At 34.8% G+C, this 142,632-nt stretch overlaps 3 protein-coding genes, 1 long non-coding RNA gene and 1 pseudogene across 7 annotated transcripts; 2 read left to right on the top strand and 3 right to left on the bottom strand.

The window, feature by feature from the left end:
* Nucleotides 1-18,406: 18,406 nt before the first annotated feature.
* Nucleotides 18,407-23,102, bottom strand: LOC122137144. Of its 3 annotated transcripts, none has more exons than XR_006154643.1 (3): nucleotides 22,982-23,102; nucleotides 19,037-19,124; nucleotides 18,407-18,869 (listed from the first exon to the last, which is right to left on the bottom strand). It is a non-coding gene; the product is annotated as an uncharacterized LOC122137144 (long non-coding RNA). The 3 variants fall into 3 exon arrangements; XR_006154644.1 differs by lacking the exon at nucleotides 22,982-23,102 and adding an exon at nucleotides 19,888-20,399; XR_006154642.1 differs by lacking the exon at nucleotides 22,982-23,102 and adding an exon at nucleotides 19,736-19,840.
* Nucleotides 23,103-30,290: 7,188 nt separating this feature from the next.
* Nucleotides 30,291-38,561, bottom strand: LOC109077126 (annotated as a pseudogene).
* A 25,195-nt stretch (nucleotides 38,562-63,756) lies between these two features.
* LOC109107539 (protein kinase C-binding protein NELL2-like) lies at nucleotides 63,757-107,439 on the bottom strand. 2 transcript variants are annotated; one of them, XM_042722788.1, is made up of 20 exons: nucleotides 107,123-107,439; nucleotides 106,145-106,273; nucleotides 97,771-97,921; nucleotides 96,866-97,039; nucleotides 96,669-96,765; nucleotides 96,478-96,550; nucleotides 96,304-96,386; nucleotides 95,821-95,949; nucleotides 94,353-94,455; nucleotides 93,690-93,781; nucleotides 92,507-92,609; nucleotides 91,290-91,424; nucleotides 86,630-86,755; nucleotides 81,748-81,870; nucleotides 80,059-80,154; nucleotides 70,459-70,599; nucleotides 70,095-70,288; nucleotides 69,824-70,000; nucleotides 65,766-65,993; nucleotides 63,757-64,467 (listed from the first exon to the last, which is right to left on the bottom strand). In XM_042722788.1, the coding sequence occupies exons 1-20, from the start codon at nucleotides 107,172-107,174 to the stop codon at nucleotides 64,426-64,428; spliced, it is 2,448 nt and encodes an 815-aa protein (XP_042578722.1). In that variant the 5' UTR covers nucleotides 107,175-107,439; the 3' UTR covers nucleotides 63,757-64,425. The 2 variants fall into 2 exon arrangements, with proteins under 2 accessions (XP_042578722.1, XP_042578720.1); XM_042722786.1 differs by lacking the exon at nucleotides 81,748-81,870.
* A 5,409-nt stretch (nucleotides 107,440-112,848) lies between these two features.
* Nucleotides 112,849-119,531, top strand: LOC109109275 (prolactin-like). The gene is made up of 6 exons (XM_042722631.1): nucleotides 112,849-112,959; nucleotides 115,954-116,050; nucleotides 116,146-116,361; nucleotides 117,319-117,425; nucleotides 117,801-117,980; nucleotides 118,993-119,531. Exons 1-6 carry the CDS (start codon nucleotides 112,849-112,851, stop codon nucleotides 119,182-119,184), a joined length of 903 nt encoding a protein of 300 aa, XP_042578565.1. The 3' UTR covers nucleotides 119,185-119,531.
* Nucleotides 119,532-123,391: 3,860 nt separating this feature from the next.
* On the top strand, nucleotides 123,392-138,007 carry nuak1a (NUAK family, SNF1-like kinase, 1a). Its single transcript, XM_019122416.2, has 7 exons — nucleotides 123,392-123,888; nucleotides 128,028-128,148; nucleotides 130,070-130,221; nucleotides 132,246-132,311; nucleotides 132,383-132,502; nucleotides 134,549-134,681; nucleotides 134,770-138,007. Exons 1-7 carry the CDS (start codon nucleotides 123,655-123,657, stop codon nucleotides 135,804-135,806), a joined length of 1,863 nt encoding a protein of 620 aa, XP_018977961.1. The 5' UTR covers nucleotides 123,392-123,654; the 3' UTR covers nucleotides 135,807-138,007.
* The last annotated feature ends 4,625 nt before the right edge of the window (nucleotides 138,008-142,632 follow it).

The following is a 142,632-nucleotide window of genomic DNA, read 5'->3' on the forward strand; positions in this document are numbered from 1 at the left end:
GGGTTTGCCTCAGAAACTCTAATTGGCAAACAAATCGAACATAATTGCGCTTTTTCTTGTATAAACTTTGATTGTTAATCCAAAACATGTGGGGGTTTTTTTTCAATGGCCCATAGTGCTTGGACTTAAAACGTATATGTAGAAGTATTTTATGCTATTGTAGATTGTCATGGTTTACCACTAATTGACTTGCATTTTACTAATATGATGTTCTGTCCTTGTCAGTGCTGCCTTCAGCTCCTTGTACTTTAATGATTCATAAAGCATTTTTTCTCACAGTAAGTTTCAAACTATTTAGTTTTATGATCGGAGACTGTGTGCATTTGTGGCTTCATTTCACAGTATTTTGGTAAGTTTGGTCATTCTCTTTAAGCACTCAGATTGCCTGTTATCCACAAACAGTACAGAGTAGACGTATTTCTTTCTGAAAATATGCTGATTTGAGAGAAATCTACAATGTTCAAGCACACCGCCTGCAATCATTATGGCAAATTTAACCTCATGAATATGGATTATAAAATGCTGATGTAGTTTTGCAACCTTCCAAGAGCATCTGGTCGCACGATCATAATAACTGAAAAGGAATATTTCAGTATTAGATTTTAAGTAGGTTGTTACAAAAGGTCAGTCTCCAAAATCTGGAACATTTAGAAAATCTTTTGGAAATAGGTTTGAATTAGAATGTTTACTTTCATTTTTGAAATCCAAAGATATGTTGCATCATGTTTTTTAAAATGCATATTTATTATTTAAAAATACATTTAATTAAAAAAAGAGAGAGTTATTTATGGGGAAATTAATTATTGAAACCATATTTATATTTATTAGATTTTTAAAAAATATTTTTAAAATCCAAACATTTATTTTAGTATAATAATAGAGCATCTCCTATATAAATATTTTGTGAAGATTACTTTTCCCCCGACATCAAATTATCTGTCTTGTTTGTTGTTTTTACCTATTTTCTGTATATTACATTTTTTCCTCCATGTGTAATAAGGCATATGTTGCAACCTTAGTATGGATCCTCCTCTTGAGCTCATTATGGGCAGCTGCCTCATCTTAAGTATGCTTTATATGCTGTATCTGTAGTTACATGTTAGCATCAATCTTTCTAGTCAGCTAAATTCAATTCAAATTAATTCAGATTCATGAATGCCTTTCTTGGGTGTAAGCATGTTCAAAGAGCTGACAGGCTTTTACAAGGTTAGAGCAGATAAGACAGACACCCACACGGGGGAATTCACAGTACATTATGCAAATGGATACATTAAAGTGAGTGGCTTACACTGTACAGACATGATATGGAGCCAGTGAATGTCATTAGGTTCCTTTAGGACAGACACATCACCTTATCTGCTTTAACTGGCATTAATCACATCTAGAGTTTGCATGCAAAACCAAATTAAATTGAATGTGTTACAAGTTGAGGAACCACAGCATTTTGTTCATGCTTGAAGACTCAGAAACTGCCTGACTATCAGAATAGAAAAAATGTTAACCATAGCTGTTAATAATCTATTTTAATTATTAATTTAAGTAATATTGGTCATACCATCCTGAGTCTGAGCACAACTCTTCAGCACAATGGTGACGCCCCAAAACCTTAACAACAACTCTTCTAAATCCTCACATATCAGAGCATTTAACACTATCAAGTCTGCTCCTTTTCTTATCATTCTCAAAAACACTTCTCTTTCAATCTAGTCCCATGCAAAGCATTCTGGGTATTTGGGTAATGCTGATGTAGCTTCACACCTCTACAAGAGCATCCAGTAATGTAAGCAATTTAGTATTCATCAAAACTTAAAAGGGATGTGATGATTAGTCATCAAAATGCTCAATCACAGTTAATGACATAGTGTGAAAATCAGAAACATTTATAAAATCTTTTGGAAATATGTTTCAGTCTGATAGATAGATAGATAGATAGATAGATAGATAGATAGATAGATAGATAGATAGATAGATATTCTTTCATAAAGATTGCATATGAGAGTAGAATATTCAGGTCTACAGTCAACTAATGTAATCTCACAAAAGACTGAGTTAAAAGAAAGATGAGTATCAGTTGCCATTCTGAGTTTTTCACAGAGCAGGCAAGATGTCATTTTGTGTCTCTGTCATGTGAACACAGACAGAACAGCACCACTGAAAATAAGATATTGCCACAGTGATTCAAAGCAGCTTTTGCCTCCCGGTGCAGTCAAGTGACCAACCACTCTGTGTTTTAGTCTATACATGCTTAAAAAAAAAGGTGCTTAAAAGATTCTTCACACCGATGCCATAGAGGAACCATTTGTGGTTCCACAAAGAAGAACCTTCTTTCACCACAAGGACAGAAAGGTTCTTAAGATGTTAAAGGTTCTTTAAGGAACCATTTAGACAAAAAAGTATACTTGGATCTCTTTGAGACTTTAAGGAACTCTGTGGCTGGAGGTCAGTGCAGTGTCTCCGAAGCTAACTGAAATAATAAATACACATAACATGCCAGAGTGCATTCTGGGAACAAAACCCAGGTACTCGACCTCAAAGCTTTGATGGGTATATTTAATTAAAGACAGATCCTCTTTATTGCATCTCTAAATAACTGACCCTCGATTCACGTCTGGATGCTTGGAGCCAAAATGATTCGTGTGAGTGGAGCTCTGATCACAGATGTAGCTGCATGTTCTGAGAAGCCTGAAATAAGAAACATGCTGCCATTATCATTTGGCTCCACAGTGGACAGATTGCTGTGCTGTTGTGGCATGTGCTTCCTCCGTTTGCTGATGTATGGCAGTGATGTTGCAAGAATGGAAATGTGAAGTCATCTGGAGTTTTTGGGTAGACAGTCTGAGAATATCTATGAATACTTGCAGTGGTGACAGAGGGTTTATTGGCTCATGCAGTGGAGGATGTGCAGTGGCTCCAAAATGTCTGAGATTGGTGGTGAAAATACTTCTATTTTAAATTAATTTTAAAATTAAATGCAAAAATGTTTAGTGTAATTTGAATTTAGTTTTAATGACAACAGCACACACATTATAAATCAAACCCACTCACACAAGGTGTGTGTGCGCAGTCTCATGAAGCTTGGAACAAACAGCTTTGAAACCCAGTTTGGACTTATGGCGCTATAGACCCAAGGTGTGTGTGCGCAGTCCAAATTCAGTCTTTTTTGGAGACAACTTCCGTTTCACACAAGGTGTGTGTGCGCAGTCCAAATTCAGTCTTTTTTGGAGCCTGCTGCGAGGCATGCTGGGTAACAATGTTTACTTAAAATAAGTATTCATATAAAAAATACTCATATACACTCTCAACAAAATAATTTACAGCTTACAACAAAAACGCTATACTCAGTATAATTACATGATGTTCATATGGTTACTTATTTAAAACAAACCATGATACTTAACATATTGTGATGTCATGTTCTTTTATTAGATAGTTAAAACATTAAATTGACATCATCAGATTGTTAAATAAACGAACATGCAAGCAATACACCTGTGGGTGTCAACCCAGGACTACACTTTTGGCGCTACAGACCTCCGTGATGGTAACCACACAAAGGTTAACCTCAAGATACGATGCAAAAAAATACAGCAATCTTCCATCACTGCTCACACTTATTACCTAACCAAACCAAAAAGTAAACGTTTATTTAACAAAGTTAAAAACACACGTGTACACTTCAAAATCAATCAATGATTTTGTTTTATAACCAACATTTATAAACCTGCAACAAAAGCAAAACCAATATAATCACATGACTTAATATTAAAATCAAATGATTTTCATAATATCATTTAAAACAGGCTTTATAATTGCAAATCTGATGCTATTGTAATGTAAATTGTGTAAAACAGTTTGGGAGAGTGTTCATTAAAACCTGAAGTTTTAGAATTAGCTTTTTTTTATTGCGTGTTGCAAATCTGAAGTTATCCTCATGAAGATTTGCTTAATTAGATCACAGTTTATCCAGCAATCAAGTCATGAGTTTAATTCAGCCCAAAAAAGACTAGACTGGATGACTTTAACTACATAATTTGAGTCTTTGATCATCATCAAACACAATGTTAATCAATAACAAACACAATATAGCCAAATTTGTCATCCCAGCATTACACATTTGGCACTACAGACTTACATGAGGGTAACCTCACAATTGCAACATGCAATCTCAAACTACAGGTTTTAATGAACACTCTCCCAAACTGTTTTGCACAATTTAAGATAATGAGACAAGTATTTAGTCTGAACTAGTCTTTTCTGAGCCTGCTGCAGGGCATGCTGGGTAACCGGCTGCACTACAAAGCATTACTCATCTTTACTTTAGGTGTAAAACGTTTTTTTAAAAGCTCCTAAGTGCTATTCATTCTTTTCCTCCTCTAAAAAAGCAATACTTTTTTCCATCATTACTCACATTTTTTTAAGGTAAGTGGTTGCAAACAATTTATTTTAGCTACATTTAATTAAAAAAAAAAAAGAAATATGTTAAAGGTTAGTTAACTAAATTCAGATTAAGCTTTTAACTTGCAGCTCTTTCTGCACACACGGATAAATGCCTGCTTAGGTTCGGGAAAAAGGGTTTTCCTCCTTCTTAGATTGAGTCCTCCTTTCACTTCAGCTTGTAATGGGGACTGGCTGCCAGACCCCATAAAAGCAACCGTAATGGTGTGCTAATGACTGATCCATGAAGCTGCTTTTGTGCAAGTCCACCAGGCTATTCACACACACTACAAGGGAAAGAGCTGAGCATTAAATCACTATCACGTTAATTTAGGTGCATTACACGAAATCTGCTAGCGGCAAGCACAATCCGGCTCATTGTTTAGCAGTTTGAAGACATTGAGCTGAGATTGAGTCACTCTGATGGTAAAACACAAGCCCACCACGGCAGGCCCGGGGGTTTCACATTGTTTCACTTTTAGTTGAAAAAAGTTAAACTTACATAACTCATGTAAGTGTTTTTTAATCACCCCGTCTATGTACTCCTTAATGGCAGTCATCAAAAACCATTTACCCACATGTGTTTCATCTACTGCAGTCAACATAATGATCTAGTCTTCCTGGGCTGAATTAAACTCACAACTCGATTGCTGGATAAACTGTGATCTAATTAAGCAAATCTTCCAATGCAGAATTTAAAATCATAGCCAAACTAACTTAAATGAAAAGGTACTGATATAGAAAAGTCAGTTAAGTCGGCCTTATTTTGGATCTAGTCTTTTCTTTGATGCATTTGCTGTGGATTACCTGGTTTCTTGTGGTTCGTAAACAGATTTGAAAGGCATGGCTTTAATTGTGGGTTTTGCGTCTTTGGTGTAATGCATTCAAACTCGAGTCGAGCCACAGATCATAAACAAGAGAGGCAAACTCATTAGCTTGTGGAGAGTTTTTATGAGAATGTTGCATTGAAGCACTTAGTTTTCAAGCCTCTGTCTATTTGCATCTGTTTTGTGACGCATTGTAGCATTATGTGGTTTTATTTTCTCACATTACATTCAATGCATATATGCAATTAACACTGACTTATGAGCTTTTCGACTTGAAGGAATATTTCACTCAAAAATGAAAATTACTGTCTTTTACTCTCCCTCATGTCGTTCCAAACCTGCATGACGTTATTTATTCTGTGGAATGCAAAAGATTTGTATGGAAGTATAGTTGGCATCGCCAAAAAAAGGTAAGTTTGAGTGTGAACATCTCATTCACTTTCAAAAGTGTTAATATAAATATATTGTCAATAGTAAGGTCAATAGTATGTTTTAGAAATATCATTAATTATTCATTTTTCTAGCAGCTGCACCACGTGACATTTTACAACCTGAACTAACCTTGTCTTGTCAAAAAGTCAAATTATTAAAATAAAAATAAGCAGTTAAGCAGTTTTGTTAAAATACTATTGTTATGATTCGATACACTGAAAAAAAGGGATTTACTTTGAAACACTTAAAAGCTAGTAAATTTTGCAAATAAATACAAAGGAACAATTAAACATTTTAAGTAGAAAAACTGAAACAGTACTTTCTTGTAAAACCTGTAATCAGTGTTTTATTTAGAACTGATAAAATATTTTTATAGTGTAGACTAAATTGGTGTAGAAACTACTTTCATTCAGAAACTGCTAGTAATTTTACAAGCAGTTACAAAGAAACAAGTAATACATTGAATTAAAAGTGAAATTTTGAAGTATAAAAACTGAAAGAATATAAACATACAAAAAAAACCCCAATATACAACATTTAAAAAAACAAAAAAAACAAATAAATTATTAAGAAAATAAGAGAGAAAGAAAGAGAGAAATTGAGACTTTATTTTCTTCAACATTATATTGTCAAAAAACAATATACATAAAATGTACTTTTCAAGGATTTAATGAGACTTTATTTTCTTCATTATGATATCTGGACAGTTGTATCACCCTGACATGTTAGACTTTATGCTGTCAAAAAATAAAATAAAAATAATTTAATTCATAATTTAATGTGTACCATAATGAGGCATATTCAGTGCTTTACAATGCTTTTTGTCCTTTTTGGAGCTTGACAGCCTGTAGAAACATCAGTAACACTTATAACAGTCAATAAAATGCTCTCTGTATATTTGAAATCAAATAAACATATCCCTCATGTGGAAATACTCTGTCACATGTTTTTTCGAGTGTATCACTGTATCCCTGTATCTTGTACAAAGCATTCCCCTTCCTCAGCTGTTCTCCTCGGGGACTCATTCCAACCTTTTCTCACAGAGATCTCGTCGTTGTGTGAGCTCCGGCGGCACCGCTTCAAACACGTCTTGTGGTCATGAGATCGTAGGCTGATTTTGTTGGCTGGGCTTGTGAGCAGATGCACGTGCGTCAGGACCCCGTGCTGTCCTGCAGGACGCCCGAGTGATGGCGTGGGAATGTGGGTCGTTTGATCCACTCTCAGCTTCTCTGCTTTTGTGAGTGCATAAAGAGTCAATGCATTGATCCAGGCCAGATATAGGACGTGAGGCTTTGTATTGAACTATTGCCTAGTGCACGGGCTTAATGTGGAGGGGAGATAATGGTCACACTGTTGTTTGAGTGACAGACTGTGCTGCATGTCAAAGATTGACACATTAGATAACATGACCAAAAGAAAAAGTGTGTCAGAAAAGATGGATAGAGCATATTTAGTCACTAAAAAATCACTCTCTGTCACATTTAGCCTCCCTATAATATTTAGTACATTCCACACTAAATGTAAGAGATAATGGTCAGCTGGTCATTATTGCAATATAAATCTTGTATGGCCCTAAAGGGTTTTATTTTGCAATAATGAAGAGAGAGAGAGAGAGAGAGAGAGAGAGAGAATGAAAGAAAGAAAGAAAAAAAGAAAGAAAGAAAGCGCTGAAGAAAAAAGAAGAAACAAGAAAGAATGAGAAAATTGTCTAATTAAAAATATTAAAATTCTTGTAGATACCAACAAGTCAATAATGATATTTTGTCTAATAAAAAATAAATACAGTATATATATATATATATATATAGTGTATTACAGTATATATATATGTGTGTGTATATATATATATATATATACTTATAGATACTGATATGTAATTATAGAAACAAATTATTATTAATATAATTATTTACTAATAATACATCATGCATGTTTTTAAAATCTAAAAAAAGTTTTTTTTTTTATTTTAAGTAATTAATAAATGATTATAAAAATGTGGGAAATGAGCATGCACAAAATAATATACAAAAAATATTTTTAAAAATACTATTTTGGTTTACCTACTTTAAAATTTCACATTTAATTTAATGTTATTTGCCATTTCCTTGTATTACACACACATGTGGTTCAGGTTATGGGAATAAAATGTCCCCACAAAAATGGCAATATCCAAAATCCTTGTTCTTGTCGGGACATTTTTTGATCACCATGAAGAAACAAGCTTATTTTTGCTTTAAAATGAGATCACAACAATGATAATGAATAGTAGAATCCTGGTACATTTTGGAATATTTTAAGAGTATAAAGTATGGAGAATCCATACCAGAACTCAAATGTGGGCTAAAGTAGACATTCATCTTCCCATCTTGTCAGATGTTGTCATTTTATAAGTACTGTGTTTTCACACAGCGGTTTTATATTTATAGTCAGTAATGTGGAAGGACCACAGTGTTCTGTTCATGTCTGTCAGCGTCTAGATCAGTTTGAAGGATATCCCCTTTTAAAACAGCTCACTAAGCATTTGAGGTCCATCCATATCCCAATAGATAACAATCTCTGCTAAGAGCCATGCCGTTCAAAGGCCAAAGACAAGATTCAATTATTTCTTTAGTTAAATGTACTTATGGAGGTAATTCATTTTTTCTTCAGTTCGGACGGTCGCCATGGCGGCCAACCAAGAGATACAGAGATAGAGATAATCATTCAAGTGTAAGGGAACGCTTCATTTCACTGTTCGACCGCTTTAGGCACTAAAATTAGACAGCTTTTTATTCCTGGATTGAGAAAAGATGATTTATAATTGTACTTTTGTCTAGATTCCTCTCTGTGCAGTTGTTCCAGTTGTGAAAAGCACAGGGAAAAGGCTGTTTTCAAAATTTATATATTTCAGTACGTTTAACTGTTAATGGCAGGTTCCTTTGTGACAACTTTCCCCATGTAGTGTGACATGACATGTGATGCTCCCAAAGAGAACTAAAAGATCGCAAGCTTTTTCCGACATTTATCCTTGTCAGTTCCCAGAAAAGAGGCATTAAAGTGAGTTCTGGCATATGAGTTCTTATCATGGGACGTCGGTTTTGGCGTTGACCTCACTAGACCTCACAGATCAGGATTTGATGTCAGTGGTTTAGAGTAGTATTTTTATTCTCATCCTTCCAAACCTCCTTTAATTTAAGGCAAAGAGCCAAGCCTAACAATCCCACAGTGCAGCAGACGAGAGAAAGTTATCATCGGGCCATAAAATGTAGCCTATAAATCTGGTCTATATGGCTGCTCTTCAATTACCCCAGACGTGTTAGAAATTACCCACGTCAACCTGTTAGCACCTGATCCAATCCAGAGGTGGAGACATTTCAGCGCCAGTGATAATGAGTATCATTGTCTCTGTCTCCCCACATCAAACGGAGACTTCACCTTTAGCTCTTTAATCGTCATGTGCGGCGTTCATGGCGCTAGTTAACGCAAAGCCTCATCTCTTTTGAAAGAGTTATTTTCATAGGGCCAACGTTGACCTGGAGAGGCAAAAAATTTTAGGATGATCCCAATGGTATTTTTTGCTGCTCGAAAAGGCCACAACAAAGGACGATGGAGGTACATTGACCACAGCCACTTTAGAACAAAATTGTAGTGTAAAGCTGATAGCGGCTCAACAATAGCAATAGATGAGTGTATCTTTTGCGGTAAGAGGGCCCAGTCACAGTAAGGACAGATCTTATCAGCTGATGCATCTGATGTGAAACCGCATTCTTCATGTGTGGCCTTTCTTTCTTTCTTGAATCTTTGTGACGGAGAATGAGATGCGGATGCACTTGAGTGATAACCAGTGCATCTTTGTGCTCTTATCTTGAACTTGTCAGCGAGTCAACTCAACCAGTGTATTTTAATAACTGGTAAGATATGTGACGGATAACTGCCAGCTTTGCAGTTTTTCTATGATGAAATAGGTTTATGAATCAGTTGCTTTGTTCTAAACCCTTTTTAAATATTATTAGTCATGGCTGCAAAGACAAACATCACTATCACTGTTTCCCATACAGGGCTAAGGTGTGGTCACATTAGTGGATTTTCTTTGAAATTAGGGTTAGGGATGAAGGTCCATTGTCAATATATTGTTAAAAAAAATGTGGAGATACATCCACACATTACCCATATGGCCATGCATTGGAGAGAAGTCAGAGAAAAGTAGAGAACTGTGATACTTCAGTCAAAAAGAAAGGTTTTTGAGGAAAACATTCCAGGATTTTTCTCCATATGAGAGCCAATGCATTGAAGGTCCAAATCGCAGTTTCAATGCAGCTTCAAAGGGCTCTACAGCTGAGGAATAAGGGTCTTATCTAGCTAAACAATCTGTAATTTCCTAAAAAAAAAAAGACAATTTCCATATTTTTAAACACAAATGCTTGTCTTGCACTAGCTCAACCTCACGCAATCACGCTGGAAAGGTCTCCGGTGATGTACCTGAAGTTCCGACCCAAGCGAACATCCAAAGAAAGTCAAATGCTCTTTCCAAAAAAATATTTTAAAAAGTGATGTTTTTCACCCTACCCTACATTTTTTAACCAAAGTACACAGACCTAACCTCACGCGACTTTTCCATCATGGATAAATAATGCGTGAAGTTGAGCTAGTGCAAGCATTTGTGGTTAAAAAAAATCAATTTTTTTTATAAAATAAAAAATCCCAATCCTTTATCTTATTCCTCGGCTGGAATCGAGTAGAGCTCTTTTAAGCTGTATTGTTGGCTCCCACTGAAATCCACTATAGGAAGAAAAATCCTAGAATGCTTTGCTCAAAAAACTTAATTTCTTGCTAGTGAAGAAAGAAAGACATGAACATCTTGGATGACATGGGCTGAGTAAAATATCAGGAATTTTTTCATCTGGAAGTGAACTAATCCTTTAAAAGTACATGAAGACAATCTTCTCTTTGCTTGGTACATCAGCTCATGTTTTCTGGTTAATTGGAGCATGAGCAACAACAGGCGGCAAGTGTGACCTGTACTGATCCTCCTGCTGAAGGGACTTCAGGTCAGATCCTTCCCAGCGCCCAGCAGACTGATCCAGAGCTAATGCATCCAGCCTGTTTCACAGAAGCAGCATATGTGCACAGAATTAGATCTGTGTTATGAGCATGAATTTATGCTTGAGTATAAGTTTGAGTGTTAATCAGGTTTATTTTCCTATAATAGCATTGCTAGGCCTGACTTACATTTTGAACTGTTCAAAGCTATCATATGGCTTCAAAACGAATCGTTCACTCAAAATGAAAAATCTGTCATAGTTTACTTACCTTCAAGTTGTTCTAAACCTGTATAAATTTATGTCTTCTGTTGAACAAAAAAGAATATATTCTGAAGAATACTGGCAACCAAACAGTAGCCACTGACTTAAAATACTATGGAAGTCAATGCCTACTGGCAACTGTTTGGTTACCAACATTCTTCAAAATATCTTACAAGTGGAGGGCAAGAAGAAGAAAAGGATGAAATAATTGATATAAGTGGAGGGCAAGAAAATGATGACAGAATTTTCATTTTTGGGTGAATGATCCCTTTAGCAGTAAGGATGGACTTTATGATAGATTTTGGTGCTTTGGAGCTATTCGTCATATCTGATTGGTTCAATTTAAGAAATATTCCAGTATCAACATTGTTAATCCAGGTCAGGAACATGTCCTACTTGGCAAAAGTGCAATAAGATAAGGAAGAGAGGTAAGACAGTAAAAAATGTTGAAGTGAAGACTGCAGGGCTTTCTGGCCATCTTTCATTGGCAGTGATGGATGGACGTGTCTCCTGCTGAGGACTGATGGTCATAGAGTGGAGCTGAGAGATATTTATTATTCCCTGATTCTGTTACAAGTCTCCATCCCAGCTGTTCCTTCTGTCCTCCAGCCTAAATGACAAGATCTTCTACAATCAATTATAGTTAGAAACTAAATCTGATCTGTGGGCTGAAAGTGGTTAATGAATATGTTTGTTTGAAGGCCACTTCCACAAGAGGGCAGACTGATTTCTCTTGAAGGTGTCTACGTGTGCCAGCGTTTGCTGGTAGGCCTATGTGTGTGTGTATATGGTGCTCTCACACTTATAACATGCCCCACACAGAGCGTTTGCTGAGGTTGGCAGTTTGTCAGTGCCATTGCTTAAGGCTCTGCAGCGCCGAGCATAGTACCATTAAAAATTACGAGCTTTCCCTTACTATGGCAACCAAATAACTCCTCATCATAGCAGAGCACACAATAGTTTTTACAAGAGCTTTTAATTTCAAACCCATCCAGTGAAAATTCCCATTGGAAAGCACTTTGGCATTTTCATACGCCAGACATTATGTTACGATCGTAGATGATACATGAAAATAGCATCAAGAGACTGTGGTAATGAAATGAAGGGGAAAAAACAGCATGGCTAAAAACTTGAGCTGAACTGATTGTGTGTTTATTTCAGTTGGCCGACTCCCTCTGTGAAATGTTAAAACACTGGAAACATTGCCTCCAACAATTGCTCTCGATCTCCGCTGCATGTCAGTTGTTGATAATTTAGCTAGTGGTTTCCACAGATCAATATGTTTGCCCTGCAGAGTGACACAGAACAGATTTGTGTACCATGTTTCTGTCATCACACAGAAAATTTAGTACACTGGTATTTAGGAGTGAATCTTTCTCTCTCTCTCTCTTTTTTTTTTTTTTTTTTTACAATTATTTTTTTTTATGCTCACCAAGGCTGCATTTATTTGACCAAAAATATAATAAAAACAGAAATATTTGAAATAATATTTACATTTAAAATATCTGTTTTCTGTTTTAATATATATTTACTATGCAATTTATTTCTATGATGCAAAGCTGAATTTTCAGCAACCATAACTCCAGTCAGAGTGCTGCTTACATAGATTTTTTTTTTTTTTGGATTCTCTAATGAATAAAACCTTCAAAAGAACAACATTTATTAAAATAAATTAAATTAATAATTAAATAAATATTTCAAAAAAAAAAATAAATTAACATACATTTCATACATAAACAATCACACTCACCATTTTAACAATAAAAAAAAAATAAAAACCACAATTTATTTAAAAAAAATGCATTTCAGTTATATTTCTGAAGAAAATGTGCTTATTTGATTCAAGGATTATATTAAGTGAAAGGGCTCATTTTATGTATGCAAAATATAATCTATTGCTTTTTTATTATTATTATTTTGGGGTGAAATATGACCCAGACATTTCTGTGTGAGATTCATCCGTGAAGTTCAACACACTACTCCTGTATTGCTTTGATGATTTGTTAACTTTAATGCTCACTTCAGCCAAGCTTCGCAAATCTCATAAATGTAGAGAAGAGGAGAGGACGCTGGGGTCTCAATGTCAACAACCGAATTCTTGTGAAAACAAGACAGAGAGCATTGTTTTTTAGTTCCAAACAATTTAACATCCAGACTAAAATGAAGACTACGCTTGGTCATCGGTTGCTTACCACAGTTGACATTGAGGTATAAACAACATACCCCATCCTGACAGATTTAAACAGCGACCACCATAGCTGAGGCACACAAAACAAACTGCTCTCAGAGGTCAGAACTGTGTGAAACATTTTCTGGATGTGGTAGAAGCCAGAATGCAATCATTTAAGATGACTGGAAAAGGAACATTATGACCCAGTCCCTTAATCAGTCCTTTTTATTCTGTCCTTTGGGGTTTGATGGTGTTATTTAAAGCTTAACATTAATACTGTATCCTACTTTGATTAGAGTATTGAGGCGATCACTAACAAAGATAAAGGATGAGAGACAAAGGATCTATGACAGTCAGATACAGAAAAAGAGACAGAGTGAGCACTTGTTTAAGGGGGTTTAGAGGCCACGAGGCTGTTTATGTTGCTTATGAATGAGAGCTTGTGTTTTTATAAACTTGCCTCTATAAGTCCAAGCCCGACTGACCACAGATATTGAGCACTGGCAGGTCACTGCAAAGCTGGTCTTTCAAGCACTGACTGAACAAAATCTCTAACCTGAACAATATTTTCTTGGAATAAATGTATTTTTCCTTCTTTTTAATGTTTTGATACAATATTGTTTTTAACCCTATTGCAAGTGCTGTTTACCATCTCACAACCCCTTTCAATACCAACTTACTGAATTTGGGTTCAAAACTTTTCTGCAGTTACTGCCATCTGGCGGTCAAAACGATGACGCGCATCTACAATGAACGAAATGCATTCTAGTCGTGCACTTAAACACAGGAGTGACCCCAAAATATTCCTTAAGGTAGTAAAAAACAAAGTGAGAAAATGATTACAGTGGATTTAGCATAAAATCTATCCAGATATATTTTAGTATAAATAAACTTAACTTGAACCAAACATTTAAATAAATAAATTTGCCCACAAGAGGGAGCTGATCACCTTCTTTAAGGTAAAAACTGAAGTGTAGTTTTCCACCCGCTACACCGGGCGGCGGAATCAGGCTTTAGGTTCAGTTTTTGACGCATTCAAATGCTGCTTTACAACATGACGCTTGATAACAGTCACAACAACACGTGAGTGATTTAAATATAAATAATGCAGATGACAGCTCAGTTACAGACTCATAATGTCACTTAACAGCACACACTTCAGCCCATAAATAAACAAAACAGACAAACGCTGTGATAAAGTGCAGAACTGGAAGATGTCACGCGACTCACCTGTCATCTTCCAGTGTATTTTTCATGTAAAATCACTAGCACACGTCTAGCATTACTTGATGTATTTAAGTCATTGTTCGAGTGTTTGTTGATGTGTAATTCAGATCCTGAGCTCCTCTGTCAGGTAATTTAGTCTTTGTTTACATGCTGCTCTCTTGCTGAGCTCCCTGTCAGACCTTCAGAAGAACAAATGAATCAGTTATTGTTGTATTTATAATCTTTGAATTAATCATGATCTAATATTCATATTATGAAGCGTAATTATTACTAATCTTAGTTTTGTCTCTGTTGTTGTAGTCTTACTGTATGTAATAATCTACTGGCCTGATGTTAATAGAGTCAGTTGGTGTGTGAAGCTGCTTCATGCTTTAGTAGAGCAGCAATGCTTTGCTTCAAATCAAAAAAACCATCCATACACACCACGTGCAGAAAAAACGTTATTTACTGTGCAGCACAGCCTCATTTTAATTTCAGTTTAATCAAAATATTATTATTGATACATCATTACTTATGTTAGGTATAAATGTAGTTTAGACTGACTGTAATTGAGTTTTAGCTACACCGTATGGAGTGATGTGTGTTTATTTATATCTTTCCTCTACAGAATAAGGGATGTTTGAACGTGAAAATTGAAAGTGAAAGTGACGTGACATTCAGCCAAGTATGGTGACTCATACTCAGAATTCGTGCTCTGCATTTAACCCATCTGAAGTGCACACACACAGAGCAGTGAACACACACACACACACTGTGAACACACACCCGGAGCAGTGGGCAGCCATTTTTTATGCTGCGGCGCGCCGGGGGAGCAGTTGGGGGTTCGATGCCTTGCTCAAGGGCACCTAAGTCATGGTATTGAAGGTGGAGAGAGAACTGTACTGTACATGCACTCCCCCCACCTACAATTCCTGCCGGCCCGAGACTCGATCCCACAACCCTTCGATTGGGAGTCCGACTCTCTAACCATTAGGCCATGACTTCCCCCTTGAACTGTTACACTCAGCCAACAGAAGCATGTGGACAGACATTGACTGTAATGAAGGACATCTGCTGATGCACAGGTAATGCTTATAACAGTTCACTGTGTGTTGTTTGCTTGTAAATGTATAGGTTACTGTCATTTTTTGTTTGAAGGAGCCCCCCTTTGAAAAGCAAATGATGGTAACCTAAGTAGGTGGGGAAGGGATGGGTGTTGAAAATATGTATAGCAAATTTAATTTTTTTACAGGCAGAAGCATAACGCCTGCTGGACATTGTGCTGGAGCTCGGGGAGGACACCATGATCCCCCACACCTTCTCACTCACACCAGACCATTCACTCATATCACAGAGATCTGGCTGGACTTGAACCAGCAACCTCTGAAACCACAAGGCAGTGCTCTTACCACTGAGCCACAGTTCTCTTGTCTGAACATGTGCAGGAACTTATATTTCACTATTCTCCCTGTCATTTTACAATGAACCAAAAAAAAAAAAAAAAAACCTTGTTTTGACCCAATGAGGTGGGATTTGAACCCAAGACATTGCCACAGTCCTGATTGTGAATAGCAACTGTTTAGCCATTAGTGCCACAATGGCATTCACTCATGGCCAATTTGTTGTATATAATGCAATACATGAGCTTTAACGTAAGCAATTGTGAGGCTTTAACTCAGGACTCCATGAGCCCAACACAACACTCTGCATCCTGAGCCACTGACCCAGCTGAGTTAACTCTTGTTTTGGACGGGTTTTGTCGAGAGCTTTGGATCATGTGATTAACATTTAAATAAATTAATAAAAAAATATAAAAACTTGAACAAAGACATTTTTGAGAGCATTTTAGGTGGTGTTTTACTGGACACAGTAACAACAGCTGAATGTAAGCAAAAGTGAGGTTGAACTCAGGTCTCTATGATGTGATGATGATGGCGATCCATGATTCACAAACAAGCCTATCTTCTACGCCACCATGTGGTGACAACTGTAGTGTTTGAGATGGAAATACAATAAAATAGTTAAAACATCTTCAACTGTGGAATTTGAACCCAAAGGCAAACCACTGTTTTATGAGTCACAATATTTGCCACAATTTGCTGTTGGGTTTTTTGCTATGCAAATTAAGTAATAGTAGGATTTGAGCTCAACACTCAATTTGTGGTGTGAAGGGGAGTTTTTTTGTGTTTTATTAGATATGATGTAAATATATGAATTGCCATTTGTGCAAACAAATGAGTCCAACACACCAGCCTGAAGGTTTATTTTAATCCTGAAGGCCTTGATTAGCTGCTTCAGCTGTTTTTCATCAGGGTTGGAGCTAAAATCAGGACAGTGGCTCACCAGGTGCAGGATTACACAATCTCTATCCTCCTCCTGTTTTCATGTATTAATGCAGATATACTTAATGTCCACAAGGGAAGCACATTAACACATTGATCTGGTCTCATGCCTGTTCTCCATCCATTCGTTCTCGAAACCGCTTCTCCTGTAGGATCCTATGAGGGGATGCTGGAGTCTGTCCCAGAGTCTCGGACTCAAAGCAGGAAAACACCCAGTGCATCACAGAGCAATGAGCCTCTTACATTAATCAGTAAAATGCTGCCATTAGATAACATTTAAATTTCTAGTTGTTGTATAACTCATTACTTTATAAATAGAGATGTCAGATGTCATTTTGATATAATTGTATACATCCAATTAATCAAGCTTCACTATATATGTATAATCAGTGATCAATCTCTCACATCATCCCATTTTACTGTGGTGTATTTTGTATTAAAAATGGGATGTATGATTTTGTTTCCAAGCTGATCAGAATAATTTATAAGATAAACTACTTTGTGTTGCCCTGTTGGTCAAGGCCCTGAAAAAACAGTCTATAAATTTGTTGTAATATATTATTAATCTAAATCTCGGTCCTATCACCTACGATTTGCCATCTCGGGTTTGTAGTTTCAGTGAATAACGCGGAAATATGTTTCAGTGAATAATGCGGACCATATTTTGAAATATGGTCAATGACCCAATCTCCAAAAGCAACTTTGAGTCCGTCAGGAATAAAATATGATTTGTAAGGTAAAAGCTGAAGTGCAGTTTTCAATCCGCTCCACCGGGCGTCAGAATCAGGCTTTGGGCTCAGTTTTTGACGCATTCAGATGCACAACAACAACATTAATAACAATAACAACAACAAGTGCAAAACGATCAAACTAAAAAAACTACAAATTACACAGACTAAAGCTCAGTTACAGACTCAGAATGTCACTTAACAGCACACACTTCAGCCCATAAACAAACAAAACTTGCAAGTCTCCTCTTGTAGTGTATTTCTCTTGTAAAATTACACGTCTAGCTGTAAGTCATCTTCCAGTGTATAAGATATACAGCTCCTCTGTCAGGTAATTTAGTCTTTGTTTACATGCTGCTCTCTTGCTGAGTTCCCTGTCAGACCTTCAGCTCCTCTGTCAGGTAATTTAGTCTTTGTTTACATGCTGCTCTCTTGCTGAGTTCCCTGTCAGACCTTCAGAAGAACAAATGAATCAGTTGCCTCTGTTGTAGATTTACTGTTTGCATAGGCTACTGGATTGACGTTAATAGAGTCAGTTGACGTCAATGTTCACTGACATCCATAAGTAACATTTTCATTTCAAGCTGTTGCAAATGTTTTTTTTTCACATGTTAAGTGTTCAAATCCATTGTCATTATTGCATGTTTTTTTTCTAAACCTGACATCCAGCAAAACAAAGAAAAACACACCTTAGCACCACAAAATCAGTGACTTAAGTTCAAATCCTACTATTACTTAATTTGTCATTATTTCTACCATTAAACAGAAAAAAAAAAATGGCGAATTGTTGCAAACTTTGTGGCCTATAAAATTTGTAACATGCTATTTTATCGTATTTCCATCTAAAACACTACAACAGAAGCCCACTATGCAGTGGTTTTAATCACAACTCTTTTTTTTTTTAATCACATCTCAACCCTTTTTTTTTTAATCACATGAACCAAAGCTCTCAATAAAACCTGTCCAAAACAACCATTAACTCAGCTGGGTCAGTGGCTCAGGATGCAGAGTGTTGTGTTGGGCTCGTGGAGTTCTGAGTTTGAGCCCCACTATTGCTTACGTTAAAGCTCATGTATTGCATTATATACAACAAAATGGCCCAAATGCCAGCTCTCAATGTGAAAGCCAGTGTAGCACTAATGGCTAAACATGTTACTCACAATCAGGACTGTGGTGGTGTTATGGGTTCAAATCCCAGTTCAAAATGTTTTGGGTTTATTGTAAAATGACAGGGAGAATAGTAAAATATAAGTTCCTGCACATGTTCAGACAAGAGAACTGTGGCTCAGAGGTAAAAGCGCTGCCTCATGGTTTCAGAGGTTGCTGGTTCAAGTCCAGCCAGATCTCTGTGATATGAGTGAATGGTCTGGTGTGAGTGAGAAGGTGTGGGGGATCATGGTGTCCTCCCCGAGCTCCAGCACAATGTCCAGCAGGGGTTATACTTCTGCCTGAAAAAAAATTAAATTTGCTATGCATATTTTCAACACCCATCCCTTCCCCACCTACTTAGGTTACCATCATTTGCTTTTCAAAGGGGGGCTCCTTCAAAAACAAAATGATGGTAACCTATACATTTACAAGCAAACAACACACAGTGAACTGTTATAAGCATTACCTGTGCATCAGCAGACGTCCTTCATTACAGTCAATGTCTGTCCACATGCTTCTGTTGGCTGAGTGTAACAGTTCAAACATCCCTTATTCTTTAGAGGAAAGACATAAATAAACACACATCACTCCATACTGTGTAGCTAAAACTCATCATATTACAGTCAATCTAAACTACATTATACCTAACATAAGTAATCATGTATCAATAATAATATTTTGGTTCAACTGAAATTAAAATGAGGCTGTGCTGCACAGTAAATAAGGCAGGGTTTTTTTTCTGCACGTGGAGTGAATACATGATGGTTTTGATTTGAAGCAAAGCATTGCTGCTCTACTAAAGCATGAAGCAGCTTTACACAGCAACTGACTCTATTAACATCAGGCCAGGAGATTATTACATACAGTAAGACTACAACAGCAGCATGTAAACATAGTAATAATTACGCTTCATAATATAAATATTAGATGATGATTAATTCAAAGATAATAAATACAACAATAACTGATTCATTTGTTCTTCTGAAGGTCTGACAGGGAACTCAGCAAGAGAGCAGCATGTAAACAAAGACTAAATTACCTGACAGAGGAGCTGTATATCTTAATTACACATCAACACTTAAACAATGACTTAAATACATTAATTAAGTACTGCTAGACGTGTGCTAGTGATTTTAGACGAGAAATACACTGGAAGATGACTTACAGGTGAGTCGCGTGACATCCTCCACTCCTGCATCTTATCACAGCGTTTGTCTGTTTTGTTTGTTTATGGGCTGAAATGTGTGCTGTTAAGTGACATTCTGAGTCTGTAACTGAGCTGTCATCTGCAGAATTTATACTTAAATCAGTCTGCACGTGTTGTTGTGACTGTTATCAAGCATCATGTTGTAAAGCAGCATTTGAATGCGTCAAAAACTGAACCTAAAGCCTGATTCCGCCGCCCGGTGGAGCGGGTGGAAAACTACACTTAAGTTTTTGTCAGAGGACAAAGATTTGAATTGAAAATATTTTATAACAAATCTACAAATAACTTGAACCTAGTAGTATAGTGAAATGTTCCGTATCAATACTCAACCGATGTGGTAAGTCAGATAATATGTTTTGTTGTTGAACTCAATGGCAAACTCAAAAACATAAAATACGGGACAACATATCTTTTACATTATATATGGCTGAAGTAGATGTTTATTTGACTTTATTTATCATGTTCATTCACAATTAGACAATGAGTCTGCATTGTTGTGTTTGCAGAATCAAGCAGCATTTATATTGTGACGCTTGACTGGATCTTTGAGGAGGATCTGAGTTTCTGTCTGGAGATCTGGACGATCATGAGGTTATATTCACACCTACAAAATCAAACATCACAATTTTATAAACCAAAGTAAAATGGGTTGGTGTGAGAGATTGATCACTGATTATACATAGTAAAACGTGACTGATTATTTGTATTTATAAAAAGTGTAAATGCTAAATTTATGGAGTTATAACTACTAACCATTTAGATTTTGTCTATGGACAGTTTTTACTGATTAATATAACAAGCACATTTTCCTGATCAGCTTGATCAACTCGTTTAGAGCTACATCAGGACCACAGAGAGAAAACCAGTGTTTTTTCATGAGATTTGATTTACACAGGTCATTCAGATATGAATAATGAGTGAAAACTTAGATGATGTGAGAAAATACTGTGATCTGTTTAATAAGAAGCTTGGTTTCTAAGAGTAACTAAACATTTGATTTTGCTTTGCAAAATGGATCAAGTTTTTGAAGTGCTCAAAATGCTGACATCTGCTGGTCAAGACGCTGTAAATACAAGGACACAGCCAAAAAAAAAAAAGTAAAATAACACTTTCCACAAACCAACTGCATGTTTTCATTAAAGTGTAATTGATTAAATGTAATCTACAGTTAAAAACAGTAAACTATCACTCCCCCTTTTTAAACTGAACCTACATTATAAAAATTTTCCGGTGCGTCATTTATTCATGCAGATGTACTCATATCCACAAGGGGGACCTGCCAACCCTGCTGAAAAAAACAATAGAACCAATCATAGAATTTGTAATAGTTTTACTGGTTATAATGGGAATTGTACTGTTTTTAATGCAAACTGTAATGGTGCCTCTTGGTCGCCTTCAATTAGTGGCTTGTTAAAACCACTAAATCCTAATGGAATATGTGCCAAAACACACTACAGGAAACCATTTTTTATGGTTAAAAGATTATGGTTTGTAATGTTTGTAATGGTATTTGTAGTGGAAACCATTAGAATTTCTGTGATGGTTTATATTGCTTTTTTTTTAGCAGTGAAATATGCAAGTTGTCTGTTATAATAATCAGAAAAGCCAAAGACAGCAGAAATTTGTAAAAGGTAAAAAATGCTACCAAACAATTTAAACAATTTATATTTGTTCTAGAAGAGATAATATTAGCCATTATGATTTATGACTTATAATTATTAGACTACATACACCAACACAAAATAATTAACTTGTGAACTTGTGAACAGTTACTGTGAAACACTTTAAATGATAATTTAAGAATATCTGCCCATAAAATAAACAAACAGCCCAAAAGGAGATCTTTTGTCCCGTAAGTTGTGTTTGTTTGAATCTGATTTGAATCAGTTGCTAGTAGATTTTCATTTTATCTACTAGTTTAGATGCTGACAAACCACAGATTTGGATGACTTTTAAATAATTGCATACCTTAACATATAATAATCTTAATTGCCTTAATTGCCTACCTAAAATGATCTGGAGTGTGATCCTTTTGATTTCCATTTTTGATGATTATTTATTTTTTCTGCTGCTGTATGTAAATATTTCTGTGTGTTTGTCAATATTATGCAAATGTTTACCAAAATATATGTTCCTCAATATGATGCAAATGTTTACCTTTTAAACCATAACATCTTTCGTACCTCAGTTGCAGTGAACCATTATACTTCCATTTTATTCATTGATATTATTCCTTTATGTCAATATATGATCTATTGTTCTTTTTGCAATTTTAACTTTAAAAAGAGAAGACTGCTGCTGCTTTACTTCTAGAATGTGGGTATCTTGAGTTATGTGTATATATCTGCATCATGGTATGTTATATCTACTGACTTGTTTGTTTCCTTGTTAATTATTTATTTGTATGTAGCTCAACTGAAGTCTTTGGGGGAAAAAGTTCCAATCGAAGCTACAATCAAAGAAGACATTTCTAGCATTCTGTTGCAGCACTGAGCCACTAAATAACTAAACTAAATTTCAGTAGTCAATTTCAGACTTCTCTGCACTATAGCAAAAAAAACAAACAAACAAAAAAAAACTAGGCTACTAAAAAGATTTTACATTAAATAAACTAATTATTAATTCTAATAATTTAGTAAATAATACATTAAAATAGCATGTATCCTTCAAATATTTTTCAATTAAGGAAACATTGCTTTATCAAGAAAAAAGTTAGTATTAAAAATCAAATAAACTCATTATAGAACATTTCAGTATTGTTTTAGAGTGCTTTATACATCTATCTATTGTTCCTGATCAACAGAATCAATAGTCTATAGTGTAGAATCAATAGGCCAATAGTCTGGAAACTCAAACCTTTTTACCCATACTCTGTTTTCATTTTTTCATATCCAGTCCTGGAAATTACTGAAATCAAATTCTATACATTCTACGTAGGAACCCTGCTAGGGCGATTGCACTTACAGAGTATTTTTTTTTTTTTTTTTTTTTTTTTTTTTTTTTTTTTTTGCTTCAACATTATCCTTAAATGCTCCATTCCTAGAGAATGGACACTTTCTATAATTCTTATCATTTGCTTAGTTTCAGTAGACTGATCAACAATAACTGACCTTATGTTTCTTCTTGCCAGAAGATTTCCCTTTTTCATCGTCAGTTTCAAAGACATAATCCACACTTTTCTTCTTTTCTCATTATTTCCATTACCTCCGCTATCCGCGCCAAACATTTGATGCTCCATAATTTCCTGGATCTCCTGCACTTCTCTCCTGAGAACGCAACAGTGTCAGTCCTGCTGTGATACAGATGTTGACCACAAGAGGAAGCCGGTGATCACCTGTCATTCGCCCGTCTTTCATTTAATGTAACAAATAGGGCTTTTTGTTTTAAGTATGAAATATATGAAGTAAGCTTCACGTTTAAAAACTCAGTAACCCAACTTTGAGTGATTTTCTGTCTGTTGGTGGAACAGTAAGAACGGCTCGTCTGGTAGAAACTGTGCAGTTCTCCATCCGCTCCACTGGGCGGCGTAAGCATCTTTCACGTTCAAAATGACACCTTTCCATCTCCGTAAACAATTTGACACCCTCATGACAGTCGCCGCAATACATTTATATCGTTTTACCGTCATAAAAGTACAATTTCTGCTGATGACAGCTGAATGACAGACACATAATGTCACTTAACAGCACATATTTCATCCCAGCCTCAAAAACAACCGGCACGCGCTGTGATAAAGTGAATCGACTGTCACGCGACTCACCTGTGAGTAACTTTACGCATAAAGTGCGTTTCTCTTGTAATGTCACTGTCACGCTTTATATTGCAGTCCTCGTTTGTTTTAAAGTCATTAATTAAGTTTGTATTGATTAATTATTCTGATATGTTAAAGCGGTGCTTAATGTGTTTGCTAGAGTATTTGAGTGATGCTGCTCTTTCTTTGGCTGACACTCAAACCTTCAAACTAAAAAAAAAAAAAAAAAAAAAACTCTTAGCCTAAAAGTATTGTTATGGTTATTTTATAGTTATTTTATACCAAACATGTATGATTGCAGTCATATCTTTTATTATTTATTATGATTTGTTGATTTTATCACTGACTTGGTTTACATCCTGTGCTCCTGCAGAACTGTCAGACATTTACAAGAACAGCAAGTTGTAGATTTAATTTTCTAGTGTGAATCTAACGAGGTGGTTCATATACACTGTATGAAGTAGGATAATAAGAATAGTACTTGTATCTGCTGCTGATGCTATATCATTGTAGTAATAGTCTACAGGATTCATGTTTGTTAATAGTTGATTTTGTGTGAAGCTCTGACGTTCCTTCTGATTTATGGCAATCAGTTTTATTATCCATGATTTCATCTTTCATTTTCTGCATCTGAGTTCTACATCAGTTATTTGAATTATAGTAGCCTTATGCACAAAAAGTATGTTTTGTGCTTAAAATGTGTAAACGAAATTGAAAAGTCTGTGCACAATATGAAGTAATGTCTACTCTTTACAGAATATGGGATGTTTGGACCGTTACTCCACAACATAAGCATGTGGACAGACATTGACTGTAATGATGGACATCTTCTGATGCACAGGTAATGCTTATTTATGTCTGTGTTTATATTACAGTTTCATGCAGTCTATATAAACTGAATTTGAGAGAATGAGTTCAGGGTCTGGCTAAATTTTTAGCATTTTTGTTTTTAAGGTAAAACATAAGGCTTATGTATTGCTGTCAGATCTCGATTATTGAAAAATCAGACACATGCCAAAAAAATAGACACATGCCATGGTTATTATTTGTTGTTGCTGATAAATGAGATAAATTAGAATCCAGTTAAAGAAGTGACTGCTTGCCACTGTTATATTCCCTTTGTTAGTGAGGAAAAATAAAGCTTAAGGAACAAATGCATGAGTGTTAGAGAGTAGTAAATATTTAAGGGACAGTTTTTTTAGATACTTTTAAATTCATTCATTCATTCAATCATGTGTGCATTTGGTTTTTCCTTAAATTGACATTTATTAATTTTATGATGATTTTAGATTCAAATAGTTTTTTTCTTCTCAAAATGCATTTATTTTCCTTTCCCTAAATTAACATGAATTTTAAAATTGAAAAATTTTAGGTTGTGATTCTGTTTTCACTGTTTATTTTATTTATTTATTTTTTATTATTGTTATTTTTTTTTTTTTTTTTTTTTTTTTTTTGTCTAAATGTGTGCATTTGCTTTTTCCTCAAATAATACAAAAGAACATATGTTAGTGTGAGGTGCTGATGGTCTAGTGGTCAGTGTTGAAGTAATGGGATTTGGACCTGACATAGGAGACCAGGGTTCAAATCCCCCCTCTGCTGCAGATTTGATTAGTGTTTAGAATTTAAAAAAAAAAAGAGAAAAGTTTTTTTTTAATATATATTTTAAAATATCTTTCTCTTTGCTCCTACTCCATCTCCCAGGTCCACCTCTCCTCTATTTCCACCTCTTAGCTCGGCCTTAATCTCCAGCTCTGTTACCGCCCCAGATATGTTGGCTACTCAGCCCATGTTTCTCACCTGTTTTATCGCCCCAGGTATGTTAGCCAGGTAGTCCGTGTTTCTTATGGCTGTGTAGCCGGTCTGTTTCACCTCCCAATAGAACCCACAGTACTAACCTTAAGAACCAGGAACCCTTCCATCACACCACTCCCTTTTGTTTACCTCCACAGCCACATTTACTTTGCTGTTGCCATAGCTTTCTTTCTTTGGTGTGTTTCCCCACACCGAGATGGGATTTGAACCCAAGCTTCTACCATATCCTTGTCCAAAACCAACGTGTGTTTAGCCACTAGTGCCATTATGGCTTTCACGCTGAGAACTGTCGTTTGGGGTGCATTGAAGGATTTAATGACAGTAATTTAACATAAGCAATAGTGGGATTTGAACTCAGGTTTCTAAGATTAAAATGCAGTGTTTTATCAATTGAGCCACTGAGCCGGTTGAAGTGGGATATGTTTTAGGTGGAGTTTTATTGAGTGCTTTTTATTATATGACTAAAAACTATGCATTTGTGGGTTTTGAACCCATGTCTCAACCACAGCCTTAACTCAACTAATGTGTATTTAACCACTGCACCACTGTGGCTTTTATCATGGAGAGAGCGCTTCTTTTAAAGAGCTTAATTTAATTTAATGGCAACAGTTTAAAGTAAGCAACTGTGGGATTTGAACTCCGGTCTCCCAGATGAAAATGCAACACTTTTTGAGTCTGTGGGGTTTTAGACAAGGTTTTATTGAGAGCTTTGTTTAAAATAATAAAAACCTAATAAAAAAAAATTGTAAACCTAATAATTATATCGCAAATATCAAGTGTTTAACCACTACACCATTGTGGTCTCCACAAGAAGCATGGCCAATTTAATGACTAAAATATGACATAAGAATCAATTACGAGACTTGAACTCTGGACTCTTACATAAGAAAACAATGCTTTACCACCTGAGCCACTGAGTCTGACTTGTTTGGTGTTCGGGTGGGTTTTGTTAAGAGCCCTGTTTTATATAAGGAAATTATTAGGAATTATGGGATTTAAACCAATATTTTATATACAACAGGCAAGCAATTAGCCAATTTGTGATGTTGGATTTAGTTTTATTTAAGGATTATTTACAGTTTCAGCCCAATTACCAAAAAAATAAAAATAAAAAATAGAGTGGGATTTGAACTCAGGGCTCCAAGATTAAAACACAAAGCTTTATTAACTGAGCCAACTGAGTCTGACAGTGTGCTGTAGTGTTTTGGACAGGTTTTGTTAAGAGAGCTGTTTTATATATTAACAATAATTAAGAAATTATACAATATTATACACAAATTAACAAACAAAACATAAAAATATCAGACAAAATGTGATGTAAGCTTTTGTTTTTAAGCTTAGCTTATTTTAGATTAAAAAAACTAAACACAAAATCAAAAGAGCAAATTAAAACTACAAACAAAAAGATTAAAATGGACAGGTTTTGTTAAGAAAGCTCTTTTAAATTAAGACAAACTTTAAAAATAGAAAGCTCTTTTATATGACGACAAACATTAACAATTGTCAGGTTTGAACCAATATTTTACATACAATAGGTAAGCAATCAGCCAATTTGTGATGTAAGCTTTAGTTTTTAAGATTAGCTTATTTTAGATTGGTTGAAGCATTAAATAATTACAAAAGTGAGATTGGGCTTTGAACTCAGGACTCCAAAATTTAAAAAACAACATTCTATTATCTGAGCTGCCGAGTCTGACAAATTAACAGGATTTAAATTTGTTAGGAATAATACAATGTAATATAAGCAAAAGCAGGATTTGAACTCGGCCTTCACAATCCTAATGCATCGCTTTATGTCCTGATTCTGGACAGTTATTGTGGTGTTAGAAATGAAAATAAAATAAAATACATTTTATCGGATTTGAACAAGGACTTTATGTAAAAACGTATGAAAGTCAAACAGTTGTCCTCTGAGTTGTAGTTACTTGCTTTTGGGGTTTTGTTGTTGTTTCATGGTGTTTTGCAAGATATGGTGACAAAAATTCTAATTATGTGATAGTGGGATTTAATCTCACAACTGATGATAAAAATAAAGTGCTTAATATTCTGAGCCACAGATAATGGGGAGTGCATTTGTGGTAACATTAATGGCCTAATAATGTTAGAAAGAATTCACAGCCTCTTTTTTCTGTCTGCTTTTTTCAAGTACAGAAAACTAGTGCAGAGATCTACATTATCACTTCTAGATGAGCATGTCAGTTATTATCCACAGGCTTCATCAATACTCAACTCAGCTTGATCAACTCATTCTTTTCTATAGTCTCACATCAGGACCACAGACCGACACCCAGAACTTTGTGTTTGCCATGAGATTTTACAGGTGAGATACTGAAATCATGTTTAAATGCATTAAGCTGAAATATTCACATAATGAAACACGCAATCAAACAATCAGACTTGTCAAGAAGATTTTTTATAAGATCTTTGCATGTACAACTTCAAGACCCATCCAGAGTTCCTCATCAATGACACTGACACAGAAGATCCTCTTCTTTTCCCATAAATGAAGGCACAAATGCTTTATGACAGGAACTCCTGGTTATCACTTACATAACATGGCACAAAACCGCCCCTCATATTTGATGTTCATAAACACACACATAAACAAATCAGCATAACAGAGAGATTACACTTCATAATCTCGCCGAGACACACAGAAGCATAGCAGGATGCATCCAGGTCAAAGGTTTCTGGTCTGACTGAGCCTGCAGCTTCTCTGAGGTCTGCAGGCTGTGCGTGATGTTCTCTGGCTTTGCGAGCAGCAGACGATAACATCCCGGGATGCTGAGTTTAAGGGAAGTCACTCTGAAACAGGATGACCCCAAGCCATCCTGAGCCAATCGGTCTTGATACCACTGGCCCAGCAAGTTTTCTGGGTACTTGACATTATTCCCTGGCATCTGGAGAATTACCTAGAAGAAATTCTGAAGAAACATTTTAAGGGATTTATGGGTCAGGTTAAGCAGAGTAGACAAAAAGGAGACATCTGAACATAGTACCTGGTCTAATGAAAAAACATCATCCTTCTCCTCCACAGAGGTCACAACATGGACCTACAACACAGAAATAAAGCAATTACTCCATGGTCTATAAATGATATATGTATATAAACACTACCATTCAAAGGTTTGGAATCAGTAAGATTGTTCTTGTGCTCATCAAGGCTGTATTTATTTGACCAAAAATACAGAATTTAAAAAACTCGTTTTTTTTTTTTTTGTGAAATATTATTGCAATTTAAATTAAGTTTCTATTTTAATATACTTTAAAATATAATTTATTCCTGTGATGCAAAACTGAATCGTCAGCATCATTATTCATCATTACTTCAGTGTCACATGATCCTTCAGAAATCATTAAAATATGCTGATTTATTATCAGTTTTGGAAACAGTTTTTTTTTTTTTTTTAATAGCTTTTTTTACTAATACTTGTTTCCATTTCTTTTAGTTTATCATCCCTTTTAATAGCTTGCCTTGGTTGAGGAGGTCATTTTGTGTGTTCTTCTTGAAGACTAGGACTATTGACAAGTTTTTTGTTGATGTCTATCTCAATAACCACAAAGTCTTGGGGTGAGTTTTTTATGGTCCCATGGAAACCTTCATGGTCTGATATGAAGCAGGAGGGAGTGTCCCTCTCCATTCTGAAGCCCTAAACGAACATACACTTAGCGATTAAGTCACTTAATCATTTTATTATTATTTTAGTGATTTATTAACTTGTATAGGCATGTAATTTAAACTTAGAATGAAATGTAAAGAAGAATTTATAGTGTTAACATTAAAATTATTACATAAGAACAACTGAATCACCATTACAAAGCTGGTTACTTTGACACTGTTGCGTCATAATACAAAGCAAGCAAAGATAAATATTCGAAAATAGTGTTTACACTCACCCGCGTGTTATTGTTGTCAGTTCACTTCTTCAGCAGCATGTGGTTCTGCTCTTAAAGGCACAGAAGCGCAAAGACCATGCAATAATAGCGTATTCTTGTTTTGCGAGGATTCAAAAAATAGATTCAGCACTTTTTCAACCAAAGTGCTGATTTTATACAAAATGTGTAAGGCATGTTGTAATGAGAACAAAACATTAATTGGTAAGGGGGCTGTGTGTGTAGAATATGTACAATAGCAATGCATTATTCCGAATTTATTGATTCTCCCTAAATCCTCTGTTTTACTTTTTAAAATAGCCTACCACTTATATACACACAGAAAGTCTTCCAGTTTCGTGGACATTCACACAGAGATCAGACATTAGTCAGGCGGCTACACAGCATCTGACCACAGGATTTATAAAAATCATTTCAAGTGTTTCAACACTGCATCAGCCATTGATGAACACATTAATTTTTATTCAAATTATCCCTCACATTATAGTAGATTTAACCATTTATTACTATGTCTTTGGAGGCTTTTGTCGTTCGAACAATGTACAAATTCACATTATTTCTTATATTTGATATAATGTTTAATGCACTTCATGTTGTTAATTACAACGAATGGAATGCACTCTTTGCATTTTTATCGAGTATCAAGAGTAGAAGATTATCCTATTTAAAACAAAGGTATAACATGTTAGAAAAGAAATAATGTAAAAGTAATTAAAAATTGTTTGATTATATTACCTTAATTGTGTAATGTAATGGATTACGTTACTAACAAGTTTTTCATGTTATTTGTTAGGTTTGTCTACAATTTGAAACAATCTACCCAGATTACACACATACATATGTATATATATATATATATATGTATAAAATAATACACACATATATATATATATATAATATATATATATATATATATATATATATAGATACATATACACATATATATATATATATATATATATATATACATATATATATACATATACATACATATATATATATATATATTCTTGTTAAAAAAGTCTTTAATTGTGAGAAATACAGAACCTGTAGAAATACTTTTCAAATCTTTTTTATTTTTCTCTATCCTCTATCTCATACAGTGCATAGAAAAAGACATTTAAGACTCAATGATTCCTTTCCAGACTTCATAATACCCTTACATTGGAGACATGTTAATAGTGGTTCGCCTGTTGTGAATCAGTAAATGTTGTCCCAGAGGTTCTGGAACTTACAGTCCCTTCCCTTATGAGTGCTTTCAAAAGCATCCCAAGCGAGATGCCGAGTGAACTTAACTCCAAGCACTTAGTGTGGTTGCATATGGCATGAAATGGAGGCTGGCCATTAGATGACATGTAAAACATAGGTTCAGGCAGACAGGATGGCCCTAAACCCCTGAAACCATGGACACTCACTTCAAGATGTTAGACAACGACATCATCTGGACAAACAGCTGTACAGGCTTAGAAAAATAGTATCTCTGCGGGTTTAGTCTTCATTAGAATAACGTGAAAAATATCTAAGATGCAGAGAGGCATCACTTTTTCAGATTTGTGTTATGACGGATTCTATTATCTATTATCATATCCCTATAATTAAACAATCCTTCATTTAAAAAAAATTACAAGACCAATTTTTAAGAATTAAAACATTTAAAAAAAAGGTATTGGAACATTTTCAGCACAATATTCTTGGCAAATCCTTCATTGAAATCATCCCAACCCAATCGCTACAAGCTTCAGTGGCTGTCAGAATACTGATAATTTATGTTGTCACTTTTTCACAATTTTCAACCTAATCAATCAGAAAGTTAATTAATAATGCATATGGCCTCATAAAACAGATCTGATCTTCTGACCTTCTTGTGGACGGTTTAACTTTCCGGGCTTGTTTTCCAAACATAAATCATGCCTAATCTCCACAGCCATTTTCCTGGACAAATATTAAAGTTACTTCTAAGCTAAAATGGAAAGCTGGAAAGCTACCACTGAAAGTGCAATTTATACCTTGACTAGATATCTGTTTATGGGAAGCCATCTCTTTTTCTCAAAAATTATTTCCAAAAAGGTTTGAAAATCAATATCTATTTCTGGACAACGAGCACTAAATGGAGTGTCTTTTTCAACAGTATTGCACTCTATATCATAATCTTGGCTAATATGCAAGTAAACAGCGTAATAGTGTTAAAACTATTACCAGGAACATCACAGACGGCATCCTTGAATGCAAGTGAAGCTTAGTAAAACATTCTCGTCTACCTCAATCTGTGTTCTTCGACATAGCGTATCATATTGCAAGCTACAAAATGTAATTTCACAGGCTTAGTGTTGTACTTTGTGCATAGATCAGTCTATAGGGCTGTGGTCTACATGAGTCAAGGTAAAAAGGGGAATTCGCTTTGAGGACGGGATTCATTAGACTAAGTGGAATGTACCACTGTCAGATTCAGAACAGGAAGAGGTTTAATCATCATCACCGCCGTCCCCTGGCGCCCGTGTAATTCTACGGCCCCCCCTCTTCCCGGTTGGCCCCTTGGGTTTGGCAAAAGCTTGCTTGTGCGCATGCTGCTTGGGATGAACCTCTTCGTACAGGAAGTCACTGGTAAGTTCATCACCATTGTCAATTTCCAGCTGAAAGGAAGAATCAAAGGTGAAAACTCTAACATTAACATTATTGTAAATGGGCTGATAACCTGGACACTTGCTTCCAGGAATTTAACAGAATGGTGTATGCTGTATTTAATACCAGAGTGAAAAGGGTTATATAGGTAAGCATATATAACATGTAATACCTTTTTTGCAATTTCAATGCCCAAGTTCTTCTCCACTGTGTCTATGAGAGGGTTCTTGCAGCTTGAATAGAGCATTCTCTCTTTGATGCCGCATTTATAACCAGGCATAGAGTAGATGAAAACTGAAAACATGAACACACAAAAAAAGCAATTTGACGGTTTGAAAATGCATTATACATATGCGTTTATCATAAGAACATTTGAAACTATTGTCACACAGGACAAAGCATGCCCAACAATATTACCTGCCATTAGATTTTAAATCTTTAAACAAGAAAAATAAAAATGCATAAATGGTAATGCTAATTTTGAAAATATACTTTGATAAATTTTAAAATAAATATTTTTCATGAACAGTTTAATAGTCCTAATTTTCAAAAATATATATATTTTTTGTTCTTATATTTTTAGGAATAAGCTGGAACATAAATCAAATAAATTTGTTCTAACAGACCACCTTACTTGTATAATCAATAACTATTAACATACATTATCCAAAAACAACAACATATATAACAAACAAAAATAATAAAGAAAAAAAATACAACAAACAGTTCAAAAGCCCTATTTTTTATTTTAATAATTACTAATGTATTATTTAATAATTACATAATACATATACACACATTATTCTGTATTCATAACGTATATATAAATTTAATAAGCATAAGATATGTCACTCTTACCTGTGGACTCAAGGTAGTCTCCTTCATGCGAGTGTTTGTAGAGGAAAAAGTGATACCTAGCTGCATCATTTGGGATCCTTTTAGGTAAATCTTTCAGCTCCGTGGGAGCCGTGCTGGACAACTTAATGGATTCTTTAGGAAAATCTATTTCCTGTTAATAGGATGGGCATAATTAGTGTATATGAATAATTACTCAGTTCTACAACATGTATTCCCGTCCCATATTGGTGGTTTTGTGGGTAGGGGTAAACCAACCCAACCAGTCTGCCTTCTAACAGTACACATACAGTACCATTATGCATTTCAGGTGTTTTCTTTGAATACAATATACAGGACGATAATGATGAAAAGGATAAGATGCTATTGTACAGAGCTGCTGGGAGGGTGGAGGGGAAAAAGGCCTGAAGTACCAGTTGAACGTAGTTAATCCTTTTCCCCCCCAACTAACCCAGACCATAAACAGAATATCACCTCACAGCAAACGCAACTCCACTCCCTGAAGAGTCTGCTGCTTTGTGTCAACATGGATGTCTGTCTGCAACTGAAAACACACATATAAGCCTTTAAAAATGTGTATACACTGGCCTGTAATCACTAAAGCAGTCACAATGGTTGTTTAATGATTCTTCTGCAATTCAAGTTGTAGTTTATAAAGCAGCGCTGTTATGTCGAGATTTGAGAATGTTTTATGTTTAACTAGGTCTATGACCTTTGATAAATTGCATGCCACTAGTGTTGCCAAATCTCATCCAAAAATAAGCAAATCGACACACCAAAATAAGCTTAAAGCATTTTTACTGCTTTAATATAATTTAACGCAGCATAAAATGTCAAAATATCCAAGGATACATTATAAGGATGTGTCAGTACAATTATAAATGAATAATTTTCTGCATTTATTGTTTTATTGATATTAATATTATTATAATCAAATAGAACATATACATAACAACATATTTAGGAAATCAATTCTTTTATTTAGTAAGAGTGCATACTAGACTAACATTATTGACATTATTTAAAAAAAAAAAATATTTATATATAAAAAATAAAAATATATCTATTATAATATATCTATATATAGGGCTGTCAATATAATCACCGATATTCACAACATCCAAAATAGAGATATGTATGTATATATATTATATATAATATATATATATATATTTAGATATATATATATATATATATATATATATATATATTATTACCATCAGAGGAATAAATTAAATTTTAATATATACTAAAATAGAAAACAATTCTTTTAAATGTTAATAATATATAACAATATCGTGAAATTTTGGAATATATATATATACTACTAAATAGAAAACAATTCTTTTAACACACATAATACATATAGCTTAACCATCAGATTACTCTCTTTTTATTTTGAAATGAAAGCAATAAAATGCAGCCTTGGTGAGAAGAAGAGACTTCTTTCAAAACATTAAAAAAAATCTTCCCAACCTCAAACATTTGAATGCTACACTTATAATAAAAATGACATTCTGTGCTGCACCCACTGAATCAACCTCCTGCTTTGCCTCTCTGCCTCCTTTCATCCAGGATTGGGAACAGCATCTCATCCACCCGTCTACTCAATAAAATCTCTCTTTCAACAAATTAATAAAAATAAAACACCACAAAGCTGCTTTCCTCTCCTCTCAAACATGTAGATTAGTGTAGCATTATCTTCCTCCCACAGCTGCTGCTGCTGCTCTGGGGGGAGTTTGGAGAGCCTTTTGATTGGTTCATTTACGCTGCCAGTCATTTTGAAACAGCCAACGAAGCGTTTAAGAGTCAGGGCATATCCTTTTATGGTATGAGGGGAGGTTTGTATGCGTTGCCAGCAGCATCCTTTGCAATTGGTTCCAGGAGCTGGTTTAAATGAGAGAGTGCATGGGACTGAGCTTCTCTATTTTTAGTCAGCGTATGTTTGATGCTAAAAAATACATTTATGTTTTTGCAAAGACTTCTCCATACACATGGTGATTTGGGACATCGTTTATAGTTTTTATACTACTACTGCTAAGCAAACAACATTGTGCGCTTTAGTTCACAATGCAAAAATGGCTTCTAAAGAGCAAGGACCCATCGTTTTGTTTTGAGATAATGTTGTGCGTAATGTAAAGAAACAGTCTTTTTGTTCAGCTCGTGAAGTTACTAAAATACAAAAGGCCTGATATGAACTGTTGGACTGATGTGGTTTTTGCCCTATTTTAATAAAGCCTCAGCAGAGCCTGACTAAGGTGTACACCCATGCTGTGTTTATGTTGATGTCAGCATTACCTCATTGAGTTTGATTTGCCTCAGTTCCTCCTCTGCTGCAGTCAAAGGCAGAGGCGCCGCTTGGGAGCTGAGGTACTTTTTATAGCCATTTAGAGAGACATCCTCCTGAGCAGAAAGAGATGCATTAGTGGGGAAACCTATGGCTGTAAAGGTTTGATTTAAAAAATGGCAGATGATACATGTTCTACCTTCACTGTGCCAAAAATCTCCTCTTTAATGTGGCCACCACCAAACTCTTTCTTCAGCGTGGCCCTCGTAGCAGCATACAACATCTTTTGTCGAACCTGAATGGAAAGGTTGTTTTAAAATAAGTTTCTGGATCTGGATGTTTTTAAAAAAAATATATATACCTTCTTTTTAGGAACAAGAACACGCATCAGATGAATTTGTTTTAGGCCAGCATACTTCTATAATCATATAATTACAAAAATAGAACAAACAACATATAAAAGTACTATTTAAAAGTAATTTAAAAGTATATATATATATATAGTATATATATATATATATATATATATCCTCTGCAGTGAATGGGTGCCGTCAGAATGAGAGTCAAAGCAGCTGATAAAAACATCACAATAATCCACAAGTAATGCACATGACTCCAAATGCTTAATGATTGATTCGTTTGTGCTTTTCACTTCACAAGACATTAATTAATGAACTGGAGTCGTATGGATTACTGTGATGTAATGTGCAAGTGATTTAATGATAAATTGTATTCCAAAGAAGAAACAAACTCATATACATCATGCATGTTTTGAGAGTGAATAAAATTGTCAGTAAATGTTAATTTGGATGAACTATTCCTTTAATACTTAAATTTCTTAAACTTTCTAGATTTCAATTTTAAAGTTGCTTTGTTATAGGAAAGCTCTTGGTTTGAGCAATTTGAGCTGGCTTTCGATCGGCGTGAATGAACGACTGATTTGGGTGCGATTGGGACTCTAGCCATTGGAGTCTCCCTCTGGCTGTTGAACATTGAGGGAGAAAATTAGAATAACAAAAAATTAGCACAAAACAACAAAAACTGTCGGTTTTCTGTATCAGGTCAGCCGTGCTTTTCATAAAAAAAAAATACTGTGTAAGTAGATTAATGTCAAACTCTTTTGCTTGAATGAACAAAGTCTCCATTATATAAGCTTACCTGATCCTTTATCTTTTGGTAGAAGATTACATTACAAGGGGATGTCCACAGTTAAGATCCACTCACTTAAGATACATGTGTTTGTCATAACAATGGTACAATATCCTCGATGATCATTTCCACACAGCAGTACAAAAACCTCTTGTTATAGCCCGTTTTGATATGGACAGGCTTAACTGGCAACCAGATATTTTTAAAGAGCTTTAAACCAGGAATACTATATATGGAGTGGATGGATTAAAAAGCACTGAGCAATGTCATCTCATGATGTCCTTTGGCCTCGTACAAGCTGAAAGAAAATGTGACAGCATGCAAACAAACTCACTGGAGAGTGATCCGGAGACCAGGCCAGAAAGATCCACTCATAACCCTGATTGTTGGTGGTATCCAACCTGTAGAGAAGGTACGAGGGCATGTCATCCTCCACGAGAGGGAGAACACAGCTGTCCCATTCCTGGTCCCACTTCTTGGCAGCCCGTTTACTTCCACCAAGAACTAACTTCTCTACAGGAACACAACAGAAGAAAGGAAAGTGTGATGTGATTCTTTCGTCATACATTGACAATCATTTTTTGTTTTATTGTATTTGGTTTAGTCAAATACAGAACAAAAAAATTACAGAGCAATATTTAGCAGTTCAGAAAATGTGAGATAATGTTACTTTTGATTAATATTTTGAATTCATTTTTTACTTTTAGTTTAAAATTTAGTAATTTTGATTTGTTTTTGTCAATTTTTTTTTTATGTCTATATGTTTGACGTGCCTGTTATGTGTTTTCATTCTTTTTTTCAGTTTTAGTTTCCTCAAGATAAACTAAATGAAAATGAGAAATGTTGCCTTGGGAAGTAGCTGAGTGTATGTATATATATTATATATATATATATTACATATAAATTCATAAAAAACAAACAAACACACAATAAATCAAAAAATATAATACATATTAAACATGCTTCTAAAGATGTTTGTGCTTTTAGTTTGATGCAAGACAAACAAACAAACACACAAGAAAGCAACAACTATAATACAGAGTGAACATCTTTCAAACATGAGACACACACAATTTTTTTAACACATATATATATATATATATAATATCTATATATATATATATATATATATATATGATATAATATTCACATAAAACAATAAATTTGTGTTCTCATGTTTGAAAGATTTTTGAAGTTATCTTGATATAAGTGTTACAGAACGCAATATATATGTTTCTTATTAATATTCCTGACATGAGAATGTAATATTCTGGTAAAATAATAAACAAATTAATTAAGCAATTCTGTTTCAAGGGAAGCTGATGTTTTAGGTTCTAAATTTAAAGGTTTCAAGGTTCTAAATTTAAAGTCCTTGCCCATTTTAAAATCAAAAATTGAGAAAAACACTTTTGTGCTGTTTTTTTTTTCTTCTGAATATTAGTTTATTGCAGTAAGTTTAGTTTAAAAAGCTGTTTAATAAATGTTTGTACTCTTGTGTGTAAAACAGTCATCTCACCATTTTCTATCACTACTTTGATGAGCCGATATTCTCCATTCCGGGCCTTCGCAAAGATTTCTTTCACTTCCCCGGTAGCTGAGAAGAGAAAGCACAGGACACAATGAGACTATTTATTCTGATGCGAAACAAAGCTGACCATCTCTGGACAACGGAATTGAAATTTGGCTGATGAACCAAATTGAGAAATCTAAAGAGGCATTGTTAGGGACAGTTTGGAGACTGCAGTCCATTCCAGGAGTATGTTCTTTGAAATGATTTGCATATGACCATGCAAGGTGATCTTTAATTAAAACTTCAGCATGACTGCATTGATTCATACACTTCTTGTCATGGTAACACAACGCCGCTGCAGTAAAAGCTCAATGTAAACAGATGTCTATTGCATAATGCCTAGCAACACCTTTGAATAAAGGTGACAGGGTTATTAGAGTTGGACCTTTGAGACCTGCTGCCTTCCTGCCTAATCCTCAACTCCAGTCTGAAAGCATACTGATAGTGAAAGACCAATCGGAGTTTATTTGCATGACCATATTAGTGCAACAAAAGGCAGAGTACACTTGACACAGATTCGCTGTCTGGCTCTGGTTTGTTTACTGCAAGCTCGCAATAAAACTCTATATGGTAATTTAGTCTCAGCGACGACAACAACAGGTTCTTCTGTTTACAAACAAGCGCCAAATAAAGGAAGGAACATGTATTAAAGCAACGCTATAAACCCCGTCCGGGTTATTTGAATCGACAAAAAAAGATCGGAAAGGATTTTACCTTGGATGCCGGTTTGATGAGACATTCTGGCTCTCTTGCGTCGGCCGGTTGGCAGATGGTAGTAGTGAAAGAACACGGAAGTCGAATGAACGAACTACAGTAATTTTAGATGCCTGTCATGTGACGCCATTACGTGGCCCCGCCCACTGCGGCGTGGTGTGCGGGTGCATGTGTATTTTAGAGGGAAAAAAAAAAAAAAACACCTGCAAATGTACTAAATAAAGAAGCTAACTCAATTTGAAAATTGAGGACGTCCTGAAAAAGAAAAGAGACTAATGTAATATTTACTTTGTTCATTTTGTGGTATTTTACAGTGAGGGTTTGAGGGTAATAATTCTTAGAAAAGTAAAATCAAGTGTTTTTTATGCTACAGTATATAATGGTCACATTTATATCAAATACTGAAATAATCTTGATTGAAAATAATCACAACCGCCAGGGTTTTTCGAACGGGGGACTGGGGACCCTCAAGGGGCCTGCATGGAGTGTTAGGGGGTCCACGGAAAAGTTTAGAGAAAAACTGTGTAATAATAATAATAACAATAACAAAATAAGATTAAAATAAATAAGAAAAAAATGCATTAAAATAAAAATGAGATAAAAATAAATAAAATGTAGATTAAAATAAGTAAATAATAAATAACCCATTTTACAGTACAATACTATGAAATAAATAAATACATAAATAATAAGAAATGAGGAAAATAAAAAATAGATTAAAATAAGTAAATAAACAAGTCAATAAATAAATAAATATTATTTTAGTACAACACTATAGGCCTAATTATTAGGAAAACAAAATAATTATAAAGACATAAATAGGGTCTTTCTACATCTGAAATTTAGCATTGCATGTGGATGACCATAATCGGAGGTCCGAGGCAACTAAATGATTGAAAACCCCTGCACTTCACATCACACTCCGAGAGACACAGCACCACTCATCATTCTGCTCTAACAACTTTGGACAGATCTCGGAAGCGGTGGAATTTTTCAAATGCAGGGTGGGGTTGCAAACATCCCACAGACATACTATATAAATATACTGCCAGACTATAGAGTTGATTTAGTTGCTGTGTCTGTGTGTTAAATGAACCACAGACTCAGCAGAGAGGAGTGGCACTAGAGCAATGGCAGGGCAATTCATGGTAAAAGCAGACTAAATCTTCCTAGTGAATTAGAGGTTACTGGGCCACACACTCCACTGCAAAAGGCCTCAATCAAGATCCTCTGCAGTTCTGTGTGTAATTTCATATTCTATTTAAAGAAGACATTTGTATTGTTACTTAAACTTGGCTGCTGGTTAATTACTAAAAAAAATATTTTTTTCCTTACTAACTTACCATATCTACCTTATTTTGCAATGCAAATCTAATCCAGTGATTCATTAGCACTATAGCTAAGAATAAAAAAGTGCAGTAAATGATAAAATTATCATCAGTCTTGTCGGAATACCTGATTCATGCAACAGTCATTGTGATTCGAGCAGCTCCTGTTTATCTGGTTATGTGAAGCACACAAAGGACAACAGCTCACAGCTGTGAAATGCAGAGTACCTGGATTTTCACAACTACTCACATTCAACACATCCTTGGGGATCATTTACAATCATAGCAAACTAGGACACTATCCAATATGACTGAAAGAAATTAGAAGCTCAAGCATTCAAATGCACATGAATCATAAACTACTTCTGGAATATGCAGTATACAGTATGCTTTTTTTTCAGTGCATGCCATTAAGCCCTACTATATAAAGTGGAATAGAGGCCTACAAAAGAGCACACTGCAAAAAAAATTCTAGCCTATTCTATAATGCAGTGTGTTCAAGTTTAACATTCCTATTCCATTGTGTTTAATGAACAAGTAACGTCAGACTCATTATTTACCAAAAGTTAAGAAATGTAAACAAGTTTAGTTTAATTTCCCAAATTATAACTGAATGCTTTTCAAATGCAGCGTGATAAGGCTATGTGTAGCATACAGCTTTTTGAAACATGAATTATGTAGTAATGTCTATGGTTTCCTTTTTTAAAATACAGGCTACATTCACTAGGGCAATACCTTTTCAAAAGGTAGTTACATCTTTGTACCTTATTAACCCCTAAAGGTGCATATTGGAACTAGGTGCATATTAGTAGGCTAAGCTAAACTCTAGGCCTACATAAATGACAGCCTATACCTTTTTACAATTTTGTACCTTTTTTCCACAGTAGGCTATACAGTGTATCCTGCACAGCTTTCAATAAGATGTAAATTAGTATTCTGTTTCAAACATTGGCAATAGACTATAATCAGGTTAGACACCATATTGAATTTAACACTGATCAAAACAAAGCCGTAAGGGAGACTTCCAGTATTTATAATGACACGCACTGTATATGACGGTCCTATAATTTCACATCACAGCTCACAACTTTCAAAACTGTTTCATGGTTTATTAGTCTATGCTGAAAGTATTTTCATAAAGACGTTGCGTCAGCTGAACAATCGTTATTTTGCTAAACAACAGTACAATCCACCGAACGCCGTTCTTCATGGCCTGGTTTACATTACTGTCAAAAACTAAACATGGCTAGGTCTGCTGGTTTAACCACGAGGTGGCGCAATTATCCTATCTATTTTAGGAGCTCCTCTAGACTCCTCACTTTAAATTTTTATTTCGTAAACAAGTCTAGACTAAATATAACATATAAATCCAGGAAAGCAGTTGCAGATTAGTATTCGCTTTCTCCAGATGCTGTCATTTTATAAACTTAACAGAGGTGTGAATCTTCATTACTCTTTAAATCCATCTCTGAAACACAGCAGTGACACAAACAAACAAAAAATGAATTTAAATGCACAGGACAAAGTTAAAAAGCTGTCATGGGACGCATACTCAGTCAGGAAGGTTCTCAGGCAAGTACACATATAAAAAAAAAATCTCCAATACACACAATAGGCCCTTTCTGTAATTGGAAAATAAACAGACCCATCCAAAGCTGCCATCAGGTGTTTGTTCAGAACTGAAAGGCGATATCAAGATACATATAGAGGCCATAACTCAAGCTGTCTCATTTGTTTGTGTGTGTGTACGTGTGTGTGGCGACGCCACAGATTGAGAAAGAGAATGAAAACGTGTAGGCTTATGTTTTTTGTTGGTGTGCGTAGGAGGGAGATAGAGAAAGGTAGAGAAGAGAATAGACAGAGCCTGAAAATATATTTCTGCTCATGATATTAGTGTACAAAATTATGCATATGCTTATGAAATCACCTACTGTAATGATGCATATTGTATGCCCACGCTTAATATGAGCTAGAATGGATCCAACTGTTAGCTTCTTTTCAAATGTCATTACTGAAAAACATCACCACAGGAAAATCCCACCATTCATCCTCTTAACCAAACAAAAACCAAATTACACCCCAAAGAAGATGTTATACCTGTGTTTGAAGGATCTGCAGGAAAATTCACATGCATTAGTCATAAAATGGATGAATGCTTTCTCATTTTATCACTGCTGAAAGCGTTCTTGCCTTCATCCGTCAGCGGGCTCCGGGTTTAGTGGCTTTGGCACAGCTCGGCTGCTTTATAGCTCATATCCAGATGGACATCACCAACTTTTGGTGCTTAAAATTTCATGACCTTCAGCGGCAGAGTAGGAGATTTATGGTGGCTGCACAACATCCAGTGCTACATTTATAAAAGAGGCTCATGGAAAGCCACTTGAATTTATAATCAGCATGAATGTGTATTTCATTTTACAATGTGACTTGATACATTTTGTAGAGGGACCAACCAAGACAATTATTGTCTCTCTTAGACATGTTCATCTGCCAAACTGTGTGTTTACATGAGGTGTAATGACTGTGCATTGTGATGAGTGCTTCTCGATTATGAAATAATTTCCCAGTTGTGACTTCTGTACGGTTTTTTTTTTTCAACCATGAATCATGCAGGGAACACAATTTTTCATAATTTATAAGCTTTCCCCAAAGCCATGGGATTTCAAACTCCCAGCACCGAAGTAGTTCTTTTAGAATGAGTTAAATTATCAAGCCTAGCCTCTATACATCTCTTGATGCATCATGGGAAATCAGACACACTAACAAATATAACAAGTTATGAAAATGTGTTGCTATCATTTCCATCATAAAAATGAAACTTCTGTGAACATTCTAAACATTCAGATATTTAAAAATATATATTTTAAGAACGTTTTTTTCTTGGCAATTCGAACATTCTGGAAAATGTATTCTTAGAACATTCTTAGCAATATTCTTAGCTAAAAAGTGTAGGTTCTAAGTTCATTCTCTTAAATAGTAAATATTACACACACACACACACACACACACACACACACACACACACACACACACACACACACACACACACACACACACACACACACACACACACACACACACACACACAGTTTCAGCCAATCTCATGTTAATCTTGAGAATCTATAGAGTAGTATTGCATCCTTCATATCTTCAAGCTTCTGTCCGAAAATAGTCGAGCTCCTGGAGAAAAAAAAATAAATTAATTAAAAAATTTCGAAACTTATAGGAACCCTGAAGGAGTGTATTTGGCACAAAAATACTCCATCACCCAAATGTTTTCTGAAACTTTAGCCATGTTTAGCATGAGAATTCAACTTTTTAATGGTGTATATAAGTTAGAATGCATGAAATATTAGACCTCCCCTTGAATATTCTCATTAAGTTATTCACTGTTTTTGAATGTTTCAGGAACACTTAAGACTTTAGTTTTTCAAAACTGAAACGTGTGAATGTTCAGAAGTAATGTTTACATAACTTAATTGGAATATTACCAAAATGTTTTAGCTAGATAAGCTTCCGAATATAGGCTACTGTATATATGGGGAGAATGGGTGCTCCATTCAGTATTATTGAATATTTAAAGTCTAATAATAGACTTACATAGTGATTTACAATAACAATACAGACTGTTTCAAAACTGCTTTATTGTAATAGACAAGAATGTAACAGAGTTAAGTCTGCTAATGTTATTAGAGTGTTCTTTTGATATCTCCTTCCTTAATGGACAATAATTTGACTTAAGCATATTGAAAGACATTTCTGAATATTTTTAAATGAATCATTATAGATATGTCCCATTATAGATATGTACCCGAGATGTCCGCTGCCTTTCGGACATCTCAGCATGGATGAAAGAATATCACCTACAGCTCAACCTGGCAAAGACTGAGCTTCTTGTCTTCCCTGCCACTCCAACTCTACATTATGATTTCTCCATCCAGCTAGGTTCTTCTATAATAACTTCAGTCAGAAATCTTGGTGTAACCTTTGATGACCAGCTGACCTTCAAAGACCACATTGCAAAGACTGCTCGATCTTGAAGGTTTGCATTGCACAACATCAGAAAGATCAGGCCCTTTCTAACGGAGCATGCTGCACAACTTCTTGTCCAGGCCCTTGTCATTTCTAGGCTGGACTACTTCAATGCTCTTCAGGCTGGACTTCCATCAATCACAATCAAACCTCTACAAATGATTCAGAATGCAGCAGCACGATTGGTCTTTAATGAGCCCAAAAGAGCCCATGTTACACCTCTCTTTATCTCCTTGCACTGGCTACTGGTTGCGGCTCAAGTTCAAGACATTGATGCTTGCATATAGAACAGCCACAGGCTCAGCACCCACCTACTTCCACTCACTACTACAAATCTACATCCCCTCCAGAAGTCAGAGATCCGCTAGTGAGCAACAACATCGTTGTACCATCACAGAGAGGCTCAAAATCACTTCACAGAACATTCTCGTTCACCATTCCTGGCTGGTGGAATGATCTTCCCACTGCTATCCGGAATGCGGAATCCATGACAATTTTCAAGTGACAGCTGAAAACTCATCTCTTTCAAAAATCCTTGACTTCATCATAAAAAAAATAAAAATAAATTGTCTCTCTTTATTTATTCCTTCTCTTTCTAGCTTGTACTTATTTGAACAATGTCTAAAACTTGGTATTACAAGCACTATCGGTTTGCCTCTTTAAGAAGAATCACTTTCTGTATCCCCCAATTGTAAGTCACTTTGGATAAAAGCGTCTGCAAAATTACTAAATGTAAATGTAGATATGTAAAACAATAGTCAAACTGCCTTTAGTAATGTTACACTAACAAAAAGTTATTAATGCTTTCATGATAGCATTTTATAAGTCTGTTAACATAAAAAAAACTTGTTACTTCTTTGCGAGAACCTTCTAAGAGCGTATCACTCTCTGAAACTCAAAATTTGTGCATTATATTGGGTCCAATTTGCAATAAACATGAAAATACATTGCATGACCCCTATAACTCCCTTCCTTTCCCTTGCTGCACTCCTGACGTTATTGGAAAACATTGTTAAACAAGCTTCAAACAAGTAACCAAGAGGCACAGTTTTGCTCCAAATGATATTTTGTGGCATTCTCTCCAAGACCATCTCAAGCTAACCTAATGACACTCCACATTTGCTCTACATGAAACACGAGGCTGCCCTTGGGATGTGCAACTGGCTTCCACCATTCCACAGCACTGACTTATCAATGAATCAAGATATGATGGGTGACACAACAGCGCCCCAGTGCTACACTGTCTATTTTATTAAACCCATATTTTATAGTTGCACCAATGCTAGCCAACAATTCATGATGTGCGTACATTAGGAGCAGCTCTGGAGGACAGCAAAATATTTATTTTCGTCCCTTTTTTGGGGGGGGGGCTGGGGGTATTGCAGGGTACGTGCTTTTGTAATCACCACATCCATTACTCAGGTCATGAAAGGTGGCGGAGACATCAGTCACAGGATGGGGGAGGGACATCCACTGGACCAGGAAGAGAGTGATCTCTTTGACACATCGCAATTATCTTGTAATTAAATTCACTTATAGTAGCAATAGCAAATTAATTTTTTGGACTGGATGAAAAAAATGAAGAGAGAAAAAATTTAGATAAACATCTTTCTTTGTGGTTTTTGTAGACCATCGCAATGCTTTTGTTCATTGTTCTCTGGCTGCAGAGTTGGGTGTGGTTTGAAGCTCCAAAATTAGATGGTACTGTCCAGCTTTGACAGCACCTTCCATTAAGAAATGTCTCACCTATTATTTCCCTCTTTCTTTCAGCTGAATAAACGGCATTTTCTCTCTGAAATTCTCTGTTGATATGATGTTTTGAAAGCAATTAGAACCTAGTGAACATCAGCTTTCATATACAGTACCATAATAATCCAATGGTTTTCAACTCAAAATTCACAAACAGTTAATGTTGTCAGAACCCTCTTTGTAAATGTTTCCTTAATAGGCAATGAATCACATGAATAAATAAATAAATACAATTTAATAATATTATTATATTTTATTATATTATTATAAATAATTTTATAAATATTATACTTATTAGTATTGTTGTAGTAGTATTACCATGCATTTACTTTTAAAACAAAGGCTGGAATGAAACCTTTTAAAAGCATGTTGTTAAAAGCATGCATTCTCGAGCATTATTATGGCAAAAAATTGCAAAGAAACAAATAAATTAAGAAAAATAAATTTATTTTAAATAAATTAAACCGTGACAACATTAATATTACAAAATATTATATTCTGTAATGAGTGTCTAATGTTATGATTTATTTTGTAATTTCTTTGTTATTTTATTATTATTTATAATCATATAGTTCATAAATGCATATAACAATAATAACATTTAATAATTGAAATTAAATTATAAATAAATAATTAAATTTTTTGAAATAATTATAAATTCTTTTTTTTTCTTTTTTTTTTTTTTTTTTCCTGTGCTGGATTGTCAATTGATGATCACCATAAAATCTGGTTCCAGAAGCAAAAGCAGAGAACCACAACAAATTGTGAGCTTGACCTTTTCTGTCTCTCTTTGACCTGGTGGAACCTGTGGAAAAGCAAAGAGGGAAAACATCTGTCTGTGCCTGGTCCAAATTAGTCCTCAAGCACTAAGTGAGCACTAAATTCTTTGCATTCAAATATCAACAACATTGTATTGCTCAACATTACAGAAATGGCCAGAAATTGGTGAGAAATTATCCTTGTACCTAATTAGACTGAACCTATATTAGGATCTCATTAGCACGACATATTTTCCCCTTATAGCTGATTTCCTCATCTAAAGTCCTATAGAGGGGTTTCCTCTGTTGTAGATGGCTGTGCTGTTAATACTAATGAACTGGGCTAATTGTACAGAAATGTATTTGACCATGAAAATTCCAGTCAAACTGCTGAAAATGCTTCTCTCAGCATGAATAACTCTCGCAGATTCAATTAACATCACCTCAGTTTACACACTGCCATTTATCAAGCACTGCTAGAGCGCAGTGTGTGTGTGTTAGGGAGTGCTGCAGAGGGATTTATTTAGAATGATCTATTGTGAGGGGGATTTTGAGGCGGTAAATGTCTTACACTGAGAGGGCCATTAGAAACGCCTGCTTAGCCGGATTACAGCATGCAGCTACTTCACCTCTCCATTCCTCTCCTCCCTTTCATTGTCTTCCATTCTCCATCCTTCCTCCTGCTGACCCCATTCACTGTTTCAGCAAATTCACTGTGAATGGTGAACAACCTTACTGCTATTTAGGCTAATATTACACCTAATGATGGGTTAGAAAATCTGAATTGGTATATAATGGTAGTATAAGCAATTCACAAAATCTATCTATCTATCTATCTATCTATCTATCTATCTATCTATCTATCTATCTATCTTAAATTATTCATATTTAAATGCTTGCTTTCTGAAATTTTAAGTTAAATTAAGTGGTCTCTCTTTTTAGTTTACTATTTTTGGTATTTTTCAAAGGCATGTATCAGTATTCTTCTAAGCAGCATATTAAACATATGGCCACGATTCTTGCATTTCAGCCAATGCAAAGGATCCTACACTTCCGTTCACACCATCCAATCAGCTCGGCTCATTCCTGATCTGCGCAGAATGCCCATTGCGTATTCAAACCCTGGCCCTCACACACAATCTGGCCGGAAACGGAGGTCTAATGAAGAGCCCAGGGGGTCTGGCTATCAGAGTGATGCATGGCATCATGTGAACGGACACCTTTTCATGCTGCTGTAGTGGGTAGGAGAGCAGCCCACTGAAAAACGATTAGAGGGCTGGGAACGTGACCCCCACAGCTTGCTAATGACATTTCTACAAGCTAGTCCAGAGCTGTGCGCTAGTTTGCTGAGGGGAATATTAAGATTTTGCCTCTCTCAGGAATGATCGCGAAGAGGAGTTGTTTAATAGATGAAGATGATTGCTGTTCATGACCGTTTGATGCTCTTCAGTCAGAGCTGCTGGGACATAGTGAGCAGGGATTTTGTAAATAAATGAATGTAATCTTTTGCCTACGTATAGCAAGAACAGAAGCATCAGACAGACTTCAGTGGTCAGTTTTTCAGGAAAACACAAAACACAACACAAAACACAAAACACAACACAACACACAAAACAAAAAAACAAAACAAAAACGAAATGAAAACACAAAACACAACACAACACAACACACAAAACAAAAAAACAAAACAAAAACGAAATGAAAACACAAAACACAAAACAAAACACAAAACAACACAACACAACACAACACAACACACAAAACAAAAAAACAAAACAAAACAGAAATGAAATGAAAACACAAAACACAACACAAAACACAACACAACACACAAAACAAAAAACAAAACAACACAACACACAAAACAAAAAACAAAACAAAACAGAAATGAAATGAAAAACACAAAACAACACAACAGAAATGAAATGAAAAAATAAATAAATAAAAAAAAAAAAAAAAAAAAAAAAAAAAAAAATAAAAAAATATCTAGCAAAATAAAATAAAACAAAATAAAATAAAATAAAATAAAATAAAATATTTTCTTGCCCTGCAGTATAAACAGTTTCTCAACCAGTATTTTTGGCTTTTTCTCCAAAAAAATATCTGAATATGTTTAAAATAAATAACGTGAAAATAAAGTTAAATAAAAAAAAATATATTTTTGCCTTGCACTACAAATAATTAATTGACCAGTAAGTTTTGTTTTTTTTCCAGACAAACAAACAAATAAATAAATAAACAAAATATTGCACTACAAACAGTTTCTTAACCAGCACCCCCCCCCCCCCCCCCCAACATTTTTCCAATAAAAATACCTGAATATTTAAAAAATATGTTTCAAATAAATAATGTACTTGAGAAGCAAAAACTGCACAATATTTTAGGACATGGTTTTGGAGAATATATCTTAAAAAAGATTTAATTTTCTTACACCGCTGACAAATAGTTTTTTCCTGTTTCAAGCATAAATCAACAAAATGCAATATATTTTGTATATAAAATATTATATATTATGCAAATATTAAATATAATATTTATATATTTTAATATAAAAGGAAACCTGAATGTAGGTTTTACCCATGCACTAAGAAAAATAAACCTAAATTGCATTATCTTCATTTCTAAATAGATTATTTTGTTTTGACATATTTACCATAAAGCAATATAAATATACTTGCTTGCAGAGTCAGAAATTAGGATAATGTTGAACAAATGCATATAAGATTGTATATTTGCATATTTTGCAAATAACCTTTGCCTTTGTCACGAAATCAATATCAGTAACAGAACATGTGAGGCTCTCAAGAGGAAATATGACCTTATTTGTGATTTGTCCTTTTGGACATGGTACTTTTTAAGCCTGAGGGGGTTTGGTGATTGGAGAACGTTGGAGCAGACAGTAATTTAATGACGAATGGTTGTAGAGGCCACCATGCTGTTCATGGCCTCTCAGTGGAGACAGAATGGCTCTCATTGCTTTAGTATGATAATGATGCCTTATGGGGGTCCAGAGGTGCAGCTGGTGAATCCAGAACACCTGAGTCCATTCGACCACTTGAAAGTGAGCCACACCAACAATTATTGGAACACAAAGGAATTGTGGATCCCTAAATTAATATTCATTGCTGAAGGCAAACTCGAGCACGGAAAGCTTCTGTAAGATCAAATATAACAGTGAAAAAATTCACAGAGAAACTTCAGACTTTTAACATTTTCTCTGCTTATTTAGTATGGGTCTTGACTTGAGCATAGGCTTTCTAAAGTCTGTTTGAAAAAGTAAGACTCCATAATCTTACATCTTTTCCTCTGCACCAGGCGACTGCGGGGGTCTCTCTCCAGGTGTGTGCTGCCGAACAGATGCACACCACAGGTGGGCTGAATGTGTTTCAGAGGTTTTTTTGTATATATTCATGAGTGTGCCGATGCGACTGTATGAATGTGGGTCGCTCTGATGGAAAGGCAAGAGCACAGCAGGGGCGTCCAGTTTGTATTTCACAAATGCCGTCACCCTCACAAACTCATAATTAGCACTAGTGAACTAAAATGGCTAATGAGTCTCAGAGGGAGTTCAAAGATTAACTCACAGAAGCAGGAGAAGACCCGGGTTTGATGGACGCACTGGCTCTGACAGGTGTCCTACATTCTGCCTGTTTCAAATTTTAGCACACATGAATAAAGCATGCAAGAGGAACAAATGAAACATGACTGACCTAATGATTTTCAATTTTTTAAATCAGCATGCGAGAGCAAATGTGAGCCCTGTCTCAGCTTCAGTGGTGCATATGAATATTGAGCTATTTTTTACATTTTACTGGTAAAACCATTACATATAGCCAATTCTTTTCTTTTTTCTTTTCTTTTCTTTTCTTTTCTTTTCTTTTCTCTGATTTTTGATTATAAATATATAAAGTATATAAACAATATTTATATATGTATAAAATACACATTTATTTTATTATTTTTATGTATATATACTTTTTATATTATTATATATACGTATTATATACTTATTTAATTTTAAAATATTTTATTTAAATATTTTAAATAATAAAATAAAATAAAATAAAATAAAATAAAATAAAATAAATAAAATAAAATAAAATAAAATAAAATAAAATTAAAAATAAAATAAAATAAAATAAAATAAAATAAAATAAAATAAAATAAAATAAAATAAAATAAAATGCTAAAAGCCACCTAGAAACTGTTTTTGGTCACTTCACATCTCAGACAACTGAGCAATTTTTGTCCAGAATAACTTGAGACTATATGTCTAAAATCTGGTTATGTGAGACAAGGTGAGCCCCGAGTCTGACTAACACTAAACTAAACTAACACTAAATTTCCCATAAGACCATTCACACAGCCCAGGGTCATTTAAATTGTAGGAATACAACTAAACAAACATGTCCTCCATAGTTTTTATGTGACAAATCCATTTGGACCAGCTCTAAAAAGTGCATTAATGTGATTTAAATGGATTTTCGGATATAAACCCTAATACTGAACTGCAATCCTGCACTCAAGAGATAACACAAAGGTGGCCTCCTCTCTCTGGAGGTGGATGAGGCACAGACTCAGGACACAAGAGCTTCCCAGGCTACTGTGGGTTTGACGGACGATGGGGATCTTCAGGTATAATGAGCTGTGTAGGAAGCAAGTGGAGAGGAGAATATTTCCTGCAGCGAGTCAGCCGAAAACGATTTAACAAAAGGAAATATGCAGGAGGTCCAGCAGCGAGGGGCTTTTCATTTTCTCCCCTCTTTATTTCTGCCTTCCTCTCTCAATTTCCTACCTCAATTTGTGATAGCGAGTGAGGAGAGGAGATATAGAGGATGGGTGAGAAAAATTGTTTCAATCCGGGAGGAACAAGCAGCGCAGGCCCGGTGAGAGGTGTGTGATATATGTGTGGGCTGAAGTTAGCTCACAATGTTTTGACATGTTTGATATGGAATAAAATAACAAGGTGAATTTGTATCCGGAGTCGATCATTTAGTTCTCGTTATGGCCGATACTGAGTGAACAGCATTACTGTTGGGTTTGAGGGGAATGACGTGGCAATAATTTGCACATATTCAGTGGTGGTTTGTACGTTACCTTCACCTACACAGGTCCACTGAACTAAATGTAAATGATCTCACTGAACCATGAGCTCAACTGAACCTTAGTGGTGAATATATGTTGTATATATGTACGGAGGCAATATGTGGGCATGAGAGCGATTGGGGGAGATGAGTCAATGCAAAAGCAGTTAGAATAAATTACTATTAAACTTTGAAGTCGTGTTTCTTTGTGTTTTTAATTTAAACTCACTGCACATTAAAAGGAGTTAAAACAAGGTTAATAGGTGCACAGGCCACAAAAATCCAATGAGCAATTTTAAGCTTTCATATTGCAGAATTGAGATTTAAATTAAAAACACCACTATATGAGAGATTAAAAAGTAATGTTTGACTGAAAAAAGGCACATATTTCTCAATGTCTGATTACAATACTAAATCAAGAAGCTATATGAAATGATGGGGTCACATGATACTATGAGTCACATGATCATAAAATCACAAGTTTGCAAATTAAATTACAATATCTATTCATTTCTGCTAATGTCATTTAATAAAGACATTCGTGCACAATTGACATCATTAAAAATTAATAAATTCTGTAGAAGTCTGGTAGTAGTTCATGTTAACTGATCTAGAAACTACTGTTATATATATATATATATATATATATATATATATAGATATATATATATATATATATATATAATTAATTTTTTTTTATTTTTTGTTAAAACTGTGGAAAATGTGGTTCAATGTGAGACTTGCTAAGATAAATTTTCCTTCAGGCTTTTCAGATTTAATAGGGTCATTTAAATCTTATGGCAGAGGAGAAGAATGTTTTCAGGAAACCTGTTTGAAAACAATCATGACTTTTTAAATTGCATTTGATGATATAAGCTCTACACCTTTAAACAACTCCAGAGCAGCACCAGTCAGATGCTAACTCTGATTAACCCCTCAGACCTTTAAAACACTGAAGCCAGACCCAAATTCTACTACACACATGCACTTATCAACTGTGTTACAATCTCCAGAGCTTTGGCTTTCTATCCATTGACTCACAAGATAGTCTAGTCGAGATTCACTCAAGGGACAGCGTCTGACCCAGATTCACTGGTCATATCACTGAGACTACAGAGCAGAGACTCTCTCAGTGTGGCCCATATACAGACAAAACAAGCCCACCTACTAATCAACGATACATGCTTACAGAAAAAAATGCTTTAATAAAATACAGCCTTTATTACAAATAAACAAATAACCTTTACACAAAATGAAAAACATAATTAACATAAAACTTATTTCTGTTAGCAAACAAAATAATTAGGTAGCATATTATTTTAAGGACCAATTCTCACTATTAAGTAGTTGCTTATTAGCATGCATATTACTACCACACAAGCCATTTATTAGTAATTATAAAGCACATATTAATGCCTTATCCTGCATTGCCATATTTTAGATCCCTCAATCCTACTCTATACCTAATCTTAGCAATTACCTTACTAACCACTTAATTAATTTAATTAATAAGCAGCAAATTAGCACTTTATTGAATCAAATCTCTTAAATAATAGCGAATATGTGTTCCCTATTTTAAAGTGTAACCAATAACAAATTTTGTGTGGTCTTTATTCAAGGATTACATAATTACAAAAACTAAGATTGTATCAGTTTTTCAATTTTAGACAGTAGACTGAAGAATCTGCATTCTTTGAATTACTTAAATGAGTAAATAAAGAAACAGTGGTCACATTTTATTTTAAGGTTCAGTTCTCACTATTAACAAACCATTAACTATGAATTTTGTCTCAATAAACTCCTAATTTCTTGCTTATTAATAATTAGTAAGGTAGTTGTTAAGTTTAGGTATTGGGTAGAATTAGGGAATTGGTCCCTTTACTTAAGTCTTACCAAAATAGTTCACCCAAAAATAAAATAAAATGGTAGTTTTAATCTATTAATTGTATACCTTTCTTCTTCTATAAATCATATACATAAATAAACACACACACATAATACAAACAATATAAATAAACAGACAAAGAAACAAACAAACTTATATTCCGGAATGTTTTTTTTTTTTTTTTTTAATAAATCTCATACATTTTAATTTCATAAAATGACTACAGCAATGATGATGGATCAGTTTTGTTTGGACAAACAGTTATTACATAACGCACATGGATGATGTTCAAACAGAATGTGTGAGTGGGACTGAATCCTTCATTCTGTTTCAAACACACACACACACACACACACAGTGAGAGACTCTAACGGCAGTCACACTTAGCCATGCTGATTGGCACTCGTTCACTCATTCACACATCCACTCTGTGACACTTTCTCCCACTCATTTTCTTTTTTTTCCTTCTGGTACTCTTCTCTCAAGATGTAGCTTCTGTTGTCAGTCATGCGAAGACTCTAGAAAAAGATCGGCCCTTGTGTTCACCAAGCAATTTATGTTAAATGGGGTTGTTTTGGACCACAGAGTAGTGCGCTTGGATCGATTTATGTTCTGTATAGCCATCTCTCTGTCAGTGAAAACACGGATAGGCGGATCTGATTCTAAGACAGCTCCCAGACACAAGGTTATTAATATTACATATCCTCTACAACCGGTTACATCCTAATGGTTGCTAGGACTGTGCTACATTTTATCTTATTCCTTTACACTGATTTAAAGAGATGGATGGATGCAAGAAAGAAAGAAAGAAAGAAAGAACGAAAGACAGAATGGATGGATGGATGGATGGATGGATGGATAGCTAGACAGACCGACAGACAGACAGACAGACAGACAGACAGAAAGATAGATAGATAGATAGATAGATAGATAGATAGATTCTCCAAGTTTAGCTCTCCAGCTGGCAGTTTTGTAACTTTTTAACACAAACACACACAAACACACACAGGAAGTGTATTTCCAAGAAATTGTATTTCCAAGGTTGGCTAGATGATGTATTTTAACACTGAAAATAAATAATTATATTCATTGCTATGTCTGAGCAGTCCAGCATGAACAATCTCCCAAAAGTTATTTAAAGTTATCTTAAAAATTGAATGGAGGTCAATGCGGAAGAAATTACTTTTTAATTATTCTTTTTGACTTGGTTTCAAATAAAATAATAAAAAATCCTTGAAAATGCCTGTTTTTCAGAGAACACATCTGTTTTATACAATGATCTGAAAATGTATTTTGCTTGAAGGATTTTTAAATATTATAACTGGAAAATAAGACAGAAATACTTGGAGTGAGCTCTGAAGTTTGATTTATTATTATTATTATTTTTATATGAATTAACATGAGTTTGTTCCTTCATCAGAACAGATTTGGGGAAATTTTGCATTACATGACTTGCTCACCAATGGATCCTCTGCAGTGAATGGGTGCCGTCAGAATGAGAGACTAAACAGCTGATAAAAACATCACAATAATCCACAGGACTCCAGTCCATCAATTAATGTCCTGTGAAATGTGAAAAGCTGCATGTTTTGACTCTCATTCTGACGGCACCCATTCACTACAGAGGACCCATTGGTGAGCAAATCTGTTCTCCAAATCTGTTCTGATAAAGAAAAAACAACAACAACAACAAAAAACTCATCTACATCTTGGACAGCCTGAGGGTGTGTAAATTTTTAACAAATTTTCTTTTTTGGGTGAACTATTTTATTAAAGTCATATGTTGTAAAAAAAAAAAAAAGCAGTTTAAAACATTATCTTAAAGCAGTACTGAAGCAGTTACACTACAAGAACAATGCACACAAAATGTTTTGGACCCCATTTACACCTGTAGTCCTAATGCACAATCCATCTAAGAGAAAGCTCCATCAGAAGTGCTCAGAATGTTCAGTCACACAATAGAAAGCAACAAGCCATTCAGAGACAAGAGATAAAGAAGAATACAAGATGGAGAAAAGAATGACATGAGTGCATGGGATACTTTAAGGTCAGAGAGAAGTAGTTGGATGGAACTTGAAGGGGAGGAGGGGAAAAAAACGAGTTTGTGATAAAGGAAGAGAATGGATGGGCTGGGAGGATAATAATGAGACTGAGTTTGAAAGTGCTCTGACAGTGTCCTTTAAAACACCCCTTCTGCTTCATTCAACAGAAAGAGAGGGAGAGAGAAAGAGAGAGAATGAGAGAGAGAGAGAGAGAGAGAGAGAGCGAGCAGCCATCTGTCAAGTCCTTACACTGCAGTCTTGCAGCTATCTGATAGCCAGCAGGAGAGAGCGGCCTGACAGCTCAGTGTAACACCTGCATTAGCATTCAGCGGGCGAAGAGAGAATGTGTGTAAGGGCAGGATAGAGTGCTGAATCCTGCTGATATTACAAGAAGGCTTTTTAAGCACAAATTATTCAAAAGTAGCCTTTTTGTGAGGAAATTCACTTTCCTCACGCAAACGCACTCAGTCTCCATTTTGTCCTTGCGGGGAAATAAACATTTAGTGCAGAATCGTCTTTGTTCTCAGGGTTTATTGACATTTCAAACAGATGAAAAATGCAGGGCTGCGTTAATGGCTCACCATTTCCTTGCTGTTCAAGCAGGTTTTGCTGAATGGTTTATTTATTATTAGTAGATAAAGCAGGTTATTTATGAATATAGGTTACGGAGAACACAAGACCTCACACTGACTGACCCTTGCAAAAATTATCCATGGTTTTACTACAAATAAAACAAAAAAAAAAACATGGTTACTATAGTTAAACCATGGTAGCCACAATTTGACCATTGTTTTGCTACACTAACCATAGTTTACCTATGGTATTTGTAGTAAAACTTTGGTTATACAAATGATAATCAATACACCAAAAAACATGGTTGTAATACTTTTAATATAATAAAACTAGGGATGCACCATAAATATCGGCACAATATTTAATGCGCATCTCATCAGTAAAGCCGGTTCTGTAATCAGCGGTAAATCTCTACACATGCGTGCTTTCACATGGAGCAGCATTTACTACACAGAGCCATTGTTCACTGACAAGTTGCACAAAACATGTGCAAAACATGTTCGTGGTTTTGCGCAGCTTGTCAGTGAACAACGGCTCTATATATTAAATGCTGCTCCACGTGAAAGCACGCATGTGTAGAGATTTACTGCTGATTACAGAACCGGCTTTACTGACGAGATGTGCATTAAATCGTGCCGATATTTATCGTGCATCCCTAAATAAATCCATAGTTAATTTTCGTATGGGGGAAAAATGCTTGATTCTAGTAGGCGCTAGCATGCTAATGCTAAAGCTGAATGACTAGGTCAATTTTACATTGAATTTCTGTCTAAGTTTGATATTAAAGCCTGCAAATCATACATAGCTCTCTTTTAATCCCATGTGACTGTGATATGGTTTTAAAATATTATTACTCTGAAACCACCTTTTCTTGATTAGTGTCTCGTCCCTGGAGTCCTCAGCTACCAAGGCCGACTGACAGATTATTCATATGACACAGCCTTGGTAGTCATTAATATCTGTAATATGACAGTGTCTTTCTACGAACTGTCAGTAATAGTTAATGTCCTACTTTTTTAAGCATGACAAATACTTCATAAAATAAATCAATGTGCAGCTCATCGCCAAGAAGAAACTGGAATAACTATATTTCAAAAGAGGTTTGTTTTCAGCTATAAGACATACAGATTCTGTCTCTAAACAGCAGAATAATCCAATAAAAAATTATTTTATTTTAAAACACACCTGGGTTTAAATACATTAACTGTATGTTTTGGGTCAGTATAGTTTGTAATATTTTTGAAAATTGTCTCTTAATATGTTTTAAAATTTTATTTATTCCTGTGATGGCAAAGCTGAATTTTCTGCATTATTGCCCCAGTCTCTGTCATTTGATCCTTCAGAAATCATTCTAATAAGCTGATTATTATTATTATTATTTATTTATTTTTGTTGTTGTTTTTATTGTGATGAGGACAATTTGAAAACTGAATAGAATTTGGGGGAAAAAAATATTTGAAAAACACATAGTTTATAACAGTATAAGTGTCATGTTAATGAATCCATGCTAAATACAAATATTATCTTACATACACCAAAATATATTTTTAAAGAAAGTTATACATTTTAAAATATTACAAAATTTACTTATCTCAGCTTGACTATCAAAAGTCCAATTTATTAGGATTATATACATTTTTTTATCATCTTTGTTCACTCATCTGAACCCATTATCTCTCTTTCCTACAATAATATAGAACAATGCCAGTATAATAGCTACTGATCAGCCTATTTAACATTTTTTTTATATAAATGTGTACAAGAGGCATGTACAGTACATCTGTGTCTCTGAGAGTATCATGGGACCCCCTTCTCTCCCCTATTACATTCTCCTAATGATTACACCCAGGGTGAGAGGTGATAATGATTATTAAGCCTTATTAATAATTGTAATTGGGAGAGAAAATATTCAGATTTACATCTATTAGGGGTGTGTTAGACTCTCATCCCCTACATCATCTCCCATTATGGTCCTGTAATTGGAAACTATATCCTTTTCTACAGAATACAAAACTATGAATGATGAAGTCCATTAGGGCTAAATTATTCAAGCCATAAATTGAAAATAAATCTCTTTTGCAAAGCATATGAAAAGAGACTCATGAAAAGAGACTCATAGCAGAAATAAAAAAGGATTTATTTCTTAGCGACAAAGACTGCTTTTAAACTCTGCATTAAGTCCTTTGAGTGTATCGCCGAGCTTTATTAGAGTAAAATAATAAAATAAACAGTGGCGGCTCAAAATATTCATGCTATTCAAGAGTGTTCATTACTGCATGAACACGCTCGATGGCACAGACATCAAAGTAAAAGCCCTGGCCGTAGATCCTCTGAACCTTCAACACAGCAGAACCAATCCCCCTTCTGCCATACTTCAGTATTCATGCTTTTCACACACTGAGTGCTTAGGTGGTTTTATGTCAGAGTAAAATCATATCAAAGTAGAGGTTCTCAACCATCGAAATGATTCATCTGACTTCAGATTGGCTCAAAATGACTTTAAACTGCAGCCTTAGTGCTGCTGGTAACAGTGTAACTATTAAAGCGCCAGCAAATATGTAAGAAAGGAAACTAAACTTTACATGCAGTGAAATTAGATCATTCAAGTCACTTCTATAGGTCTATAAAAGTAATATGGCCGAGAAAATGGATCTTGCTACAGATCTTCTTAGTTTCAATTGACTGAAGTGAGCTGAAAAGGTGGTATTGAAGGAAAGAGGGAGGGGGAAAGCAAGGGAGAGTGAAAGAGAGCGGGACGGAGATTTCGCACCGAGACTTACTTCATTCAGTGAAGATCAAAGGTAACATGATTCCTTTTCTTCTGGCGGATCAGAGGTTTTTAATGTGTCTGCTCCTCTCTAAAGCGCTTCTTGCTGAACTGGATGCAACTGGTCAGAGCATCACACCCTTCACTAACCTCAGTGAACATTTCCTCCTGTCAGAAACAGTTCATATATTAGGAAATATACAACATCACATATTATGGAAAATTAGCATAACTCTCAGGGTTTGAGGAAACCCCAGCATTGTTTAAATAGCCCAAAAAACATACTTTGCATTGAATTATTAGGTTGATACTTTATGATATTTTTTGATCATAGTTAAAATTTAAACTGTGTAACATTTAAACGCTAGGTGTACATACTGTAGAAGTCAGACAGTTGACAGTTATTTGCTTTGATATCTATCTTTGCTGTATTTCTGTACAGCAGTGTTTCTCAACCAGGGCTTAGCAGACTTACAAAAGAGCCTCAAAATTACTTAAAATCACTTAAAATTATATATATATTTATATATATATATATATATATATATATATATATATATATATATATATATATATATATATATATATATAATATAAAAACATTAAAATAAGTTAAAACTAAGTTAAAACTAAGAATCAAGTTATTCTTTTTCACCCCCTCAGCAATTGTTTGTTAAAACCGAATTCTCACAGTCATAAGGCATGTAAATTAATAAAATGGTAAAATTCCAGATGCATTTTTATAATTAAAATATATATTTTCTTGTTTGCCAAGCTCTAAAATATTTTATTGTGTAGAAATTGGGAGTTAAAAAAGTAAAATTCTTAGTAAATAAACTGGATGATGATTAAAGATTATAACAAGTGGCGACTAACTAACTAATTAAATAGATAAAAATACATATTTATATAAAGATGAAAATGATAATTGAGTGAAAATGTCATTGTTATTATTATACATCCAAAACATCCCAACAATAACAATCTTACCAGAACATGAGGGATACAAATGAACTCTTGTTCATATGTCTTTCACACAATTTTTCAAAAATGTATGGAAACAGATTAGTCTCAAATATAATTCACGCAAAAAACACGATTCACACATGCGTAAACAATTTCACATGCATGAAACCTAATTCACGTACACACAAAAAAAATTCACGTGCGTGAAAAAAAAAAAATATTCACAAAAAGCAATTCACATGTGCAAAATAAAAACTATTCATATATATTCATATATTCATAAAATACATTTCACAAATGCAAAACACAATTCGTAGATATACAACTGTGCACAAAAACCTTTGAATGTTCGGAGATTTCGCACCGAGACTTACTTCATTCAGTGAAGATCAAAGGATCCACTCGGATTTGTGTGAGTGTGTTGCTGCTAGACTTTCTGAATCTGGCAGAGCTCTCTTCCCACGTGGGTCTGTATAAAACACAAAAATTATGTCCTCTTGTTTTAAATAGCCAAAAAAAAATTAGGTTCGATACCTTAAGTCAATCAGATGCGAGCTTACCATTCAACCAATCATATCATAAGCCACTGAGAGTGCATTCAGAAGCTCGCAGGCAATCGGGGAGACGTCAAGAGAGAAGCCCATAGAAGCCCTGGCGTTACATTTAAAATACTATACAAAATAATTAATCAGTAGAATACTTTGACTCCTGCTCACTCACAGCCAAAGAACTCCCCAGCTCAAGCCCGCCGTCTCTGCAATCAGATTAACGATGGCAGTTTGCACGCACAGTTACTAGAAGATTTACATCAGTCAGACAGGTTACTGACGTCAAAGAACTCAAGCTTAGTTTTAACGTATGAGTTTGGCACGCGCGTACAGAAATTTACATCGGAAGTTCTAAAAATCGCTCAGAAAAAAAATCGCTTCACTTGTCTCAATTGAGTTCCAATTGGGTCGCTGTGTCCATTTCTTTTACTGTCTATGGGATTACTGATGTAAAGGCTTAATTCCGTTCTAATTAATCCATATTGCGCAAAAGGTGCACAGAATCGTGCTCCTTGAATGCACTCTCAGTGGCTTATGATATGATTGGTTGAATGGTAAGCTCGCATCTGATTGGCTAAAGAGTACGACAGACCCACGTGGGAAGAGAGCTCTGCCAGGAAAGTCTCAAAAACACACACACACAAATCCGAGTGCATTCGTAGTAAATGACGATTTGTACATTCAGACACTCGTACATTTTAAACATTCAAAGGTTTTTGTGCACAGTTGTATATCTACGAATTGTGTTTTGCATTTGTGAAATGTATTTTATGAATATATAATTTTATTTTGCGCATGTGAATTGCTTTTTGTGAATATATATTTTTTTTTCACGCACGTGAATTTTTTTTGTGTGTACGTGAATTAGGTTTCATGCATGTGAAATTGTTTACGCATGTGTGAATCGTGTTTTTTGCGTGAATTATATTTGAGACTAATCTGTCTCCATAAAAATGTCCCATCATCAATGAATAATGAAATACCAGTCTGTTCATACAAACTACCACATGGCTTCGTATGGGTCACTTTTATGGTGCTTTTACATCCTTCACAAAGCTTGTAAAAAAAGATCAACTAGCAGAATTTGTTTTGGTTCCTTGTCAGAAAGAAAGTGAAACAGTAGAGGTTTGGAACAACATGAAGGTGAGTAAATGACGCTTGAATGTTCATTTTGGGGTGAAGTATCCCTTCAAGCCTGTAAAACTTAGTCAAACAGTCATAAAGAGACGCTCTATCCTCTTTGAGAGTCAGATTTGCTGGCAGTCTGTCCCTCCGGCGCTGACGTAAGAGAAGATCTCAGAGGAGCTCTCCGTGGTGTTGATATTTCCGCTCAAGCGTGGGGCTCTTCTCTGCTACAGGCTTTTCAGAGCCAGCTGGATAACCAGACAACATGCCGGGTCACTTGGTCTCCCCCCATCTCCTCTCTTCCTCTCTGCTCTTCACAGGCACAAGGAAGAACTAGTCAGACTCTTGGCTCTCCATTAGCCGGCAGACAAATATAGAGCCAAAGTGTCCAACAGAACGGGGAAAGAGACATTGCCAGTTAGTTTTGGCAGGAACCCGATTCACCACTTCAGCAAGATTACACAATGTGCTGAAAAGGGCAAGAGATTAAAAAAACAAGCACTTGGTGAGAAAGAGAGAGAGAGAGAAGATAAGAATAATAAGCATGGCTACAAAAATTGTAATCAGCATGGTGATTAAAGGTCAAAGGTACAATCAGTCATTTTTCCTGCTTAAAATAAAAAAAGAGAATAATTTAATAGTACTTTTGCATAAAAGTGCTTCTGTGAAAATCATCAGAATGTTTTTTTCCCCCCATTTGAAGTGCTCTTGCAGTGAGACAAATAAATATAAACATAAAAAGTAGTAACAGGAATAAAATAAAAATGAATAAAAAATATTAAATTAACAGATAAAAAAAAAAAAGGTAATAAACAGGATTTAAACTAGTTTTAGATGGAGTTGAGCAGGTTTCCAGCTTATCATATTTACCTTCACTATTTCATGTTAAGTGCTCCTGCTGTTTTACTACTACTACTACTAATAATAATAATAATTAGAAATATTCATATTATTAACATTTGGTTGTAATGGCTGACAGCAAAACTACTTAAGTGTAAATATAAAGAAAGACTAAAAATTAAAAATAAAAATAAAATAATAATAAAAAAAGAAAGAAATAAAAAACTAATATTAAAGGGTGTTTAAAACAGTTTTAGATGGAGTTTAGTATTCCACCATTATAATAATATAAGTATATCCACCATAATAATTATTATTATTATTATTATTATTATTATTATTACTAATATTATTATTAGTATTATTATTATTACAATTATTATTACTAATGTGATACACATCAATATTGCAAAATAATTAATAAAAATGTGTTTTTTAAAATTAAATTTTTTTTTTAAATGAGAAATAAAATAACACCAAAATATATTAAATAAATAGTAAATTCCATTAAAAATGGTTTTAGATGGAGTTTAGCATGTGACACTGCAGTACATCATTTTTTTCAAAAGTTTTGTGCCAAGATCCCAAATGCTGATTCTATAAATAGCTACTTACATTAGATACGTATTTCATCAACATACATACCCACACCCATATGTCCACACACACAAGCATACACTATAGGTCAGATAAAGGTTGGCACATGGCGAGGCTCTCATAAGGCGAGGGCTGGCACAGTGACATCAGATCTGCAGTATGGTCCCTAATCTGTGGGATCAGTAAAATCACGGAAATGAGAGGCATCACACTGCAGTAATCTCCTGCATCAGGAAAACTGTGTGCGCGTGTGAAAGAGATGAGAGAGGCTGTAGAGTCCAGGAAAACAGAACGAGCCACTATCAACCAACTATTCAAACCAAGTGTAATTGCACAGGATTACTGGCACTATAATAAACCCAAGTTCAGCCTGCATGAGAAGAACCCAGACACCAGATTGATGGAAAGAGACTGAAAGCTCTATTAAATAGAGACTTGAAAGGGAAAAGATACATGGAAGAAGTCAATGAATCAGCAAGGATGGAAACTATTTCAAACCCCCAGTGGCCTCAAAGATCCCAAAGCCTCTCAAAAAATATACTTAAAGTCAAGATCAAATCAAAATCTTATCTAGTCTTATTGTGAAAGATTCATCTGTGCATGTTATTCCAAAGAAAAATCTTTGTAATCTGTAATCTTTAATCTCAATCAAACTATAATAACACTCTAAAATACTTCACATCTGTGAAGTAAAATAAGTTGCAAACTGCAATTCATATAAATTATTCTCTGACTTTGACAAATTGCATTACTTATTATAAACAAAATTTCAACTTGCATCAAACATCGAAAAAACAACGTAGACCTCTATTGAAAGTCTAATGTGTAAAACATGAATAAATTTTATGTATTTATGCATACTAAGATTTTCTGATATACAGCTAAATAAAAAATATATAAAATATTTAGTAAATGGCAACAAAAATGTTTCAGATGGAGTTCAGCATGTGAGATTTCTGATAAACAAATGCAAACTGTTAGAGTTGTTATACTGTTTGTGTTAAATAAATAAAAAGAACAACAATGCATCTGCATATTTTTCAGTGGAAACCTTTTATTTCACCATGACACAATAGTGCACCGAGCCAAGAAACAAAACATCAATTTGACAAGAGGTGCAACATAAAACATCAAAGTAAAGACAGAATTCAAAAGACGTGAGAAACAAACACATTAAATAAACTATTCACAACATCAAGCTCATATTTTCCCTGGAAGGGAGCGGAACAACCATTAATACTGGAAGAAGTAAACACTGTAAGGTCATTTACAAAGGATTTGAACATGTCTGCAGTCTGTTGAACCCATCAAGCACAAAACACTGCGATCACTGACAAGTTAACCTTTATTTTTCAACATAGTTTTGATATTGAAACCTGAAAATTGAATGGAATTTGCAAAACTTGAACTCTTTATCTGAATATTGCATCATGGTTTCCGATGATAATTGATAAACGACAAATAAACATTTTATCAAATGCATCAAGCAAATCTGAAACACCGTTCAAAGCTAAAACGATTGGTTGCTTTATCTTTTGTTATGTATGACTGGGCAATCTGTATATTGTTTATGTTATAATACATGTGAGGATTTGGTATAAAATGATCATCTGAAGGGGATGAAACTGTACAGAGAGCCAAGACAAAGACATAAGGACAGTGAGAAAAAGAAAATTAGTCAGACATTTTGTCTTTGAATAGGACTAGAGGCACAAAGGGTCCACAGAGCAACAGATGTGACCATTCTGTAGAGAAAAAGAAAGGGGGGGAGAGAAGGAAGGAAAAGGGAGGAGACATTAGTCAAAAAAGGAAAATAGTCAATTTGACACTCACTCAAGCATTTCCATACTGTATGTGTGTAATGCATTAAATAAGCATCAGTACAGCCTCTCATGATTCATCGCTCAGCTCAAATGATGCTGATGACCTTGGCCAGTCACATAAGGTGCTTTAATAAGTAGATGAATTCTCTCCTGTCCCTGAGCTCTGTTCTTTATTCCTGCATTCATCTCACACAGACAAATCGTACAGCATCTGGGACCATTTTCTGTGTACTGTCCATGTTTCTTTATCTCTAAATGACTGGGCACATCATTTAGAGAGGTGTCCAAATGTCAGAGACCACTAGTGAAAATATATCTTATTTATTTATTATCAGATTCAATTATTATTCTTTTTTTCATTACAATGTATATTTTAGAAGAAGCCCCAATCATGGCATGCTAAAAAAATATGTATAGAAAGCCATTTCTCCAATAGAATGAAAAAAAGTTAATTGTGACTTTTATCTTCTTTTTGACTTCAAGCTTTTTTCTCAGAGTTCACAGAGTTTATTTTAAAAATCATAATTTTAAGATATAAACTCAGAATTGCGAGATATAGAAATAAAGGTCAAAATTGTGAGCTAAAAATTCGAAAATACCTATTTTTCCCCCTTTTTTCAGTAGCAGAAAAAACAACTAAAAAAGAAAACAAAATTAAAAAAAACAAATTGAAAAAAAAGTGCATTAAATTGTTTATATATATATATTATAACTTTGCTAGATTTATAATGCTAATAACCGTAAATATATAGATTATAAATATATAATATTATATATAAATATATATATTATCAAAGTCTTTGAAAAAGATTTAATATTTATAAGCACCAAAACTTGATTTCTTTGCTCTTTGATTTTTTCAAGGTTTAAATTAGGTTCTAGATGTCTCTATTGAATGGGGTCTCAGATTTTTGGATCTCACTGTAAGTGTTTTATGAATAATATTTATAAGCACCAAAACAATAAAATCAAAGCTGTGACTGGGCTCATCACCAAAAGCCTTTGCCTTTGACTGAATTGGTATTAAAGTGTTTAAAAATAAATTAGCCAGATGTCCATGAAACCCTTAGTGGGCCTGTGGAAGCTGCCTTTGTTTTATGTGAAAGGATCCAGTTTAAAAAATAATGACAAGCACAGGGGTTTACATCTAAATAATCAATAATAAATCCTGGTGATTTGCAACGTGTGCGTCTGTGGGTGGTTATGAAAGTGTCAAGTACCTTGCACTGGCAGAGGGAACACTCCGTGCCGTGTTTGGTCCAAGCAGAGCCACTGAAGCGAGTGATCCCGTATTCGTCCACACAGGTCTTGGTGATGTCATTCCGAACGGTATCGGCCAGACAGGGGTCCGTGACGCAGCGTGGGCAGCACTCGCCCTCCGGAACCACTGTAAACTCACAGTCAGCCACCGGTGCACACGATATCGGCCAGCAGTCCACTTCACCCCTCTGAGAAACACACAGACAGAGACATATTTCAATCCGATACAGAATAGAATCAATATTTTTTGCAATTCCGTTCTGTGAGGCTAGTAGCACATAAATTATACACTTCCGATTTAACATGCTGCAAATCACAAATAGCGTGCTGCGCTCACTGATCCAGAGAGGAGTGTGTAATGAAGGATCGATACGACACTACTAGGTCAGAGCTGGTTTAATACAGTCACACACAGGGCTCTGTTTCCTCCTGCATTCTTTAAAACTTTGTGTAACATCTGCTGGACTGCAGGTGATGTGTCAAAATATATCAAAGCTTTGATCCTTTTTGGATGCTTTCCACAGGTGCAAGGATAAAGTGATGGTGTACTTACAATGACAAATATAAAAGTGTGTGAAGGTCAGTCCGAATAAACACTGCACGGTAAGTGTGAGTAAGACAGACAGAGATGAAACACTGTAGGGACAGTTTGAGGAGATCATTTGCTTAATATGGTGGCAGGAAGTCCCGCCTCTCAGTTAATACTAAGTCACTTTACTTTGTGAGGATTCACATCTTTTCTTCACCCTGTAATGTACATTAGCTGAGGGAAAAAAAATGTGTGTGTGTGTGTGTGTTTGTCTATATAAATATATATGCATATGGCTGCATTTATTTGATCAAAAACAGTAATATATTATTATAATTCAAAATTACTATTTTCTATTTTTATATATTTTAAAATGCAATTTATTTCTGTGATAATAAAGCCGAATTTTCAGCAGCCATTACTCCAGTCTTCAGTGTCACATGATCCTTCAATAATCTAACATGCTGATTGGCTGCTCAAGAAATTGTTACATTTTTCATTTTAGATTATTATCAATGTTGTAAAAAGTTGTGCTGCTTAATATTTTTGTGGAAACCATGATTTTTCATGATTCTTTGATGAACAGAAGGTCCAAAAGAACAGCACTTATTTGAAATGTTCATTTTTTTACCATTATAAGTCTTTACTATCACCTAATTATTGTGTCCTTGCTGTATAAAAGTATTCATTTCTTCTTTGAGTCAAATAATTTTAATAAATCTGTTGATTTACTCTAATAAATCTGCTGTTCTGCTCTAAATGACTCGGTTACAGATTGGACAAAACCCAGTTCTTGAGTTCAACTCACTGACTCAATGCAAATGATTACTTAGATTTTGACTTTTTCAATAGACACTTTTTGGTTTTGAACCATAAAAGTCTTTTATACTATATTACAGTTGATCTGTGCATTATTAAAATATTTTCCTTTTGTGTTTCTGAGAAGATACAGGTTCAAAACCACAAGAGGGTGAATAAATGATTCATTCTTTGGGTGAACCGACTGCCGTATTTCGCTGCAAGACAACATTTTTTTTAGATTACATCCTGAGTCAGACTGAGCAGGTTACATAGACCTTGATTACAAAGGGAATGCAGATATTTCTCTGAATGTCTCTCTCTCTTCCCTCCTGGAGTTTTCTGTTCCGGAAACATTCTTTGTTCTTTCACTCCTCACACTTTTGTATTCTTAAAATACAAAGCATTCTTCCTGCCCCATTCTCTCTTTTTCAGTGTCTCTTCCTCTCTTTCAAGTTCTGTGTTCTTTTTACTTCACAGGGAACAAGGAAAAAAACTGATGAGAAGAGGGATTCGAAGAGTAAAGGTGGTTGAAAACGACTAAAAGAAAGTGCTGACTGACAGAGAATGTGATAACAGTATAAGAACAACATAAAAGAGACAAACAAAAAGCAGTTGTACTGAAACCTAATGAAATTTCAGTATGGCCAATTAAAACTGGCTCTGTTTGATCATGTTCCTTTCTCGGACACAGATTACACTTGTCTAGGATTAAAAAGGACTTTCAATTGAAAGTCAGTTTTTGAGCAATTAATCCAGAGCCTGCCTTTAGCATTAGCCTGGAAAACAAGCCTTTCGTTGGTTAAACCATCCACAACTGTCTAGAGGTCTTTAACTGAATTCATTACAGACCTACAAGTTTAGCATTCCTAAACTCTTAGGAAAAGGTTTCGTTCTCTGAACCAAAAAAAAAAAAAAACCTCTCAGACAAAGAAAATGTAAGCTGGGAGCCTGGCATGTCATATGAAGAACCTCTGACAAGTTTAGGAGCCCTGCTTGAACCCATTGTTAGCTCAACAAATACTGAAGTAAGGATTTTCACTAGAGAGAAAGATAGAGTTAGCTGGACTTTATAATTCAATTCTTCACAGAGTGAAAAAAGTTCTGCATGAAGAAAGAAAAATGGCTTCTGGATGAAAGTTCAGTGCTGAACCACAGCACACAGGAGAGAAAAACACCAGAGGGGCTGAAAACTGCATTGTTCAAGGCTTTGGCACAAGGCTTCCTGACTGAGATATTGCAGAAAGTTCCACTGTGACCAGCAGTTTCTCTGAATCTAATACACAGGGAACAGAATGACAGTGGAGTTTATTCTGAGCGTTGTGCATGTGTGAATGCATACAGTTTGCTAAAGGGGACATATTTCATACTTTTGCATCATATTCTTCCCCTCAAGTCCAGTTATAATGGTACTCAAGGTTGCTTGAAAAAAAGAATTGCAGTTCAGTTTTACATGACCATTTTCACTCTGACTCTTCAGCTGTTTTTGCCAATGTACTCATAGAACTATGAAAAGTTACTGTATGCTATGATTAGCTGATCTCCTTTTATGTGAGGTTCATACTGTTTTTTTTATCAAGGAAGTCCTGCTGAGAACTGAAGAGCTGTTGATATATTAATCATTAGTTAAAAGTGCTTTCATTTCATTGATGTTAAAAAGTTTGCAAAAAATGTATTTAAAATCATTTCCAAAAATCCAAAAATGTTTCTAAATAGTTTTCAAAATATTTTTACTACTACAAATAGATATTGTTATTATCACTATTAAATGCAAAAGTCTGAGAAAATGTTCATTTTTAATTTCATTATTTTTAAATTTAGATTTAAAAATGTAGAACAAAGCAAAAGTATGATAAAAGTAAGAATGTTTAAATATATTATTTTATTATTTTAAAAATATATATACTCAATAAATATTAATAAAGAAAACTCTTTGACATTTAAAATATAATATATAAAATAATATAAAAATATTACGTTTACCTCATATTGAATAATTCAATTATAATTAAATAATGTACAAATATAATCATATCCAAAAGTCTGAGAATATTTTAATGACCTTTTTTTATTTAAATTTAGATTTTGAAAAACAAAGCAAAAGTATGATAAAATATTTAAGAATTTGAAATACTTTATTTTGTTATTAAAAATATAATATATTATTTTAAATATTTAAAAATGTTACAAATAATACATTTTATAATAGATTTTTGACATTTAAAAAAAAAAATAAAAAAAAAAAAAAAATATATATATATATATATATATATATATATAATTATCATTATATATATATTATGTTGCCCCATTGAAATATACACATTATGATGCTATTGTGGCTTCCATTTTCGATATAAACTGTATTTGAACATCTACAGAACAAACATAATGAACATACTGTATACACCAGGTTCATTAACATATTTTTTAATGACAAAAAACACATATAAATGTCTACAAAATAAATTTTTAAAAATGCATTTTTACTAGTGGTATCAGACTTTTGGGCCCCACTGTTTATTTCTAAATGCGGAGATATTTAAATAATAGTTTAACAGAATCTTTTCTAATGTTCTTTAGCAATAGCCCTTTCTAATGTCAACCATATACTACATACTAGATTATAAATATATACTGGCAATCATAATGCATTACCACATCGAGTTGGCGTAACATGCTGCTACTCACCATGCACTGGCACTGCTGGCAGTTCTCCACCCAGGTCTCTCCGTTACTGTACGCCAGCAGACCGTTCTGATGCAAACACTGAGAACTCAGACGAGGGTCGCATTCAGGACAGCACAACACATCCACCGTGGGATTCTCACAATCACACACCATCCGTCTACACATTACCAACCCCGACTGAAACAGGAGAGAAAGACAAGAGTCTGAGTAAAAAAAATAAAATAAATCAGGTTTCCTTTGACTACAATTCCCATCAGCCCCTTCGGCTAACCTGACAGGAGCAGACCGAGCACCTGTCGTCATCCAGCACCCAAATCTGCCCGTTGTGTTTCACCTTCCCGTCATGGGCGCAGTCGCCCGTGCAGTTCCTACCATGCGGACAGCGGCAGTCATAACCTCCGTCAACGTTAAAGCACACGGTGTCATTAGCACAACTGTGCCGTCCCATCTCACATTCATCAATGTCTACCAACCAGAAACAAAGAAGAACCAATTAAGTCACTTATTAAATCCAAGGAGTCATGGTTTAGCCGGTTAGCATGATCTAGATAACTACAACCATGCTGAGTGCAAAATACATCTTTCTCCATTGACTTCCATTCAAAAGAAGCACAGTTTCATTCAAAACAAGTTACCTTCACATGACTCTCCATTGGCTGAGAACATTCCGTTGTCATGGTAGCCATCGCGACACTCGCAGTGATACCAGCCAGGTAGGTTGACGCAAGTGGCTCGACTGTCACACTCCACAAATCCATCGGAGCACTCGTCGATGTCTGAAGAGACAAGGTGGAGACACGCATGAGAAAACTCAAGAAGTGTATGGAAAAAGCACAGGTGAGCACAACTGTACCTGAATGATGTCAAAAGTTGTCACATATCATGAAAAAAAGGTAAAAATAGCATGAAATATTATTCAATATGATCTGTTATGGCATTTGAAGCCAGTTAAAGAGAGAGAGTGTGTGTGTATACACCCTAGTAAAAAGTAACATATTTAAAATACATTTATTTCATACTAAGCATAGATAGTTCAAATCTATTTACTGACATATCGCTTGAGACTTCCTGATATAAAATGTATAATTAAACACTTTTTTAATGTGACTATTGATGAGGATTGTATGATTTTTTAATAATATCAGTCTTTAAATGCAAGATATTTATGAAGTTTGTTTGTTTTTGTTTTTGAAGTTTGTTTGAAGTATACTTCCAATAGTTAAAATATGTCATAGTTTGTAATAGTTAAAATATGCTCATAAATAAGAATAACAAAGCAGAAAATGTTCAATTAAATACAATACAATGTTTATCTATCACCATAATTTCATTATAAAAATGGCATAAAGTGCATATTCTAATGTTGAGTTATGCTAGAGTGTATTATCCTGTTTCCACAACCTTTTCAAATTCCTAAATGGATGCAAATCTACAAGTATATTTGATGTCTGTCCTCACACCAGACACAAAGAAAGGGAAACAAATAGAGCTTCTGCCATGGGCGTCTTGAAAGAAGCGTATCCAGCAGCTGTTGATAATGATGCTCTTCAGAATCTATTCAACTCTCAGTGCTTGTCCTTGGATTACACTCTCACAGAAAGCTACGCTGAGCGTCCCTCAGATCCAGTCAGTTCAATGACAACTTCAACCACAAAGGCATACTGGGTGAGAAATGATTTTGTGACTTTAACCTTAGGTTACCAAATGTGTTTCACCTTGCCCATCTCATATTTTGTATTATATTGTATTTCAATGGCAGTTGCAATGTCTGAAGTGAAGGCAAGGCTGAGTAGAGAGGGTAAAACAAAAACTGACGAATACTGTGTTTTTGTGGGTGTGCAAGAGAGAGGGAAAAAATGTACAGTATGTAGCCTTGAGAGTCTTTGTGAAAGAGCACAGAATATGAGAAACCGCCTAAAGGAGCTTGTGAATTAGGTTTGCAAGTGTTGCATGTTAGTACTGCAAGGGCTGAGATATCTTTGAAGGGATAGTTCCCTCAGAAATGAAAATTTCAACATAACTTTCCTTCATGTTGTTCTAAAAAAAAAAAAAAAAAAAAAAAAAAAAAAAAAAAATAAAAATAAAAATATAACATTGTAAATTTGATCAAAAATAAAGTAAAAACAATAATATTTTAAAATATTGAAGATAAATGTGAAATTTTAAAAGATTTTTAAATGTCATTTATTCCTGTGATGGCAAAGCTGAATTTTCAGTCTTCAGTGTCACATTATCCCACAGAAATTATTCTAATATGCTGTGCTAATTACTTATTATAATCAATGCAGGAAACATAAAATGTTTGTGGAAACCATTATATATTTTCTTTCAGAATTTTGTTTTTTTCAAATGAACAGCATATTCGAAATATTTCACAACATTACAAATCTCTTTACTGTTATGTTTGATCAATTCAAAGGGATAGTTCACCCAAAAAATGACAATACTGTTATTAATTAATCACCCTCATGTCGTTTCAAACCCATAATACATTCGTTCATCTTCGGAACACAAATTAAGATTTTTTTTTATTAAATCCAAGAGCTTCTCATAGCTTTATAAAATTACAGTTAAACCACTGATGTCACATGGACTATTTTAACAATGTCCTTACTACGTTTTTTGGGCCTTGAACGTAGTAGTTACTTTGCTGTCTATGAAGGGTCAGAAAGCTCTTGGATGTAATAAAAATACCTTAATTTGTGTTCCGAATATGAACAAAGGTCTTACAGGTTTGAAACAAAATTAGGGTAATGACAGAATTTTAATTTTTGGGTGAACTATCCTTTAAATGCATCCTTGCTTAAAGGGATAGTTCCTTTTAATGAAAATTCCCCAAAAATTTAAATTCTGTCATTTACTCACCCTCATGTCGTTCCAAACCTGTATGGGTACAACATACAGTTGGTGGTTCCTATTGACTTCCATAGTATTTTTTCCTACTATGGAAGTCAATGGGACCACCAACTGTTTGATTACCAGCAATCTTCAAAATATCTTCTTTTATGTTCAACATAAGAAAGCATCTCATACAGGTTTGGAATGACATGAGGGTGAGTAAATGATGATGTAATTTTTGGGTGAACTATTCCTTTTATAAAAGCATTAAATTTTTTATTTTTTTATTTTTAAATAGAGATATTAAAACGTTTAACCTTTACTCTGTCACATTTTTGTTCTATTCAAATATTGCACATTAAAATGCTTAACACTGGACATTTGGACATATACAAAATTCATATTATATTAATTAAATTTGGGGTGATTATCGTATAGGGTCATTGCTAATTTGGGTTTATAAACGATAACAGAACAGTCTTTTTTGGGTGAACTGTCCCTTTAAAAGAACCTTCTGCAGAAATATTTGATCAGAAGCGGAATGTCTGATGTGAGGATTTTTCATGCAAAGGTTCTGAATATTTTTCAGTCCTCTGACTAAGATTTCCACACTTTTTCTAAAGATTTCACTTGCCTAACACTAAATCCCCCATCCCTCCAAAACAAAGAGCGGCGAAAATAACACAAACAGTGCTGAATAATACATCGATGTAGGCAGTGCTGATGACATTTATTCATTTTCTTCCTTGAGCACAAACACAGACTGCACTCATCTCCCTCAGAGGAACGGCTGGCATTTGTGCTGTCAGTTAGCAGTAGCGAGTATTGATTGACTGTGTATTCACGGGCAAACCCCCAGGGTTCCTGCTGTCCTGTAGCCCTGCCACTAATTTGTCACGGAATGTCACAAGTCGACGGCACAACACACAGTCTCCATCTCATTTGTTCCATCTTCAAAATTTGGGATCCTGATATATATCCATTTCTCTGCAGCAGTGAGTTTTGCTCAAGGTCAGTTTAAAGGAATAATTCACGCAAATATGAGTATTTGCTGAAAGTTTACTCACCCTCGGACAATCCAAGATGTAAATAAGTTTATTTCATCATCGGAACAGATTTGGAGAAATTTAGCATTATCACTTGCTCATCAATGGATCCTCTGCAGTGAATGGGTGCCGTCAGAATGAGAGTCCAAACTGCTGATAAAAACATCACAATAATCCACAAGTAAACTCCAGTTAATCAATTAATGTCTTGTGATGGGAAAAGCTGTGTGCTTATGAGAAATCAATCATCAAGGCCTTTTAACATTAGACAATCAAGTTCATAATTCATAATATTGCTTCCTCCAGTGACAAAGTCCATTCCCTGTTGTTTTCTCACTCCAAAATCCACCAACATATTAGTTTTGAACTGTTTTGGATGGTTATTAATGGCATATTTCTCTCCTGATTCAGATAAGACAACTTTTTCACTGGAGAAAGCAATTTTATCAATATTATGGTCGTATTTGAGTACTGTAGGAAACAATGATTTGAAGAATCTTAATGATGGATTTTTTTCTTTCAAACACACATCTGTTCACCTCACATGGCATTTATGAACTGGAGTTGTATGGATTACTTGTGGATTATTGTGATGGTTTTATCGGCCATTTGGACTCTTATTCTGACGGCACCCATTCACATCAGTGAGCAAGTGATGTAATGCTAAATTTCATATTTTTTTTTATTTTAGGGTGAACTATTCCTTTAAGAGCGCAGATTCTTTTGAGATAATCAAGAGGATCAGTGTGTATAATTTACTACCAGAACAGGCTGAACACTTCCCGAGTCAAAGTGCCAAGTAAAACAGATTATCCAATCCCATGAGCGCAGATGGGAATAGTTATGGGTCCACAGTGGAATCCTCAAGTCAATTTCATCAGGGACGATTCTTCAAGCGGGAAGTCATCAATCCACTCAGTCCTTTAATGTCCCGGCTGTTCCCACCCCTTCTATCTCCTTCATCTGCCCTGCTCTCATTTTTCCCCCTTCCCTTCATCCTCCCCCTCCATCCTCACACTAATGAACAGATTCACACCCACTGCTGGTTCTCACTGGGGAGCTCAGTACTGTAGAAGGGTCTCAATGCAAACGAGAGTGTGTGCATGAAAGCCTGGTCCCATTCTCAAACAAGTCTGGCACTTTTTTTGAACAGGATGTTCAAACATGCACCTCTTCTTATTGAGAAGGCAGACAGCAGATTCTCAGAGCTTCCCCAATAAAAGTGGCAATTCAGAGGAAAGTATTATCTTTAAAGTCAATGTGAATTGCTGTTCACAACCCATTTTATTGGAGATGGTGATGCATTTTAGAGATATTCAGTGAGAAAAAAAAAAAAGTCTTTGGAATAACACGAGCCCTTAGAAAGTAAATTCTGTTGACTTTAACTGAATACAATGGATTAGTTTTGTCCTGTTTATTTTTCTGACCCCTTTACCAATTTTTTTTTATTATAAATTAAAATATATAATAAAATATGACAAAAAATATCAAAATAAAAAACTTTTTAAATTTACATTTCAATTTATTATACAACATTTTCATTTAAAACACTGTGTATATAAAATTCTATAAAATATAAAATTAAAAATAAAAATGCTGTATTATAAAATTAGACAAAAATATCAAAATAAAAAACTCTATATAATATTTAACAATTTTAATAATCATTTTATATTTATAAAAAATATAGGTCTTATCAGGAATAAATACTTATATACATCTATTACATTTAATAACAAATATAATAATTATGAAAAAATATATAAACTATAAACAATCAAATTACAGAATACTTATAAGAAAATATGACAAAATAAATAAATATGCAATACATATAAAATATATAAAAAGTAAAAAAAAAAAATATATATATATATATATAATTATTTTACATCCTACATAATATTATACATTATTTTTCAATGTTATGCGGGATAAATAATAAAAGAAAGATGCTCAACAACTAAACATATATTAGCTCAACCTAATTAGACAGATTAATTATTTTATTTAATAAATTCGTTAAAAAAGAAAATATTGTCGTATTGTAAATTAAAATGCACAATAATATATGACAAAATAATATGTATAAAAATATGAGAAAAGTCTAAAATATTTTATAAGTGTTGCTCTGATATTTCTTCTGATACCTCTAAGTTTTGCACAGTAAGGGAAGACGCTCAACAGCTAAACACTAATTAGCTCCACCTCATTAGACAAGATGAGTAACGCTTTGGAATACATGAACCCAATGAAGCAGACATAATCAGAGCGCTTAAATAAACATGGAGGAGTTTTATCGGAAGACCCAACCAGCAGTTGTTTTGAATCTCTTTGTACACACAATGTTATGCTCCTCCCTGTGGGACTGTCTCACTAGAGCTTCTCATTCAAATTTCACAGGGGTAAGGTTCCATTCTAGCTTCATGTGTAAAGACTTCTTGCAAAGACACAGCTAATTAATTCATCCACAAACAAAAGCCACATCCATTCTCACGCAAGACTGCAAGTTGAAGGTGCTTACGTCCCCTTGCTATACACCCATCACATAAAGAATTAACAAGTAGCCTGCAGAAACGTCTTGTTTAAGAGGAAGGACCCCCGAGCCCAGGGCGTTTAACCCCTGAGGACCTGCTTTAATTGGGTTTCTTTTATGAACAGAGCATGTGTGAAGCATCTGAGCCAATCCGATGGATAGTAAGAGGTAAGAGCTGGAATATGAAAGGAAATACGACTCCCTACAGCTTCCTTTTCAGAGGAGGATAAAACGAGAGCGAGAGAGAGCTTCCCTCGCAGCATTTTTATTCAGAAAGCATCTCTGCGACAGGATATTTGATGGAGAAGATAATTCTGAGTCTTTGTGCTTCAGTCGATTACTCTCATTAAAGAACAGAATAACAATAAAAACACAAAGCTCTTATCAAATCATTTCTCTATTTTACCAGGAGAACAATATCCCCTGAACTAATGGCTTGCTTTGTATTTACAGAACTGGTGGGGAGCGTTACCGAAGTTGGCCATATGTGCCAACGTCAAGCTGGCATAGATTAAAAAAAAAGAGAGTGAGAGAGAGAGAGGCTTATTGACAAAGACGGAGAGTTTAATAATGCAGTTCTTTTAGTGGAGGGATAGGAGGTTTCAAAGGGATGGAGAACAGACGTTTCTTTGCCTCTCATGTTTGTTTGTGCAATATTTATCCTCTTTGTGCTTTTGTCATAACATTATATTTCCCCTCAGAGGAAGACAGAAAACATGAAGAAACCGTGAGGGATTACAGACGGCTGAACGCAAGAAACAGGCATAAAGTGCATAATCTATCACTCATATATACAGAAAAATACCACAAAACAAAAAAAAAAGACCTCTTTAACATACAGTACAACGTGTCCAAAAGGCAAAGCACTCAATAAAAATGTGTGTTTTTGAGGAAAAAAAAAATATTTTTATGATATAACATTAATAGGAAATATTTATAAATAATAAATAAATCCTGAAGTTATTTTCTCTGAATTATTTTGGTTTACTCTGTTTTTCTTTGTAAAAATCTTATTTTGGTAATTTCTCTCTATAAAACACGATTTCATGAACAAATGAATGTTGTATGTACAAACAAACAAATTAAAACAAACAAACAAACAAATGGTGTAAAATAAAATAAAATAAAATAAAATAAAATAAAATCTTTTTGTTGAAAATCTTTTAAAATATTTAAAATTTAAATCTTGGTGTGTGTGTTTTTTTTTATTAAAAAAAATCTTTAAATTTAAAATTTAAATCTTGGTGTGTGTGTTTTTTTCTCTGAATTATTTTGTCTTATTTTTTCTTTGTAAAAAACTTTTTTGTCCTTGTTTCTTTTGGTAATTGCTCTCTATATCATGATTAAATAAACGAATGAACAAATGAACATGCATATGAACAAACAAATGAAAAAAATTTTCTGAATTTGCAATAAAAATCATCATTCTGGGTTTCAAAGTCTTTATAAATGTTTATAATTTTTATAAAATATAAAAATAAAACAAAAAAATCTAGGTTTCACAATCTAATTTAAATGTGAAAAAAAGAAAAGATTAGGATTTTAAAAAAAATGTTAAAACAAAAAAAGAGGAAATTAATAATAAATATTTCTTATTTTTATCACATTGATTGATTGCTTTTTTTATACATATTGTGATAGTGGATTTTTCCTCTCTAATATTTCTTGGCTTAAATTGTTTCTCTATTTTTTTTAATCTTTATTTCTCTGTAAAATTTTTGTATTTATCTTTGTCATTTTCTTTTTCAAATTTAGCTCTGTAATTCACAATAAATAAAACAACCAAAAACAACAACTACCAAAACAAATAAAAAACAAACAAACATAAACTATAAATAAATAAACACATTCATGCATGCATACATAAATAAATAAATAAAGCTGAAAATTTGAAATAACCGTAAGGTTTTGGCATGTTTATTAAGCTGTTTTCCTATGTAGATATTTTAAGCTTTTTTCATTCTTGTGGAGACATTTGGTTCCCGCACTGTAGGCAAAACCTGACCCACGTATAACATAGCTGTGAGTTTGTCTGTGTGTCAGTTAGTTCTGCCTCCAAGAACGGTGAGTCAGGCGTTCAGTACACACACAGTGTCTAGCAAACCACACCTCACTCTATCTTCTCTCTATCTCTCCACCAGCTGTCTCCTTTAGTCCCCATGCCTCCTCATTTCCTCTCTCCTCACTCCTCTATTTCTCTCTCTCTCCATCATCCCTCTGTCACTCACACATAGGAGCGAGTGGGTGTTGGACCGGTTTGTAAAAAACCACCGGCAGATGCCCTGCTGTGTAACGCTGAGCAAAAGGTTCTGAGGTCTCTGCTTCCCTCTCTCTCTCTCTCTCTCTCTCTCTCTCTCTCTCTCTCTCTCTCTCTCTCTCTCTCTCTCACACACACACACACACATACACACACACATAGATCCCAAGAGCCATAAAAAAGCTTTATGTCCATCTCTTTCTGCTGTTCCAGAGTTTAGTGGCTCGCTTGAAATTGTACCTACATGCCAACAGAAGCCTGCACTGCGAAAAATCTATCTCCTAATCAGTATTTTGGTTTGTTGACGCAGATTTCGAAACATTCTTAGAACTACATGGAAATAAATTTGGTGTAGAAACAATTTTCACTCAGATATTGCTAGTAAATTTCACAGATAATTACAAAGAAACATTATAAAATTAGTAAAACATAAGTAAAATTAGTTTGTCAAATTCTGAAAAAAAGTCTTATCTTAGACAGATATGCTTCTCAAGTAAATGGTTTAAGAAAATATAGTTGTTCCTTTTTTTTTTATTTTTTTTTTACTCCAGTGTTCATTTCTGCACGCACGAATCCAGGGACATGACAAGTTTTCAGTGTCAAGTAATTTTCCTGTCAACACCAGAAGTGCAATACTGTGTGAAGCACGAAAGTCCTTCAGAACATATTTAATGTTTAATATAAAGCTATGAGGTTTGGGCAGGGCTTGTCAGTGCATGCAGCATGATAAAACACAAACAAGACGTCTTGTTGTTTGTCACTTGTCACGATTGATTAGGACACAAACTGAAATTACATGGAAGAAATGTGGTCTATATCTCCACGCTCTCATGTCGCATTTGGTTAAAATATGGTGTCGGAGAAACAGGTGACATCTATCTTCAGAATCAGACATACTGTACATATATTTAAACTGCAATGACACTTGGTTCACTTGTGTATACAGTATTTGGGGTTTCATGAATAAAAACTGCATTGATGACAGAATATAGCACATATATAAGGATAAGATGCATTGGATAATGTATCACATGCTTGAAAGTTAACCACTGATTTTTGCTCATAGATAGATAGATAGATAGATAGATAGATAGATAGATAGATAGATAGATAGATAGATAGATAGATTTTTGGGTCTATTCTGTATTGTAACATAACTTTATTCTTCTGTTATGCAGAACACTTAAGTGAATAAGTTTAGCAGTACTTTATATCATTAATCATCAAATTTATAGCAAACATACAAATCCAGTGTCATAAAATATGGCACAGTCCACAGAGAGACATCTTTGATCATGTTCACATTCTTGGAAATCATCTGAGATAAGTATCTCACTCGCCTGGAAAATATAAAAAATAAATCACCTCATGGCTTCTGCAGCTCCTGCAGCACTACATTTCTACCACCTCACTCCATCACTATAATATGAAAACACTTGAGGGGCAACATCACAGCATGAGAATATGTTGTACACTTTTCTCCACTCCCAATTTCTTTCCCTGGCATCTGCCGAAAGGTTACAGGAAATGTCCTTCCACTGGCCTAATTGCGTCTTACCTGTCTCACATCTCTTTCCAGTGAAGCCCTGCTGGCAGACACAGGTATCTGGAGAGACGCAGGAGCCTCCGTTGAGACACTGGCCCTCACACAGTGCTGCACATCAAACACAAGACACAGGGGTCAACACACATTTCAGCAGGATTACATCACAGCAATAAAAACGGCTCTCTGCAAACCAGAGGCTGAGCTAATGCATGTGTGCACTGTAAAATAAAGATTTTTCATCAATAAAACAAAGATTATTAGAGTATGCTTCACAAGAAAGTTTACTTCAAAATTTCAAGTTTATTTATTACTTTCCATTTCTTTGTAATTAATTGTGAAATTTACTAGCAATTGAGTGAAAAAGTGAAAAACAACACCAATTTTATGAATAAACTGTAATTGTACCAATTGCAACATGCATCCATATGTGGGAGTGAATGGTCAAGCACACTTCTCAGTCAAAATGTTGGTCTTGGCAAGAAAATGTAACATTCTGGATCATGCATTCAGTCATGCAGCGCAAATGCTGATTATTGTTTTATTTGCTTGTAATTTGTTTCTTTGTTTACTTTTTAATTACTTTTGAAAAATTGTTTACTTGATTGAGAAATAACATTAACATTTCTTTTAAATGCTAATTTATTTACATAAATTAATTAATTTATTGACATTAATTCCAAAAAAAAGTATTTTAGTTTAGAAATTTATTTATTAATATACTAAGAAAACCTAAAATACTGTTTGCTTAATTTGTATCTGTGTTCTGTTTCTTTTATTTGCTTCTAATTGTTTTCTTTATTATTTTATTATAAACTGTTTACCTGAATAACTACTTGACAAATTATTAAATACATACTTAATATACTTAATACAATAAATATTTAATATTTATGCAAATTGAGAATTCATAAAGCAATATCTTTGTTCTGTTATTTTTATTTTTTATTTTATTATTATGCATTTCATTTATTCATTTATTTTTTGGCTTATTTGTTCTTTGTTTTTATTACTGTTTACTTGGAATAATTGCTTGTAAAATCTGTTTTTTTAAATGGAAAATTACTCTGTTTGTATGCGTTTTGTTCTTCTGTGAAACTTGATATATTTTGAGAAATGTCTGTTTTTTGTCCATACACTGGAAGCCAATGGTTACCAAAGCTGTTTGGTAAAATAAAACAAAAACAAAAACAAAAACTATATTATTCAATATTCTATGTTCCACAGAAGAAAGTAAGTCATTTGGATTTGAAAAAAAAAAAAAAACACATGAGGATGAGTACATAATGAAAAAAATATTCAGTACACTTTAGTATTGGGACCTATTCTCACTATTAACTAGTTTCTTATTAACATGCCGATTATTAACATATTGGCTGTTTAAAAGCATATTTTCTTCATGACCATATTCTACATCCCTAATCCTACCCAATACCTAAACTTAACAACTACCTTACTGACTATTAATAAGCAGTAAATTAGGAGTTTATTGAGGCAAAACTCGTAGAGTATATGGCTTGTTAATAGCGAGAACTGGACCTTAAAATAAAGTGTAACCCAATTTTCTTTTTTAACCTTACAAGAACATCCATATTATTATTTACACTGACATTAATACATTTTTTTTAATAGACAAACCCAAATTTTTACTGTAATTTTGGTACCAAGACTAGTGTGTAATGTTGAGTTCAGATGTTTGTTCACACCTCCACACACTTCCCCTACACATATACACCCGTTTACAACAGCAACAACTTCCACCAACCGTATTGAAACAAAGAGCATTTTCGTCACAGGTATTCAGTCCATGCACACACTCATCATGCTCTGAAACCACAAGAGGAGTGTGCATCAGTGTGTGTTTGCACACTTTCCTCAAACTTTTTTGCACATTCGGCACTTTCCATCTTCCTTGCTGCTGTTTCTCTCTGAGGGCATGCAATTCCATCTCAAAGATGAAAAACAGGCAGGAGGAAAGAGAAAGAGACAGAAAGAAAGAATAAAACACGGAAAGGAGTAGGAGTCAGAAGCACATGAGCACAGTGCTTAGGGAATAACTGACACTACTGTACAAAAATAATAAGCCTCAGTCTTTGTTGAAGGTTGTCTGCACTTTTGAGATGCTATCAAAGAGTTTTTTGCACTTAGACGTTCTCTATCTGGTAAGCAAAGTCACAAAAAACTGTAAAAGGGCTATAGTTTTTGATGTTCAGATAAATAAATAATAAACAAATAAATTCAGGATTCTTTGATTAAATAATTCAAAAGAACAGCATGTATTTGAAGTAGAAACATTTTGTAATATTAAAAATGTCTTTACTGTGACTTTTGATCAGTGTAATACATCCTTATTTAATAAAGATATTAATTTATTTCCTTTTTTTATTACTTATTCCAAAATTCTGAATGGTACTGCTTTACGGTTTCCAAAAATATTAAGCACAACTGTTTTCAACATTGATAATAATTAATAAATGATTTTTGAGCACCAAATCAACATATTAGAATGATTTTTGAAGGATCATGTGACACTAATGGATGGAGTAATGATTTATTTATTTATTTATTTGGTCACACTTTATTTTAAGGTTCAATTCTCGCTATTAACAAACCATTAACTATGATTTGTGCCTCAATAAACTCCTAATTTGCTGCTTATTAATAGTTCGTAAGGTAGTTATTAAGTTTAGGTATTGGATAGGATTATAGATGTAGAATATGGTCATGCAGAATATATGCTTTATAAATACTAATAAACTGCCAATATGTTAATAATAGGCATTAGTCACTAGTTAATAGTGACAATTGGTCCCTATACTGAAGTGTTAACTTTTATTTATTTATTTTTATTTAATTGAACATAATAAACTATCCCTTTTCAGTTTTTTTGAGCCTTTGCCTTTTTATTGTCCCCTGACTTTCACTTAAAAATCAAGTTTTATTTATTTATTTATTTTTTCACTAGCACTCTAACTAACTTTAATTTTTAATAGTAATTTTCCATTTTCTCGTAAATTACTAAATTAAATAACTTTGAAACATATGATTTACAATAAAGACAGCAAACCAGTCCATATATTGTTTTACAATGTTACAGTCTTAAAATGACCTCCAGATGACCCCATACTAAAAGAAAGGCTTCACTCAGCCAGCTTGAAATCAAAGCTGTCAAAGAAAGGTCCTCCGCTGCAGAGCCTCTGCTATTAATATTTCTCTTTGGGGAAAAATGTTCCCACAGCAGCCAGGAATTAAGGAGAATCGGACGGACACTCACAGAGAATAGGGAAGATACTGTGAAAATGTTGGTGAAACTTCAGTGAAACTCATTAATATATCATACTGACCAATCGATGGAGAGAGATCTGTCTAAAACAAAACTAAAAATCTAACCTTATGTTTGATATTAGGGATGCACAATATATGCTAGTACCATATCGGTTATCGGCCGATATTAGAGATTTTGTTAAATTTATCGGTATTTTTTTTTAACTCATGTGAAGATCCAAAAGAAAAAAAGGATGAAATCACAACCAATAAACAATTTGGTCCAATATCAGCTCCACTGGCTCCCTGGACGCAAGCTCTGTTTACCTCAATCAGTGATATTACAGTCATGCCAAGCAGCGTTTGACTGAGATGAATCCCTCACAGTGGTTGTGTTTGTATGGTCTGATTTCTCATCTGCGTTGACTCATCTGCCCATGACAGCTAAAGCGACTCCAATTATCCTGCTAATTACTCATATTAACAAAGCTTTTCTCTCCTTGCCTCACACACATTCATTTACCTTCTATCTTCCAGATGGGCAGATCTAGCAGTTTCCAACAGCAACAACAGACTCATATTGTGCTTCTATATATATATATATATGAGAATTTCCTCCTCAGGTTTTCCTTCTCTACTGATTTATTTCTTCAAATCCCAGTGTTTACACCTGTCTGGTGTCTTTTTCTTAAATGCGTCACTTGCCATCTCCTCAAAACCATCCTCCAGTGAAGCGAAACTGCCTAATCAACTTTAGTCATTAATCTTACAACACACATCTTTAAATCACTCTCATTAAAATGTCATTAAATCATCTCATTAAAACGCACTTTAACTGATGAATGATGCTGATTGGCTGTGTGTTTTTGTGCTGCGGTTCCTCATCTATGATCACCTCAGGATGCATTTGCAGCTGAATTCAGGAACCTTCACCAGTGCAATGCAGATCACATATTCAGTCTGAATGCTTTAACAGAGTGTCAAAAATCATTTTCATTCTTACCGACAAAAATGCTATTTCTCAAGCATGCAATAAAAATATGTTTGGAATAGATGATTCTTTGTGTTTGTGCATGAAAGGGATAGTTCATTCAAAAATTTAAATCATTTACTCATCCTCATGTCTTTTGAAATGTGTATGATTTCTTTATTCTGTGGAAAACAAAAGAAGATGTTTAGCAGAATGTTCAAGCAGAATCTCTCTTATCTTTGAAGGGGCATTTCCATGGACAGCTCTGTCCAGAACAGCACATAAATGAACTGATTGGAGACCAACATAATTTTAGGCTTAACATCTGCTCAAAAGGAACTAATGAAGTATTCTGTGAGAGACACAGAAAGAAAGGAGGACTAGAAACCCCATAATGTCTGTTATTAATGCTATATAATCTTATTCTACTGTATATTCTTTGTTTGACAACAAACACTAAATAATGACTAGCACTGTTCATGTAATTGACAAAAACTCTTATTCCTACAAGTTTGTTCATTGCTGAGTAAAGGATGTAATTAGTAAATATCAGTGAGCCGATCATGAAGGCAAGACAGAGTTGTAATGAACAGATATGGAAACAGTGGAGCGCAATTAAAATAATTACAGTAATTCCAATAACTTCTGATGTTTTAAATTAAAATATGATCGGCTGATTAAAAGTGCTCTCGTTTTAAATCAGGTAACGTCTATTGCAGCTTCATATGAAATGAATTCCAGTTTCGACTGATGTGACTGTAGCCTGCAGATTATCTCATAATAATCCCACAGGCAAAATACGCATTTATTTTTCTCTGTGTGACTGCACACATGAATAATTGAAAATAATAATGTTTTGCCATCAGAAAGCCAGCCTCGGTAATTACAGAAGAAGAGCTTTGAGCCAATCAACAACAGATGCAAAGCTTTCAACCAATCATCAATGGGGAACAGATCCAGAGGGAAGAACGAGAGATTGAACGCATAGAATTAAACTGATAACTGCTGCAAGGATAGTTTCATTAAACGGATATAAAAGCAGCATTTAAATGAAAGGGCATCTCTTACCTGTACATTTTAAGAAAAAGACACATACTTACAGGATTGATTTTAAAAATTACAAACAAAATCTGATCCTTAACTATTTCTGGTATTCTAGAATAGAATTTCAGCCATTTATGGATCAGTTTCTAAAATACTTCTCTAGATATGCAAATGCAACCATAGAATAATTGACTCCATACCTCTACATAAGGTTGGGGCTCAATGCTGTTCAATTTATATAAGTTTTTTCATCAACCACTGAGCATAACCATATTACCAGGTCATTAGAAGTTTGCTTTAATATATTAGTCCAGCACTTTCCATTAGAAAACAACAACATGCAGCATTGCAGACTACATGAAAAATAATGACAATAAATAATAACAATGCAGCTGGCCTTGAGCACACATGGCTTTCTAAGATGATCAGCAAAAAAAAAAAAAAAAAAAAAACTTGAATAGTTTCCAAAATAAAAGCTGAATTGTTGTTGCCCATGATTGCACCTTGCAGCCCAGGTGCAGTTTTTTGTGCTTTTGTGTATTTATTGAGACAGAAACCTTCCTGGCCTCTTAGTTGTAATTAATTCACTTTAAAGTAGGTCACAGACGGACTAAGGCTCATTTATCGCGTAGCTGTTCCCTTGCATCGTGTTTTTCTTCCTTATCCTGGACTCCTGAAGAGATTTAATTGCTTTTTTAAGTTAAAGATCAGGAGCACGTACCATCTGTAGTTTCCATCAGTGAAAAATTTCACATATGCTGTTTTTCTTTTTTTTCCTAATTTACTTTCTGAAATTGCTCTCTCCCTCTGTTTAATTTTTAATAGAAAATCTTTATTGTCCACACATGTGGAAATTCATCCTCGGCCTCGCAATAACATATACAACAAATGCACTTGACATAATTATAATTATTCCAACATTTGGGAATCTTAAATATTAAAATAGTATAAAATGTATTAAAGTATTAAATATAGCATATGCATCCATAATGAAATATTAATTAACATATAACATTATTAAAATAATTTAATGATTTATTATTGTTGAATTCTATCTACATATTAACAAATGTTAATCATATTTAATGAATGAAAAAAAATTGATAATAGAAAATATGCCAAATGTAGCATATTAGATTAATTTATTGGGTCTTTAAACATATTTTAATGGCCTGGCGCTATGACCTAATTATAAACACTGCAGACAAATTAAGGTTTGAATCCAGCCTGCATTATGCCCCATTCCTCTTCTCTTCACCCTAATAATTCCTTGGCAAAAAAGCACATTTTAATGACTTCTTTACTCACCTGTGCAAGAGTAATCATCAATCCGGACATAGCCGGTGTTGCAGACACACATAAAGGAGCCGGGTGTGTTCATACATATCGTGTTCTCTCTGCAGTAATGTTTCCCCTCCGCACACTCATCGATATCTGCAACCACAGCAGAACAAAAGACACACTCTGTACTATGACCCGAACACAACACGGTTTTCAAAGCATTTGGGAAGAAGCAGTGCCAAAAACCACCATTCACACTGCAGCTGTGATCAATTAGCAACATTTGTCAAGGGTGCTGGAAGATCCAGTCATTACATTATAAGCGTTCTGTTGTACGAAGAACATTACTGTTCACACTGCAGGAAACTGTTAAGACTGTAAAGTAGCAGGAACATCAACACCATGTTTGTATGTTTCAATGAATATTTAAGCACAAAAAAAATTATAATAATAATTATGACTATTTAGTCATACATTCGTCACCTCAAAACTTATATGACTCCCTGTTTCCCATGGAAAAAAATAATAACTTTAAACTTTTTGTACATCTACCTGAAACTTTAGCAGCCTTGATAACAGAAAAAATACAAATACATCTATAATGAAGATAAAGAGGTTTGAATATCTTTTGAAGATAATGTACAGTACTGTATGTGTGACTCAATTCAGTTCTTAAACTGCATTAACAAAACACAGAGCACTTCTAGACCTTTCACTTTCTGTCCCTTTCCTCCACCCCCATCACTTTCTCAGCCTCCAGCTTTTTCTCTTACACTTTTCATAGATACACACTTGTCCTTCGGTCCACCCACACTCTCCTCCTCAAGAACACTTTATGTAATCTTCCTCACATTTCTTTTTTCTATTAAATCTACAAAGCACAAACTCATGTTCTTAATCAGCATTTTGTCTTATTTCCAACAAAAATATCATTTTAATATCCTTAGAATATATATTTGGTAAAGAAACAAAAATTGCTTGAGATATTACAACTTGTTTTAAAAAAGAAAGAAAGAAAAAAAAATGTTGAGGTTCATCTTTATTACCCCATTAGTAAATGTAGGCATAAAACTGATTTGTGTGAGGAAACAGATTTTTGTGAGGTTCAGGCTTAAAGTAAAAGTCCATCCATCCATCCATCTTGTCATCCATCTATCTAGGCACAAAACCAAACAAAAAACAAAACAAAACAAAACAAAACAAAAAAAAAACTTAACTAAAACAACTAGCAAGCTAAACCAGCCACAAAACAAAACAAAATCCAACCAACTAACCTGTCCTATCGGGTCAGCAAAACAAAACAAAAAATCCAACCAACCAACCTGTCCTATCATGGGTGGACAAAACAAAAAACAAAACAAAATCCAACCAACTAACCTGTCCTATCTAGGGTCAGCAAAACAAAACAAAACAAAACAAAACAAAACAAAACATCCAACCAACCAACCTGTCCTATCATGGGTGGACAAAACAAAACAAAAAACAAAAAATCCATCCAACCAACCTGTCCTATCATGGGTGGACAAAACAAAACAAACTCCAACCAACTAACCTGTCCTATCTAGGGTCAGCAAAACAAAACAAAACAGAAAAAAAAAAAAAAAAAAAAAACCCAACCAACTAACCTGTCCTATCTAGGGTCAGCAAAACAAAACAAAACAAAACAAAGCAAAAAATCCAACCAACCAATCTGTCCTACCATGGGTAGACAAAACAAAACAAAACAAAATGAAAAAATTCAACCAACCAACCTGTCCTATCATGGGTGGACAAAACAAATCAAAACAAAACAAAAAATTCCAACCAACCAACCTGTCCTATCATGGGTGGACAAAACAAAACAAAACAAAACAAAACAAAACAAAACAAAAAAACAAACAAACAAACAAAACAAAAACAAAACAAAGCACAAAACAAAATCTAACCAACCAACCAACTTGTCCTATCTAGGGTCAGCCAAACAAAACAAAACAAAATCCAACCCATCCTATTTAGTGTCAGCAAAGGGTTTAATAAATTAAAAGAAAATATATTCTCTGAAAATAAGTCTTATTAACTTACGCAGAGACATGACAACCAGTTTTTTAAGAAGTAATAATTATAATAATAGCCTTTGCCCACCACTTTCTTTAGCAATGAACTGATAAAGTCAAGTTTTCTTTTTAAGATGACATAAACATAATATAAATCCATCAAAGCAGTGTGTTTGGTTCAAAAGTAAATATAGTAGATATTGGAGAGAATGTCTGCAAAGTCTTATCTGTCCTAATATGTCTTCTGAGGAGAATTCAGTGCTTAAAATAAGGAAAAGCTCACTCATCACTTCTGTAATTGAAAATGTAATGCCTTTTTCAGCTGCTTTTGTTCTAGAAGATATGAATTCCGAATTAATAATTTAAAGTTTATTTCAGAGCCGCACTGGCACTGGTATTATTCATAACCCTGAGGCTGCTACAAACTATCGACTGCACAGTTCCACAAGCTGGTTTTCACAAGCTAACAAGGCTTTCACCAACACAGCTTTCATATAGAGGCCACTGTCAGTTATTTAAAGCTGATGTGTGTATTTTTTAATGTTAAAACACTTCATATTATACCAGCTCAATGTGCAGAGACAACTATAAGTGAACTAAAATTCATTGGTTAATTGTAGCAAGAAGCATAAACAATATGCATAAAAAAAGAGTTTTCCCCCTGTTTCTGTGGGTCTTTCTTAATTGGTATCAAAACAGGGAAAATCATCATATTTCCAAATGCTAAAAGAGTCCAACAGTGCTTGATAAAGACTGCTATTATGACCCAGCAGGTCCTCTCAGATGTGTCTCGGATTTTATCAAGTCATACCGAGTCTTGGAGCCACATTACTGTAACAACAACTGTGTTGCATACATTCTTTCAGACACTTACAGAAGCTTTCAGGGCATTTCAGGTGACTAAAAGTTCTTCTGTCACTTCCCCCAAAATTGTCTATTGATTGTCTTTTCCGGAGGCATCCTACTGTGACTCACAGTGATAAAGTTTGACAAAGACAAAGCAAGTTGTTCACCTCCACATCACTTTAAAGTGCAGTCATCACAATTGATTGTTCACAGTTTAAAGTTTTCAATTAAGATGCTTTCAGATAACTGCCTTGAAATGCTAAAGGGAAGTCAAAACTGCTAATAAATTTTACTGCAGGGCAAAATATATTTTTGACCCCACTGTATGGGCTAAAACCGTTGAAACAACTTTCAATATTATCTTCTTGTTCATTCCACAGAAGAAGGCAGGTCTGAAATGACATGAGGCTGAGTAAATGACAACAGAATTTTAATTTTTGGGAATTAATTTAAACATAGTTCACCCAAAAATGAACATTTGCTGAGAATTTACCAAGATGTATTTAAGATGTAAATGAGTTTTTGAGAAATGTACTGTATCATTACATCACTTGTTTAGCAATGAATCCTCTGCAGTGAATAGGTGCCGTCAAAATGAGAGCTCAAACAGCTAATAAAAACATCTCTAAAATCCACAAGTAATCTACATAACTCCTGTCCATCAATTAACATGCTGTTAAGTGAAAATCTGCATGCTGCATGAAACAAATCCAACAAGGTGTTTAAACTTTAATCAGTCACTTTTGACCATGGTACAAGTCTATTATCTATAATAATGCTTCCTCAAGTAAAAAAAGTACATCCCCTGTTGTCCTCTCACATCAAAATCCACTGTCACGTTTTTTCAAAACTGTTATGGAGTGTTTTTGTTTGTAAATGGTCCTTGATCTATGCATATTTCTCTCAACCTTTTCAATAAAGAAAGCAGTATTATGGATAGAGGACTCATATTTTAGCCGAAGTGATGGTTTGAAGGTACAAAAAAAAAAAAAGAACATCTTGATGAATTGATGCTTTTTGCTTCACAAGACAGTAGCTGATGGACTGGAGTCATGTGGATTACTTGTAGATTATTGTGATGTTATTATCTGCTGTTTGAAGTCTTATTCTGACGGCACCCATTCACTTCAGAGGATACTCGTGAGGAAGTGATGTAATGCTAAATTGCTTCAAATATGTTCTGATGAAGAACCAAACTCGTCTTCATCTTGGATGGCCTGAAAGTAAGTCAATTTTCAGCAATTTTCCATTTTTGGGTGAACTATTTCTTTAATAGGACTCAAAAACCAAAAGAAAACCACAGAAGCACGTTTGCAGGCAACACTAAGATAAAACTATAAACAGTCATTGGACTTATGTGTGGAAAGAGATATCTGTCACGTTCTTGCTGGGCTGCCGTGTATGTTTAGACAAGGGTACAGCCTATTAAAAGCCAGTGAGCCACAGGAACCCTCCTTCACATCTGTACACACACTCGCACAGCATGAACTCTAGGGTTTACAATGCATTAATTACAGCTGTAAGGATAATAGCGGTGCTGAAATATTCATTCAGCGAGACACTAAGTAATCACCAGTCAACAGCTTTCGTCGGCACATCCTCCATCTGTGATTGCGGGCAATTTAGTGATTTGTGAAAGCCCAGTTATTTGCTTATACAAAACAGAAATTTCTAGCGAGTAAATCTGTGGGGGGTCAAATAACAGGTGCTATGGAGGGTCTGATGGATTTAGAGTTTCATTTGCTTGTATAGTGTTTAGAAATACATACATCAATGATTGGCATGTTTGCCAGTGGGAATTTTATTACCTTGGCAGTAGGCGTTGTCATCCCTGAGTGCATGGTATCCTTCTTTACAGCTGCAGAAAGCTCCTGGTTCTAGGTTAATGCAGTCCGAATTCTCCACACAATTGCGGCTGTGACCCTCAGCACAGAAATCATGCCCTGGGAGTGAGCCAGATAGAGTAGAAATGCTATGCAGTGCATAAAACTGACATTTATAATTAATGCAGTATATTTACATTTGCATTTATATTAATAGTTCAAAGACACTTTACATCAAATCGGAAGGATTTTTTGTTCACCTACGCCTGGCTAGTCGATGTGAAGTACTTGTGGGACATTGCATATCCTGCGGTGTGACAGGCTATACACCATCTAAAATCACTTTAAATAGCATTTTACTAATCATTTTGTAATTGTTAATAAATGAGTTCTTAATGAGTTTTTAATTGGTCTTTTTTTTACTTATTTTCCAACAAATCTCCCTTAAACAAGCTCAGATTACTTGAGAAGCAACTTTAAATAAGATATTAAGATTTGTTTTCATGGATTATATCTTGATTTTCAATGCATTTTGTCCTACTGGACCGTTTTTTTGTTTATACTTAAAACAAGTTAAAGTAATTAATTATGCAGTGTTTTGTGTCCAAAATTTATCTTATTTAAATGATTTAGATTGGAAACACCTTTACCTTACACCTTAATCTTTCTTAAAAGGGTATAAATGGGCTGTTTGTAAAAATGTGTCACACCACAGGACCCTTCAAAAAATAGTGAAGGCAAAAACGTTAATAAAATGTTCACAAGGAACCAAGATGTATGTTTTAACTTATATATTCATATAATTAAACAAAACAAATCAAAAACAAAAAGTCAAACAAAACAAAACAAACAAAACCAAGCAAAACCAAACAAAGCCAAAAAAAAAAAAAAAAAAAAAAAAAAGCAAAACAACCCTAACAAAACAATAAAAAATTTGTTTAGTTTTTTTTAAAAAGTGTTGTGGCTCAATCTGTGAACTATGGGGTTTGGAAAAGTTGAGCATATGTTGCCCTTTAAAGTATCACTGTTAAACTGGGTATTATGTGAAGGTGTGAAGGTGGCAAAAATAGATGAGTGCTGTCACGCACAGTCATGGCTTGGTGTTGGCAGTGGTCAGAGGTGGCTGCCCTTGACATGACTCCAATCAGCAGAGTGTAGAGGCATGTGTGTGTTGTTTCTGCATATGTCTGAGTGTGTCACACCTCTGCACACTTTGCAGCAGCGGTCTGTGAGCGTGATCTGTTCTGACTCCGGGCAGTTAAGCTCTGGACAAGAAGTAATGTCAACCCTACGCATACTTCGATCCTGCAAACACAAAAACAAGCTTTTATTCAATTTATCCTGCAAGTAAAACAAATGGTTTTGAAACATAGTAACTATTTTAAAGCTGGTCTAAGCTGGTTTAACCAACAGAACTTCCATGATTGTCTAGATGGTTTGGATGAGCTAGAAACCAGCTATCATGTTCCAAAACACTGTTAGGAGTTTAGGATGGATTTTCAAAATCAAATGTTGCTTGCAATTCAAATTTATAGATGGGCTCAATTCAAATTCTGCCTGAAATCCAATTTATAACTAGGCCTTACAGAATTTAAATTCAAATTTTATCTGGAATTCTGTCTGAATTCATAACCAGGCCGAGACAGAATTCATATTCTGCCTGAACTTCATATTCATAACCAGGCACAGAAATAATTTGGATTCAAACATTGCTTGGAATTTGAATTCATAACAAGGCCTAAACATATTTCAAATTCAAATGCTGCTTGGAATTCACATTTATAACCAGGCTCAGACAGAATTCAAATTCTGCTTGGAAATCTAATTCATAAGCAAGCACAGAATTTAAATTCAAAATTTAAATTAAATTCAGAATTTAAATTCAAAATTAGGTTGGAATTGAACCGCTGCTTGGAATTTTAAAATTCACAACCAGGCTGAGAGAGAATTTATATTCTGCCTGAAAATCAAATTCATAACCAAGCACAGACAGAATTTTAATTCAAATTCTGCTTGTAATTCAAATTCACAATCAGGCTGAGACAGAATTCAAATTCTGCCTGGAAATTAAATCTATAACCAGGCCCATACAGAATTTAAATTCAAAATTTGCTTGGAATTCAACCATTGTTTGGAATTCAAATTCATAACCAGTCTGAGAGAGAATTCTTATTCTACCTGTAATTCAAATTCATAACGAGGACCAGATAAAATTCAAATTCAGGTTTAAATGCTGCTTGGGACTGCAACTCATAACCAGGCCTAGGCACAATCTTTGCCAGCAGAATTGAGATTTCCTCAAAATTTCCATCATACATCATTCAGACTTCCATCATTCACGGGAATTCAATTAACACTTGAATTTGAAGTTGCACTAGTACTTACCCTGCATTCAAACAGCAGACAGTTTCCCTCCGAATCATGTACGCTTTTACGATCACCTTCCACATACACTCTTCCTCTAAACAAACACACGGCTAAAGCCAAAAGATATAAAAAGAAAAAGAAGCAAAAATGAGATCCAGACAAGAAATTAAGAGTACAGAGCCAAAACAAAGCACTTTGGAATGTGAACCAGTAAAGCATCGATCGGACAAGCATGTTAGATTAAGCCTACCAGAGCGCAGTGTTAAATAAACCCCTGGTCATCAGTCAAACTGCTATTAGCTTCTGCACATTAGCTCTGCTCACTCAAACACAACATGCTGCACACTGGCCTTGAAATATTAATGATACCAGAGGAAGCGTGTGACTGCGTTGTGTATGTGTTGACATTCGCATCTGTGGCAGCAGTAACCTAGCAACACAGGGATGTGGTCAGTTTGTCATCAAGACCGCGGCACGATTATATAAAAGATCTTAATGGAAAGGAAGATAGCAAAAAGAGATGCTGGAAATATGAGGGAGCAAGCATGAGACAAAGGGAGAGAGAAGAAAAGTTGACAAATATGCACATATGCACTTCTATAGACGCATGGCCTCATTTATGTGTGTGTGTGTGTGTGTGTGTGTATGTGTGTGTGTGTGTGTGTGTGTGTGTACACTCACGCTGGCACTCTTTACAGCAAGCTCCAGGCATGTAGATTGGAGCTGTATCAGGGGGACATTGAGGTGGTGGGCAGAAAATACTCTCGCACTCCACTGTACCATTCTGTAGGTGGAAAACACACATACACCATCATCATCAGTAAAAGAACTTCACAATTACATAATTCTGCAATATAAACTGACAGAATCAGACAGTGACTGGCATGAATGCTGATGGCAAATCAGATGGTCACATCTTCAAAATCTTAAATCACAGCTAAAACAAAACCCAACAAATACTCAGGTAAGAAGCAACTAATCTTGAGGGTGCGTTCCCACACTGACAGCGACAAAACAGCTCGACTTGCCAACTTTCTGTACTGTTTATTGCTACAAAATTAGTATTTTTGTTTTCTACAAAAATGCAAAAATATCTACAAAAATGCAAATGGACTAAGACAATAAAAAATATTATAAATAAACATATTACTATAAATAATATTAATACATATAGATATTAAAATCAATGCATATTACTGTCAAAATGTAAAAAATACTCTATTTAGTTTATAAACTAAATTATAAACTGATTTTTTTTGAATGAAAATGTTTTGCACACAAACACAAAGTTTCTCTGAGGAACGCGATAATTTTGCAAGAGAATGCAAATGTTTTCCAAGAGAACAAAAAGTTTATCTGGGGAACGTAATAGTTTTGCAAGAAAATGCTAATGTTTTCCGAGAGAACACAAAGTTTCTCTGGGGAACATAATAGATTTATGAGAGAATGCAAATGTTTTTTGAGAGAACACAAAGTTTCTCTGGGGAAAGTAATATATTTGTGAGAGAATGCAAATGTTTTCCGAGAGAACACAAAGTTTCTCTGGGGAACGTAATAGTTTTGCGAGAGAATGCAAATGTTTTCTGAGAGAACACAAAATTCTTCCAGGGAACATAATAGTTTTGCAAGAGAACTCAAATGTTTTGCGAGAGAATGCAAATGGTTTTGCGAGCGAACACAAAATTTCTCTGGGGAATGCAATAGTTTTGCAAGAGAACGCAAATATTCTGTGAGAGAATGCAAAGTTTCTTAGGGCAATGCAATACTTTTGCGAGAGAACACAAATGATTCGCAAAGAAACACAATATTTTTGTGAAAGAATGCAAAGGCATTGAAATATAATTCTTCCTCCCGTCTCATATTTTATCCCCATGTCCCCTTAGAGGCTCTGTAGGATATTGTGGAAACAAGCTCCCACAGCAGTAGTAGTAGTAGTAGTTACATCATATCACTGCTCATTTGCATAATTTGTACTGTCACTCATGTCTTCTCAACTATTACTGAAAAGAATGGCTTCCAGTTGCTTTGTCGCTAGAAATTGCTGTCATTGTGAATGCCCCTTGAGCTTGTAGCTCGAAAAGACATCTCTTGTTTAAATTCCCACCCAAACAAAAATAAATCATCCCGTCCTGGCAATACATAAACTTACTGAGCACGTGCAGTTTCTGCATCCATCTATCCAAGCATCATCGTCCCTGTATATCTCTCCATTCAGGGTGCATGTCCTCTCACAGTAACAGCCATCCAAGTACTTCATCTTCTCTTCGGCAAGTGCCAACTACAGCACAATGAAGACATGAGGAAGAAGAGAGGGTGAGACTGAATGATGAATCAATATAGAGGGAGGCGATAAAAAAAATTAAGAGCAAGCAAAAACAATAAATGTTAGAAAGAGAGGTAAATAAGAGATTTATGATAAAGGCAGCGTTTGTGTTCACTATTAAGACCATTAAATAGACCATAACACACAAAAAACCTATTGACATCCAACACAAACACTATAAACTAAATGTATAAACTCAATAAAAGGAGACACATCAAATTAACGGCATCAATTTTTTACAAATGAGCAAGCAGCAAAATAATTTTTAAACACAGGCTATCACAATGCTAAACATTTTTATGAACTTACCTTGCTTGATGTTTTAGCTAAAATATCTTGAAGTTCCATGATCTTCTGAACCAGCCCATGGAAATCATTACAAGTGGGACAAGCTGCAAAATTGGTGGATGTACATTAATGCCATTTCCAGACCAGTAAGTAAACAAAGTGCAAAGTTATTTTTTTCTGAAAGTATGCACTTACTACGATTGAGATCTGGACATTGGACGACGTATCCATGGGGTATGACTACCAACTGAACATCTTGCATCACTCCCTGACAGAAAGACATGACAGAAACAAAGTTACAGAGATGTAGACAAGACAAACATGCAATTTTACAGTTTTTTTTATGGTTGTATTGACTATTTTTAATGTACAAGATCATGTTGTACCCTGAAGAACCCATGGGCATCATTTCTTTGACCTAGCCAGATGTTTGTTCCTCTGGGAAAGTCCATAGATGGCGTCTCCACAATCCTTTCGTAAATTCTGAAAGCAAGCACAAATAAAAAGCAACACATGAGTGGACATTGATACAGACTACTACATGGCATACAAATCTATCTCTGGTGGTTCTCAAGCCATTCACCTGTTGCAGTCAATATGGAGCACCACTTGGGTGGCACTGAATGCCAGGGAGACTTTGTGCCAGTGTCCATCTGCGAGACTATAGGGGAAGACCTCTCTCTGCTGCCGCTGGTCTGAGGTTTGGAAGAAGAGACGGATCTCATTACGCAGACCGCTGCTCTCTACCTCCAGAAACCTGAGAAGGAAGCCAAGAAAACAGCTTTATCCTTGTGAAAAGTCATAATCATGCTTGAAATCTAAGAACTGCATGAAATAACTGATGCCAAAATGCTATCTGTTAGTCCTAATGTTCCCATGCACAATACTTCTGTAGGTTAAGCTGCCAAGCAGTCGTTATTAAATTCTGGTATGTGCCAAAGTAGCAGGGAATAATGCGGCTCAAGGGAATGTAGGAGTTGTGAATGAATGTGAAGAGGAGCAGTGATCCGTGAATCTCTTTGCCTCGACTCCGAGTGCTGACCTTAAAGAGGTGGTAGAATCAATACTGTGTGTTTAAGAAATGTCAGTGGACACCCCAATCAGAAGTGTTACAGACATTCCATCAGGAGAACAGATTATGTGTTCCTCTGAGAAACAGTTAATTAAACTGAAAAAAAAAAAATAGAAAGAAGGTTTTACTACTGGAAGAATGGATGCACAGACAGCCCAATAGATAGACAAGCTGATGGATGGATGGATGGATGGATGGATGGATGGATGGAAGGATGGAAGGATGGATGGATGGATGGATGGATGGATGGATGGATGGATGGATGGATGGATGGATGGATGGATGGATGGATGACATGGACAGACAGACAGACAGACAGATGGATGGATGGATGGATGACAGATAGATAGATGATAGATATACTCAGTTCTTCCTCTCAATAGATAGATAGATAGATAGATAGATAGATAGATAACCTCTGTTCTCCATAGTGGATGGACAGCAGCACTCCAGAGCTGAATCTCTCCTGTTTGAGGGTCAGCAGAAGAGTGAACTCAGTTCTTCCTCTCAGCTTCTGAAGAATTCTCTCTACTGCCTTGAGAGAAGCTCTTGCATTCCTTGATGTCCCTGATGGAGAGAGTGACAAAATCAGTGAAGAAGAAATTCTGAAGCATTTGCTAATTCAACTTAGATCAACTGAATATATGATCTTACAAGCTTTATATATTAAAAGGATCCCAGAACAGGTCACACTGATGTATTTAATCCTTCCATCACTGTGTCAATCTACGCATGTATTCAACACAATCATCAACTTTTTTAGTAAGTGAATTTGTTAAACATTTACACTACTGGTACCAAGCAAAAGTGGCTTAGAGGCAGAAACAGTCTTTAATTTCCAGACCATGATGTAGCTGTGGAACTATTATGGCTGTTCTGAGCCAGCGGGACCATCTGGTGATATTTATGTTTAAATATTCACTCTGGAGCCAGCGTGAATAGTGAACTAAGCGGAATAAATGAGCATGATAAATACCAAGGGGTCAAAGTTTGGCTAGTTTGCATAGACCAGTTAGCAGGTAAGAAGCTACACCATCTGGACTCAAAAATCTAATTTTTTATTGCTATTAATGCAATTTTGTGCCAAAAACAACATATAAATTACATATATTTTATTTAATTGCTGCCTTGTGACATCAAAGCAGGATAGTTGCTAAAGAGTTTTGGAATAAAATAAAATAAAATAAAATAAAATAAAATAAAATAAAATAAAATAAAATAAAATAAAAAAATAAAAAAAATAAATAAATAAAATAAAATAAAATAAAATAAAATAAAATAAAATAAAATAAAATAAAATAAAATAAAATAAAATAAAATAAATAAAATAAAAATAAAATAAATTAAAATAAAATAAAAAACCAAATCCAGAACAAAATCCATAAATCATACAAATGACAATACAAACAAAATAAAAATATAAGTGAATAAAAAAGACGAACTTAAATAAAAGACGATTGTATACCAAAGATCTGAGTGGCAATATCGTGACACTGATGTGAGTGGCATAGAACAGAAATAAAAAAGAGACAGAAAGGAGGAGGAAACACACTGGGAGAGCTGATGAGTTGGCTGAGGAGGACACAGGAAGTTGACTGTCTCCTCAGGGATGAATGTTTAAATCAGTCCTGTCAAAACATAAGAAATGTCTGGGTCTGGTCCTCTCACGGGGTAAAAATCATGCAACACACACACACACACACACACACACACACACACACACACACACACACACACACACACTCGCGCACACAAAGCCAAATGGGGAACACTAATGTTCTGTAGCTATTGTCAAGTAAAGCTCAGGGGAGCTGTAAGCAACAGCCATGAGCCTACTGTACAACAGGAATGAGGCGGAGTTTCAGCCCCTTCATTAATCAAATACACTGTACGACAGTGAGCTGAAACTAACCTGGTAACCTCAACAATCCACAGAGGACACCACAGCTGATTTAATGGATTCTAGGACAGTTTACAAGTATCAGCATTAAAGTCCTCTGGGGAAGTGCTAGGAAAACACATTTTTTTCCAGGATACCTCTCCAATTAATTACCATTGGATCGACACTTCGACTCAGATGCGCTATTCTTCCATCCCGCTCATCATTGAGGGTTGTATTAATGTGCTGTAAATCAAAGGCCAGTCATTTGATTGCAGCATTTAAAGGTCAGAGAGCAGCTAGGAACCCCTGATGGCTATCTGCTAGGAAATTATGCAGATTACCAATAATGCCTCTTTAAATAAATACATTTAAAAATATAGAAAATAAAAAAAAGAAATTGTTACAAATCTGTACTGATAAATAGTTAGCTATAAATAAATAAATAAATTTGTAGAGAGTAAGCAAAATATTAAATATAAACAAATAAATAAATCTGTACAGAAAAGGATTTAGCTAAATATTGAAATATAAAATAATAAAAGAGCTAAATAAATAAATAAATGGTTACAAATCTGTACAGATAGAGTCAGCAACTCATTAATATAAAGAAACAAATAAGTAAATTACAAATATCTGCAGACAGTTAGCAAAATATACAGAAAAAAATGTTAAACATAATAAAAGAGCTAAATAAATTAATAAATAAATCAAGTTACAAAACTGTCAGCAAAATATTGAAATGTAATAAATAAGTAAACAATTTTGTTAGCTAAATATTGAAATAAATATATAAATAATAAATTAAACATTTAATAAACACATATCAAATATATTTAATAATATAATGTAAAAATCTATATATAAGTTTTTAAATAAACATAAAGAACGCTACTTAATTCATCTCATTTAAGGAACATTTAAGTTCCTAATTTCCAGGCCATGAGGACACAATCACCACTGAGCAAGGAGGTAATCAGTAATCTGAATCTGTAATCAATCGCTCCAAGTTATCAAACACCACAGCCCTGCTACGCCTCAAGAGAACCAATAACTTCAATAACGATTAACGAGAACTGGGCTCCTGGGAGCGAGAAACACAGTGTGATGCAAATTATGTAACTCGGGTGACACTATTCTGGCAAAATTTAAATTAAAAACCTTTAAGAAGATTGCTGGTGAGTTTTCCTAATGATGCTGAGTATCAGTGCCACCAATAATATGAGCAATTACATGTAAAAAAGCACTTAAATTGATCACGAGTCAGGCTACTTATGATGCAAGCGCTTAAAAGTCTGTCCTAATGTACCTTAATAAAAATTTAAAGCCAATGTAAAAAAAAACTCATTTACAACTGATGAATTATTCAAAGACTATTATAATGACAAAACGAACAAGTGTCTCTCCTCAAGTTAACATCACATTAATCAGAAGACATAGGTTTATTATTCTGTGCCTCAAAGCAGTGGTTTGGTTGGCAGAGATGCCACAGATGCATGTATTCAAGGAACAGTTTGCATTTTTTTATTCTTTTTTTTTTTTTTGCAAAGACTTAAAGGGATAGTTCACCCAAAAATGTGTCTTTATCTGATTAACCCCAGGGCATCCAAGATGTAGGTGACTTTGTTTCGTTGAGTAGAACACAAACAAAGATTTTTAACTCAAACCGTTGCAGTCTGTCAGTCATATAATGCAAGGGAATGGGAATTTGCTCAAAAAAACATACACAAAAAAAAACAAATTAAACCCTGCGGCTGGTGACGATACACGTAAAGCAAGAAGAAGAAGAAGACGCTTCATGTGCCGGCTGTCTAGAACGCGCTCAGGACAGTTCGGACATTGCGGTGAATCAGAGGTAAAAAATAATATAAATACTGTTCAGTTTCTTGAACAGACCGATCGTTTCGTGTCTTTACACATCAATGTATGGCCACAAGCCGCAGGGTTTAATTTGGTTTTGTTTGTGTATGTTTTTTTGACTCTCAAAGCCGTGATTCCCATTCACTTCCATAATATGACTGACCGACTACAACGGTTTGAGCTAAAAATCTTTGTTTGTGTTCTACTGAAGAAACAAATTTTCATTTTTGGGTGAACTATCCCTTTAAAGTAAAAATTCTATCATTTACTCATACCTGTGTAACTGTAATTTGCTAAACATTTCAATTTGTGTTCTCCATAAGAAAGAAAGTTAGATTTGAAATGTCATGAGTGTAAGTTAATCATGCCAGAATTTACAATTTTGAGTGAACTATCCCTTTAAGCCTTTGCAAAAAATGTCATTGTACTGCAGACACAAAGTCGAGACATGGAATCTCAGCTGGGGGATGAGGGATACGAGCCAGGTAGAGAATATGTCTGGTCCAGACGGCATCAGTGCACAGGAGAAACACTTAGCTGTTGTCCCTCTTGGCAGCTGCATGCTCAAATAGCTGATGAATGAGCAGGAATCTGATCCTGGCATTTAAAAGATCCAGTCAGCACCAGGTCTGGCAGGAGAAGTACAATTGTTCCAAACTTCTTTCTTTTATTGTTTGCTTCCAGCCTGCTCCATCCCTTTGCTCATTAATTCAATCAGTCAGAACAAGTTATTCAGCGAAACACACTCACACTCAGACTTACAGATGCATATTATACATTTTGATGTTTAAAGTCATGTTCCAGGGTAAAGATTCAGCTATAGGTTATTTTTGTGTTTGTGTCCATCAGATTAAAATTAAAAGAAGAAATAATCAAATAGAAATAACATAAAGTAATCTTAATAAAGTATTTAAAGGAATAGTTTATCCAAAAATTTTAATGTGAACCATAATATTCTGTGGGACATAAAAGGAGACATTTTGAATGCAAAAATCACTACAGTATATAAGTATATTAATAGTGGTCCAAACATCTCATTTGACCAAGATTTCAGTCATTATTCACTGATAATCTTCCAATCCAGTGTGCTGTAACTGATTCAGTCAGTGAGTTGAAAATGAGTACCTGATTAGTTTAATTCTTGAAAGAATCATTCAGAATTTGTGAACTGAATCAACAGATTCATTGAAAAGAATCTCATCATTTTTTTCATATATGGACCTCTTTTATAATACTTGTGGTGCTTAATTTGACATTTTGGAGTTTAACAGCCTCAGTCCTCATTTACTTTCATTACATTGAAAACTCAAAATTCAAAATTCACATTCTGTGTTCCAAAAAATAAAGTCATATGGGTTAATAATACTGATAAGTAAAAATTTACAGAATTTAAATGTTTGGTCTATTCCTTTAAAATTTACCTAAAATATAAACTATTTTTGTTGAATTCCCAACAAATATGACTATACTCCCAGAAAAAAAGGTGTGAAGCTGTCTTTGGAGTAAAAAGATACAAAAGCTAAAAATGTACATCTTTGTACCTTATTGACATATCAATGGTACATATTAGTACTTTACAAGTACAAACAGAAAAAGGTCGTAGCGCCAAACACTTGTCCAAAAATCCTGTATCCAAATAACACAAGGTGCGTAGATCCAAAAAAATACGATGACACAAAGATGAAAGAGGTCTGCACTCGTCCAGATTCAGCCCAAAAGGCTTATTGCATTTATTACTCAGAGGTCACAAAAATATCTGCAAAAAGGTATTAACCCTTCCTCAGTGTCATGTGCTACCAAGCAAGACCTGCACATGCACATTAAAAAATGTATAACCGTAATACACCTAATATCATGAAGATACGAAAAAATCTTTCAACCAAATACACACACACACACACACACACACACACACACACACACACACACACACACATATGTATATCAAACATATAGCAAAATACAGCAAATACATTTACAAATCATCAAAAATTATCCATATACAACTATATCAACAAAATATACAGTGCATAGAAATATTTACCAACAAAAATCTCATGACTCCAACAAAAGTACATGGCACTGAGTAAGGGGTTAAAACCCGAAAACGTTCTGCACTTTTGCTCCTTTGGGCACATATTTTTGTGACCTCTGAGCAATAAATGAAATAAGCCTTTTGGGCTGAATCTGGATGAGTGCGGATCTCTTTTATCTTTGTATCATAGTACTTTACAAGTACAACTTAGTACCTTTTGGGGTACCACCTCAGTGACAGGTCTGTACTTTTTTTCTATGAGCGTACTGTGATAAATATGTAACTGTGATAGAAAATTACTCATACCAAGATATAAGATTTTGTTCATACCGCTCACCCACACTTACTCAATAGCACAATGTCTGGCTACAGTGGCACTATAACATGTTTAGCCTTGAATTATCTTTAATATCTCCCCCTCCTCTTCCTCCTCCCCTCTTCTCTTTTCTCCTCTCCTATATAAACAGCACAGCATGGATGTCATTGACGGACATTGATAGGTCTCTCATCTGCATTCTGCACATTTATGACCTTGTGTCAAAGCCTGTCTGTTAGATCCCAATTCCGCAATCCCACTGGTATTTACTGGAGTGCCAATCAATACTGCGGAGGTGCCATCTTCCCAAATTAGAACAAGACTATTGCCTCCACAGATATCAAATGCTTCTGCTTATCATAAAATGTCAGACTTTGTTTGTTTTTTTCTACCAAATATGTATTCATCCCTAAGTCTGTCTAATGCAATATGTATGTGTTTATGGGTGTACAGTTGCACACACACAATGTATACAGTATGAATACATTCCCCAGAGCAGCAATGTCTCATACACCATTCATACTGCAGTGCGGAACCAAACTGATGACACAGATGCTGGCTAACTGCAAACCTAAAACATAACTGCACACATGAAAATCTGTCATCATCAGAGGTCATGGGAGTGGTGACAGCATAGCGCTTAAATAACTAAAAGGTTGGTGGTTTTGTCCTAAGGTGCTGAAGAGCAGTTGAGCCAGAAAGCAGAGAATGACCATCACCATTGTGCCCTTGAGCAAGACACTTAACCCCAAACTGCTCAAAGCGGGATGTCAATCTGGATAAACAACCAGCTATAAATCACCAGAGGGACACCGATGCTATAGACAGATCTACTAAAACAGCCCTCCAAATAAACAGAACGGAATGGAATAGAACAGAACAAAGTACAGAAACAGTATAATAGAGCGAAAGAGAAAAACGAGAAACAGAAAAAATTTAATAGAAAAGAACAGAAAAGAATAGAAAAAATGCAGCAGACAGGATAGTGTAAAATAGAACAGACAAAGACAGACAAATGGAACAGAATACAGTACACCAGACATATCATAAAACAGAATAGAGCAGAGTAGTGTAGATCAGAAATGGAATAAAATAAACAGAATAGAACAGAACCGAACAGAACGGAATACAAGAGAAGACAAGAGCAGAACAGAATACAGCAGACTACTCAAGGAATAGAGAATAAAAAACAGAATACAGTAGATCAGAAATAGAATAGAATAGAATAGAATAGAATAGAATAGAATAGAATAGAAAATAAATATTCAATAGCATAGAATACACAAATAGGAAAAAACAAAAATAGATTAACAAAGTAGAGAGAATAGAACAGAATGGAATTGAGCAGAAACAGAGTAGACCTTGTGTAGAGCAGGTACAGGCTACACAAAGAATAGAGAATAAAATAATAGAATACAGTAGATCAAACACAAAGCAGAACAGAACAGAACAGAACAGAACAGAACAGAATAGAATAGAATACAATACAGAAGGATAGAATGCAAATATAACAGAGTAGACTAGAACAGGAAGAACAAAATAACTAAAGCAGATAAAAAATAAAAAAAAAATAGAATAGAATAGAATAGAATAGAATAGAACAGATTACACTAAAGCAGGTACAGACTACACAAAGAATAAAGAAAATAATAATAATAATAATAATGCAGTAGATCACATATAAAACAGAACAAAACAAAACAGAATTGGATAGAATAGACCAAATAAGATTTAGAATAGACAAGGCGTAGAACACATCAGAATAGAAAAGAAAACACTAGAGCAGGTACAGACTACACAAAGAATAGAGAAATAATAGAATACATTAGATCACACATAGAACAAAAAAGAATAGAATAGAATGCAGTAAAGCAGATATAGAAAAGACAAAGGATAGAACAAAATATAACAGAATACACTACAACAGAAATAGAATAGACCAGAATAGACCAGAGTAGAGTAGAGTAGAGTAGAGTAGAGTAGAGTAGAGTAGAATAGAATAGAATAGAATAGAATAGAATAGAATAGAATAGAATAGAAACCAGCAGTCAATAACAAAAACATTTTTTTAAAATCTGATTTCAAAACTTAGCGGAGTGTTGGTAACTTTTATATTCATCATCATTTTAGAAAGAGTAAGAGAGAAGAAAAGAGTATACATGACTGGAAAGAACAGGAGTCAATGACATGAAAAACCTTGTTTTAAAAGCCCTAGAAACCAACTTCTTTGGTAACTGGTTCTATTTATCATACTGTAACTCTAAAGCCATAAACAGCATCATCCTGGCATTCAGAGTGAGCCATGGAGCCAGATGTTATTCCCTTCTCTACTTGCTGTCCTCATTAACTACATCTCCTGAATGGGATGACAATTCTTTGATGGGCAAGAACTTGCTGCTCAACAAAGGAGCCTGTTTACTCCTGGGATTGATGCTTCACCGTTGGGTTGATCCATTTTTCATGAGAGATTAAGTGGGATCTGGAATTATGCCGTTCTAAACCAGCTGTCTGCTTGGCTGTTTCCTCTCACCAGATGTTAACAATGAATTCCAATTTCTCTAAATTGATGAAGCTCACTGTGAATGCTTTTTATTTTTTTTCTGAAAAGCTGATGTGATGTCAGTTACACTCTGATACTAAAACTAAAGCAAAGAATCACACGCCAGCTCGACTGACTTGTTAAATGACGGTTATACGCACCTTCAAACAGATATGCTCTGCTCTCATTGTGGAACCCCTGGACCTGGGAGACTCCAACACTTGACCTCACAAGATCAAACTCCTGGAAGATATCCACATGTAATGCTGGATCAACCCCCAAACCTGAAACTAAAGACAATAAACATAAGTTATCATTTACAAATAGAATTTAATAAAAGCAATTAAATATAGGCAGTCACTGAACAACAAAAAAATAACCAACTTTAATATGAATATCTGCTTTTGTATATTTACATATACAGATGACCACCATGATAATACATCGGGTAAAATAGAAGACCGCATAATATATTAATATACATGCAAGTTAATCTACACTGAGCATAATAAACTTAGTGCTCCGTTTTACTCACACAAACTACAAAACACCATCACACAAAACTAAATGAATGGTATACTTAGATCAAAACACCCAAATTTATACAACAGATCATTTAATATAAGAAACTTTTTTTTCAACTGAAATATACTGTAGCTATTACAATTTTATTTATTTTTTTACTTACAGGAAATATCACTTAATACATATTAAATATTTTAATATATATTAAAATATGCAGCCTTGAATAAATTCTAAATAATATACTAATTAAATAAACTTAAGTTTTACAGTAGCCTATTACATGCATAACATTTTTAACATTTATGATAAGATAATTTACAGTGAACAGGTAATCACAGTTGTATTTCCTTTTTCTTTTTTTTCTTTTTTTTTGTATTATACGTTAAATATACACATAATAAATGACCTATAACACATTTATATAGAATATTTCCATATTTATACATAAAATTTTATATCTCAAAATTTCGGTTGCTCAAATTATAAACCTACTGTAGGTGTAACCACCCACTATGCAAAATATAATCATCACATAATAACCATATAAGCAACACCCATCCCATCTCGTTGCCGAAATTCGCCAGCAACAAGATGTCTGGCAAACACAAGCTTACCGCAGAAAAGTCCGAGAGTGCAAAGCGCAAAATAAAGTTTGAATAATCCCATTGTGAAGGAGGTGAGAGAAAAGTCTATTCCATCATGCTGATGTTCTGCTAGATACTGAGCGAGATGCGCATCAGTGATACATCTCCAATAAACGCATCCTCAAATCTTCATAACACTTGAACAAAACTTTAGCAAATAAACACTGAGATATAAAGCAAGAATGAAAACTCCATCAGGCGAAAATTCAGCTTCTGGAGACGCAGTGTACTCTTGTGAATGAACGGTCAGTGGAGAGATGCAGGTGCGTCTGTTCTCCCTTACGAACAGAGAGAGAGAGAGAGAGAGAGAGAGAGAGAGAGAGAGAGAGAGAGAGAGAGAGAGAGATTGAACAAACGCACCTGCAGCTCACAATTCCTGCCATCTGCTGGTCATGCACATGAACATGTTTAGCCTATAAAAATTCACATAAAATTTGAAGTTGGCAGATACATACAGTACGCTTACCATACCACAATAATAGATTTTATTTAAGACGTTAACATTATTACATGCTCAAATAGCTCAAATAACCTGTCATTCATGGATTTTCCTATGGGAGACAGCTTGTTGGCTTTAAACGTGTATTTCTGTTTCACATTTTGCTGATTCATTAATTAATTAATTTCGCTAAAAAGCAATAAAACCTATTCTATTTTTTTTTTATTTTGTCTGAAATGTATGAAATCATCCACCTTTTTTCTTAACGCTTAGATTTCTGATTCATTAGCTAGTAAAGAAGAATAACAAATAAACGGTAAAACTATCTGCGCTACAAACCAGTCTGTTTCTGATTACGATAATAAATTACAGTAATATGATAACAAATACCAATTTGCAATATCAAGCAGCAGCATAACGTACTGTTTCTGTTCACCTAAAAGAACTGGAAACCAATGATACCGGAAGTCTCGTACATTCAAGATACGAATGTCCACGTGACACAGGTAAGACGTTATATATTAAAGATTCTTAAAATGACTCTGATAATTTTATCAAATTTATTTCGCCCAGTCTGCAAGATATCTGTCAAAGATAGCATTATCAGGAAAGCATCTGCTGTGTACAAACATCTGACAGACATATGTAAGATGTCAGTGTTACATTCTAAATCATAAACTTATTAAAAACATCTAATAAAAACGTCTTGACATCTAATAGAAAACGTCTTATAGACGTATTGCAGATGAGCAAACACTTTAATAAATACGTCTTGCAGATGTAAATGCAGACGTCAAATAGACGTCTCCTTGATGTATGTGTGCTATCAAGATCTTGACTTAGTTATTCAACAACTTGCTGTTTTGATGATTCAACTCCTCCCCAACATGTTAATAAACTAAAATAACTTATGTAAACCAGTGGAGATGAACTGATTAAATATTCATCCACTTAAGGCATATGGACAATATTTTGTTGCTTGGATATCCAGAATTAAGGTGCTCAAATAACTAAGACACATTGCCATGGCATCTGCAGTGCATTTACATATGGAAAAGGGTCAAAGAAGAAGGTCATGTGAAGCAGAATTAATAATTGCTCAACCAATCAAACATGCATGGCATACTTGCACCAGTGATACCTGTAGCACAGCACTGTGTTAAAATGGCTGACTTTTCCGAAAATGCTAGTTGCATCTGTTATCTGTCCATGAATGCGGTTCCAACACACTGCATTAAAAAAGAAAAAAGCAGGGAGTTTGTGTGTGCATGTGCAAAAGCTGTGATAGCTCATGCATTATTAATGAATCATTTGGATGGCAAACCTGTAAATCTGATTACACGATCCTACCATCACTTATTATTTATTAGACCACTGTAGCGATATGCATTATATTAATCTAAATGCATATAAACCAGAAACCAGTGGAGAAAACAGAGAGAAAGAGAGCGAGAAACTGCTGGATGTCGCCACGCACACCTTTCAGTTTCCACAATGACAGCTCAAGGCATCAGTTAGACAGAAGGCAGCTTAAAAAGTGATGAACAGGGAGGAAGCTGTCCTCCATATCAGTTCAGGCACTTCATAACAACAAGTGTTTCAGACAACAGTCTGTCTGCATGACAATTTTTGTGGCCTCTAATAAAAGCAGCAGTTGGGGACTACAGTATGAGTGTTGTTATCATTCTGTTAACTGGAGAGAACAATACAAACCACATAGGACTTTATTCAATTGAGGGAGTGCTTTTTTAAATATATTTCTTATTAACATCCCCAATGATTAGGGATTGTAAATGCAAAAACAAATTTTGAGCCTTTCAACCTCTTCAGTCCCCTGATGGGGGTTGGTCATGTTAGTTGGTCACTCTGTAGCCTATTATTCCTGATACTCAGCTAACAGGGAACATTCTGGGAAGGTTCTCTTTTAAAGTTATGAGCAAACAGTTTTCCAGTAAATGATTCAAATGCAAAAATTTAGGTTTAAACGACTGCAGATCCAACGTGACTACTCTTCACCCAAACAACCACTGGCTGCTGTCTCCACTTCACTAAAGAATGAGACTCTCTAAACCTGTGAGAGAAACACACGGCTCTGCAAGTGCAGCATGAGAACACTTATCTGATGCACAAGTACAATTACAGAGGATGGAGTGTTATCCTGACATCACAGGGTGGAGTATTTCTCATCTTCTAAAGCTTAGTGTGTGTTCCTCAGCAGTCTGTGTCATTAGGATACAAAGACAAATTGCACTGTGACTATTAATGACTTACAATGCAAGCTGTTTTATAAGCATTCATAAAGAGTACAGGATAAGAACAGAAAAGTGGTTGAACTGTATTTAGGGTACAGATATTATCATACACTGCAATAAATTATAAAACGTTCTGAATGTACCCTAGTGAAAAATAAATATACTTAAATGCATTTCTAAGTATACAACAAATACATATTCATATTTATGTACTTAAAATACCTTGCAATTGTACTTTTAGTATGCTAAACTGGTATACTTAAAGTCTGCTAAATTGGAACAACTTATTAAATGCACTTTAATTATGCGGAAGTAGTGATGTAGTCCAATTAAAGATATACTTAGTATATTTTATTGTGCTAAAGTGCAACCACTGCAGGTATACTTTGGGTATAATTTAAATATTTTGCTTTTAAAGGCTGATATTATTCAAAGATCATACAATCCTCATCAATAGTGACATTAAAACACATTTTAGACTTAATACTATAAGAAATGTGCATTGTGCACATGTAGTTCGCCAAATAAAGTTTAATTATAATTTTTGTATCAGTAAGTCTCGACTTATCTGTCAGTAAATATGTAAATAGATTTGAACTATACTTAGTATGAAATAAAAGTATAGATATATTACTTTTTTTACCAGAGTACTACCCATATATCAAAAGATAATATCGAACAATACTGTATAAGTAAGGGACAAATATTAAAAACGTGATTTGTTTGTTTAATGCTTGATAAGCAACACGTAACAAAAAAAAAACAAAGTTGGCTATGCAACAACATAAAGATATACAATGCTGACATCTAGTGGAACAAACAGACACAATTTCTTAGATATCTAACTGTATATCTATATTTATGACTTGTTTTTAAATTTTATTTACAAACACACACAATATAAATAAAATTATAAAATATATATTTTTAATATATAAATGTATTTTAAATATGTGTGTGTGTGTGTGTGTGTGTGTGTGTGTGTGTGATATTTAAGTCAATTTCCATAAAGATCATAGTGTTTATGTAATATATATATATATATATATATATATATATATATATTATATTTAGTATAAAATAATAAAATATATCTATATTTAGTATATCTAACATAATACTAATATATATATATCTATCTAAATATACATAATTTTCCTTGTTTATACTAAATATAAACATACCCTATGTTTGTGCACGTCGTTTTGTCTGACTGTATATGTACTGGCAGTGCGCAGCACCTAGTTTGCATAATTTTCCTTGTTGCTAAAAAAGTTGAAAAAAAAAGAAAGAAAAAAGTAAACAAGATAAAAAAAAGCATAATTAGGCACTCAAAGCCCGAAGTGATTCACATGCACATAACCTCAGCAATGACTGCTCATCTGAAAATCACTGCACAAAATCCACAACTCGACTGTAATGAATGCCTAGCTGTTATGAGCACTCTCTCTAATATTTTTCCTGTCCATGTTTGTTTACATCAGTTCACTGATGAGCCATGTGAGCCAGTGCAAGTGGTCAAAGGTGAGTCTCATTGCTGCCACAACATTAGTGTGATTCAGTGATTCAGCAGCATGCTGCACACTACACGAACATGCAGCCAAACGTTAAGACCTCTGCCACCCCGTGTCATGCCATATTAACTAACTGCTTTGCTAAAATACATAGATTTTTCCAAACACTACGGAGACGTCCCCTGCGGGCAGGTTCTACCTAACATCACATATACAGCCTGCCAGATCAGCTGTATGCATATGTATGCATATTTTTTTGGCCCACCTGCAATGTCTTCACTGCAGACCCTGTAAAAAGCAATGTTGCCAAATAAATCTGAACTGTGTACAGAATGCTATGCTGGACTGTCCACTCACAACCTTTCTGGGTGATGGAAATGTCAGACAAAGGCCACGCTTGTCTGCTGAGCAATACAAACCATTTCTAAAAGTATTTGGACTCTATTAAATGCGAATTTAAAATTTTGTAAAATATCATCACATTAGATAAATTATCAAAGTGACTGGCATTTATTTAAAAGAATTACAGCCTTTCAAACAAAAAAAATAATCAAAAATAGAGATAAAACAGTATTTGAACTAGGGATTCACAGATATTAAAATTCTAAAATAAAAATTCATAAACTGTCCATTATGTCCATTATTTTCATGTTAGAGTATTGCTGATAACATTATAATGTTTGTTACCATGATGTTTTTTTAATAAAATGTCATCAAACCCTAATATATATAACTATAAAAAAAAAAAAAAACAACACAGGGAATTCTAGTCAATTCACAGTTTTTCACAGAAAAATTATAAGGATTTGATATTTTACTTCCAAATACTGTAATTTTAACTGTATTTTACTATAAAATTACTTTAAATGTGCCATTCGATTTATTTATTTTTTACCATATGTTGTAAGTGAACTAATTGTCAACCAATTAACAGGTTTTTAACACAGCATTTTATAGTTTTTACTGTTTAAATGATGATCTTTTTTACACTGTACAGTATTAAATGGGAGTGATAATTATTACTATTATTATCAAAAGTTTGATGAATGAAAAATAAAAATAAAAATGGTGTAGAAACAATTTTCACTCAGAATTTAATAGTAAATTTCACATGTAAAGATAATTAAATGTGAGTGCATTACAATTAGGTACATTTAATTATTTTTTATATTTTATGAAAACACTGTAGTCCCAAATCTGCATCTGCTCTGGCTATTCATTTTTATTTCAAGGTTTTAATAGAACACAATTATGCACGGTGTCATACCCAATTTATTGTAATATTAAACCTGACTCATCATGTTTGGATAGAAATATAATTTTTGGAATTTACAGCAACTGTCTATGAAAGATGCAAGGAGGTGTGTAGGTGAGGATGTTGATCTATTATGAGCCGGACATGAGCCTGGCCTTCAGTACATGTGCAGTTTTCCAGAAGTCAGAAAGTTATTTTTATGGGCTTTAAATGCCTTTTTTATTGACAGTAGAGAAATGACAGGAAAGGGAGCAGGATCAGCAAAGGACCTCAAGACAGGAATCGAAACTCGGGTCACCATGAGCACAGCTGCACTATGTGTCGACACACTAACCACGAGGCTGTTGGTGCCGACATTAGCCGGATAATTCTAAGAAATCGTTCCAAGTAGTTTTTGAAAAGTTCTCATGTTTAAAAGGCTTCAAAATGCACTGATGCTATTTATGTATATATGGATTTGAGAGTCAACAGTATACTTCAAAGTGCATTTGTCAATCTTTTTCTGTGTTAATGAGTGGAAATATTACTCTGGCATTTAGCCACTCAGTGTATGATTCATAATGACTTTTTTAAAGTACTTTCTTTGTGACTGAATTGTGATTGAAGTTCCCATTTAGACTTCTGCAGAGTATGAAAGTTTGTCTTATTACATGCTTTATAATTATCATTAGGTCATTGGTAAAGCATATGATGACATTGAACTGGCACATATTTACATTCACTTCAAATGGACACCAAGCAATGATGTTCACTTTTCAAGAGAAGGGTCCACATGTACTGTCTCAAAGAAGTTTACCAAAAAAAAAAAAAAAAAAAACACTTTACACAAAACCCAACAACTGTCAGCATACAAAAGACTGGGTAGGACTTTTAAGCATAAAAAACACTGATCTTGTATGAAGTTTTCATCAACCTAATTAAAAAAAAAAATTTCCCCACAGGCAAAAATCATGTTTTGTGGATCAGTTGATTAAACACAGTAATGATGTCAGAGCTAATTTCTTTCATAATGTTTTTGAACAGCATTGAAAAACACTATATAGTTTGGGGTCAGAAAGTTTTTTTTTTGTTGTTGTTGTTTTTTATTTATTAAAAATTCAGCTTTGCCATCACAGCAGTAAATTACATTTTGAAATACAGTCATGTAGAATATTACAGTTTTTTTTTTTTTAGCTGTATTTTGAATCAAATTAATGAGACTTCTTTTGAAAGCATAAAAAATGGCTGCCAATCGCAAACTTTTGAATGGAAGTGTAAATACTTTAGTAACAAAAGAAAACTATTTTTAGTTGTAGATAGAGTTTTATCCAGTCACCTGATCTCTATCGCTTCTGTCAGCATGTTTCACGCATATCATCATATAAAGTGGCATTCTGTCCGCATTCTATTTTCATCCCTGTACATTTGAGAGAACAACTCACTGTTTTATGACAGTTTGTAAGATTTGGTATCTAATAATAGTCCCCCTGTCTGTGTTTGACCCATATCCAGCTGTCTGACGTCATAGTTCCATCCAGTTTAACGTCGACTTGTCATAGTCACACATGTATATCATGCCTTGAGGGTTGGGTGGCGTATGATGGTCGTCACAGTGGTACTGAACATCCAGCCACACTAACACAAATGTCTGAGGTCAAGGGTCTCTTATCGAGCACATGAAGCAAGACAAGCTGAATTCAAACACAAAGGGATATAGGAAAAAAGCAAGATCATATTTGCCCAATCAAACATCAAATTCCAACGGTTGTTGGCTTTTGTCAGATCAGTGTGTTCACCCCAAGTGCACTGGGCTTTAAAAAACCGAAATGGTGTTCACTGTGACTCAAAAACACTTAAAAATTTTATATTTTCACTCTCAATAGCCAACAATACATTGTATAGGTCAAAATTATCGATTTTTCTTTTATGCCAAAAATCATTAAGATATTAAGTAAAGATCAAGCTCCTTGAAGATATTTTGTACATTTCCTACCATAAATATATCAAAACTTATTTTTTAACTAGTAATATGCATTGCTAAGAACTTCATTTGGACAACTTTTAAGGTCATTTTCTCAATATTTAGATTTTTTGCACCCTCAGATTCCAGATTTTAAAATATTTAGTTATATCTCAGCCAAATATTTTCCTATCCTAACAATTATACATCAATGGAAAGCTCATTTATTCAGCTTTCAGATGTTGTAAAATCTCAATTTAAATTTTTTTGGTTTTCTGCTCCATGGTCACATATAATATAATATAATATAATATAATATAATATAATATAATATAATATATATAATATATATAAATATATAATATAATATAATATAATTATATAATATAATATAATATAATATAATATATAATAAATATAATATATATATATAATATAATATAAATATAAATATATAAATTATTTATTTTTCCCTAATATAAACGGTAGAATACAAATATGCAAAAATTCATATAAATATTATTTAATATAATATAATATAATATAATATAATATAATATAATTAATAATATAATATAATATAATATAATATATTTGATGTCTATAAATATATAAATTATTTATTTTTTCCCCTAACCACGTAATTTAACGGTAGAATACAAAATATGCAAAAATTCATAATAATGTTATTTAATTAATAATATAATATAATATATAATATATAATATAATATAATATAATATAATATAATATAATATAATATAATATAATATAATATAATTGAATGTATATAAATATAAATATCAATGTATTTTTTCCTAACTACTTTATTTAATGTTACAATGCATTAAAAAAAAAAAAAAACATTTATTTTATTATAGATTTTTTTTTTCATGCATAACATTTTCCAGTCTTTGGAAGTACACCGATGATTTACTGAACACTGACAGGGCAGAATTAATTAAACTCTAAAAGCAACTCAAGTCCATTTCCGTAAACCACTTATTCCTTACGATGACTATTTAAAGTGCACAACTTACTGGTGTTTCGGGTCATGTTGGATGGCAGAAGTCAAGAGCACCAATCACCCAGGTTAGTCTGGTGGGGCAGATGACAGGACAGAGAGGGTTAAAGAGGAAACGCAAAATCCAAGCGGGCAGCCTGCAGGGACTTGGGTGGGGGGAAGAGGCATTAGTCACCACCTGATTGAAGGAACGGGCACAATGGACTATGGCAATCACGCCATCATCACGCAAACACACTTTTCATGCCCGCCCCCTTCGTTCTTCCCTTCTCTTTAATGGGCAGATTCATCCCTCAGCACCTAAACTCTGGGCACTTTAAATAGCAGTCCGACCCCTTGCTATTCCACAACCTCTCCTCTCCTCTCCTCTCCTCTCAGAATGTCCAGGAGCCTGAAGCAAGGTATTTCTATGAACTGACAGAGGCTCTGATTCAAGGAGACCGGCAAGCTTTTGAAGCTCATGTGGCTGTCTACAGTTAGAAATCAAATCTCTTTCTCCATCTGTGGATGTACTCCCCTGTTTTTCTCAGAGGAACTTAGATTTTCTCTAACCCTCTGCTCCTCTATTTCTCTCTCTGTCTTTTGGTTTGTCTTTGCCGGCAGTGGCTGTGCTGCTTGTGGCACTTCTGTGCCTGGATCCTCACGGTCGGGTCGGCTCCGCACCCATCTGTGCACACGGGCCATCAGGATGCCACGTCCCGTCCCTGGCAGATCTCTTCGACAGGGTCATTCAGCACTCTGCCAGAATGCACAGCCTCTCCAACGATCTGCACTCAGAGTTTGTGAGTCACATCTGTCTCTTCTTCTAATTGTGCTAATGCAACTGTCTTTGTAAAGTGAGGGGGTTGTAAAATGTTGTGCCTGTGCCACAGTATAACATCCAAATTTTGTAATAGAAGAATGCATTTTTAACAAAATTATCATGTATATCAAAATGCAAAGTATATATATTTGTAAATATGTATGAATATTACATAAAGTTATTATATAAAGTAAATAATCTACTTATCTCAAAAGTGAAAAAAAATGCATAAATTGACTTGATAATACAGATTAAATCATCTCTTTTTGCTAATATCATGTATAAATTGTGAGATATTTATTTACATATTTAGCATGATAAAACATAGCAACAAAATTAACTTTTTTTAGATGCATAGTAAAAATTCATAAATGAATAACAGCAAAATTAACTCTTTTTATTAATATAAATTGTGAATTCAAAAAAAATTAAACAATAATATAATAAAAAAAAAACAATAAATAAATAAACTATTTTGATTTTTCATCAGTTCATTTGTAGATATTTTATAGTGCATAATAAAATGCATAACTAAATTTACTATTTTTGTTCATATCTAGTATTAGTCTTTTTATATATTTAAAATGCATAATAACATGCATAAACCTGAAATGAACTACTTTTGCTCATCTAAAATATGAATTTAAATAATAACAGACATTTAAGACTTTTTTTTAAAATGCATCAGATTATGTTTTAGATATTTTATTGTCATAATAAACTGCATAATAGCATTTAACTAAAAGTTAAATCATTTCAATGTAAAATCTATATTGTTAGTATATACCATTTAAAAGATGACTAAATAATGATTTTATTCTAACATTTAAATATAACTACATTTATAAAAATTGCAGAAGTAATAAACTAAACATCTTTCTGCAAACTGAATGTGGCTTCAGTTTAATTTTTCCCCCCCTCGTCTTTTCTTTTTGACTGAGAACAGTATTTCCTGCCCAGCAAAAACCATATTGGAAAGATCTACCGCAAGTGTCACACCTCCAACATTCTGACTCCAAATGGCAAAGACAATGCACAGAAACTAGCTGTGAGTATAAAATCCTAATCAGGCAACAACCCCTTCCTAAAAAACATCCCCAAGTTCAGCTCTAAGGTGCATTTATCACATCAAGCATCTGTGATTCTGCTGCCACTGCTTGTCATTAATGGACTGTATTCTCTGATCCCACTGCTGTCTTATCACCTCTGAGCCCTTGAGCAAAGCACTTAATCGCAGCCCGTCCCAAGAGAAATGTCCCATCAATTAATGCACTTAAAGTCACATCTGCTAAATTAAGTATCCCAGCAACCATCTCCTCAAACTCTCAAACCTCATTAGTATATTATATATAGTTTCAGACAAATCAACACTACTGTTCCTGCATACCTGTAGCTTTTAACTCCTTAAACTCGTGTGTGTCAGCGTGAAGAGTTAACGGAGGTGATTCTTAAACTGCTGATGGCCTGGAGGGACCCCCTGTTCCAGCTGCACCAGAGCATGGCTCACCAGCAGGACTTCAACAGCTTCAGCAGTAACAAAGCCCTGGAGATGGGGGACATGGCCCATGAGCTGAGGAAAGGGGTGGAGAAAGTAGCTGAGAAGGTGAGTCACGTCAAATCAGGGAATTACAAAAGGTGTGAGACACTTGTATAGGCACTTTCCACAAGATCTTTGGCTTAGCATTAGAGATGTTTTGAGTATTAACTCAATTATAAAATATATTAGATCAATTACCTTAAATATATACCCCATCAACAACCAAGTTAAAGCAATAAAAAAACATTATAACTTTTACCATCTTTAACAATAAAACATTAATCATTTATAGTCAAAAATATTTTAAATCAATGTTAATTACTTTAGTTTTAATGTTAAATACTTAAACACAAATATTAAATAAAATCATTTATAGTCAAAAATATTTTAAATCAATGTTAATTACTTTAGCATGTCTGTTAGATAAATATTAGGTTTAAAGTATAGTATTATATTGCAATTTTGAAATGCAAATATGCATTTTCCACATATTTTTCATGTATCATACTAAGTATGATCACATTGCAAAATTAATGGTATATGACTCGCAAATTATGACTATTACCAGAATCTAAGTGGAGTAAAAAGTGCATTTCTCAAAATATTTCATTATAGTAAAAATTTAATTAAAATTTTAATATGTATGTATGTACAGTATGTATATGTGTGTGTGTGTGTGTGTGTGTGTGTGTGTGTGTGTGTGTGTGTGTGTGTGTGTGTGTGTGTATATGTATATATATATGTGTAATTTTGATTACTAAAAAAGTTCTGGCAAGACAATATGAATATAATAAATATTTTCTTTAATTAATGGGAAATGTATAGTTATCCAATAACAAAACCAGCACTTGACCTTAAACTATTAGTTTCCTACTAAGTGATTTTTTTAATGACAAATTAATCAAACATATCAATTAATCAAACAATGAAACAGGGTTGCAAAAATTCAAATAAAGTAAAATATTCCATTTGACCTGCTGTGGTTGACAATAAACAGTTTGTGAACTTTCTGTAGCCTATTTGTGGAAAATGCCTAAAACGCTGTGATTCATTCATTGTTCTCTCTTGTCTCTGTCAGATGCGAGTACTGGGAATGCTCGGCAACTCTGTGACAGGTCTGTCTGCGGCAGAAGCCATGCTTCCTCTCTCTGATAGCGGAGAGGCCATGAGCGACTACGAGCTCCTGTACTGCTTTCGCCGTGATTCAAACAAAGTCCAGAACTATCTAAAGATCCTTAAGTGCAGAATTGTACCTGAGCACGACTGTTAGGGGAAAAAAACATTGGCCTTTCACCTGCACTACTGGACAGCACAAAGGACTCATGCTGGTCCACACTTATCAAGCATGTTTGACTCATAGCCATCAATTAAGACTTCACCAGATCCCAGTAAATAAACCTGACTTTTTGCATCTTTTTGCTTCATACTGTAGCACTCCAAACCAATTCATTGCTGTAATTTTCAAAAATATGCATATAGTAGGAGAGAGGGAAACTGTTTCGCCTTTAAAGTCAACTCATTCCTTAAAATATTTTTCTATGTGCCAAGTGCTTACTATTTATAATTCCACATAAGTTAAACTCCTCTGAATCATATTTTCATTTTATGTTTTCAAATTTAATCAGTGGCAAAGCAAATTTTCTGAGCTGACAAGAAAAAATGACAATAAAACTGTAGATTCTTCAGCACAGATGCAATGTTTGCTGTATTTATTAAAGAATTTGAATGAAAAATTAAAAAATGGTATTGCAACTACAATTCCCACCACACAACACTGGAGCTTGAAAATTATTATGTAATATTCCCTTAATATATATGTGTGTGTGTGTGTGTGTGTGTGTGTGTGTGTGTGTGTGTGTGTGTGTATGCAATATTTTTAATACAAATATATTCTGATTTCATAATCTCTTATTTTTCTGATTTCATTATATCTTTATGTTATTTCATTATCGCTCTTTTGCACTAAAAAAAAAAAAAAAACTGTGCTGAGCAAACATTTCACTCATGACTAATTTGGTCTGGGCAAAACTACACGTGTTTTTGGATGAATTATTATTTTCTTGAATGAAATCTGGATGGGAGTTGTGTGTGTCTCTATCTTGCCCTCTGCATGTAATGGCAGGTTAATCTTCATACAGAGGGACAGAAAGGCCTTCAATTACACTGGAGTTCAGTATCAGCCTGGGGCCAATGCTTCCGCCTGAACTTTACCATTTTACCAGACCATGTGTCACAGAATCAGGTGCGCTGTCATGTTCAAGAAGGAAAAAGATTAAAAACTGCAGAATAGTTTGGCCTTGAAAATGGCACAATTTGTAAACTACATTAAAGACTACAAGAACCCAAAACTGGACTTTTGTATTTTAGTTTTTAGATCATATATGCATGAAACTCTTCTGGGATCATTGGGATCATGGCTGTGACGTAACTTGAGCCTATTGGCCATCTATAAAAAACAGCTTTTTGATGTGCCCCGCCCACATTTCAACAGGAAACACATCACACACAGGAAAGAAAAACTGCATTTGACAAGTAATTTCAAGTGGAATTTAAAGTGAGATGCAAGATTGCTGACGTATGTGAATGATGTATGAGTGATGTAAGAAATCACTTTGAATCAAAGAATAGAAAAAAAGTAGATCAGCACATCTGGATATTGCTGTGTGTCTGGAGGGTGTGTGAGTGTGTTTGGTGCTGAGGTAGGCCTGTGCGTGTGTATTGCGCAATGTTCATCCATTCGTCTAGATGACAGACTGCTCAGGTCTTGCCAGTCTCTCAGTGACTCAGGGGTCTGTGGGTCAGAGGGGAAAACACAGCTTCCTTTTAAAGGCGAGGACACTTTCTACAATACTGATGCTGTTATATTTTATACTCATAAATTAGATTATTTGATATCTTGCATAATTTAACAATAATGGTTTATTTTGTATATATCAAATATATAAAATAGTTAATTGTAATAAATATTTCCCAATATAACTTACTGTATTTTTATCAGATAAAGCGAAATGTATAACAATAATAAATATATAATTTGTCTTTTTCTACAAAGCTAATATTTCAAACATTCTTGGCCATTTTTTTCAGAATTAGAAACAGTCATTCAAGTACAGTATGTAGGTAATGTAGAAAATCTGATAAACACTACCATAGATTGCATTCCTACTTATAGTATTGTCAGAGATAATATATGGTTATACTGTATATATGCAATTATGCCATTTACACTAATATGTAACTGAATATTTCGGCTTTCATGTCACGTCAAATAAAATGACGCAACTCCAAATTGCCTGACTGTGTGGCTAGTGTGTATGACACAAACCCTGGAGACAAACCACTAATCTAGGATGACGGAAATGAAAATATAAAGGAAACTCAAGAATGTCAGAGTAATGTACAGTACAACCTATGCCACGCCACAGGCAAGACAGTAAGCGACAGTCACAGTTCATTTGGAAACCATGATTATTCATTTCCTGTACGCAAGGACTGAATCATGCAGATCTGTCTGATGTCATATGAGCTAATGACCCAAAGACTTCTAACCAAGGACCTTTCTCTAACCTTTTTAGGGTAGAAAAGATCTTGCATACTCTACTTTTTGCTGTTGGCTATCTGACTGTCAATCCCAGAATGCTCAGCTCTCAGATTGACTCTGGATGGTAACATCAGCTGCACATCAGCCATCATATCTGATTTTAGGGCCTGTCCATCAAAACATAGCCTAGAATACCAGAGAACAATGATCCACTTCTGTGGCAGAGTAAAGACTGTGTAAGCATTTACTATATAAAAACGGCCCTAAACTAGAGCTTTTTCAGGTCTGATATTTTTCTGTAATGCACTTATTGTTTATTACACTTAGCAGAACTGTTTAAATACACTATTGTTTTTGTTTGTTTGCCCCACAGCCCCCTCTAGTTACAAATCAAATTCTTTAAAAATCTAAGGCTATTGTACTACTCTAAATATTGCGGTAGCAAATAGTACAGTATATATTGCATGCATAGAATATCAAGATGACTTATTTGTTAACATGCAGAACAATCCTTGAGCTAAACTTGACCTTCCATTTGCAGTTTAACAGATGATGGTCATAATATCGTGTGAAGAAGTCATGTGACAAATATAGTAAGGTCAGGTGATAACAAATACTTTTTTTGTGCAGTGTCTTAAATAACATGGCAGAAAACAGTATATAGCCTACAAACAATACTGCATAATGACTTTTTTTTTTTTTTTTTTTTTTGTAAAATGTCTCACAGAAGTCCAATTAAGATTAAGTTGACCTGTTGCATACTGAACGTTTTGCCAAATGTGAGTATGCAGTATAGGCTACATATTTCAGAAACAGAACGAGTGGTATAGCGTTATGTTACCAAAACACAGCCTATTTGAATGATACTTTAAGTTCTCCATATGGTGGCAGTACGTCCCAGTGATCCCAGTATATGACAGCCGCAGAAATATCGTGCTGTTGCTAGAGGGCGCTGTTGAGCCATATTTTGCTCACTGTGCGTAATGTTTGCTACTCTTCATGAGCGCTACCAAAGTTAATGACCACAACGCAAACAAAAACAAGCCAAGTGGATTTCAAGGAAATAAAAAGCAGAGATTCTTCATTAGAAAAACCATTACTGCACCTGCTCAATGCAGTACACAAAATATCTACACAAAGAGCTTGCTTAAATAGAAATAAATATAGCAGCCTACAATGTGCTTAAAGTTCATTAGTGTATTTTTATTTGCTAATTATTTATTTATGCTATTTGTATGTGTGTGTGTGTGTGTGTGTGTGTGTGTGTGTGTGTGTGTGTGTGTGTGTGTGTGTTTATGCACTGAATCCATTATTTATTTGTTTGTTTGCTTGTTTAAAAAATCCATTAGATGTTATTATTAATAATAATAATTTGCTTTGACGCTTAACCTACTCTTTTTGATTCACTTTCGGTTTTTTTTCCCCACTTCACCTTATTTTCTATGTTGTCTATTTTTGTGATTTAGCACTTAAATACTTAAAATACCTAAATACTTTCACGTCAATAATATCAATAGAGATAGCCTAAGCAATACTGTTGCGCTACTCAGTTGAAGCATATTTTTAATCATTGTCATTTTGTAATCATTTTAACTGTAAATTGCTGCACAACACATGCAACTCGAAATGCTTTAGTGCTAGAAATGTTTAGTTATTCGTCATGCGAATAAAAAAACATTTAATTGAAGAATAATTGAGAGAGAGTGATGAAGTGAAAGCATTGACCAAACCTAATAAAATACAGTTAAGTGTTCTCCATTACGCCATCATGCCATTATTCCATTAGGGGTAGAGAGGTAGAGAGAGAGAGAGAGAGAGAGAGAGAGAGATACAGACATACACACACACACATACAAAAACCCGCACTTATAACTCCGCCTCCGGCTTCATCCAGGCTGCATTCTTTATTCCTGTAGTCTTTACTCTGGAGAAAAGGAAAGAGAAGGGGAGGAGGAACACGCGCCGGGGGTAGTGGGATGGACGGGTAAAGCATGGAGTCGCGCATATTTGAGCTGCCAGAAGCGAGAAGAGCACTTGACTGACGGGTCGCTCTTCTCAGACGACCCCCACGAATCCCAGACACCATTCATTAGATTAACTAACGACTGAACACCGAGTTGGGATATTTCTGACTTTCTGTAACGGCTGAGCGCCGATCTTAAGATTTGTCGAGCATCAGGACACATCGCTGAGGAAACCATGGAGACGGAATCATCCCAGTTAGCGAGTAACGGAGCGAATGAAAGTGAGCCTCTACCGGTGGACTATCCCGGAGGAGAGATGCCAGCCTCTCTTGGTGTACGGAGAGGCTCCAGCGTGAAGAAACATCACCACAAACACAACCTGAAGCACCGCTACGAGCTGCTCGAAACCCTCGGGAGAGGAACATATGGAAAAGTGAAGAAAGCCATAGAGAGGCACACCGGACGAGTGGTGAGTTGACCAACATGCAATGACCCCCCCAAAAATGCATTTTCAAAGCTCAAGAGATCTTATGAAGTTCTTAGATAGGTATCAAATGAGTAGCATGAACCAACCAGTTCATTTGATTTTGGAAGAATTAAATGAGTTTTACATCTCGTCAAATCTGATCTGAGTGAAGTTTTAAAAAATAAAGTGTTTTTTCTTTTCACAGTGATGCCACAGAGGAACCACTCTTACAAACAAAAATAACAAATTTCTAACATCACTCTTAGAAATAAAGGTTTCAAATGGGGATTTTCACAGTGATGCCACAGAGGAACCATTTTTGCCTCCCCAAAGAACTTTTTTCTTATTGTGAAGAACATGTTAATAATCTCACTATAAAGAACCTTTTGTGGAATGGAATGGTTCCATGGATGTTAAAAGTTCTTTGTGGAACCATCAGTGTCATTAAAGAACCTTTATTTCTAAGAGTGATCATGGAGAAGCAGAAGACAAGAGAATGTTTCTCATTGTCCTACTGAATTGAACAGAGATTTTAAAGAGATCTTGCTTGTGATTATCCTTTCATATAGGAGATGTTGTGTGGGTTTCACTTGATATCAGTTCAACTAATTAAACATTCCTTTGAAAATTTGGTGAAAGTAAATGTGCCCTTAATGGCCATCATTACATGCCCGATTTCACAGGGCAAGTGCTGTCTTCCATCCCTCAGTAACAGGGGTCAGCTCATTTAGGTCATTTAGAAGTTGAGCAGGTCAAAGGTTTCAAAGCATGAGAAGTACGTTTATATCGCAAGTAAACAAAGCTCCATTACGTATCGCTTTGGCCTCGCCACCATTGCTAAGAAATGCATAACATCTGTAGAGCAGGATAAGTTGGAAAAACTAGGATAAACCACTTCTGTTTTGGAACTAGGTCAGTGCATTAATCCCGAGACAGATCTGCATCTTGAGTGGAGCAGATATGGATCTAGTGGGTCAGAGATGTGGGCGAAAAATGTGGCCTGATGTCAACAGCTGCTTGAGCGCAGGATGCTCTCAGAGTCACGTCCGGGACTTGGTAACCTAATAACTGAAACCACTTATGAGCATTTCCTCAGAATTAACACCGTCTGACTAAATTTAAACATTAGACAGTGTGGTTCTGTGGAGACCAACACAACGTGTTTTCAGTGTTGATGACCAAGGGTGCAGATAAACTCAAGTGTTTGTATGTTGATGACTTTGGCACCAGTAAAGAATGTATCATCATATGAATTTAAAAGCTTTCCCTGCCAACACATGTGAGTGAGCTTTAGTTATTTAAATGAGGGTTTAGTGATGGAAAAATGACAGGTAGACATTGTGGACTGGGGCAGATGATAAAGTAGCATGTACGAACTGAAAAAATTCTGGAGTCGCAGTGCACGCTCATTGTCTGAATGGACCGATGGCTGAATCTAGCTATGCATGACTCATGCTAATAGCAAAGGAAAGAAGTTGTAACTTTGTGGAATGAGTTAAACCAGAACATATATATTGACTGTTTGATTGTGCTTCTTTATAATCGTGTAGTCTTGGCTATTGCTCTTTAGCCGATCTCATATAGGCTATATTTTATACAGATAGACAGACATAAACACTTTATCTCAAGGAATAAACCAGAATTTTACCATATATAAAGGAATATTAGGAATATTCCAGGTTCAGCACAAATTTAGAAACAATACGTTTAAACAGTCACCAAATAAAAAAAGTTAGGTTAGGTCATGCATGGCATGAGATTGTTACAGTGGAAGTAAATGGAGCCAAAATTTAAACAATAAATAATTTTTACAAGCATATTGTTTACATTTTATGGCTATACTATTGAAACAGTATTTTAGTGTTTATGGATTGCTTTTCCTTTTTTTATAAGAAAACAAGGGTTGTGTTGAATGTTTTTTTTTTTTTTTTGAAAGGACACTGACATAGTATACATTATATATACTAATGTAAAGTTACGACATAGAAAGATGGAAAAGGCAGAGGATGTTGCAAAGAAACAACAAATGCAGTAACTGGCTTTCTTTTTTGCTCCTTCATTGTGTTAAATTTTCTATGACGCATTTTTCCAAAACTTTGTTCTGCACGAGTGCTCCGGTGAGTAAAGGTGCTCCCCTTTTCCCCCTTAAACAGCGGACAGGTAAAACAATACAGCTGTTGTGTGAGGCTCAGACAATGAGCTGGTCTATGTCTAGGAGACAATAAGAAGGCTTCAGTTTTAGCCAGGGGTTGGAAAAGAGCAAAGCCTACAGCCAGCTGGCAGAAGCATCAAACACAGGTTGGCTTAATGATCTGTAGCCACAGGCTAGGTAACAATACTGCTCAACCATGTGCGCTTCCATCAGCGAGGTCAAAAAATCACCTGCATGGCCGTCTGCTGCGATGCAGTTTTAATGAGTTTAAGCTTTCACTGTAATTAGGGTAAAGTTTGAGAGGATAAAACATTATATCACATTGAGGTCCTAAAGTGGCTCTTAACACTTGCACTTACACTCATTCTGGCTCTAACTTACAGCCTTTTTAAAACCATCCACCAGCCTAGTGACAAACACCAGACTGTAACCGGACAGATCATATCCCAAGTGGCATGTTAAATACATTTATCACAAGTGCTGCACTGTGAGTCTTACATAAGTCACTGATAAGGCTGTAACATGCAATGTATGCATTGTAGATGTCATCTGACAAGAAAACAATACCCCTAATACACCATTTTACCCCTAAAAGGTTTGGGTTGGCAGGGATGTGAACTGCACTGGGTGGACAGGAAGTCAGCTCTGTCAGCGCCACTTCCCCTTCACCGTGTTTTATGAGTCAGAGGAGGAACATGCTTCAAACTTCCTGCAACTTTAATCCCGCCTCATGAGTCATGACCACTCAGACTTGGCAAGGCAGAAATCTTCTCAGCATCCTCAAGCACACATATAAATGATAAGACTTTAAGATATTGAGTAAATTACATAAGCCACTAAAACTAAAATATTTATGCTTGAGATAACATTCCATTATTAAAAAAAATATGTAAAAATAAAAAAGAGGTTCTTTGAAAGCAGGCTTTTGAGCACTGACACATCTCTGTGATGAGCCTGTTTGGGAGCTGGTAAATGGGACGTTTAAAAATAAATCCTGTGGTGCGCCTTCTCCCAAAAAAAGCCATTCACCTTCACAGAAACCCATTTTCACTCAAGGTTAACATCTCTCTTCAGAACTTTGAAAAAGAAAAAGAAAAAAGTACTTAAAGTTTAATGCTTTCTATAGGGAATAAAATAATTTATATGCATCTTTTAAATTACTATATACATAGTTCATAATAATTAAAGCATATTATCAACATATTGCATTATTTTTTACATTGTTTTTATTGTATTTTATCACACTGTTTTAAAGATACTATGTTATTTTATTATAAAACAGACAGTATTGTAGTTTTTGTTAATATTTTAAATTCAATTTTATTTGAATTTTAGTAAATTTTTCTAATTTTGCAGTGTATTTTTGTCACTTTTTACATAGGTCTATACAGATTTTAGTTTATTTTAGTACTTCAAGTTAAACTAAATGAAATGATAAATGTTGCCATATAGCAACTGTCTGAAATAAAATAAGTTTAAGTTGTATTCTATTTTATTTTAATTAACGTAATGAAATTTTTTTGTGGTATTTTAGTTTTAGTTAACTGTCATAACCAAAGTCCATGGTTTAACCCGCTATATTAAACTGCTCTGTAGGTAAAAAAAACCCAAAAAAAAAAACCGAGTGCTACTACTAGATTTGTTAGTTCATCAAATTTGTGGGTCACCCGACCGCCTAAGACAGGAAGTCCTTTTCCTGTGAACTCCTTGATACCATAAAAGGGAGTAGGCTCTTCTGTTTCTATGATCTATGACCCCTGAGCCAGGATGCCACTGGAACACAAATATCATCAATCAGAGTTTTTTAACCTTTGACCCTCATCTTCATCAATACTGCTCAATCAGACTGAAAAACTGCTACTAAACCAGGAATCCATCAATATTTTCTAGTTTCTCCAATCAAAAGAATCATTAATAGTACTTTGCCTAAATGCTAACATGCTACAAATAGGATTCACATAGTTGATTCTACTTATTTGGTGGTTCTCAGGTGGCGATTAAATCCATCCGAAAGGAGAAGATTAAAGATGAACAAGACATGGTGCACATCCGCAGAGAGATCGAGATCATGTCTTCTCTCCGCCATCCACACATCATCTCTATATACGAAGGTAGGTCTTTTACATTTACATTTAGTCATTTAGCAGATGCCTTTATCTAAAGTGGCTTACAAATGAGGACAGTGGAAGCAATCAAAATCAACAAAAGAGCAATGATATACATGTGCTATAACAAGTCTTAATTACAGTAGCTTAACATAGTACACGTAGTAAGTTTTTTTTTTAATTATATAATAAATAAAAAGAAAACTGAAAGGAAGTGTGTTTTTTTTATACAACAATAATGTACATTATGTGGAAAATAATGTTTTTTAACCTTAAACCGCACACCAAATACACAACATAATGTTCTTTTTAGCAACGTCATATGACCTCTTTAAACATGAACATAGTCAACATGTATCCGTGTTTTGTTGCTGCATACAGTGTTTGCTGAGAAACAGATGCTGTTATGTATCTAGTATTCCTGGAAGACATACTGTGATAAACTCAGGATTCAGTGTTCGTGCTCAGGCACCTGTGGGTGGAGACGATAACTGCTGCAGAGATCATGATATCTGCCAAATCCAGGGAAATGGAGTGTGTCTTGTGTGTGTCTCTCACTGCTAGTCGTAAAACACTATCACTGGGACACCACAACTCCACTTAATGTATTCAGAAACCGAGCACACATCAAAAGTCTGTAAACCCCTTCAACTTTGATTCTCAACATGTGTAAACTCCACACCCTTTGCTGCCACGTGTGGTTTTTCTCAACATCCAATCATCTTTAGATCAGTTGCCCTCACGTTTTATTTATGCGATCTGACCGCACCCTACTAGCCCAAGGGTGTTGATCAGGCAACAACGTTGTTGGGGGTGTAAACTCTCTAATGGAGATGGAAGTCATTACAGTCCTGCAGCAATCAGCATGTTTGAAATGTCCCACACATGTAGCTTTGCCTCTCAGAACATAAATCAAAAACCCATCAAATTAGGCCCCGAATGCAGCGATACTCAAAACAAAGCTGCTTTATCTCCACACTGACAGAGGGAGACGCCAAGCCTGTGGAATCAAGCCGCGCTCTCAGCCAGGGGTCATTATTACTGACCCTGGATCAGTCTGAGAGTCGGTGCCAAAACGGAGAGCGCTCAGTCTCCTGTGTCTAATATGGATTAGCCGAGAGAGGTAATTACTCAGTGCTAGCTTCTAGCACTGGTTTGGATGTCTTCAACGTGAACTTAACTGGTTTTCGAAGGTTATTCCAACAAGCTTGGTTAGTCCTAGACAGTCAACAGGTGTCCAGATACACATGCTGTTGAGAGTGACACCAAGAGAGTCAAAGGAAACCCACATTTCTTGTCTATTTGGTCTACTGACCATCACTGTGACAACCAGCCTCTGGGCAGTAAACAATGAAGGGTCACTATAGAGATGCTCCTGCTGTATCAGCAGAAGGTGGAGGAGGATCTGAACGGAGCAACAGCTTCACTCCCCTGCAAAATAAAAACAAAGATTTGCTGAGATCCCATTATTTCCATCAAGATTTGCAAGATAAACACTTCTCTGATTGGCTTATTAATCTAAGAGCTGCTACTAAGAATACTGTGTTGTGCAAAACATGTACCTTTTCTTAGAATGGGAATGTTTACGCCACCATCCAAGATCACGTACACCAAATCTTGCTTCCTCTCTGCACTTAACACCTGTTAACAGTTGTGGTCTCGCTTGCAAAGACAGCTCCTAATCACCATGACCCTGACTAAAGCCAGACTCGCTGGCAATTTTGACTCCTACATACTGGCAACGGTCCAATGAAAGCTCAAGCCAAACTGTTAACAGTCAATGACAGAGAGATTTAGCTAGAGAGCCGGATATAATTGAAATATGCTGTTTTCATTTCCATGCGCCGTCGCTTTAACACGCAAATGCCTATAATGCAATGATGTTGCGTAATCTAATTGACCGCTGTTGTATTTGCTTCTATTACAGTGTTCGAGAATAAGGATAAGATTGTGATCGTGATGGAATATGCCAGTAAGGGCGAGCTGTACGATTACATCAGCGAGCGCCGAAGGCTCAGTGAAAGGGAGACCAGACACTTCTTCAGACAGATTGTCTCTGCTGTTCATTACTGCCACAAGGTGAGGGTGGAGCTGGTGAAGCTGTGCGGTGAGATAAATTAAAAACTAATTTGCTGACCTTCATGTCATTCTAAACCTGTTTGACCTTTTCTACTGGGGAAACACAAAAGAAGATATTCTGAAAATTGAGGGTTTTTTGGTCCATACGATTAAAGGTGTTATTTTGGACCCCATTGACTTACATTATGGAGACAAAAACAGTTAAAACATTCTTCGTGTGTGTGTGTGTGTGTGTGTGTTCCATTAAAAAAAAAGTTATAAAGTTCATACAGGTTTAAAATAACATGAGGGTGAGTAAATGATGGTAGAAGTGTCATTTGTGGTTGGACTATTATATTCATATAGAAGATATGTTGACAGAGAGCAAACTGAAGTGCATATGCAAAATATATGATCTTTCAAACTACAGTAGGTGAAAAACTGAAGACAAAGGTTTTCAAGAAATAATAAAACAACTAGTTTCAGCCGTGGATAATCAGATGCTACTGTACATTTAATGTGTTTGATCAAAAATTTTAGTTGATTTTTTTTTACTTCAATTATTATTTAAAAAATGTGTCCTTTATACTTTTATGTAATAAATGTTTGGTTAAAAAAAAAAAAAAAAAAAAAAAAAAAAGCCAGTTTGCTGGTATAATTTGGTCTAAGCTGGTTTTTTGGGTGGTTTTAGAGGAATCAAGCTGCTAAACATTAGCTTGGCCAATATTGTAAAGATAGGCTCTATTCCTTTTCTTGCCTTTAACCTCATGCATTTAAGGGGCTTTTGCCTTTAACCATGTTTACAATTAAATTATAGCACAGCGTCTCTTACCTTAAAGCCTCTCAAACTAAACAACTGACATCTGTGATCTGTGCAATGTTCGCATGCAGCCGTGCACAAGCTCTCTATAGAGAAAATAAAATGATTAACTGCATGAAGGAGGACTTGACATGATATGAGAAGGATAAACTAAACTTCCAAGAACATCTCGATGCGAAAGTTTGTGGAGCCAGAGAGCAGCTGTGTTCTTTTGTCCTGGTGCCAAACCCCTCCTCATCTCCCATTTTTCCCACTTTCCGAATGTGATATACTTCAAATTGACCTTTCACATTGATCCAGCACATATTTCTTCATTGTTTTCCCTTTTATTTCACATTTTAGAACATATTTTTCTAGTTTTATTAAGATTAAGGGTAGGATTAAAGCAGAATATCCCGTTCCTAGATCAGTACAAAGGGTCAGTCGGTACCCGGGGCCGTGTCAGCTGGAAAATGAAACGCCTTGGGGGAATTCAGCCTGGGCTTGGCCTTTGTTTCTATACAGCTGGGCTAATGATGTCATCAAATCAGCTGGGGGATTCCAAGGAGGTCGTCCCGGATACACAGATACACAGATCAGGCCTTTTGACAATGGACGAAGGGAAATGTCACTTTTCCCTTCCATAAAATATTGCTGTATTTAAAGAATAAAAGTGTATTTATTGTTCATTACAGTGTTTTGTAGGACATCAGATACGTAACCCTGGACCACAAAACCAGTCTTAAGTCATACGGGTATATTTGTAACAACAGCCATCAATACATTGTATGGGTCAAAATTTTAGATTTTTCTTTTATGCCAAAAATCACTAGGATATTAAGTAAAGATCATGTTCCATGAAGATATTTTGTAAATTTACCTACCATTAATTTATCAAAACGTAATTTTTGATTAGTAATATGCATTGCTAAGGACTTCATTTGGACAACTTTAAAGGCGATTTTCTCAATATTTCGATTTTTTTTCCACCCTCAGATTCCAGATTTTCAAATAGTTGTATCTCGGCCAAATATTGTGCTATTCTAACAAACCATGCATCAATGGAAAGCTTATTTGTTCAACTTTCAGAGGATGTATACATATCAGTTTTAAAAAAATGACACTTATGACTGGTTTTGTGGTCTATGGTCACATATGACAAAACTAGGTGGCAGCATAAAAAAGTGATGTTCCTATGATGCCTATAAGTTGATCTAAAAACTATGGTTTTGATGATGTCTTACAGAACGGAGTAGTACACCGAGATCTCAAGCTGGAAAACATACTCCTGGATGACAATGGTAACATTAAGGTAAGTCCTGATTTTCCTCAATTATTTTATTACTCAATATCAGCCTGTTCTGACTTGTTTTTTTCTTCCAGATTGCAGATTTTGGTTTGTCCAACCTCTACCATAAGGACAAGCTTCTTCAAACGTTCTGCGGCAGCCCGCTGTACGCCTCCCCTGAGATTGTGAACGGACGACCGTATAGAGGCCCGGAGGTACATTATGAACCAATATTCTTCAGTTATGCAACCCTACATTGCCATTTAAGAGGCCTTCATTTCTCCCCTTTAGAAAATGTGGGCTAGGAAACACAATCACATATTTCCTGTCTCAAAATGATAAGAGAGAACAAAACGCAGATAACAAAAAGAAAGAGAAAGCGTTTCCACTCATATCTGAGGGAGGTGAGACCACCCCTCATTCCACATCCAAACCCAGTCACTCCCCGCAGGAATCGCTTAACAGGCCAAGTCAGTCAGCGTGCCCAACATCCTCCATAATCCAATGAGAAACAAAGACTTTGCCAAAAAGAATGAGGACTAATCTCAAAGCTATTTTCAGGATATCAAGCATTCTTATAGACCCTTCATGGTTGCTAATACTTAATGGCCAAACACTAAGCCTGTCTGGAACAAAGAAATATATCAAAATTCCCATAGTTTTTGCAGTTTATATTGTACGATGACACATGCAAGACTCTAAAAGCCTCTGTGCATTCAATCATACACACTCACAATGATCCCCCTGGTCCCTCAATCATCCTTACATAACTGGAGACCATGGGAAAGGCAGCGTTCATCTTCTTGCTGGTCAGAGATCAGTGGATTGGGGCCAACAATCACAGAGCTCTTCACATCTACTCAGGGTCAGACAGGTCTGGAGTTCGGGGAGTGGACATTTCCTGCGCTGTAATCAGCCATTGTTTCCCCTCGATACCTCCTCATTCCTGACCTGCACCCTTGGCTAATCAGCAGAGGTGCAGCAGGGTCAGACGAGGTCGGCACGAGAAATGGTTAAATAACGAGCAGGAATTATGATGGCTGTTACTGCGCAGATATATGTGAGATTACCTATTGTTCTCATACATTAGGTGTACAATGACAGCTTGATTAAATGTTCATAAATATAGGTGGAGTTGACTTTGTGGCCCAAGCAGGAAAATAAAATAACACAACCTTTTAATCTATTGCTAAATGACGACAAGTGTTTACCGGCACATGTTCAACTAGTACAAAGGTTAGCCAGTCTGTGAAGTTGTTAAGTATGTGAAAAAATTTTATGTGAAAAAAGATCATCATGTTGATAATTTAACTGTTTTAAATAAAAGTTACTGTTGATGAAAAATTACTAAAAAGATAAATGGTATATGTTTTTGAAAAATGTTTTGTACAAATGTAAATATATAAATATAATAAATCTATGTATAATATAATAATTTATTTCATTATGTATTTTATAATTGTAGTACATTTAGTAAATTGTTAGTACATTATGAATATTATGAATCATTTAAATTAATAATGCATTAAACGTTTACATAAATGTAATGTTGTATAAAATATAGTGCTGTCATACGATTAATCGCGATTGATCGCATCCAAAATAAAAGTTTTTATTTACATAATATATGTGTGTGTGAGGTGTATATTTATTATGTATATATAAATACACACACATGCATGTATATATTATAAGAAAAATATGTTAAGTTTATTCATTTAAAATATTTATCTGTAATATCAATTATATGAATATAAATATATACATGGAAATATTTTCAAAATATATACTGTATGTGTGTGTATTTATATATACATAAATATACACCGTATACACATATTTTGGATGCAATTGATCACGATTAATCGTTTGATAGCACTAATAAAATATAATATATATATTTTGCAATTATATATTTTAAATATAAAAATGTATATACATTTATACCTTCATTTTTAATATATTACAAATATTTATAATATAATATTTTGTTTTGTGTAATTTCACGTAACTCAAACTAACGTAGTACTTTAAAACTATCAAAGTTTGACTAAAACTCGCAAATTAATCAATATTATTAAATTTAAAGGATATTTTCATTCATATACAAAAACATTATGACTAAAACAAAAAGCCCTGTAAGAATTAACACTGGTGTTTATTTATTTAAATGCAAATTTCATTTTAAATGTTCCATAAACCATTTTCCAAAACTGTATCTCCCAGTGGACCAATTTATCAGTGTGGTAATGTTTTGACAGGTTGACAGTTGGGCGCTGGGCGTATTACTATACACTCTTGTGTACGGAACAATGCCCTTCGATGGAGGAGACCACCAAAGACTCATTCGCCAGATCAGCAACGGAGAATACAGAGAACCACCACAGTCATCAGGTATGTCTCTTCTCACTAGACATTTCTAAGCCATCTAAGCCCAAATCTCAGTTACCTGACCGAGTTCAAATGTCTCCATCTCATTCAGACGCTCGTGGTTTGATCCGCTGGATGTTGATGGTTAATCCAGATCGCAGGGCTACAGTTGAGGACATTGCAAATCACTGGTGGGTGAACTGGGGCTGGAAGACCAGCGTGTGTGACTGCCAAACGCAAAGGGAGAACAGCTCACCCATGCTGGCACGCTTCATTGACTGGCAGAACCGCACCGAGGTCCGTCCAGGCAAAGTTCAACGCCCAGAGCCTGGTAACACTAACAATGGCACTAATACAGCCTTGACTCCAGCCCGGCGTCTTAGAAAGTCAATGAAGGAGAACGATGTTGGGATGTGGGGTGTTGCAGAGGAGAAGCCAGGCCTCAAGAGACCAAAGAGCATCCTGAAGACTCGGGCGACCAGTGGAGACCAGCGGTCCCAGAGTCTATGTGAAGTAGAGCTCAGACGGTCCATTTGCTACCAAGACGTCGAGTCCGGCTCGAGTCCAGAGCGAGAAGACACCCTGGGTGGCTCGCCAGCCAAAATGGTGTCCATGTTACCCAAGAAAGGCATTCTGAAAAACAATCAGCAGCGCGAGTCTGGGTATTACTCCTCGCCGGAACGCAGCGAATCCTCTGAACTGTTAGGGGGCGCTACTGTGCAGCCTCCGAATAGCTCACCACCCAAACGGACTGTCGGGAGGAAAGGTATACTGAAGCGTAATGGGAAATATTCCACACACAGTGCTGTGGGGGTCCATGGAGAGGCCCAGGCAGACTCAAATGGCCCGCGGAGCCAGAGCAGACCCTCCAGCATCTTGTACGAGGAGACGGGTCTTTCCAGCATGGGGTTGGACTGGCCACCCGCCTCTCCGAAACCCAACATCCGGGGCTCGCAGTCGGCCGAAGACTTGCTGCAGATGGCTGGGTTCAGGGGCCTTCAGACCGTGGCACCCCTTCCCGGTGGAAAGGGCGTCCGCAGCCCTCCTGGTTCCCCTGGAGACAATGGGAGCTTCTCCTTGCTGGGCGATCTGGATGATGTTACCCAGGTGTACCAGAAAGCACTGGAGATCAGCAGCCAGCTAGGCTAAACTCGGACAAAAAGGCGGAGAGACTGGAAGAGTGAATGATTCCCAGCTTGTCCTTCTCATCACAGTGCTGCTGGGTAAATGTTTACAGGTCGAGAAGCGGGACATTTCAAATCTCCATTCACCAACTCGCGTTGATGAGCATTTTCTCATGATATTCTCGTTTTAGACTCGACAGTCGAGGGAGAACAACGGAAGCACTTTAAAGCGGCTGTTCTCCGAGTTGCAGCACGTAATGACAGCTGGAATTGTGTTTAAGTTACTGTATTTATCTGTCATTCATGGTTTGAACATTTTGAAAACACCAAGGCAGTTTCATAGTTTATGGGAGAACGTTTTCATCGATACAGTTCATGCATTATGAGAAGATAAAGGCCATTTGAACATCTGTATAATAAATTCTCATTGTATAATACCAGCAATTTCAGTGAAGCACACGCACAGCAGTACATCAGTAATGCTAAGACTTAAAGGCAAGGAATGTTTTCGAGAATTTGAATAGACTTTTATACAAAAAATTATTATACAAAAAATAAGAGCATTTTGTCTTTATTAGGCTATCTTTTGCAAACTGTTTTGACTACACTTACAGAAAAGTACCAAAAGGTACAACAGTACCACCATGTTTTTTTTTTTAACATGTATCATGGTACTACCATGGTATTGTTGGGAAAAAATGCTAATTTATTATTATTATTTAAAAAAATATATATATATCAGTTAACTTTGGCAGCCCTAAAATACTTCAAATAATGACTACCATTAAACTAAAAAAAGAAAACTAAACAAATGTGAAAATTTAAAATACAATGCAATTCCAAGTTCTAATAACTCTGCATTGGAGTATAATGTTAATTTCAGCATGTACTATGGTATATATCAAAGTGCGGTGATATTACCTTCACTGTACCATGGTACTTTTTTGGTAAGGGAAGTAATAAGATGTTATAAAGGGTACCAAAAAAACACTGAGAGGATTTTCATGATCCCAGAGCTCATTTTAACCTGTTGTGACAGAGACAGAACCATGCAAATGTTGACATATCTCTGAGATCTGCTAGAGAGCAACTAGTGCAACAGGAAAGCACAGGAAAGGTCAAAGGGCAAAGGTTTTATCAGTGTTATGATACCGTACATTCTCTCTCACACAGACACGCACACACAATGCTAGTGCACACGGGCAATTATATGAGCTCCGTGAAGCATGAAAGTGTAGAAAGACAAGCTTTGACCTACGGTGTAATTCTGGTTCAGAAATGACCTGCGTTTCAACAGCACATGGCTTTAAAGACAGGAAAGAGATGCCAAACTATTCTTTTCACAAGGTAGAGTGTTAAAAGACACATATTCTTAAGGCAGTAGATTATGAAAACAAAGATTAAGATTAAAAAGGTTTCACTTCATCAAAAGGTCACGTCTCGAGCTAAAATTGTCAGGAAGTGGTATATATTGTGCATGTGCAATTGTTTTATTGTTCAACATACAATGGCATGTCAAGATAAAATGAAGATACTATGCCATTTTTTCTGTTACATTCTGTTCATTTTCGGTTGTTCCTCTAGTTTAATTTCCTAAATTGCTAGCACAGGCTTTCAAAACATTGGTTGCATGAGGCATTTTTACTGTGGGTTAAGCGTGAACTATAATAGTCTAGCTTTAAACTTTAAGTATGTGCTCAATATTCAAATCTGCGTTAAGATATACATTGCAAGGCATTTCTGTCAAACTAAGCATTAATGTGGCAGTTTTATATGAAGTACAGTGTAACCATTTAAATATATATATATATAAGAAATTAACTGGAAAAAGAATGTTTATCCTATAGGATATCTGTTATAGTTCATTGAGAAAACTTGACTGGATATACTACATATTTAAATTGTGTTATTTAATGCGTCTTGTATTATATTCTGTACGTTGCCATGGCTATTTGTTACTTTGTAATATTTTTTTTTTAAAACTGACTTACGATTGTCTTGATTTGTGCCTTCATTGACATAAGATTGTCCAGATAATGTTAAAATTATTCTCAGTTTAAATAATTTGCAGTATTGTGTAAGTGTTTTTAAATAGGCATCCATGGAAAAGAAGTTTGTCTGTATGGTTTGTTATGAGCACAGTTAGGTGGTGTTTTAAACCTTGTGCTGTTTGTGCTCAGTGCAAAACATTGTCACTTCTTTTAATAAATGTCTCGATCTAAATAAGACGTGTGTGTGTCTCCACTCATTCCATTGAATGTAGAACACTCGTAAACTCATAAAAGTTTAAAGCCTCTCACTCAGCAAACCAGCTGTTCCAGGATAGGATCAGTGCTATAAATAAATTAAGTAATTAAATAAATAAATAAATAGGCGTGTGTGTTATAATACATACATGCATACATGCATACACACACATTTTTATATATATATATATATATATATATATATATATATATATATATATATAAAATATATAAAAAATTGCTGGTCTCAATGGCTGCGTGTTGTTGTATTGCAGGGTTCTGACCATGTCGTATCAGGCCACATACGGGTTTTTTTTTTGTTTTTGTTTTTTTGTTCCTCAGCCCACATGATCATAGTGCAATGCAAGCGCATATTTCACATAGTAATGCATTTACTTCTCATGTGACTTTTTACAAAACAGCCTCATCCCTCATACGTCAGTGTAAAAATAATTGTAGCATGAATAGCTAATGCCAACTTTTACTATGCTTTACAATAGACATTATTCTTAATAGAATTCTGTCACACACATGCATTTCATATAAATATACACTAGTATTTGAAATGTTGGCATCAAAAATACAATAGTAAAAGCAATATTGTGAAATAATACTACAAATTAAAATACAGGTTTTCTACCTTAATATACATCTTTAAAATGTAATTTTGTTGGCAAAGCTGAATTTTCAGAAGCATTACTCCAGTCTTCAGTGGCACATGTTTCTTCAGAAATTATTCTAATATGCTGATTTGCTGTTTAACATTGTTGTGGAAACCGGGACACAAATAATATAGTTTTTTAATAGTGTAAAAAGGTATTTTAAAAATAGATAATATAAATGACACATACTGTAGAATGAATTAAGAGAACATTTATTTTCATATTATATCCAAAACTACACTACTACCTAAAAATATTTACAAAAAAATAAACATACAATAAAAAAATAAAATACAATAAAATAAAATACACAAATATAAATCACATATAGAAGAAATAAAGGAAAAATGCTAACATTATATACGTGTGTGTGTGTGTGTGTGTGTGTGTGTGTGTGTGTGTGTGTGTGTGTGTGTGGTGTGGTGTGTGTGTGTGTGTGTGTGTGTGTGTGTGTGTGTGTGTGTGTGTGTGTATATATATATATATATATATATATATATATATATATATATATACACACACACACATAATTTTTTTTTTATATATATATATATTTTCACAAAGAACAACTATAAAAATGAACTCTTTTCCAAAACAACCAAAAAAAAATTTCAGCTGATGGTTTGCAGGGGATTTGAAAGTGGAAAAGCAAGCACAAGACTGTATTTAAAAGCATGGGCTAGACTAGGCTGAAGACTGGGCTGTCTCTTCATATGGCAGGAAAAATAATCAACAACCATCAGAGCAGATTGGTGTGTATGTGTTTGATTGCTTTAGTGGACACTCACCCTGTTTCATGGTGTGAAACTCATTATTTATGTCCTAATGCCTCCCGTCTGTGACTAAGTAGGTGAGTGCGTGTTTATGTTTGCGGGTTTGTGCAAGAATCTGTGAAAAATCTTCCGTGTCGGCACCTCCTCAACATACAAACACACATCCCATAAATCTCAACTAATTTTAGCTCAGCGTCTGCCCACAGTTTGCATCAATGCATGAGCTGCTCTGGATGTCTAGGCTACTTGTCTCTTAGGAATGTCTGGCCTTTGCGCAACAACCACTACAAAGCCACAGAAAGAAAAGGGGAAAAGGGATGGAAAAAAGAAGGACGAATAGTGAAAAAGGTGAGAGTGCTTCCCGTGGGACAGCTGATGTCAAAGCCTCACTTTGAATCCTGACTGCATGGAAACCAAGGCTACTGACAGCACAGAATTTTGCAAAACAAAGGCCAAGAAGAGCAGAGATTCACTCTTTCGCGTTTCTTTTTGTGAAAATGTGTTGATGTTTAGGTTTGTGTGTGGTCCAACCAAACAGAACGTCTAAATCCAAATAGGCCGTAACAGGATAGCTTTCTCTTTCCTGAAGGAAGAAAAGCTTTTTCTCTCATTCCAGAGAGTGCTCAACCCATCTGGTCTTGATTGAAAACAACCCCCTTTTGTTTTCAAGGAGGTGCCTTGAATCACTGCAACATGATCAAAGATAGATGTCCATTATTACTGAATTAGGACGTGCTTACTATTTTAACACAAACCTTAATCATTGGAAACAACAACTTTGGCAAAACTGTTCTCAGATCAGCCCTGATGCCTGACATTCACCGACACCCAGCCATCAATCTGAAACCTCATGAACCATGTCCTCTTAGGTGAGAAGAATGATGGGGGCATGTCATAAGTGCTTCCATCCTCTCTCCTATCCCACAATCCCCTCTCCCTCTGTCTGCCTTCACACCAATATCAAAGCCCGCCAAATATTTTCCTCAAGTTCCTCTCATTCTTTACTCCTCCTGGAAGAATGTTTACATTCTGGAGATGTTTTCACTGGTGAAAGGAAAGAAAAGCTGGGGAAAGTTCACCTGAGCTTAAATATGTAAGAGAGGTTGATGGATGGTGGCAACAGGCCCACACAATCAGTCAGAGAGCTGTTGTCTGTATGGTTCGCTCCGCATATCTAAAGTCCTGATCTCTGTTGTTTTGACTGCTGAGAATGTTCCTATAGGTGTAGATCGTACAAGTTATACTTTCTCACACAACCTTATCTTCAGACACCTAATGAACCTAAAACACAGAAAGAGACGTGTGATTTAAAGCACCACATATACTTTGTTTAAGTTGATATACATTACACACATATATATAATACACACACAGGACTGAATATAGACGAAATGTGAACATGCATTTAAAGATTCACAAAGAATAAAAATAAAAAGAATAAAAAGAGTGAAATGCAAACTCAAAATATGACACAAACTGGCAATAATTATATATTTTAAATATCACAATTTTTCTATATGTGTTTAATCCAATTTTATCAACCAATATCTTTGCTGCTGATCTTCGATGATTCCATTTTTATAAGCAAAAATGACTTTACACACATTTGTTTTATTTATTTTGTATTTTTTTATTGTTGAATTTGGCAAAAGTATAACTTTTCTACATTAAAAAACAAACAAGTAAGCCCAGCCCACTTGAGAAAAAGTAATGCAATGCATTACTCATATTTTTAGGAATATTGTGATTCATTACTTTTAAAAGTAACTTTCCCCAATACTGATAACCAGTATATTTAAATTGTGCATGCTCATTTGCAAAGATTTATATTACATTTGCTGTCATCTAATACTCAATAATTTAGTAACAGATTCTTATGCACTATGTAATAGTCAGTTTGCATGGTGTGATAACTAACTTTCTAATATTTTTTGTATTTTATTTTTAATTTATTCAAACAGAATAGTATGAATTGCATTAAATGTAATTTCTTTGTTTCAAGAAAATAACTACAGATATTGATTGAATGTTACAGAATTGCAATATTGGTGTATCCTTAATTTTGTGGTTAAATTCCAAGATGATTAATGAGAAGAATTACTCTGTCTGAATATTTTCCTAATGTCTACAAAATTCAAGATGTCATTTAAAATAGTATGTGTAAAACACTTGTGCAAAATCAATATGGAAAATTTCTTCAAATTAACATGGTATATTGTTGCTCAATCTACTCAAGGTGGACATACATAAGCCTAGAAAAAGTATTTATTTAATGTAAAACAAATAAAAAAAGAACAATTTAAAAAAGTTATTTTTTCCCCCATTCATTTCTTGAGAGGTTTAATTTTAATGTGACTGAGTATAGGATTTATGCAAGTGTGTTCTTTTAGAGATTGCTCAAGACTGAATCAAAGCCCTTTGTTTGGCACTATTAGATGAAATACTCCAAATACAGTACATTCCATCTGATGAAGACGTCTCATATTAAACAGATGACAGCTTGGTGAGTAAATCTTCACACTGACTGAAGAAGACCTAGTAGACCTAAAATAAGTAGGTCTAATCTAGACATATAATAAAAACAGCCTGGAGAGAAATGAGCTGGCGCTGTGTGTGGGAATGATAATCGGCTCAAATAATTGTGCTAACATGCAATAATTCTAATTTAGCTCTGAGCAGTGTGGAATATATTGAGCATCAAATCAGCACCTCATATTATAAACAAAAGCTACAAACAAAGGGCAAAACTCTTCTACCTTGGCCTTGGATGGAGATTTTGAAGTGAATTTTAGCAAATTTTCATTTTGGGGTGAACTATTCTATATATATATATTGAGAGATATATTAGAAATACATGGTAATGTCAATATTTTAATGTAATGTCTATAAAAAAATGTCCCATCTCAAAATTGTCACTGTTCTGGACAATTTGAACTAGTCTAGACTACTAACCTCTGCATGAGGAACTCGGATTTGATTTTAGACCAATTATTTTCACTAAAAGGCATTAGATGATAACAATCTCCTACTGTTTAACCATAGAATTGAAATATAATAGAACAGCGCTATGCAAGAATGGAAGTCCATTCATGTCTACAATCCTAATGAAGTTGCATAGCGAGACTGAGCGATGTAAGGAAGAATGTAATAGAAAGGAAATAGTTTGTCCT

Source organism: Cyprinus carpio, chromosome B4, assembly GCF_018340385.1.
Source record: "Cyprinus carpio isolate SPL01 chromosome B4, ASM1834038v1, whole genome shotgun sequence".
Taxonomy (NCBI): domain Eukaryota; kingdom Metazoa; phylum Chordata; class Actinopteri; order Cypriniformes; family Cyprinidae; genus Cyprinus; species Cyprinus carpio.

Coding starts and splice junctions, on each gene's coding strand:
- LOC109107539 (XM_042722788.1), bottom strand. CDS start 107,174: ATGGGATTATTCAAACTTTATTTTGCGCTTTGCACTCTCGGACTTTTC. Junction 93,782..94,352: donor TTGCTGTAAAGAGTGCCAGC/GTGAGTGTACAC, acceptor TTTTGGCTTTAG/CCGTGTGTTTGTTTAGAGGA. Junction 81,871..86,629: donor TGATGATTACTCTTGCACAG/GTGAGTAAAGAA, acceptor TTGTGGTTTCAG/AGCATGATGAGTGTGTGCAT.
- LOC109109275 (XM_042722631.1), top strand. CDS start 112,849: ATGACAGGAAAGGGAGCAGGATCAGCAAAGGACCTCAAGACAGGAATC. Junction 116,362..117,318: donor TCTGCACTCAGAGTTTGTGA/GTCACATCTGTC, acceptor TTTTTGACTGAG/AACAGTATTTCCTGCCCAGC. Junction 117,981..118,992: donor TGGAGAAAGTAGCTGAGAAG/GTGAGTCACGTC, acceptor TGTCTCTGTCAG/ATGCGAGTACTGGGAATGCT.
- nuak1a (XM_019122416.2), top strand. CDS start 123,655: ATGGAGACGGAATCATCCCAGTTAGCGAGTAACGGAGCGAATGAAAGT. Junction 128,149..130,069: donor CATCATCTCTATATACGAAG/GTAGGTCTTTTA, acceptor CTTCTATTACAG/TGTTCGAGAATAAGGATAAG. Junction 132,312..132,382: donor ATGACAATGGTAACATTAAG/GTAAGTCCTGAT, acceptor TTTTTCTTCCAG/ATTGCAGATTTTGGTTTGTC.